The following is a 144,179-nucleotide window of genomic DNA, read 5'->3' as shown; positions in this document are numbered from 1 at the left end:
AATTAAATTTTAATTTGATCATTAAATACTACAACAATAGAAATTAGATGTCTGTTTAAACTGTCCTTTCTCAATACCTGACAAAGTAAACAAAGCCAAAAAATGCCGTCAGACTCCAGGGGTATGAAATTCTATTCCTAACACCAGTTGTAAGATTCAATTAAATGAACAATTATGGAAATTGAGAATGATATTTTTCAATTTGTTCAAATCATTTTTTCCTATCAACATTTTGCATCGTAAAACTTTTACTTCTGATTTGAGATTATATTTGACGAAATAAAAGGTATATGAGAGAAAATCATTATCATAACAATATACAATTACCTAACACATACATGACATACAAGAGTTAGGTTTTTGTAAAGCATTTACTCCAATTTTCAATCTATTTTGTGGTACTTAAGAAAGGCCAACTATTCTAACCTACATTTCTTTCGGTCTTGTCATGATTGTATGAAAAAATAAGATGCACATTGCATTGGGAAAAAAACAGGTTTTGGAAAGGCACTTTACTTGGTTTATTAGTGATTACTAGTATTTTTTATGCATTAGAGGGGAAGTGGATTTCTTCAGCATTGTAACCTTTTTCATCTTCACCCCTTTGACAACAACAGAAAAATAGTACAGAAAGAGACAACAGACTTCATAGTATACTATACATTCAATGCCTCATATGCTTTGAGTCCAAACATTTAAAACAAAATGTTTGACTTAATTTCAAATGATCCTTTGCCTGTACAAAAATACCAAGACAATTCAAAAATAAATATTACAACACTTTACATAAATCAAAAAGTCTTAAGCATTTATGATAAAAGAAATATTCAGGGACAATGTATAATTAATAAAGATCACATGATCATACACAAACAAAGATCACATGATCATACACAAACAAAGATCACATGAGCATACATCAACAAATGTCACATATCATCATATACAACAAAAATCACAGGATTATACATCAACAAAGATCACATGATCATATACAACAAAGATCACATGATCATATACAACAAAGATCACATGATCATACATCAACAAATGTCACATGATCATCATTAACAAAGATCATATGATCATATGATCATCTTAGTTCCAATAACCAATGCATCCTTTATCAATCATCACAAAACCTCATTAGTATGAAAGTCAATTGATTTTTATGATCACATGACAATATGTGAATCATATGACAGCTCATGGTCATAGACAATACACATGAACAAAGATGCAAAAGCAGTTTATTTAAGAACCACTGATTATACTAACATCTCAATATACTTCCGCAGTAGAACTGTCAGTTACGTTTCCTACACGTAACAATCGTACATGTTCCCTCTCGTGTTCCTCTAACTGGTACTTGTCTTCCTTTAGGTATTGACGGTGTTTCTGTAACTTGATGTAAGATTCTTCTCTTTCTGCATGAGCCTGTAAATAAAATAAAGTATGAAAGTGAGTCAATGACAATAATTATTGTATCCAATAAGGACACCATACCAAGCTTGCACTAATGTTAAGTCCATGATAATTAAGGTGTGAAATTGGGGTCAAATGGTAATTTGTCATAAACCTCACATAATGAGCATGACTATTTTTTGTTCCAAGTTGATATCACCAAAGCTTTGAAGTAAATAAAGGTAACAGTAGTAAACCGCTGTTCAAAACTCATAAATCTATGGACAAAAAACAAAATCGGGGTAACAAACTAAAACTGTAAAAAGTAAACTACCTTATAAACCAAAAATTGGTATGGACAGACAAACTGAAGAACAGACTAAAAGACCAGTAAACATAGAATGAAATTCAAAACAGTGTGGCTATGGCCATTGATTGACACATTAAATTCATCCATTGACTGGGACAATTTACGTGAACGTTTGTCTGTAACGACCACTGTTCACGACGTACCTACGATAGACATTTAAACTGTGGGGTCACCAAAGGTTTCTAAACGGCTTTAATTATAAAATAATTCGAAAAATTAATCAGGAATAACCTTTATGTTTAATCAAATTGATATAAATCAAAACATCGTGTTATTTCTGCTTAATTTTTTCGAATTACTTTATTAAGGTGTCGAGAACCTTTGGTGACCCCATAGTTTAAGTGTCTTTAAAAAGTACACAGTGAGCAATGGTCGTTACATACAAACGTTCACCTAAATTGTCCCAGTCAATGGATGAATTTAATGTGTCAATCAATGGCCACAGCCACACTGTTTTGAATTTCATTCTATATCTTTTCAACTATCATAGACGGGGCATAAAAATGTAACTTAGTGGTACAAAATTACACTATGGGTATTGTAACAAACCTCAACAAAATGTATCTTAAATGAGTCTTGAAAATATAAAATTGATGAAGCTAAAATACACAATAAGACAGTTTTTTCTAATCTTCCCATAAACATTTACACCACATCTTCCTAAACATGTATCTATATACAATGTTCTCCATAGATGATCATAAAGAATCCAGGTGATATCTGCTCAAATATGCCTATCATCTTAAGGTGGTACCTAACACTACAGGGAGATAACTCTGTAAAGAATCAAGGAGATATCTGCTTAAATATCTATATAAAGGCACTTTGCTCAGAAAAAAACACCATGAGAATATATTCTCCTTTCTATGTTCTAAAAATTGCTGAGCTCTTGTGGACAGCTGTCTAATTGGCAATCATACCACATCTTCTTTTTTATATTCAACAATATGTATACAGCATAGAACTGGTGAATGTTTACAAATTTGTCTTCTAAATAGTAAAGAAAAATTACAAGATTGTTACAAAAGCTATTGGAAACAAATTAGATGACTGTGTGCTGGTATTATGCGGCAAAAATAATTTCTCAGAAATAACTAGGTGGTCATTTGTTTCAAGCACTCAATTAAGCAATTTCATCTCAGAAATTCTACATGAACTGCTTTTTATTTTTAGTATGTCATGTAACAATTTAAACTGTATACAATTGAATGCTTTCCAGAAAATTCAATAACAGTTAAGATAACTTAGTTGCAGTTCCTTAAATAACTATATTTCATTTCAACTAACATCAATTCAAGTATACAATTTGCACTGTCTGCATTATTTTCTGCAACAATCATCATAAAAAAAAAGCATACAAACGAAATATCTATTTTATGATGCATTAAATACATGTATACAATGCCAATTTTTTTGAATATCAAACAAACAAGAAAAGACATAAAAAGTTCGATCAAGCATGAACTAGTACTCATTGCCAAATTTTTGGAAAATCAAAGAAATGAAAAAAGTCATAAAGACAGAAAAAGTTTAATCAAGCATAAGCATATAATCATATGCATAAACAAAAGTATAACATAATTAAAGATTCTAACATTCAGACAAAATACATGAAATATAGCCAAGATCTCGCACAGTCATATAAATCTATCCTTGACCCTACAAATGCAGTGCAAAGCAATGCAAAATTTCATGTTAGAAAATTAGCTTTATCAAGAAGGATAAAATCATTTTATAAGCGACCTTTATATTTGATTTAGAGGTCACAACCATTATAAAATTGTTGTTACTATGATCTATCCAAGTACCTGACCCTTTTTGTCTTATTTATAATCCCATAATTGGCTAAACAGAATTTATGTCGATTTTTATCTCTCCTATTTAGAAATGTTAAACTCGACTATAAATCTCTATCAAAGCAAGGTAGAAGGGTTCTATTATCATATACCTTATTTATTCTAATTATTGTCCAATTATAATGAAACTTGGGGGCCATGAAGAATGGAGAACAATCTTTAAACTTCAGACACCAAAAGCAATCTATTAGAATAAGTTATTAAATACTGCTTGATATTAACCGGTATAAAAGAATATGGTATGAATAAAAAACATGGGGGAATGTCAATAAAACAGTCAAAATTTTCATTTGGTACTTATCTACATGCAATATGCAAATGCTAACAATGAATCAATGGAACAATTGCTTTGCAATTCAGGTAGAACAATTTGTGTCCAGAAAGTATAACAGCAGATTGTAGGCTAAGCATATAAAAAACAAGGTTCAGTTGTTGGTCTAGTGAAAACTGGGTTTATTAGGCTTTATTCCTAAACATGCATGCACTATTTGTCACTAGAAATTGAGCAGTTGTTCATCAATCAATGAATCAATCAACAGAAAGGGGTGTTGGATTTCAACTGGAAAACTAGGTTCAATCAGTATTTTTACTGATTTTCTACAAGATAAAAACAATACAAAGAAAGTGCTGAATTTTACCAATGTATTCTTAATTCAGTAAGAGCAATATCATCAAGATCTACAGAATGTGACAAACTGCTGACCACAGAACCCTCCAGCAAACTGTGACAAATGGGGATCATGTGACAAACTTGATAATGCTCATGGAACCCTCCTGCAGATAGTGATAAATGGTGAATTTGTGTAAATGACAGGTAATAACGGATCATTACTCTGTTATGTAGGCTGATAATATCTAGTAATGTAACAAATTGTTAACATTGTAACCTAATTGTATCATACAGATTAAATCAATTGTGACTAAATAATTAGAAAGAAAAATGTTACATGATTTTTCTTCAGGTCAGAACAAAGTGTTACAAAGATGCCTTAGAAAAATATTTGACTGATTATCTTTCATTCTGAGGTTTTATTTTGAGTTTAATTTTAATCTGAATAATTTAATGTAAAAACAAAAGAATATAGTAAATAAAACACATGTGTGACAAGGGTTGCTAGGTTTTTTTGAAGTTGTAGTTTAGTTATTTTTTCTTTAATTGTTTATACATGTTATATATAGAACATAAAGTTAAATGTCAAACTAGTTCTAATTTCTTCTGTAGAAAATTTTATTGATAATAAATAAATCATTTGAAAGCAATTTTTTCTTATTCAGGATCTGAGATGTTTCAATTTTACCAGCAACAAAGGAAAATTAACTCTTTTGATCTTCTTTTTCACAACAGCTACTGAAAACTGCATCTGTTTTTGATTTATTTGTCACAATCATAGGGAGATCCAGGCCCCCCCTCTCCCCCTCCTCTTTTGTGGGAAAAATTTGGTTGATTTTATCGGGAATCATTGAAGCATGACTGTAGCGGGCCCCCCTTAGGAAAAGTTCTGGATCTGCCACTGACAATTGTATTGTAATCGAATATGGAGATTTTATGTCTGTACTCATTAAATGTCTTTAACAGTACATAATATCCTACATGTATTTTACAATAAATCTCTGTTTTCCCTAGATAACTAACCCTGTTGGATTATTTACCGAGGACTAAAGTCAAGATGACAGGCTAGATGACACAGATTTAAGACCTTAAATCCAAAACAAACATTGACTTTCACTTATGGTATGAGAGGTCAATAAAATCACAATTTACATTTTTATTTGTAAAGTTCAAAAGATTAATTGAACTTCAGCCAGTATTAAATTTAATCCTGTTTTTACAAGAAAATCTTCTAATTTCTTATTCTTAATTTTCTGACTCAAAAGCAATATTTACATAGTCTTTGTTGCACATTGATAATGAAAATGCATTTCTATTATAGATAAAGCAGATATTAAAAATGTTTTATTTCAAACATTTTGGGGATATTTGAAAGTGAATTTTAAAATTACCACACGTTTCATTATTTTAATTGTCTTTTAAAAAAAATGCTAGTAGAGAAATAGATTGATTAGGACAACAATGTTTACTACAGGAAAACATATTTAATCAATAAAGAATAAAATTCATACATCTTCAAAAATTTAAAGATTTCAAATATATAATGAAGGAAATGTATCCAATGACAAGTACGTCTGCTACTGTCGTTTGGTGGCCACCATTATTTCTTATTGATATGCCACTTAAATTGGTCAAACTACAGTATAGACATATGGTAATTTACAAGGAATTTATAATAAATTTAAAATATTCACCAAAACATATGGTAATTTACAAGGATTTTATAATAAATTTAAAATATTCACAAAAACATATCGTCGCTGTTATGCAAAAACCTCGTATCTCAATTTTTTGCGGAAATCTTTTTATCGATTATTTAGGATTAAATATGTATGTTCCACTGTATGCGAAAATATCTGATCTTCTAACCAATCATGAATCCGAAATCTGACAATTGTGACGAAAAAGTGTAGTCGGATTGGTGAGACATTTTGTTGTGCGAAAATATCGTATCTCAAAAGAAAAACACTTTGCACGGCAGCTGACATTATAACAGGTACAGTTCTATCAATTTTAGGTTATCATAGCTAATAAAAATAATGAAAAGCTTTGAAAATACAATATAGGTGATGAAATGTTTGCTCCTCTTGGTAATTGATTGGTTAGAAGATCAGATATTTCCGCATACAGTGGAACATACATATTTAATTCTAAATAATCGATAAAAAGATTTCAGTTTTTACTGCCTGTTGTAAAATTATCAAAACCTTAGATACGAGGTTTTTGCATAACAGCGACGATATGGTAATTTACAAGGAATTTATAATAAATTTAAAATATTCACCAAAACAAACAAACAGTGCTGTACGATAAAAAAGAAAGTAGCTGCTGAACATAAATACCACCAAGGCAAAGAAGAAACCCTCACAATGCAGCACTGTATATAAACTGATCAACTTTGTCTATTTTAAAAAGAGAGATGTATTGACTACTTTGACTACTGTTATGTATTTGAATGTGGTAACTTTCATCTTGTCTGATTCACCTTTGACCTTGATCATCTTAAACTCATGCCTTTCATAGTTCAAAAGAAATTTCAAAGTAAAAAAACCATAATTATAAGGTAACATACATATACGACAAACATTTTAAAATCCAGACTTAATTTCTAACCTTTTACGATACGAGTCGGACAAGGACTCAATTGTTTTATGAACAAAACTTGACCTCTTAGCAGACAAAATACAATACCTACCCTTTTCTCAATGTCACCAAATATAGTTTTTTTTGATAACTAAACAACCCCCAAAAAAGTATTTTCAACCTTTTCCTTTTCAAGTAAGATTAAAAATCAAAAGAAATAATTGATCAAGACTTGTAAAGAACAATGGCCGTAGAGATTATTATCTGGACAGTACAGACATAAATTACTGGAGATTAACTGTATGTCATACACAACGGTGGTGGTCTAAATAATGTGACCTGCAGAGAGGCCCTTGTGGGGAATTGAATATTTTGTTATTATTTTATTTAGAATTTCAAACATATCAACAGTGTGAACATTGCCTAATAAATATATGCATTACCATTTACAAATCTAACTACTTGGAACTTTTGTACTTTTTAGCCACTAGCCATTCTTTTCTTTATTAGAGAATAATGAAATCATTTTCTACATGTGCACATGTAAATTTGATAAGGAAATGGGGAATATGTCAAAGACACAACAACCCAACCAAAGAGCAACCAATAAGTCTTCAACGCAGCGAGAAATTCAAGAATCTGGAGGTGGTCTCAGCTGGCCCTAAATTAAATTGTGTACTAGTTCAGTGAAAAAGAAAGTACTGATTTTGAGAAAATTTTGTGTAAGGGTAAGTCATACATCAGACATGCCTTCCATTTTGCTTCTATCTAAGACAGCTATTATCATGATTATGTGATTATTTGATTACTGACTCAATTTCCTTCAAACTGATTACCTGACTACCTAATTACTGAACGACCTTGAGGATAAAATTAGTTATGGGAACAGGGGCGGATCCAGCATTTTTAAAAGAGGGGGATCCAAACCCAGGAGAAAGTGGGAGTTCCAACTGTATGTCCCAATTCAAGTGCATAGACCTTCAAAAAAAAATTGTCCAAAACGCCAGAACTCTCACCCTGGATCCGCCACTGGGGAACCATTTAGAGTTGTATCTTTTCAAACCAGTCTGAACAGTTGATTCCCTTTTTGGGTGCCTTATATTTAAAATTCATTCATAAAAATAATCTAACGATTTTCCTGTGAATGGTGACAACTGTTAACAAGCAAAATCAGATGAAAAGATAAATTAACAAGAATTTATTGAATGGGAAAACCCCCAACATATTGAAAATCTAAAATTGTTTTGAAAAATAAAGTAATTCAATCTAAAAAATTAACTATTTATGATTTATGTGCTGAACTTTAAGGACAAAATTTGTGACCTGAATATTAAAGGGCATGACCTTTTGTAGTATATACAATTTTTATTTGCTGATTTTCAATTAACTTTTATGTGCACTTTGCTATTGGCCACATTGAGATAGAATAAAAGAAGAATGTGGTCCATGGGACACAGATGCCCGTACTTGTAAATATTCAGGAGTCAATTCACAAATTCAAACCTACTGACATTTGGTTTCCTTTAAAAGTTAATGACAGTTTTTTTCTGTGTTGTCATTAAGGATTGCCCTGGGGTTTCAATAACAAACAGTATTTGGGTAACTTGTGAACGCTAAAAGTAATGCCCTGCCTTAACTCAATCTTGGCCAGTGTTTGGTGATAATAAGCCTTCAGAATATTTGGTCAAGGCAAACTAAAGTTAGAGTATGGATTTTTTTTTTCAGGACATCAGTATGTCTGTTAATTCCACCGCATTTAAAAGACTTCAAGTCTGTCCCTGTTACAAGTGAGAAACCTTGTCAACAATTTTGTTTAGTTGTTTATGAGATCCTGTTGGGTTCTCAGTCTTAAATCTTAAATATCTAAGTATTTACATTTTAATCAAACTTATATTTCTGTCTAACACTAAGTTTGTTAAAGTGTTGAACTGATATAGTTTAAGACTTTTTTTTACAGCAGAAATGAAACAAATATATCTACTTTCATGACTTTAATCTATTTAAAATTGGAATCGTCTTCTACTGAGAATTTTCTTTACTTATATTTTTTTCCACAACTCCTTTGAAGAATTATGAAATATGAGTTGACATTACTTCATACTAGTTTAAGTAATTAAAATTACTTTTATGTTTTAATTTCAAGGACATATTAACACATCTTGTCATATTTTTATGTTTATAACTCAATAACATTTTTTTTCTTTCATCAATTTACTATTTTCATTCTTATGGAAAATTAAAGTTACAAGTTTGTAATACATAAACAGGTGTCATATCAGTGTTTAGGTAATAAACATTTTATTTCCCTTCTAATAATGATAACAATTAGACTCTTTTGAAACGTAATGATTCGTAGAATTCAAGAATGAATGAAAATTATACTAGCTAAAAGCATGTTTTGTAAGGGGAAAAATTATAAAATGCAACTTTTGACATAAACAAATTATAAAAAGTATAGTACTTTAATGTCAGTAAATTATAAACATTTTTCAAAATCACTGAAGTGCGTTATTAGGTATTAACCATAAAAACTCAAGTTATTGTGGTTCCTTTCAATCTATTCTCTGACAAATTGCCATCTTTAATATTTTCATATCTTTATAATGAATGTCAACAACTCTTTTAAATAACACTATCTTATCTGATCCTTCTGCACAAAAACAGTCGGCGTCAAATACGTCAGAAATTTCGTCATTTCTTTAATAGCAGTAGATGCATGGACTGTAATTCCAAATTTATGTTAATGATTTTGTTTGTTCAACAATTTGTAACCAATTTTGGAACACACTTAGTAAATTAGTTCTCATTATAATATATTTAGATATAGTTGGTCATAAAAAGTAATTTGCCATATAACAATTTGTGTCACATGAGAATAAAATAAATTTGTAAATACTTGACAGAGGATCTCAACATAAACAAGTTTTGTACGGGAGATAACTATAGAAAGATTTTTCTAAATGAAAAAAAAAAAAGTAATCTTCAGAATGGAAGATTTTGTCTTAAGACGATGGTTTATATAAAGTTGCAAATATACCAACATACATTTTGGTGTTTAACGCCACTTTTAAGCACCACTTTTGGGTTATTTCGTAGCAACAAGTTTTAATTGGTTGAGGATGTTGGAATGCCTAGAGAAAAACCACTGACCTTCAATATGAATTCATTAATGTTATGTAAAACTACTAGAATAATAACTTCCAACTACCTATAGCCAATTTAAAATTTTATCTTAAATAAAATTCACCAGTTAAACACTTTTGGAGTAACACCATTTGAAACTAGAAAAGTCAAATGTTTTACTGTCAACAGGTTATAAAGAACCTTTTGAACCTTCCACTAAACTGCATGCTTGATCAGGACAAACATTCACGAAGAAGACTTTGAAAGCAAATCTTACCAATAATTTTGTTAGCTAGATACAAAAGGATTTACCATAAAATTGAGTATGTAAATGGGGAATGTGTCAAAGAGACAACAACCCAACCAAAGAGCAGACAACAGCCAAAGGCCATGTATATATTCTTTTCTGTAACTTCCTCCTTCTAATGAGGAGCACTCCTTTAATCGTCATAAGCTGACTAATCTCAAGATGCACATACAGTCATCTGCTACAAGATTTTGCTTTTTGCTTTGTTTCCCATGTAAACATTATAAATGTCTTCATGATATTAAAAGTAAATGGAACCATGTTCTTACCTTATCCAACTCTGCTTTCTCCCTTATGAATGCTTGTTCTATCTCTCTCTCCACTCGCTGTCTCTCAGAAAGTTCTTCCCGTATTTTAATAGAATTTTTGCGTTTGATCTCTGCTAACTGTTGTTGTATTCGTCTAACGCTTTGTTCTTGTTTTTGTCGAGCATATTCAGAGTTTCTAACTTGATTGTATAAGTTCTTTTCTTGGTCTTCTCCTTTGTTAACCATTTTCTTAAAAAACAAGAAAATTTGCATTTAAACTATAATGACTGGTACAAAAATTAACAAGAATAAAAAATATGGTTTAGTGCCATTCTTACTAAAACTATTATAAAGAACAAATGGCTTTCTATATATATGACTAGACACATCAAAGATTTTATTCATGATTAAGAGATAATATATGGGGGTATTTCAAAGACAACCTTCTTAATTCAGTTGTCCATAAAATTGTCCTAAATCAGAAAAATATGATTCAAGGAAGAAAACTGGACCACTCATTGAGGTATTGACTTTCAAATTTGCTCATCCAAAAAACTTACAAAAGAATGGTATAAACAAACAATAAATTGCTAGCAATTTTTCACATTTTTTTGGTAGTTTAAAAAAAAAAAAAATAATAATTAGCACCACTGAAGTTTGTTTGTGAGTCTCCCAGAAAGACATGTTTTGTCTGACATCTCTAAGTTCTATATGTACATGACGTAGACAATTAGACATGGTAAAATTGATGTGTTTTTTTTTAAAACCAACAACTGAAAAATCAGTAATTAACACCTCTGGAGTTTTTGAGTCTCCCAGAAAGACATGTTTTGTCTATCATCTCTAAATTCTATAAGTACCAGTATTAATGTTTCGGGATTGGAAACCCAAGCACTCACATATATATGCATAAAAAATTAAAGAAGTTGCAGGACTATCATGTGGAAGAACAACAGCGGTAAACAAGACAGAAGAGAACATATCCACATCTAGATGCCATCAAGCAACATAAAGCATCATAGAATAAGGGTATATATTCCTCTCTGACTCAAAATATTTAACAAAGTCATAAACATGCTTAATCATTAAATGTCAAACATAAATGCTGACTTTTAGTGCAAAATCATGTTGGTTAAGAAATAAAATCTTATCCCAAAATATAAGTTATCACATAACATTCTTTTTATTCATTGTCACAGTATAACTTATTCCTGCTGCGGTGACCTTAAGCCAGAACAAATCAATCAATCTATGAGGGGCCGGATGGGTCATGTTCGCTTTTGTGATCCGTTTTTCTAGATTTTTTTTATTTTCATGATCCGTGATCATGGAAATTTATTTTCTGTGAATCATGATTGACAAATAAATCAACATTCGGCATGGTTCTAAAAAATATTTTAAATTGATATTGAACCTTAAAATTTATTCTTGTCAAATCCATGATGAATGGGTCCGATATATAATATTCTAGAAACAGAATGTCCTCCTGTGTCTGAACAAATTAAGTGACAAAATGATAAAATCAGTCTTTTATCAGAGTACAAAAAGACGCTCATGTCGCTTTAATCCCTAATAACCAGATGTTCCCAACTCAAAACAACTGCAGGGATCTACCATTACAAGGTCGATAATGTAAATGAATGGCTATTCAATTTCAACGACAACTATTTCATCAATAGCTTACCACACAAGTTGATTAATTTTTTTTATAATTATTATGTCAAAAATATTTACCGAATAATCAAGTTATAACTAATAGTCACAATGTCATATTTATGTATGATATATAGGAAAAAACAAGAATGCTATGTCATTACCGATGAATGACAAAAAATATCCGCAATCAATTTCATACTTGTGGTTTTGTAAGTTGAAAAACATCTGTACGATCTTGATTATGTAGGTAAGAAGTTAAATCCTCAATCAAAAGTTCTGTGCCTTCTTTTTTTGTGTAATGACATGAGTAAGTGCGTAGAACTAATTTTTTTACATGTAACAAATAAAAGGTGCTTCCTTGTCAAATCTCAATTGAACAAGTTGAAAGGGAAAATCCAAACAATCGTTGTTACATTTGACCTAACGGAAAACATTCAGATACAAGTCTTGTTTGTTATTGTTGACTTAAATGTCAATAAGATAAAACTGGAAGGGGTTTTCTGCAAAATTTATCTAATGTGATTCAATTTTATGGTTTATAATGAGACTAAAAATCTTTTAACAAAGTTCCCTAAAAAGCTTAACCTACATGCACTAAAGATTATTTGATACAAAGCAAGACAACTGGTTTATAAAAACCAATATCTTAACTAAAATACAGTTTGATATATATGTAAAAATAGACATGCAATGAACGAAGATGACAACAAACAACTAGAGTAGAAGACGTCTTTGATGAGCACCATAAAAGATAGCTCATTCATATGATGGCATAAGAAAGCGTCAAATAGATATAAGAAGATGTGGTATGAGTGCCAATGAGACAACTCTCATGACATTAGTAAAACCCAAAACTTACTTTGTATCTTTCTGATTAAAAGAGGAACTGTCTTTCTAAATATGAAGTTCATTTATATGACGACAAACAAATACAAAAATACAACCAAATTCCAAACAAACTATCCAGAATAAAAGTCACTAAAAAACTTTTTTTTTATTGAAACCAGTCTTGATTTAAAAAAGCATGTTGTAACTCAAAATATCACGCAGTTCAATGAATATTTCATTTTTACTTCGCTTTTACTTACTTTGAAAAATTTAAGTGAGTCTTCATGTTTCCTTCTTTCCTGATCAGCATTTCGTCGTTTAAATCTTCCCTCCCATACAAGCTGCTGGGCTTCCTCTTTCTCCTTTTTATTCCTCAAATTTGTTGTCATATAATGTACTCTTCTGGCATTGTGAGACTGAAAACAAAACAAATTAATTAAAATACAAGTGAACCAACCAACACCTGGTAAATCATCTGTCAGTAGATTCCATCAAGTGGATACTTTGGGAATGCAGGGTCGTTACGATAATAACATGAAAACAAAACAAATGTGTGACCGTTACTTTTTTAAACAAGAGATTTAATAATCCAGATGGCCACCAATCCAAGTCACCACTTAAGGTAGAAAACTGCAAAGTCACCGTGGGGCAACCCAAATGCAGGCCTTGAAAGTGGGTTAAAAACTGGTAAGATAAATGAGTTTTTTTTTATAAGAGCAGATATTTTGGCTTTCAAATTCCACCTTTCAATCCCTCAAATAGTTAATACAAAATTAATGTTCCTCCATTTGCTAAGAATGTGGTATGACTTTTCACAACACAAGGCCTAACGTGATAATGCCATCTGAGTATAAAATTAAAAGAACAGTGCTTTAATCAATGTATTTTGGATTCTTAACAATTTCAAGCCTATATTTAAAGCCCACCAACAACAAGATTATGATGGTCTCAAGCTCTATACTAAGAAATGTGATACAGAATCTGCATTAAGGTTCTAAGGTTGTTATATCATACTTTATTACTTTGCTTATACATGTATTTCAAAGTTACTCTATGTAATTGCCATAAATGTCATTGACATACACATGGAACTTTAGGATTTTTTAACATCTGACCCAAGATCTACTGAGATCAACTGATTTAAATACACCAATGACTACAATAAACAAGCACACAGGGACAATATGCAACATGCAAATATTATTGAGTATTCTTGAACTTTTCAATTTCATTTGACAATAACATATAAAATTGAGAATGGAAATGGGGAATACGTCAAAGAGACAACAACCTGACCAAAGAGCAGTCAACACTTAGTCATTCAAGTAAAAAGAGTAAATTTAGCTGCATTCAATGTGCAGTTTTGGGTTGACTTTAGAAACCCTCAGAAAAAAAGTAACAAAAAAAAAGATATATAATCACTTTGGGGATTGAATGCCTAAAAGGGACCTAATTATAAATGAACAAAAAAAACTGAAGCTGTACAGCAACATTGATTTTTTTTCGGTTAAAAGCATCATTTTTGTTTTGCATGATTGATTTCATATTGACACTCACATTATAATTGAAATATTGGGGTTTTTGATTCTTCACTATTTTTAAAGATAATTAAATCTTCTATATAAAGGTTTTGGTTGCTGATGACAGCTAATATAAGCACAAATCTGTCAACTCTTGGTATATTGTGCCACCTTCCCCACTTAACAAGCTATAAATAACTGGTAAACATGGTAAACAGTTATTTCCACATTTCAATTTACATATAAAGGTGATTGATATCAAATGTAAGTAAATGCTGAAAAATTTACAACTTCACCTAGTTATATTGTGAAATAATGGACATGTGCAATAAACACCTGATAGTCCAAAAAAACAGTTTTCTTGTCTAAAAATACAAAATGACAATAATTGCAATAAAAATGAGGCTTGAAATTAATAGCAGGTCAGATTAATTTGCACTGCAGCACATTTTCCTAAAATAAAACTGGGGAAATATAATTGGAAGTTTCAAACAAATCCTAATATGATCATAAACTGAAATATAACAATTAGACACTCAATAACAAAACTGATGAAGTTATAAAAAAACAAACATCAACCTTAGAGCACCTGTCTTTAACGATCTGCAAACAGATTAGCCATTTTGATTTGGAATAGTTGTGAATTTGATGACCCAATAAAACAGTTTAAAACCTATTCACTCAAGCCACAATTAAACTAATTTCTCCAATTTCACAGGAGTTCACACAAAAACATTGCAAAGTATTCAGCTTTGTGGGGGTATTATAACCACAATGTGATTTATAGCCTCAATTTGAATTCTGACAGGTTGACATTTTGCTTTTTGAATTGATGTACAATTTAACTAGTAATTGTATTAATTAGCTTCATTTAAAAGTTTTTTTTCTGATATTGAAAATTATTTAAAATAATTGTGAAAGAGCAGACCAAATATTGGGATTTTTTCATAAAAATAAATGTGAATGTCACAAATTATTAAAGTTGACGAATTTAATTGATTATTCTTAATATGTAATTGTGTTTTCTTTCATAACAGTTTGACATTATGATACATTTTCAAGACATTTTCAATTGCATATTAATTGAAAAGAAAATGATTTGTAGTTTACCTTAATTCTAACTGATGACATTTTATTCACAATCTGAATTAAAATTAAAATTTATTCTCATATAATATGATTTTATTCACATGGCATTCCAGTTTTTACAAGAAATTCATTTATTTTGCCTACTAAATTTTTGATAAATTAGGTAATTTATATGAATGAAATTTTAACACAAAATTGTATAAAATTGGGGGGGAAATTTTATCACTGAACCCATTCATGCAATTGGTGATGATGTAAAACTGGTTTAACATAATCCTTTGGTTTCAAAGAAGTCCAGTGCTAGAGGGGCATGTGGTCTGTTGTACTGAGTGTTCTCCCTAGAAATTTTGTTAGTACATGTAACACATTTGGCATAAAAATGTCTGCTACCCTTTTATGCTTGGTATGATTACCGTTTTTCTTGCAAAATCAGTTGTTTGAGTTTTATCTTGAATTTTGTGGCAGGTGACATAACCCCTACCCCTATTTTCTCCCTAACTCTAAGGACTGAATGCCATGAAAAGTGCATGTCTACCTACATGCTTGTGATTTTATGCTTACAGTAAAACATTGACATTGACAACATTGCATTAAAAAATCTCCAAAATAAAGATTTAAACATTATTTTTCAATGATCTTGACCCTCAAAAGTGGCTTAATTTTAGACACAAGCAAATCCCCATGATCATGATGACAGTTCTAGTGGATTAAGTTTGATATAGGATGCAATATAGAAGTACTAGTCTCAGTGTCTATAAAAGTGTGAAAAAATACACAGAAGTCTGGAGTTTCCCCTTTAATTTCACTTATCATGTTAACTTTACACATTTTAAAAAGTCCAAGAAAAAAGAAAGTGTCTGCTTTATCATTGATTCCAGGTCTTGTTTCCTAATTAATGATTGATTGAGTGTTGGAAATTGAACGTCAATTGGCAAGCATTTCATGCATATTTAATACTTGAAGGTCAAATTTGAAGAAGTAAAAAATAATTGAAATAAAGAAGGTTTGATATTCAAATTATTTCTTCTTGTTTAATATCTTGAACTTTCCTTGCATACTTTCAATCTTAATACCATAGAACATTATCTAAGCATATTCACATAATTTTATAGTACATATATTTCATTTAAGAAGCAAGTTTTTACAAATTTATCTAAAAAGTTTGTTATACTTTGAAAGTAAAATTATGACCAGACCTTTAATAATGTACCTAAAACCTACACATTTTAGAAACCCTAAAAAAAAAATGTGACCTATAATGACCAAATAATGCTGTGTCACTAGAATGTTTTAAAATATCATCTCTAGATCTTACTGATCACTACTTTTAACTAGTGCCATGTTGTGACATTTCGCCGTATCAGAAGCTACAAACAGTGACAAAAATTAAGTACATTGTAAAATTAGCCAAGTAATGTTACGAGTCAAAAAACATCAATTGGTAATTTGAACACATAATTTTCCCCGAGATTGATGTTCACAAAATGGGTAGTTTACGATGTGACAGAAACATAAATGTTATTGGGTTTCCGGTAAACTTTTGTACCTTCGGCAAAAGCTGTTGTCAAATTGTAATTTTGTGAAAGCGATATTTAACACTGTTTATACCATTATGGAAACCCCTGGAGTAATTTATCCGATTGCATTGCAATCTTTGTTTGTCCTTTGAGGAACATCAAAAATAATTAGTAGCTGGTCTAATATTTCTATTATTTGAAGTATGTTTTATCTTTCCGTTTAAATTTTGGGAGGTAATCACTTTTTACATGAAAACACCAAATAAACAGCTACTGATTTAAAAAAATTTGAAGATTTGACATTAAGATATAATTAATTCTTATAATTTTGGTTGTAGTACTAATATTAGAAACGTGGGAATACATTAACACTGGGACAAATCTGTAAAAGTTCTTATTTAAATACTAATTAAAGTATCAATTTAGATTAATGTACTTCAGGAAAATCAAACAGATACTAGATAAATGACTGATTTCCTCAATTTGTCTTTAAAAAAGCAATTCAATTATTTTGTAGATAAGAATTACATACACTGAACAATATAAAATTGGTCCTCAAAGGAGTAGGTCCGGTAAGGACCGATTTTGGCCTCAAATTTCAAGTTTATCTTACGAAAGATTTTGACCACTTTTTAAACACTTAAGTGTCTATTTCATTTGAATCAATTAATTTATGTGAAAGATTTCAACTGATATAGTCATTATAAACAACCCGATTCAAGCTCAAATATGAAAAATCTACCAAATATGCCGAAAAATGTCACTTTTCAGATGATTTTTGTCAAAAATGAAAGTGGCCGCATCCGTGTTCATCCTCAACCTTTATATATGTTATGTATTATCATAAAATACAACTTACATTTCAATATAAAGGATGAACACGAATGCGGCCACTTTCGTTTCACACGAAAACTGTCTAGAATTTAACTAAAATGCTAGAATTGTGAAGATTTCAGAAATTCAGCATGACTTAATGGTGCTAGTACCCGATATATGTGCATTGTATTGTCAAAAACAGCCCATATTTATGTAGCAGAAACATTCTTCTGTCCAATAAATAACTAAAAGTTTACATTTTAACAATTTTGTAAAACTGCTATATTTTGGGGCCAAAAAGGGGTCTTACTGAACCTACTCCTTTGATAATGACAGGGTGAAAATACAGCTGTATAGTTTTGTGTACCAATTCACTTTTAACTTGTACCAAAAGATGCTTCTTATATACCTGTACATATGATCTTGTATGGGAATCCAGATTTCATATATCTTATTTCGTTTAATTTGAGCAAAGAATTTTGTTTATTATTTAATGATTTTAACTCTGAAAAGGGAGTAAGTTAACTTACAACTAAAGGGAGGCAACTTACATGTAACAATACAATTGAAGACAAAAAACCAACAAGTCACTAAAATCTATAAGTAGTAGAGAATTTTTATTTTTACATGTATGACTTTGTCTATGGTTCTTATGAAAAGCAGAAAAATCATAAAATTTTGTTTTTCATAAATTTGAATGTGGAATCTTTATTTTCATAGATACCTATTTTGAAGATGGAGGATAAAAAGGATGTTTCAATTAAATAAAATGATCTTTTTTAATACTGAGAATTACAAAGCTCTCTTATTTTTCACCTACTCCAACCTACTATGACCTTCAACACTTGTGGCTAGCATACTGCCAAAGGACCACCGAGGCAGTTCCACTCTTTTAAACTGAATTGCTTAATTGATTGTCTTGGCTTCATTATTTGTCATGTAGACTTTCACTAAATTGATGCTTTAGGTAAAGGTACAATAGTGCTATGTCTATTGCTTTGTTTAAAATATAAACTTTAGAACCTTAAATTAAAGATTTAAGAAAAAGAAAATGACTACTTTCCTGTGCATGCCATATGATGACTTTAACTAGACCTACAGCAGTGAAAACAAATGGCATCCATATATCATTCTTAAATTATACAGAATGTTTCCATTTATAAGGATAAAATTTCTATATTATACGTAAAATGAAAAAAAATGATACTAAAAACATAGGTTTACATCAACATCAAAACAGTTTTCCCATAAATCATCTATAACTAATAAACCTATATCAATTTGTAATGTACAACACCTGCAGATGTGGTAATGTATTAAGGTGAAATGTACGACAATTAGCGAAATTGACATCTCAAAACATTACTGTCAAGAAAAGTGTTTAAAATGCACTCAATTATGACTCCATTTACATAAGATAAATGAAATGTTTTCATCTATAGTATCTGAAGAAAATTGTTAAACCCACTTAATAATTTTTGATAAAATTTACTTTAAAAAAAAAAGTTTAATTTCTTCATTGCTACATTTTTCTCACTTATCTTTTCAACAACGAAACATTTAATGAAAAAGAGTTGTTGATTTTTTTTTTCTCACTTTTACACTTGCCTTTCTGTAGACTTTTGATTTGTTTATTTCATCTTTTTATGGATATCATATCAATGCAATGGTATGACTTTATATGACTATTTAGATGTAAATTTTTCCTTTGTACTTTGAGGCATTCAGTTTTAGATAGATACTTTCTTGTGGTGACTGGTATACAAAAATATTCATACTCAATAAAAAATCTATTAAAATAAAACTATATGTTTCACATCTAAATCAATGTACGGGATGGTCACATTTTATTGGAAAATACATAGGTGTTTTAAGTTTAATATATGCTTGCAATAGTCGGTCACAATGTTAAACTGACTTGACATTTTCAACTTCACTTCAGACTTTCATGTAAGCTAAATTAAGCGAGGACAAAATGACATATTTAAAGTTTTACTTCTAAATGAATTTAAAATATATTTGTCCTTAATTATGGCCACATAATTCTGCACTTTGTATGCACATTATCTAATGATTGTTCCAATATTAGGCTGAAACATCCTTTCACTGAGTTCAAACATTCATTGAGAAGGAATTAGTATAGTTTTTAAATTATATAATGTTTTTAGAAGTTTAAGAATTGTGGGTAATTTTATTATTCTTATATTAAAATAAAACAAGAATCTGTCCATAGTACACAGATGCCCCTTTCGCATTATCATTTTCTATGTTCAGTGAACTGTGAAATTGGGGTCAAAACTCTTAATTTGACATCTAATAAGAAAGATCATAACATAAGGAACATGTGTACTAAGTTTCAAATTGATTGGACTTCAACTTCATTTAACTACCTTGACCAAAACCCCTGAATGCATTAGATTCTGAAACATTGAATCATATCTTTAAACAAACTAACATTTTCACAAAATACTAATATTTATGTAATAGGTGTTCCTTGTATGAATGAAGTTGCAAACATTTCATTGATAAATTGAGACGGATTGATATGAATGTGTGAGATTGCTTTCCTTACATTGTATATATGATGTAATCCCCTGATATTAGTAAGATTCAAAAGGAAAAAATACAAATCACATTTATTCTTCTCAAAGTTTTCTTATCATTTTCACAGTACATGTATCGTTAAAGTAGGGTAGTAATTGATCAAACTTCAAGACTATTTGGTATTTCAAGGTACAAAAATCATTAAGGTGAAATCCTTCTTAAAGGTCTGTACAAAAATCATCTAATTGCAGTGAAATTTGGTTCCATCTAGAAACATTAAAGACTAGTTGAATAATTTCTGCAAAACTGTTTGGGTGAGAACTAAATATTTATATATTTATACAAAATTTTGCATTTAAAAAAAATGGAATATGAGTAAAAACTATCATTATGGTTCTAGTGTCTAGTAATTTTTAAATTTTGAAAAACGCTACATGTCTGTCTTGAAATTAAGGACAAAACCTATAGGATTGTGTCATACACAAATATTTAACCCATTCTGAATTTAATTATGACAAAAAGCAAGACATATAATATATACACAGCTACTTTTTCATAGGTACTATTTCTGTACTAAAAATATGTAGTACTGGAAATTTACTTTTAATATTCAGTACTGTTTTGTTACTCTAAAATTATTGTAATATTTAGGTACCTGTATTTTACAGTACTTTATTTGTACTTGAAATGTAGGTACTACAGATTTTTGGTTACTAATGTTACATATTCAGCATTTTGAAAGTTTTTCTATTCTAAATCTCTTAAAGTTATGATTTTCAAACATGGATTATTGTGTTATTTCTGTACCAAAATATCTAGTACAAATCAAGTACTGTAAAATACAAGTACCTAAATATTACAATAGTTTTAAAGTTAAGAAATAGTACTAAATATTAAAAGTAAATTTCTAGTACTGCATTTTTTAGTACAGAAATAGTACCTATGCAAAAGTAGCTGTGTAGCTTTCGATCTTTTAAAATGTCTACCTAAATATCATGTTTAAATATTTATCAATTTTGTACAAAAAGTTTGAGGTACATTTATGTCTTCATTTACGTTTATATCTGATCCCATAAATATTGACGGTTACGCTATGCTAATTTTCAAGTTATTGCTGGTGTTTAACCCTAGTCAAAGGAAGACAACTCTAGTAGAACTTTTTGATTTGATATAGGATAAATTAGATAACTCAATGACCTCTAGCTCTGTGCAAGATGTATTGTAATTGCTGAATAACAGTTTTGCAATCCAACTTTCTCAATATCTTGGGCAATGAATTATCTTAAATAAGTAGGTGAACTTTTTCTGTAATATTCCAATGGTTAAAGGAAGAAAATACTGCAATTTAACTTTTTTTTAGTGTTTTACAAACACAAATTTTAATAATACAACATCACATACCTTAAAATGCTATGAAATAGTTTGGCTTAAAATGCAAAGGGGAAATGCCAGATCAAATTCCTGTGTATGCACATTATTGGTGAAAAGTACCATCTCCCTTTTTTGATATTTATAGATGTAAAGAAGTGCATAGTTAGCTTGAAACAAGGGTATCTTTAGGTTACAATACACCATTAGATTTTATGGGCGCAGCCATTTTATGAGCATAACATGGTATTCAGAATTAAGAGTATGGCTAATCCTGATTGGTCGATATGTGCGCCCGTTTTTTTTAATTTTTAGAGACTTCGTGCTCTCTGCTTTATGCAAAAGGCAAAATAAAAATTATTCTGTAGCCCTAAAGGCACTGAGATGACTTTTCAACGCTAGGACAAGACACGTATTTTTAAGGGCAAAATTGATAGGCATGGGAGATAAGTACAAAATACGCTAAGAAAAGCAACGCGAACCTATATTTTTTGGACCAAAAAAAATACTGTCCTAATAACTTGTCTTTGATTCTAGCAAGGTTTCGTTAAGAAAATCAACTTTCTAAAGTCTGTATCTGGAAAAAGGCTACCATTGTCGCCTATGGGGAAATTAATTGTTTATTTCAATCTATACAGCAGCGACATTTCTTTATCATAGTGCTCAAAAAGTGTAAAAAACAGACATTCTACTTGACATTTGATGTGAAACCGTATTTTTTGGTGACAAATGAAATATTGATTATCTTGTTTTTAAGCTATAGTCTGTTTCATATTTGTATTGCGTTTTACCTTAGAAACAAGGGTGGGCTCAACTTTTGACTTACTGTGGAGCGAATATGTCATTTTCTGAAGTTCTGCTGATTTGTTCGAAAAGAGTAAGTATACATCTAGAGTTTGTGAATATAAATCGATTTTTAAACATAACAATCTCGACCCAAATGCTGTTATCGAAATTACCAAATTCAGCGAAAATGTACGGAAATGATCCCCTTCGACCATTGAAATGTTCACACGAATAACAAATAAAAGAATAAGAATAGGCATGCCATTTTGTAGTTAACAAACAGTTATTGATGTTAAAACACAAACATTTACACATATTCCATATTTTGAAATGCTATAGTCTGTGTCAAAAATGTAATTTTTTACGAAAATGGTTTCATTTAAAACTGTTGTTCAAAATTCAACGTAGTAGTTTGATATTGGATTTGTTTTGGTATCAATATAATCAGTACTTGATGATATATAAAGAATCCTTGGAGAAAGTGGGCATCATCTTCAGGCCCTTTTTAGCAGTACCGCATTTACTAAAAAAAAACAGATTTTTTCTTCCCATTTTTCGACCGGGGTCACCTCCGATAAAAAATTATGAAAATTCAGAGAGAATTGCCAGAATGTGTTAAAGACGATTTATTTGTGGCATATATATTTGTGCATCTAACGCACTATGAAAGTATTAAATACCGTATAGGTTACAATACACCATTAGATTTTATGGGCGCAGCCATTTTATGAGCATAACATGGTATTCAAAATTAAGAGTATGGCTAATCCTGATTGGTCGATATGTGCGCCCGTTTTTTTTAATTTTTAGAGACTTCGTGCTCTCTGCTTTATGCAAAAGGCAAAATAAAAATTATTCCGTAGCCCTAAAGGCACTGAGATGACTTTTCAACGCTAGGACAAGACACGTATTTTTAAGGGCAAAATTGATAGGCATGGGAGATAAGTACAAAATACGCTAAGAAAAGCAACGGGAACCTATATTTTTTGGACCAATGGACCAAAAAATACTGTCCTAATAACTTGTCTTTGATTCTAGCAAGGTTTCGTTAAGAAAATCAACTTTCTAAAGTCTGTATCTGGAAAAAGGCTACCATTGTCGCCTATGGGGAAATTAATTGTTTATTTCAATCTATAAGAAGTAAGAGTATTCCATTATTTAAAAAATTAAAGTTCATACACTTGATTCAAGAGAAAAACTCCTAAAACATATTTTGTTTTGTTAGGAATTTGTTTTTCAAATATTGATAGTCTTCATCACCGTGTATCATCAGTACAGCGGATATAGGTACTAACCAAGCAGGCATGATCAATTTTAACCTTACACAGTAACAAAAATCTTTGTTTTGCTTTATCAATATTTAATGTACATTTCTTAACATTTGAAATTCCTGCTCCAAAGTTATTTTCGCATCAATTTTTTCCTATTTAAAGAACAACTTTGATATTCTAATAAGAACAATTAACTTGTGCAAATAGTTGTGAATGTCAACACTAACTTTCAATTTCGATACAGTTGTCGAGACATTTACATGTTTTATCTGAAAGAAAGCTAATACAGGGCAAATGTAATAGTTACAAAACTTACCTCTTACCTGTGATTACCCATTCCTTGAAACTTTTTGGGTAATAAACGAGTATGAAAATAACGTTTTTGTGTACGGTGTACAGCAACTTAACTATGCACCGTACAGAAGGATTTATGTGGTCAGCTAAACAACGTACACAACTCTCTTTTCGGAATAAAATATCGAAAAAATAACATATGTATGAAAGATTTCAATGCCAATTATTGAAACAGCTATACTTATTACACACACACAGTGGCCTTCTATCAGAAAAAGAGTTGCAATTAATGAAGAATTATATCGAATGAGACGAGCGCCAACTTCTTTGACAAGTATTTGCACATGTATTTAGTAATTGTGTTCGTTTTGGGGAAATAATGTGACATCTCTTATCATCAACCTACGACCAAATAATTTCTTAAAACAACAATTATGTTTAGATTGAAGTACACATTGATATGATGTGAACAAAACAAAGATTTTCGTTACCGTGTAAGATCAAAATCGCTCACAGTCGCTTGGTTAGTACCTATATCCGCCGTACAATGATACACGGTGTTCATAGGCTGATATAAAAGTAAATTGTTACCTCTAATTTTTGTTGTATCTGTTTGGCTTTGAGATCCATTTCAGCGTGTAAAGCAGCTTCATTTAACTGTCTTTGTGTGTTAGAATTATCAGTCAACCTAAACTGAGTATCTGTTAAATGACGAGTTTCTGAAAATAAAAAAATAAAGTTTTTTTGTATGGTGTATCTTTACATTCCATAGAAAGTAGCTTTCTAATTCATTTAATCTTATTCAATTTGATCCTTCTCTTCCCTCCCCCTCTATCAACAACACTAAGAATACCATTATTTCTTCAATAAAATGTACAAGATTTTTTAATTGACTAGAAGTTTATAGCAGAAATCATATTAAATCTTGCAGAATTAAATTCAACTTTCAAAATACCAGTGAGGAACTTTTTGTTTCCGTTTATAAACCTATACTTTGCTTCGAGTTTGTGACCACTTGCATTGATTAAATTGAATTGCATTCATAATTTGGTTTTTTTTTTCAACTCCCAAATCTCAAATACACCTTTTAAAAAATTAATTAAACATATTTCTATCAAAATTTTCAATATCATTTCTTCCTAAACATGTACATATTTTGAATATCTTTATTTTTACTTGTCTCCTAAACTATTCTGACTATGTTTAATGAACTTATTTGTCTTTTACATTTTTCACTTTATATCTGATTTATGGATGAGGTGATTCAAATTCACTGGTGATTTTAATTGTCCACACCTTTCAGCAAAAATACCCCGATTTTGTATTTTCTAAAGGCTGAAAAGGGCCTTTAGCCAAATAATCACTTATCAAAAACAATAGTTGTGGATCTTAAAGTTTATTGTTTAGTAATTTTGATGTATAATACGTAATCTATTGAAGAAACTTTCTTCATTATAATATTGCAATGTTGAATTTCAGAAGTGAGCATTATGAAAGATAAAAAAAAAATTGCTAAAAAAACCTTACCATCCCTCTTTTTAATATCTAAATGTGACTTAGTTACATTTAAATCAGCACTTAATTTTCTTTTATTTGATTCTGCTGCCTTGGTGTCTCCATCACTTCTCCTGTTAATAGAAAAAAATATTTCTCTTTTATAATTTACTGTTACAAAATGTTAGAAATTTTTATAAATTAAGGAATGTATCTCCCTCAGGTAAAGCTCTGATTTCTTTCACGGATTTAGCTATTCTTTTTGGACTTTTTGGCTTATATCTCTTCATCATTTATATAAGCTTCGGATCTCAAATATTTGAGCCACAAGCATCACTGAAGAGACATGTATTGTCGAAATGCGCATCTTGTGCAGAAAAAAATTGGTACCGTTATTGTTAAATGTATTACTAAAATGTGATACATGAAACAGATCATCTTTTTCTGTTATTAACATTATACTGTGGATTCATTATTATTCATTTAAATCCAATTTTTGTAGATTTTGTGGAAATTAAATATTCAAAAAATGACAAATGTTCTTTAGGCTTGTATGCAGGCTTTTGCAAAACCATAAGATCAAATATCCACGAACATGTAAGTTTTCCTTAATCCAAGAAAATGGATATCCACAAAAATGCTGTAAACCAACTTATTTTCGAGGATACTTTATTTCGCGTTAAGTCATTTCAATTCCATTTCGCGATTTTCTAACTAACTTGATGTAGTTAAATAAGGAAAGATGCAAGTTTTATATACATATTCGTGACGATTTAAATTTGCGTTAATTTTCTACTCGCAAAATTCGCGAAATTAAGTTGGTTTAAAGTAAATGAATCTTCAATATACAATAAATAAATCAAAACCATTCAAAAGTGGACTATGTACTGAGTATGTACTCAGTTCGAAAATTGTAAGAGTTAAAACAAACCTGATTTTCATGGTAAATATAAACATTAAAATAAAGAGGTTTGTAGCTATTGTCCAGACAAACTGGTTGCAGAATGGAAACATCAAAATTACTTTTTGTCAGATTTAGCAAGGGAAATAACCCAGTTTATCAAACAAAACCAAACATGAAAGATTAAAGAAAAATCTTTTTGTTTACTTTAAAAAATTAAATAATGATAATCCTCTTTGACCAGTATATAGTTTTATGTTGTTTGTCATCTTTATGTAATTTGAAAGGAACTTAGTGAAATTTAATTTTCAAGCATTGTAGTGAATTTTCGAAAAATAAAGTAGAAATATTCCAGTATTCATTTCAAATACAAAAGGAGCAAAAAACATAAACGATACGAGAATTCTAATAAACTCAGACTGTACATTAATCTCCATATGTATTTTTGTTCAAGAGGTTGGTGTTTGGTTGCTGACTATGTCTCCTTTTAATTCATACTTACATCATTTTATTTTCTACAGATTTATCAGCTGATACATCTTCATTTATCTTGTTGGCTTCCTGTCGCTTCTTCTCTCTGAAATAATGGCACAAATTTTACAACCTTACAAAATCAACATATTTTGTTTGTATATTTATCATTATAATAAAAAAAAATTATTAGAAATAATGTATGTAACATGCTCTTAATAAAATTCCTACTTATTCTAAATTGAGGATTATAGGCTTTGGCTATACTTTTTGTCTTTTTTCTTTTTAAATATATATATTCTGCAATTTTATGAGTTTGTTAAGGATCTTCAAATATTTTGGCCTCATGCTCCACTGGAGAGGCATTTATTATTGAAATATGTATCTGTTACAGTAAAATTTGTAATGTTGATGTTAAAACAAGTACTGATAGTTCAGATATTATTGAGATGTTTTATCATCACATTTGATTATTTTTATATGAAACAGAAATTATCTCAATATCACAAAAACTAAAAATGCATTTTATTTTAAAATGACAAATTTGAAATAATAAATGCACAAAATAATTTCTGACTTTAGTTCAATTTACAGTATATGGTCCGAGACCACAATTGTCGTCCCTTGATTTTCGTTGTTCACGAATATAGTCCCTAGTGTTAACAGTGGGTTACTTGCCAATAATTTTTATACCCCTTCCAAATTTATTTCTCCATGTTTAATGCCTCAAATTGTAAGTAGGGGGTGAAATTACACTGTAAAAAAATTTGGGTCCAGAATTTTACAGAAAAGTAGTGATTTGGTCCAGCTGAAAAAGGTTAAAAATTAGCACTTCGGAAGCTGTCAAAAGATTTCAAGACATCCTAAACACAAAACTGTCCATATTTTAAGTTAGAGGCGATGAAGTTTTCTATAATTTTAATATAATTTGTCCCAAAAGTAGTACAACACACTGTAAAAATTTCATTGAGAAAGCGCAGGTGGGTTTTTTTTAATTTTCATTTATGTTCTAAAAGAAATGCACTACGAATTAATTGTGTTCTCGGACCTAAGAGGTGAAGTCTGTAAATATAGAATCTGTACTTTAGCAACTGCCCTAAATGATTTGGTGGTGTCAATTTGTTAAATAGCATAAAACTAAAGGATTCAATATTTTATTTTATAGAATTTCTGCAAAAATGACCAATTTTGGCATTTTATGGTCAAAATAGGCATTTTAAGGCTTTTTCAAAACTGATGCATACATGACATCCTGACTTTCTATCTGACAGGCTTTCATGTGTAAATACTTGTGTTTCTATGCCTTTATCTAGTTCTTTTACTTGTTTTTGAACTCAGAATCTACAGAAAAGAAGATTATCTCAGACAATATGTACAAAATGTGTTGTATAAATGACCCTTGTCTAACGCCCTGTTTGGATGAAGTCAAAAGTGGGGTTCTTGGTACATAAAATTTGAAGTCCACAATAAAGACCTCACTAAATTTGTATCAAAAGCACTTTACAATGTCTATTGTACCTGTTCCATCTCACATAATATCTTTCTTTTCTTCTGTAGGATAGCAAGTGGTTTAAATATAAGCCTTTTGAGACTAAAATTGCATTCATGTTTTTCATTAAAAAGGCAGAAATCTTTGTATCAGACCATACTGTCTGTAAGAAAAGTTAATTGCAAGAGACTTTTTATGCTCAGATTTGTTGTATCATGTCACATGAGTATAGAAATGAAAAAAAAGACACAATTTTTTATTTCTTATAGCCTCAATATGCATTTTTAATGTAAATATGTGGCACGGCCTAAATTGACCCTTATTTTTTTCCAGTCTTACTTGGCTTAAGACCCTTTTAAACTAATATGATATGTTATTTGTGACTTTTCTTTCCATTTAAAGTACATTCAATACATATGTAAGGATTATTTATAACCAAAAAGCTTCACAAATTTAAAATTGCTGGAAAATATTACATCTTCATGTAAGGCCCCCTTTCATTGAAAAACCTCAATTTTTAGGCCCAGGCTGATATAAATTTGACTTTTGAATAATTATGCTAAGTCTGATAAATCAAATGAGTACTCTGTTGCTTTTAGTACATAATAAATGATATATTAGGGCATTTAAAAAGTATTTTTTTGCAATATTTTAATTTTCAAAGCCCAAAATGTTGATAGTTGAAATTATTCAATTTTAACGTCAAAATTTAACACGCAAAGATGAGTATAGAATTTAACATATTGTCTATAAAATATATCCTATTGTTACGAAACTTTGCAAGTAGTGTTATAATTTACTAAGCTTTGGCCATACCAAGTTTTTTTCAGATTTGTCAACTCTTTCTATCCTATTAGGTCCGAGACCACAATTGTCGTCCCTTGATTTTCGTTGTTCACGAATATAGTCCCTAGTGTTAACAGTGGGTTACTTGCCAATAATTTTTATACCCCTTCCAAATTTATTTCTCCATGTTTAATGCCTCAAATTGTAAGTAGGGGGTGAAATTACACTGTAAAAAAATTTGGGTCCAGAATTTTACAGAAAAGTAGTGATTTGGTCCAGCTGAAAAAGGTTAAAAATTAGCACTTCGGAAGCTGTCAAAAGATTTCAAGACATCCTAAACACAAAACTGTCCATATTTTAAGTTAGAGGCGATGAAGTTTTCTATAATTTTAATATAATTTGTCCCAAAAGTAGTACAACACACTGTAAAAATTTCATTGAGAAAGCGCAGGTGGGTTTTTTTTAATTTTCATTTATGTTCTAAAAGAAATGCACTACGAATTAATTGTGTTCTCGGACCATATGAAAGGGTACATACTTGTTCAAATCAAATTGTTGCTTTCTGCCTTTCTGAGCCTCCATATTCAAAGTAATGGCTAAGTCTGTTAGTTCTTGTTGTAATCTGTGTTCTTCTTCCTATAAAAAAAAAAAAAAACATTTTTAAAAACAAGAATGTGTCCATAGTACACGGATGCCCCACTTGCACCATAATTTTCCATGTTTAGTGGACCGTGAAATTGGGGTCAAAACTTTAATTTGGAATTAAAAATAGAAAGATCATATCATGGGGAACATGTGTACTTAGTTTCAAGTTGATTGGACTTCAACTTCATCAAAAACTACCTTGACTAAAAACTTTAACCTGAAGCGGGACGAATGGACGCACCTACGGACGAACTAGCGAACGGAGGCACAGACCTGAAAACATAATGCCCCTCTACTATTGTAGCTGGGGCATAAAAAGAGACAGAAGACACCAAAAAGGCAATAAGTCCAAGAATTTCGATACTACAAAAGAAAAATTTACTAACAATATAAGGATTCATTTCTAAAACAACTATTTAACCCTATTTTGTTTACATTTCGAAAGACACACAGGTAAATTGGTTCTCACAGTGCTATAAAATCTTGTGCAGTTATCATAAAAAGATAGGGAAAAAGGCAATTTTCAATTGTCTAAGTTACATAATCCAGAACAAACATTTACAAAGTAAAAAAAAATCACAAATGCAGCAACAATTTTTTATCTATATTGTTTGAATTTAATTGTCAAGTTTTGTGAATTCTATGAGCCCTTTCAGAGTTTAAATAAATGGAAAACTAGAAATAGATAAATTTTTATACCAAGCATTTTAAAATTCAACTATGTACAGTGGATAAATATTATAATAAACAATATGAAGTGGTTAAATCTATTTATCACAATGATGTAATGGGAAATTCTGAATGAGGTGTTCAAAATTGAAATCCCTGGTCTGGAAATGACAGGACTGAGAAGACATTAATTTATGCAATAACCCACCACCTAGACCTTCATTGTTATTCAAGGTTGTTAAACATCCCATAGTAATAATCAATGTGCTGGTTATCGAATTTTAGGCTAACCTTTTTTATTTGCATATAAATATATAGAAATTTAGTTTTCACTGTAATAATACATATATAAACAAACCTCTTTTGATCTCATTTTAGATTCATATTCCTGATTCAGTCTCATTAATTCAATCCTTTTTAATTCTATCTCACTCATTTTGGCTTTATATTTTCTAGCAGTATCTGACCTAAAATCAAAAGAAGCGATAAATGAAGAGTTTTACTAACTTTTAGGTTGATATATTTATGGACAAATATACAGATGGTGAGAGCTGGATAAATTTAACAGGATAGAGAATAATTGGCAAAAGCAATTTTTTTTTTTTTAAATAATGGACGAACCTTCACCCTTATCTGAAACCTTTTTATCCATCCACTATGAATTTTGCCTGCAGTTTTTAGTTAATGATAATTGTTTCAATTGTTTACTTTTAGAAATAGTTCTAATCTTAAAGCATGACACTTATACAAGTATGTATAGTGTGTGTCTTTCTATGTTATGATGTTACACTATTGTTTCAGATAAGGGTGAAGGTTGGTACCATTGAAACGTTTAAAACCACTGCATTTGTTTGCACCTGTCCTAAGTCAGGAATCTGATGTTTAGTAGTTGTTGTTTGTTGATCTGGTTTATAAATGTTTTTCATTTCTCGTTGTTTTATATAGATTATACCGTTGGTTTTACTGTTTGTATGGCTTTTTACTAGTCATTTTTTCTGGACCTTTACAGCTTGCTGTTCAATGTCATTTTGAAGACTGTAATTTGATCTTTAATGGTTTACTTTTACAAATTGCGACTTTGATGGAGAGTTGCTTCATTAGCACTCATTCCACTACTTATTTATATACAATCTAACTTACTTTGTGAGCTCATTCTTTCTGCCAACAGATTTACTTCCTTGTTCAAAGTTTTGTGTTTGTTGTAATCGTTCTTTTGTTGACTGAAAATGAAAGTGAACGTTACTGTATATATTGTCATTTGACTTACTGTTCCAAAAAAATCTTTCTACATTGTCTTTTGGACTCTCTGGTAGTTATCGCATTTTTTTCTCCTCTTTTCCGACATAACTGAAACAAACCCATACAAAAATAATGTTATATATGTGTAGGCATCAACTGAAATAAAAACTATTGCTTTTTTTTAACTTATGACATGTGATGTCTTTTTGTCTTTTATTTCCTTGTTCAGTGACCATCCTGTTTTCCACAGGACAGAGCAGGTTTTTAGGATTTTAGGTGAAATTTAATTCAGTATTTGATTACAAATATTTGCTTAAGGAGGCTCGTGGGTACAAAAATTTCAGCAAAAAATTAAACATTTGTTTTTTCATAACAAATTTTATATATTACACTATTAGTTATTACTTTATAATATGATACAAAATTAAACCAAAAAAGTCGATTCAGTTTGGCCCCAGATGACTTTTAAAATGTTTATATCATTGAAAAAGCTCCAAATTATCTCCCTTTGGTGCAAAAATGATATTTTTTAGCATTAAAATTGAAATATAATCTTTTACTATTGGTGACCTACAATTTTTATTATTGTTTTCAAATAAGCTATATAAACTAAATAATTGTAAAATTTAAGTGATTTCTGTAATTAAGTTCTTTTTTTATTTCGATATTACCTCTTTTTCTCCTATTAGTTCAACAGAAAAAAAAGTACCTTTACAAAAATGTATGCTTCTTTCCAAGGCAGATTGTGAGCGTAAATGATCAGTGACCCCTCTTTTTTATTTTATTTTTTTATTAGGTATAAGATAAAGCTCATTTATAGTAAAAAAATAGCGAAATCTTATATTAAATAAAAAATGATTTAGACCTGTGAGCCCCCTTCATTGAATAAATCATTAAAATTTGTCAAATATTAATGCATCTGGACAATAAAAAGTAGCATTTTAGAAATAAATTGTTTTTATAATGTTGACCTCTTAATAAAGTTGAAAGGAAAAAATCATGTAAAATCGAGCGTCTATAGTGTGCATCAAAAAATGTGCACAATTATTGTTACTGTGTCTTTTCTTTACTTAAATAAGGTTAAATGGACAAGACGAAGTGAAATGATTTGTCATGGGCTATCAGTATATAAAAAAAAAAAAAAATTTAAAAAAAAAGGTGATCAAATAGGTGTTGCAAAAATAAAAACTGCCTATTAAAATACACTCTCATTTATGTTGATTGATGAACAGTCACAATATACATAATGCAAACAATAATCTCCCACTCATTTGATGTGTTTGAGGTTTTAATTTTGCCATTTGATAAGAGACTTTCCATTTTAAAATTTCCTAGGAGTTCAATGTTTTCAATCTTTTTACTTTTCTAAATTTACAGTCTTCAGATGCTTTTCAATATCAAAAGTAAAATAACTTTCCATTTTTGTCTAAATTCCAGTACTGAAATGCAGATCGGTATTCAATTTTCAATATGTGCTGAGGTCTATCTTTAATTTCATAAATGCATGCTTCTTTCTCTTCAAATGATGAAATGTTAAGTGAAAAATTAAAACAAACTTATAAATATCAAATTTAAAAAATTTCATGCTTCACAACATGATTCATTCTAACTATAATTGAACATTTAATGTGTAATCTTGTGTATAAATAAAGAAAACAAGTCAATGCATGATACTTACAAACAGTGTCCTTAATATTTATCAATAAAACATCATAAAAAATAAGAAATAATTCATGATAACTTGTATACATTGAATAAAAAGAATTTCATACCTGTTTACCAAAATTCATTATTATAATGTAATTTTTCTGTGAAATGTTGTCTTCTAAAATTATTTAATTTTATAAACCTGCAAATAGGTAGATCCTTTTTCCATAATTTTTTTGTTATTGTATAATATCTCATAAAAGTATGAATCATTTTGCCGAAGATTTTATTTTTTCATAATTTTGTTTGTTTTTAGAAAATTTTGTTTTCTGATAACCATATGTTTTTTTTGTATAACTCTTTCAAACCATGTAAACTTAAGAAATAGTATTTGTTGGGGTTGTTTTTAGATACCTCTTCTTTCCTGTGTATATGTTCTCTCTGTATGACTGTGTATTTCTCCAATCCTTGATTCAATTTTTTCTCTTCTTCTAATCTCTTTTTATTTATTGCTGTAAAATTGAATAAAATATTGAAAACATAAACAAAGGGAGATAATTAAGATGAACTTAAGGTTTTAAGATTTGCTCAAATTCAGAATTCCAGATATTATGCATGCCACACAATAAGCTTAAAGAATGAAAGAAAAAAAACAGTTTGCTACATATGACAAAGTTGTTCAGATATTACAAAACAATAAAATTAATGCATATGAACTAATTTCAACTCAAAATATTTCATTTTATTTCTTTATATAAATTTATTTCTTCTGCATATCACACACTAAAAGAATGTAGTGAAAACTAGTTGGAAACATTTTCAAGTTATCTCATTGAAGATATCTTAATATTTTAATACCATATTATTCTTTTCAAATATTTGTGTATTGTTTCGATTTTTATCATATTACCATTATTATTTTTTTACACTTTTTCCTAACTTTATTTCTTAAACTCCTACCATTTTCAAAATCTCTCATGGTATGTCTGACAGCTCTCTGGTTTTTAATTATATCTCCTTCAATACGTTTTAATTCTCGCTCTTCTTGTTTATGTTGCCACATATGATCCTGTATGAAAATATAAATACATTAATTTTTCATTCACTATCAATAGAAAATATATTAAGACTCCTTCTGGATGAAGCCAGTAAATATAGTTACAATCATCATTTGTGTTCTATTGTTTTTTGTTATCATTTATTCACTCTCTTATTTCATGTATCTTTTTATTTTAGTATTCTTCTTGTTTGTTAATGTTTGTATGGGTTGTTATTTATTTTCATGTTTTTAACATTTATAATTCAAATGGATCTAAAATACAAATTTCTGTAGATCTTTACACATCCTATCTTACAATGTTATTGTTATTATTGAAAATTGTTCTTGATACACAATATGTTTTTCTTGAAAGAATGAATCAATGTCAAATCAGTTATCTGTAATTTTTAATCGTAGAACAACAAAGATCTCACACCACAGAAATCACAGTATTTATAGGCGAATATAGGCGAAAGGGGGTCATTTAAGTTGAGATGACCAATGATTAATCTGTTTATTGCTATTTTACCTTTGACAACGTTATCAATTTCATGTCAATTTCATTAGCAATGCCACATGCATCCTTAGTTTCTAGCAATAATTTTCCATCTCAAGCGAGTAGCATGATATAAAAAATTATCACAAAAAAAAAGATCAAAGGAAAAATGCATAAAATAGCCATAAAAATATGTATATCACTGCTATGATATACTTTTGTTTTTATCTTACCTCAATAACTTTGATTCTTTTGTTATGTTCTTTCTGGCCATTTGCTATTCTGTTGGACAGAGACACAATGGATGGTTTACCACTGCCAGAATGTGATAACTTTGTTCTTTCTTTGTTCTTCTTTACAACATAAGGATTTGTGAATCTTGTTGAGTCTAAAAACCCAAGTTCTGGATCAACTTTCCTTTCTTGCTCCCTACAAAAGATATCAAAGATGGCTTTAAAACACTGATCTTTAGATACTTTAATATTTTAAAAAAATATTCAAAGTTCAGAACACAAAGTTGAAACTATTCATTATATGCTGTAATGATGAGGAAAAATGGATCATAGTTGGAGTTTTGACAATGCTCATTCTTTTTTGAGTTCTTTTGAAACCTGAGATTACTAAGCACCCTGTATTTACTTTTTTTATAAAACATATTTGTTACTGCCTTCAATTTTTTTTTTACAAATACAGCATTGTTTCAGTAATTTTTCAATTTTTCAAAGACATGTTAAATTATCATGATTATCTACTTCCACTGGAAAGCCATTGAAAGATCTAACAATTTCTCTCTCTCTCAAGATTGTGATTAAGTATAAATGCATTACAACCAGTTTGTGCCTTTTTTTTCTAATTACACATGTAATCATAACCCAAAAAAAATACATCATGTATATGAAGAACTCTTATACTTCAGTTTAAATATTATTTATCACAGTTGAACATATGTTTAAATTGGCCTCACTGCCTTTTTCCAATTATAATTATAGTTTCGTATAGCTACCCCTGATCTAAATTAGCCAATGATAATTTTAGTAAAATCCTATCCTAAACTCTGATTACCTTAAAAAAGTAGCATAAGTTTTGCTCTGTTCTTTTTTCTCATCTTCATCTCTCTTGAAAGCAGGAGCACTTCCAGGTCGTCTCAACAAATTGTAACGTTGATGAATCAATGTTCCACGTTCAAAAGGTAAATCGGTTAAAACCATGACTTCTTAATTCTAAAAAAAATCCAACAATTTTCTATATCAAAATTTGACAAAATTAAATCATATATCAAGTAAAAAAGATTACAACAAAATGTTCTTGCTCATAGGAATTGAGGTATCAGTAAGGATTACTGAGATCAACATGATCAAGGCAAAATTAAATAAACTTGTCAAAACATAATTTAGTCATTTGTAATTCAACCAATTAATTAATTATTAATTTGTTTGATAATCATATTAATTAAATTAATACCAATTGAATCCAAACATATATTTACTGGTTGTCTGTCAATGAAGACACATGCATGTATCTACAAATACACTGTAACTCCCAAAAAATTATACATGTACAAATTGATATGACGAAATCAGCAAATGAGCAATATCACCGGCCACATGAACAACCGGGCCCTGGGGACTTCAATGTAATTGTAAATAAGCAAATAAATGTATGTGCATACCATAATAAATGTAACCAAAAGAGACAAAATAACCAGAAATCATGGAAGCCACCAAACAGCAGAAGCATGTTTATATGAACCTATGACTAATTGACCACTTATGGATCCTTTAAATTTCCTAACACAATGCTTATATTTCAATGTCACAGTATATACAGTAAGAATTGATTTAACGTTGATGTCGGTTATGCCATTTGTTTTTTACGCCAGCAGAAATAAGGAAGACATTTTGCAATATTGGCCAATCAGAAGAACTCTGGCAACTGACGAGTATATAACATGAGAGACAAAGAGCAACAACTTGAATAAGTGACTTCTGGTACCAGTTCCTTTTGCTCCAAAAATGCACTCCTCCCTGGCTTCCTCTTTGCACCCTACATTTGAATTTCCATTAAAACAACTGTTGAATTATAAGATGTTTTTATGGTTGTGTAAATCAAATTATCTATATTTTCATGAATGAAATGCATTAATTTGTTAAATGAACATTTTTTTTTTCTGGTAAGTGAGGACAATGTCAATGGTTGACCTGTTTAAATATAAAAGTCTTACAGAAGTGACAGCTATTTCAATATAAAGTTCAAAATCGTATCTCTAATGTGTGTCAGTATTGTGTTGTAGTCTTGTTTGTCAACAAATAACTAAGCTTTTTTTTAGAAAGTCTAGAAATACTGTGGCAGCCGCCATTCGTCGTCCTGGAGATTGTTTATATCTCGCGATAATTTGCGGGATTTCCCTTTGCCCTATTTTAAAACTAAGAAAAGATAGAGTAAAACTTCAAAAAAAATATTAAAATAAATTTACAATTTCAGAATGATATGAAATTTATAGCACTTTTTTTAAGAAATGACTGAAAATACCCAAATTACTCGGTTTTCATTGATTTTTTATTTTTAATTCATATGTCCATTTTTTTTTTATTTACTTGATATTAAATCTTTCCTTTAGTCATTCTGCCTTAGTAACTACTGAATTCATACGCAATAATGAGATAGCTATGTTTTTATAATTAATCGATAATTGTTTGCAATATTTTTATATATCTATTTCAACCGAATAACAAATTGTATTATTTTACCAATAAAAGTCATCTTTATTGTAAAATGAGTAATTTCTATTTAGATTTATATTGTGTGTAATCTTACTAGCATTTAATGTTATACGGCATGTAAACAACATGGAGGAAGAAGGAGCAGGTGGAGCTGATAACATTGTCGCAGATTTTAACACCTACGAGGAGTTTCTTGATTTCCAGATAAAACCAATCGATTTATACTATCTTGAGGTTATTTTTTTCATGATATTCAAAAAAATGAATCTTCAGAAAGGCAATTTATAGCCTTTCTCATGACCTAGAAAGTGTCTTGCCGTGATAGTTTATGAGACGTTTCGGCCTAAAACCCGTTCTGTCACATTTCGTTTTGGTCATACACCATTTCGGCTATGGTAGTTTCGATCCTATAAGCCCGTTTTCTATACGTGCATGATGACCATTATTCTACTGATCTATATATTTTGATTGAAATTTAAATAAATGGGGAATGTGTTCATACACCTTATCACTAATCCCGGTTGACCCGGCCGCTTGAACTTTACGCATACAACAATCGCTTTTCCATTGTGGCGTCAGATGTTTTGTTTTATGACGTCAAAATTTTACGGGAACCTGTGTGATATCCAGTAATGGCGGACAAATAGCGATAAGGTGTACAGTACGCCCAAGGAGTTTGTAATCCCAAACTCCATACTCCGATATTTTTCCTGGTGTAACACCAGGAAACTCTGACATCCCTCCCAAAATTCTCGGAGAAATTTGGGAGTATTCCCTCCGACTTCCGCGTAAATCCGCTACCTTTTGTTTATTGTATTAGCGACATCTCTCCCAGTCTGGTGTGACGCGGTGTGACACCAGGTAATTAATTGCCCTAATCCGTCTGATCTATGCCGGCACGCGACAGTCAAGGTATGTGAGATTTCTAATGTAATTTAACAATTGTATTTCCTGTCTATTGATTATCAGGTTATATCTGATTGCTTGAAACAAATGAAAGATTAAAATAAAAAGCAAAACGTTGTTGTTAATTCTTTCAATTACACTGTACATTTTAATCAAGTTTTTAAACAACTATATTTGATTTTGACTTCCGTTTTTTTATCAGTAAATAAATATTTAATTTACTAAAAGAGATATAAATGTGCAACAATAAACGGAGACTAACGCTGAATTAATGAGGGCAGTTTTAAAGAAAAATTACACGTCTCAAAGTTTTTTTATACTACAAGTAAAAAAGAAAATATTATTCACTATCTGTTATGCTAATAATTCTACGCCATTTCCATTTTACGATTACAAAATAAAAGTTTTAAAATCCAAAACGTTGTTGTTAATGCTTTCAATTGCATTAAAGTTTTATAAAAAAAATCTATACTTGATTATGACCTCGTTTTTTATTTATCGGTAATTGATATAACTTACGAAAAGAGACATACTTGCGTGAAAATAAACGGAAACTAACGCTGAAGGTATAAAATGTAAGCAGTGAGTTTAAAGAAAATTACGTGTCTTAAAACTTGTATATGCAAGTAAAAAAGAAAATACTATTCACCATTCGTTATTCTTAATAAGTCTACGGCATTTTCTCTTCACGATTAGCATTACTTTAGGATATAATACATTTCGGCTACAACAGGAATACTTCTATAGCTGCATCAACTCGTCGTTGCATAATATTCATTTACGCACAATGAATGTAAACTTTTGTGTTGTATTTAGAACAGTGATCTTTAAATATTTTTAAAACAATTAATTGCCGTGGGAAGACGACACGCATCTCAGTGATCAACAGTGCGTGGTTGAACTTGAACTTGACTTCGCTCACAATATTGAATGCTAAAAATAGTGACATCAATTTTGTCCACGAGATTTTTATTTGGCGGGAAATAGTATCATGTAACAGTAAACTCAGGTGACCTTTCTGGATAACCGTGTGAAAATTCATTGAAGGTTTAAACTTGCTTTGAAATGATTGACATTTGTGTGCGTTAAGATTGAGGCTCTAGAAGGTCCTTTTACAATTGATTAACCGGATTCTAAATTTTATTCCTTTTCTGAATAAACGAACATCAGCCTTTTATTTATACGTTTCTCAGTCAACAGAGGACATAAACCTGGACATTATTTATACTTCCATAGTCAACACTATACATTAATGGTAGATGAAAACAGGATGCATGTCGTTCAGTTCCTGATGGGCGTTGGTAGAGATCCTCTGTGAAAATGTGTCGATCGTAAAAATCCGATCCACATTTTTTTTTACATATTTCTTTCTTGTACGATATAATTTCATTTTAATATTCTATAGTATGAATTGTTGAAATACTTCTTTTTATATTTCGCCGAGGACTTTTAACGAGCAGTAAAATACGGGTTGCGCCAATCCAATTTTATTTTAAATAATAAAAGATCAATAACAGATCATAACAGATATAAAACACATGATTTTATTTCTTCATATAATTAAATAAGGTTGTGATTATTGTGTTGTGTCTGGGCGGGGAATTATCTCAGTATTTATGAATATAGGGCTGCCACATTGCATACAAAACTATTTGTCACTTTACAGTTTCTTTTTTAAATTCAAATATTTCAAGTCGGTAATCTACCGAGGTAGTGAAACATAATATTTTACATTTCAAAATAAATTGAAATGAACTCTAGGGTTTGATTTAGATTGGACAAATTACCGTAAAAACATAATTTTGTTTTAAGTCAGTTGATATTAATTATATAATATTGAACTATTAATGAACCGGATATTGCTCACTGAGAAGGTCATAAAAGGTTCTCATTGTGGTAAAATCGGACTATAATGAAAATACTAAATAAGTGTTTTATTCGTATTTTTATACGTTTTTACGTTTTATTTCATATGACAATGACATGGGCATATACATACAAGAATAATTATCTTATTTTAAATAAAAATGTCACACTTTTATCTGACAATGAATGGACATTTAAATAACGTATTTTAAAGCACACAGGTGCAATCAAGATCGATTAAATGTACAAAGGTAATAAATCTGGCTAATCCGATTATGTTGTCACGCGTCATTAATTTTCAGTTCATCCGATGGGCAATAAACCAATTAACAGCCACGCGGTGTTGGGAGAGAATCTTTGGAGGAAATTGGGAGTAGAATCCGTGATTCGCGGTGTCACACCGCTACACTCGGAAATCGGTGATAAAAGTTCGCGATTACAAACTCTCTGGGCGTACTGTATTGAGGCCACAGATGATAGTTGGCAAGTGTCTTGCAGTTATTGCTTTCGAGACATAATGTCCATAAACCTGTTCGGCCATATGTCTTTGTGGTCATACACCACTTTGGCCATGGTTGGTCCAGCATGCTTTTTACTATACATCCCTGCTGACCATGCCTACTTGTCTATGTTTTGATTAAATAAATGCAGAATTTGTCCATTGAGGCATAGGGGGCACGTGTCCATTGAGGCCAATTTGAGGCACAGACTGTTTTGATTAAATAAATTGGGAATGTGTCCGTTGAGCAAGTTGAGGCCACAGACGATGTACCCGCTGGGCTAACAAATAACATTATTTAAGGACATAAGTCAGGAAACAAAAAATTCTACAATTTTCCAATTTGTGAAGGGGCATAACTTTAGAACAGTATACTTTTAAAAAAAAATTTGTAGGTGTCACTACCAAAATTCAATCTTTATCTATAGTTATTTATATAAGTATTGTGTATGTGTTTCAGAACATTTGGTTGAGGCAAATTTGAAAATTGAATTGTGCCTTCTGAGCTACTCCTATATATTGTACAATATAATAAGTTAGTTTTAATAATTAATTTCATTGAACATTATGTATTTTTAGGATGAAGAGTTGGCTAGACAGGTTGTTGAGCTTGGATACAGAGGTAGTGGAGAAGTTTTGAAGCGTGAAGAATTTGAGGCTCGTAAACAGGCTGCTGAAGCTAGTCGACTATCTAAAAGAAGTCAACAGAAGTATGTGAATAAAAATGAAACCAACAAAAAAGAATTGATCAATGCATCATGCATTTACATGTACAAATGATTTACAAAGTGTATACATAAGATATTTGCAACTGCACATCAAGCAACCAACAACCAAGTCTTCTAAACTTCTTATAAATTCTGCTTTTATAATTCTTACTGGCTTTACTGGCTGGCAGCTGACAATAAGAAAAAAATTCTCTGTCCATCAGGCAAAAAAAAAATATGTCTGTTTGAGGTTATCAGACTGACTCAGCCCAAGTATTTTTATTTCAGTGGTTAATTGAACTTTTTTCAGAAGTGAGACCAATAAAAGAAATTAATTTTACTGATACATCATAAGTAAACAAACATGAATATAACAGTTATTTTGCGAAAATATACTACTTCTTTAAAAAAATAAACATTTGCTCACAATTTTTTACAATCTATAACAAAGGGAAATAATCCAACTCACCCCATGAACAATTCAGACCACAAAAACACTCATAATCATGTTGCATAATAATGAAATGGAAATATCAACCTACCTCTTGTTTTTTTTTAATGAAGAAACCTTAAGGTGGTACCTAACACTACAGGGAGATAACTCTGTAAAATCAGCTAAACGCTTTAATTACGTTGAGTTGTTAAGGGAATATTAAGCTTCTCAATGATCAAAATTGGTGTTTGTCAAACTGCTATATAACCAGTGTAATTTTTCTGATAAAATGGTTGGTTCAAAATTTTTTAAATTTATATATTTTGGTTAAAGGGTCAAAGTAAATACTTTGTCAAAATTTCATGAAAATTAAACGAGCCAAATTAATTTTAGTGAAAGTGTTGGGTACCACCTTAACAGACATTTTTTGGGAATCGTGTATGTTTTGACATTTTGTTGTGATCATGGTTATTGTCACTTAGATTTAGCTGCTTTGTTTTCCCTAAAGTTGTCTGGTCATCAGTTTTGATGTTTGGTAGAAGAATATTATACTTGTACAGCACTTTTTTACTTTCATATTACATGGACATGTATCACAGAATTTATATTTTTGTCTTTTCTGTGAGCCAGAAAAACTTTGTTTAAATAAGTACTAGAAGTAAAAAATATTCAAAATATCATCATTATATTATGTGTTATAAGATTAATTAACCTTTATGAATTATATAAATTTTGTTTACAGAACTTTGGCACATTCAGGAAAGGAAATAAATGATCCATTTTTGAAAGCTCTGGCAATGAGAGAGGAAGGAAATAGAAGTGGAAAAATGACAGTAAGTGAAGAATGGAAGATAATGAAGTTAAAATATTGTAATAAATTTTGCTTAGAGAATAGAAAAGGAGATTAATAACAGAAGTAAACAACACAATAATAAATGGACATAAACATGCACCTAGTGTCACTTGCTCTGCAGGATGGCTAGGATACTGTGGAGTCATAATTATTTGTTGTATACCAATTATCGTGGATTCCCTGGGTATAGATGAAACACGCAATTGAAATTTCAACGAATGAAAAATTTTCTGTACGCTTACAGTATGCAGGTAATGTCAAAACCACAAAATTAAATATCCACGAACATGCAAGTTTTTCTTAATCCACGAAATTGGTATCCACGAAAATAAATGAATCCACAGTAGTGTTAACATTATATTAGATGTATGTTTCATCACTTTATTCTGATTGGCTAACTACACATCACATGTTATTCCTAAAGCAATTGCATTACTCTTTTCATTCATGATAACACATGGTCCCACAATAAAGTGCACAGGTGAATTAAATAAAAAAATTTATAAAATTCGTGTTTTCATGATCATAGCTAAAAAAATGTAATTATAAGTATTGAATGCTTCTTTTTGTAACTTCATAGGGTTGAAAAAGCGTTGACTGTGCGCACATTTTCAGAATGAAGCGCTGGAAGCTCTTCATACAAAATGTACTTCTGTCAACGCTTTTACGGCCAATGAAGTTACAAAAAGAAGCATTCAATTTTTAAAGGAAATAATGTGTAAAAAACAGGAATAGAGAAAAATTACATATAAAATAGGTTAAATTACATATAAAATAGGTTAAATTACATATAAAATAGGTTTAGAATCAGAAAAGGAATAAGTTGAATCCCCTAACTCAGATAAGAGTGCATGTATAATAAAGATAGTACATTGCTAACTACAAGCACATTAAAAGGGATTGTTGTAACACACAATCAGATTGTGTCAGGATAATATACAATACAATACAAGTTATAAAAAAGTACTTTTTATACCTTACTTTTACTGTTCCTAATCAACATAATAGACCTCATATCTTTTTTCAGAGTATTATATTCATTAGAGACAAGAATGCACGGGATCAGGAAATTTCTGGTTATATAGATTATGCACATAGACTCAAGACAGAAGATTTTGAACCATATTTCTCTGGAAAGAAAAAACTCTTACCAAGACCATCTGATTTAAGGTTAGTTACCTTTGAATTATTAAATAATGTTAAACTTCTCAAAATCAAAAAAAAATTTAAAAAAAAACCAGTAAACAACATATTTTTTTGCAAGTCATTCACGCATTGTCCATTAATGTTTTTATGCTCCACCTACGATAGTAAAGGGGCATTATGTTTTCTGGTCTGTGCCTCCGTGAGTCGGTTCGCTTTAGGTTAAAGTTTTTGGTCACGGTAGTTTTCAATCAACTTGAAACTTAGTACACATGTTTCCCATGATATGATCTTTCTAATTTTAATGCCAAATCATAGTTTTGACCCCAATTTCATGGTCCACTAAACATAGAAAATGATAGTGTGAAGTTCAGGTTAAAGTTTTTGGTCAAGTTAGTTTTTGATGAAGTTAAAGTTCTATCAACTTGAAACTTAGTACACATGTTCCCCATGATATATTCTTTCTAATTTTAATTCCAAATTAAAGTTTTGACCCCAATTTCACAGTCCATTGAACATAGAAAATGATAGTGCGAGTGGGGCATCCGTGTACAATGGACACATTCTTGTTCTATCTGTTGTGATTGTATGGATGCAATTTCATTTTCTTCATTGATTGTAAGTTCTTTCTGCTTAATGATGGAAAATCAATCAGTCATTTATACACAATACAAACTAGGAGTCAGAAAAAAATATTTATGTTAATTTGTGTCATTTGATCAGATACACTTTCAGTTTTATAACAATTGAGATGAAATATAAATGATCAATCAGATTGACATTTTTGCAAAACCAATGTCTCAATCGGCAACAAGATTTAAAAAAGTATGTAAATATTATGGTGGCTGGATGCGGCCATTTCGCGTTTTAGTGTTGTCTTCCTTCACTTTGCAAACGCGACATCGGGAAATCGAGAAAGCGAAATTGAGAAATAGGGAAATCGGGAAATCAAGAAAGCGAAAACACGAAAGCGAAAATGCGAAAAACGTAAAATGAATTTCTAGATTTTGCGTTTTTGCTTTCTCGATTTCCCGATTTCTCAATTTCTTGGTTTTGCTTTCTCGATTTCCCGATTTAGCTTTGGAAAAGTATGAGGAGTAAACACGATAACACGAAAAGGGGAAATGGCCGCATCCGGCCACCATAATATATCTATATATATATTTTTTTTATTATACTGTTTATATGTTTGTTATAGAAATACAATTTTCTTTCTTTTTCAGTTTTTATAATTGGGAAACACAGACATCAACATCAAACCCTACACCAAATTATCTAGTAATGGCTGACAATGCTAAGGGACTGATATTTAAAAATAAGAGAGACAGGAAGAAAGTCGATGTGGACCCTAAAGTTAGTTAATATTAACAGTGATAACTGATAATAAAATGCCTCTTCAAAAGCTGGAATAAACTAAAACATTTTTGAAACCCGTTAAAGCTTTCTGTTCAGTGTCAGCTAAAGCCCTGTGTTGAAGGCCTTTCTTTGACCTGTAATGGTTTAACTGTTTATTTTTACAAAATGTGACTTGGATGGAACTTATAATTCCCCTACCGATGAAGTCAAAGGGGACTGTAGGTTTTCATTCTGTCTGTCTGTCTCTCCGTCAGTCTGGCAAATCAGTTTTCCATTCTTTTTTTCATTCTGTCTAACTGTCTCTCCGTCAGTCTGGCAAATCAGTTTTCCATACTTTTTTTCTTTGTGCTTGAATATATTGATTTAATCTAGTTTGAATTTTGTTCCAGTACAAAACTTTTTAAGTGGACTATGTATTGTTATGCAAAAAAAGCTTATTATACTAATTTCACATTGATACAGGAAGAGAAATAAGGGCAGTTTGATGTTTATATATTCATACCAATATGAATTAGCACAAAAAAATTGGGTACACATCTTTGAGTCAGAAACCTAAAAACTTAAGTCATCTAGAGGTCAACATAAGACTGTTGTTATAAGGAATTAGCCACAATACAGAGACACTAACTTATTTTGTTAAAGTAACGTATTGCAACGAGATATGATTATCAAGTTTTGTATACATAAGGTCTTCAGAAGTATAGTAAAGAGTTAAAAATATACACACATCTTTCTATAATTCAAGCAACAAGCAAAGTACTACCATTTTTTAACCCAAACAGTTCTTGATACAAATGTGAACGTTCTAAAATGATTTATTCTATATATGATATGTCAATATAAATTATGAATATTTTATTTTGCAGGCTCCTTCACCAGGCGATAACACAGAGAGAACAATAATAGAATCTCCCAAATACATACAGATTGTCATATACGACCACAAGACACGAAGGAAAACATAAATAACAAACTACATGTATATTTGTATACAACAACTGTGATAATGAAATATGTAAATAAGTATGAAGACAATATTTTTGTTAGTATTGTGAAGGTCATTTAAAGATCCCTTGGAATATTTTAAAATTAGTTGAATACTTTTGAATATTTTTGAAAGAAAATCATAAGCCCTTACAGGGAAATAAACAGTTGAGAAGATCATATTGCATAAATATTTTGTTAAATGAAAAAAAAAATTCAATATTTTATTCTACATTGTAATTGATAAGTATATCTGATAAATTTTCAAAGATCCATCCATTCAGGGAATGTTGACTGGAGATGGTAGAAACCATTCTTCAGAGCAACAGCTTTTAATTTTCCTTGATTTTTTAATCATGAATGTACACAGTACGGATTTTACTGTCCGATTTGAAGATGTAACTTACTGTGATTGTAATTTTTTATTATGTCTAATTATTTATAATTGTTTTGCCTTAAATATATTATAATAAATCTTGTTTTTAAAAGTTGTCTTTGACTTTAATCTGCGTCAACATATTTCTGTCATCAGGCTTCAACAGTCAACTACTGTATCACTAGCCTGTCAACACAGATTGGATGAAAATTTCAGGGACTGAATTTTCGGCTCTCCCTTGACACCATTTGCGAGTATGGTCTTGAGGAAACAATGATAGTCTGTCGGAAGGGGACGATAAATGGCTGGCTTGTGTTAAGAGAGAGCCATATCTCTTGCACGTTAAAGACACCCTTGTAGATTTCGAAAAAGAACAGGCTAATGCCGCTACAAGGCAGCACTCACACCCGCAAAGTGGAAAGGGATTAAAATAAGTTGCAAAACTTGTTTCCCAATCCACTATAAATAAATATGTTTAAACTAAACTGATGTTGTTAGTTCAAAAGCCTGAACTTGGCAGGTGCATTTGAAGGTTGCAGAAATTTCTCTTTTGCAATCTAGTTTCATTTACCAATAGAAACTGACTGATAAGAAAATTGGCAATAATGCTATAAAAGTATTAAATATCAGGCAAGTTTGACTGGGAGTACTGCATTTTTTATCAAGCTTTTTCTTCTTTAGCTCTTTAGCTTGAGGTAAAAACCAGATTAAGATTTTATATCGGATGAATACTGTTGGCATATTATTTGGTTGAATGCCTGTTTTGTAAGTTTAATGCTGAGATCATTAAAGGGGCATAAGTTGTCAATTTCTTGTTCACCTATTTTATTCAAATTTTCATTTGATTTAAAACATACTAAAAAGTTTATCCAAAAAAGGACCAAACAACAAAAAGTCATGTGTATATTTTACTAGATGTCACCTAGATCACCTACCTAGATGACCTCTGAAACCGCAGACAGTCATATATCACAAAATTCAATTTTATTGAAACTGTTCTTTTCATCACATCACAAATAGCACACATTCAGATTGTCTCCAAATTTAGGACTTGAAACCTGGACCTCATGCTTCATGATCAATGAAAACAAATAATTTACTTTGTTTCTACTAACTTGTATAAATGGCTTGAATATTAAGTTTGTGGAACCATACTCTTTTTCCTAGACCTTAATTTTGTTGCATGTCCAAGACACCCAGTACACACACTGGAGTCCAACATGTCCAATGGTGCAATTGTTATTCTTATAAAAAGGATATAAAGGGTAATTGGATCTGGATAACACTTTTAAAATGTTTGGGAAACAAACTAACAGAATTGGGGATAGAATGAAATTTAGAATGGAATGGTGAATGTGTCAAAGAGTCAACAACCCCACCAAATATCAAAAAACAGTCGAAGGCCACCAATGTGTCTTCAACATAGAGAGAAAATCCCTAACCCAGAGGTGGGCTTCAGTTGGACCTTTCACAAAAATGCTAAAAATGTTAGGAATGGAAGTAGAGATTGATCCTAAGCCATTATCGTTGTTTTCCAATGAAATAAAACACATTTGTATATGACTTTAGTTTTTCACAAAATTTAGGTATTTCCTCAGTATTCCAACCTGAGACATTGGGCAAATCCACCTGCACTGTATCCAGCACCCTAGATCACCCAAACAGGCATTCTATATACAAATATGCACTTCGTAAGTCGAGAACGTAATGCTTTCCTCGTATAATATATAGTAATTGATGGACGTCTCTTGTATAATCCTACGGTTTGCCGAAACATATTCATAGACATAGGGGCGGGGGGGGGGGGGGGGGGGGGTGGTGCAGGGCCCCCCCCCCCCCTTTTGAGAAAAAAAATTTGGTTGCTTATATAGGGAATCACTGAAGCGTGACGAAATCGGGCCCCCTCTTAGACAGCCAGTGGGCCCCCACTTATGAAAATTTCTGGATCCGCCACTGCGAAATAGTTCTTCTGGATCCGGACTTTCTGATTGTTTGTTGGTATTTCCCGCCATTTTCAGCACTTTTAGCTATATGTGGATGTCTGTTTTTATTGGTGGAGGAAACTGAATTAAGAATTCTTATTGGTGGAGGAAACTGAATTAAGAATTCATAGTCAACTTCAGGGTATAGCCAATGGCCCATAATGATAGCTGTTGGTTGAATTATACTGCCACTTCGATACAACACTTCTTACATTCATTTTTAAGTCCATTGACAAAATTGAAATTAGTTAACAGCATTTAAGAGACCAGTAGGTATATTTGAAATCGCAAAACCATCGAAAGACAGAACCATTATAAAATATATATCACGCTTTAGATTCTTGCTGTTGAACGATGCAAGTAATTTCGTGTGTTTAATTTTATATCTATGGTAACTGTATTTAGAATATGATACAGTAAAATTAGAATGAGTTACAACACCATAAAAGTACTTTGACAAAAACAAGGTAAAAAAGCTACACGTCATATTAAAGGTTAAGCAACATGCCCCAGTACACCATCAGAGAATGATAATAACAGGTTTTATTTTAACCTTTACATGCCTTTCAGTGGCGGATCCAGAACTTTTCCTAAGGGGGGCCCGCTGACTGACCTAAGGGGGGCCCTATCCAGTCATGCTTCAGTGATTCCTTATATAATCAACCAAATTTTTCCCACGAAAGGGAGGCCCCCAGGATCCGCCTATATGCCTTTTCAAATGCAATTTACATGTACACGTTAGTTGAACGTTTACTTAGTTAGTAATGTATGTTGGTTTCGTATGTTATTCTCTTCGTGTATTCATTTAGAATATAAGTACACAATATCGTATACACATACGTTAAAAGAAGCGCATAAGAGGTTCTATTATAGGAGACTATCATTTGGTTTTTACGGCGGATCACCGTCAGAGCGTTCCTGTGCTATGTGTAGCCACAGACATTTCTACGCACTTTAATTGCGTTTTTGACTGATAACCGGACGTATTTCGTGTAATTACGCGAATACTATCGAGTGCAAAATAACATTCATTATTGGTTGTTATATAATATATTAATAACATCAATACATATATTTTAAGAACAAGATAATATGATCTTATGTTTTGTCGTGAGATATATATAAATAACTGAAATCAAGAATACCGAACATTTGTGTTACCGCATTCGGAAGAATATCGCAAGAACGTTATGCAACAAACGCGGAAAATATATGAATTGCATGTAACCATATCACACAATACTTGCAGTCTTCCGATATTCAGTACTTCAGTACTTTGATTATCTTTTGAAGGGTGAAGGATTCGTGATAAGTTTTCTTAACTACGCAGATTTTCTGATTTTCGAAAATAAGTCAGTCTAGCAACAAGCCAGTGCATGAAAATCAGAATTCAATCCTTGAGAAATCCTTAGAGTTACCCCTACCTCATTCCATACCATAGACAATTATTGTTTGTCTCTATACATGATATATATACAGATATAGTGAAATTATTTTAGCCAAATAGCTGTACAAACATGACGTCAAAAATCACTATCAGTTTGCATGATATATACAGACAGTGCATATTATTTGTTCACAAGATAAGCAGTGATTCATACATGTCATACTGGCACCTGATAATTCCCGCTTAAATGTACAAAGGTGAAAAAGATATGACAGAAGTTCCGAAGAGTTGTCAGAAGATAGTCGGATTTAAAATTTAGTAGTTTTAGAATTTAGAATTTTTAAAATGAAGTTTATTGCTTTGTTGTTGTTGCCATTGGTTTTTGGTGCAGACCCACAACCATGCTGTACCAGAACTAAGTTCACGACTAGTTTGGTAGAATTAGGAGGATATTTGGACCCCGTATCAAATATACCAACACCCGTAGACGTAAGTATAGTCAATCATTAGAGCACAAATAGGGACTAGCTTATAATCTATTTGGGCATATATACGTTAGGGGCGGATCCAGTAATTTTTTAAACCCCCGAACCCCCCCCCCCCCCCCTTTTTTTTTTAGATCCGCCACTGTATGTGGTGTTCATTGCAAACATTTTAAATGTGAATTCAATAGAGACAGAGTAACACTTACTGTTTCGTTACGTATTCTGAGTCTATTAATTATGTTCTTTATTTTCAATGAATGCATCTTGACCCTTTCTATAATGGACGACAATTTTCAATATACCAATAAATGCCAATTTATCATCGGTAAATAGTTGCAAAATTGTCTTTTTAACGAAAATAAGTCCTCTCGATTTTTCAATAGTAGTTTATATTAGGGTATAAACGATTCCTATATACTAGTAATTCGAAATAACAAGAATATGAAAATAATTTAGCAAAATGTACTAGTACTTAAAATGAATAATTCACAGTGGCGGATCCAGAAATTTTCATAAGTGGGGACCCACTGACTGACCTAAGAGGGGGCCCGCTCCATTCACTTCCCAAAAAGGGGGGCCCGGGCCCCCTGCCCCCCCTAAATCCGCCTCTGATTCAAGTCAAGTCAGAGGGGTTACAATTAATACAAAAATTCAATTAAGGCTGTACGAAATAGCACGTCAACAAATAACAAAAATAGACAAGACGTTAATGCATGCATATAAAAAAAGAAGATGTGGTATTATTGTCAATGAAACAACGTTCCGGAATACACCAAAATGACACAAAACTTACACATGTAACAACTTTATAGGGAACCGTACGGCATGTAAATTATTGTACTTGAAACATATTTCTAACAAACTGCCCATGACTGAACTAAAATAAAACTCGTATACAGTTTTGGCATGAAATTCTAATGAAAAAAAATGTTTTATTATTAATCCATGACAAATTTCATTTCAAATACTTTGTTGCAAATATATGCATGTAACCCGAGCGATGTCTTGAGTTTTATTGTGTTGGTTTTCTTGATCTTTCCGTCGACTTTTATAATTTATTATTTTATATGTGTTGTTAGTTTACAGCCACAGTATATTATGATTATGACAACAAGATGTTACGAGCTGACCGAGATATGCCACTAGCTGCTGATACCATGCGAAGAGTAACAGTTATAACAGACTTTAATAAGGCATGTACATTTTACAGTTAAATTAAATTAACTTATTTGTGTTCCTTTTATTTTTTATGATGTATGGGTGATACAGGTGTCAGATTTTTCAATATTTTTCGTCAACGAAATACTTCGAGTAAACCGGGATTTCGAATCAGCGGAGTTCGACTCATCGCAGTCAAACGTGATTTAGAGAGAGAAAGAAAACTTAATCCGGACTGTCTTTATAAATTAACGTATCCAAGTTTTTCGACAGAGTCGAATTAAACACATCGAGATCCGACTATGTAATGTGTCGATCTTTGTAAACCACCTTTCTTTTAAACATCATCTATCAAGTTACAAATAATCAATAAACCATGTGATGTGTGCATACCATCTCCGCCATTATCATGTGTACTCAGGGTTGAGCTAATATATACATCACATGTATATCTTCCAGGGTATGACCATTAAGCCTCCCTTTATGTTGCAGACGTTTCTATGTATTTAAATTTTTCATGTCTGTATTATTTCTGTTGGTAACGATCTTATATAGTTCAGCAAAACTGATTATTACTAACTTTTACAATGATCGTACATGTATCAGGATTGAGGAATTTGCATGGGATGATATTGTTGTTTATAATGCCTCGTTCACACGTACCTTTAATTCGAATTGAATTCGAATCGAATGCGAATCGAATTCGCTAATCGCGTTCACACACTCTTCTTTTTTAATTCGAATTAACTAATTCGCATTAGAAATACGTTTTTGTTAATCCGAATTAAAAGTTACCGTCGCTATTAGGACAGTAAAGCGAATTTGACGCGGATTCCAATTCGAATTAGAATTGACGTTAGGACGTTAAACGTTTCGAATGCGAATTAAACTAATTCGAATTAGTTAATGCGAATCGAATTCGAATTACGTGTGAATTCAGCATAAATTTGAACAAATGCAGAGGCTACTAGATAAGACATTCTATGGCGGTTTGAGATGGTTAGCGCTATAAAACCAGGTTTAATCCACCATTTTCTACATTTGAAAATGCCTGTACCAAGTCAGGAATATGACAGTTCTTGTCCATTCGTTTTTAATGCGTTTTTTTTAAATTTTGCCATGTGAATATGGACTTTCCGAATTGTTCAGTTCAGTATTTTTGTGATTTTGCTTTTTTGTAATCGGAATATTTTTTTTGTTAATTGGTTTTATCGATAGTCTGTCATACGATGCAGGTCACTTGTGGAAAGAAAATATTCATCCCTTCCGGAGCACTCCTCAGTTCTACTCAGTTTTTGATAGCCGGGTTCATATTTCTCAATCCTTTACTTGATGATTAGTTTTTTTTCATTTACATCCCCCGGTGTTGACTATGCATGTTCTGTCGACTATTTGCAGATGAAGCAGTATACCATAGTTGGGGGGAAGTGTAGTGTCCTAAATGAAACAGCACCAATGACAGCTAACTGTATACCGGGTGAGTCAAGTACTTAATTCGTCGTTTCAGTTCAATTGTATTATAACCGCTAGTTGGTAGGTTTCGTTTTTCGGAGCAGAAAAGACAGACCAATATTTTCAAACATCTTTTGAAAATAAAAAAATAAGGAAAATTGTAGGGAATATTTGATGTTGAATATGAATGAATGCCTTTAATGTTGGTTCAAACATAGTTCTTCAAAAATGATGTCAAACTCTACAATTGTTTTCATTTGTATATACAATGTAGTTTATTGTTTTTGTTTGTTCTACATAAGTTTTGCATGTACAGATTCTAATTTTAATTTTTTATAACGGTGGAAATTCTGAAATTTTCTTCTTTATATTAGTATTATAACTTGAAAATCTTGAAATTTTTCTTTGTTTATATGTCACTCGAAATTCTTACATGTAAATTGTCTTTTTTATATTTCACTGGACACATTATTTTAAAATTTTACACTAAGCGTCAATGAAATGGAAGGACTTGACTGTCCATGTATGAACTGAAAAAAAATAATTTTGCACAAGGCTGGATTAAAATGATCATTTTACAGCACAAAATACGTGAAATAAATATGCAAAAAAAATTGGAACAAATTTTCTTGCTTTAGAAAAAAGATTATGCGTAGCAAACCAATAAGAACAATCCTGAGAAAAAAATCCTCCTGCCCCTTCCCGCAGAATGTAGATGGTCTTCTGCTACACATTTATCCACTTTCTTTTCTTTCAGGTAATGCCACCTACATAGCTACCTCGAAAATAGGATCAGCAAGCAGAAGCTTTTCTGTGAACACATGGAAAATAGCGATGCCAAACTTCTTCATAAAGATGTCGATGACAAAAGACCATTGTATTCCGTTTTCTGAATCAACATGGGGAACTGTAAATAAAGGTGAACAATATTTTATTTCGTACTTAAATTTCGAATGATGTCATCAATTATCTAAAGGTGATTCTCAGATGTTTAGTTTTTTTTCCCCATGGAAATACTCATTTCAGCATTTTTGTAGAAATGGGATACGACCATCGTGTTTTTGTGTGTAAACTTTGAATTCCCTATTAAATATTTACTCGAAAAAAAATGGTTATGCCTCAACGAGATAAGCCTACTTCAAAACATTTCTAGCAAAGAAAGCTACTTACTATAAGAAATAAGAATATTTTTGGTTATAATTGCCAAATAGACAACAATTTTCCAGATAAGCCATTATAGGCCACTATACGAACTTAAACAATGAGACAAAACCATTACCGTACTGTCGGTTATAAAAGGCCCCCATCGAATTGAAACATCACGTAAAACAACTCAAACGAGGAAAAAACCGGTCTAATGTACGCCAAAACAATATTCGAAAACCAATCAGACATATCACAATCCAACGACAAAGACAGATCTGCAGGATTGTTAATTTAGAATGATCTTATTAAAATTAGCAATATTCATATGTAAAAAGACTAATAATCTAATCTGGTATACGTGATGTTTTTTTTGTAGTTGTAACCGAGATAAACTACATGTTTATGGACTTTAAACCAAGCGTTCCTGAGAGAATCTTTGATCTTCCAGACGCCTGCAACGGTCATCAAGTAAGTTAAATCAAGCGTTCCTTAGAGAGTCTAAGATATTCCAGACGCCTGTCACGGTCATCACGTAAGTTAAACCAAGCGTTCCTTAGAGAGTCTTAGATATTCCAGACGCCTGCAACGGTCATCAAGTAAGTTAAACCAAGCGTTCATTAGAGAGTCTTAGATATTCTAGACGGTAATGATCACCAAGTAAGTTAAACCAAGCGTTCCTTAGAGAGTCTTTGATATTTCAGACGCCTGTCACGGTCATCACGTAAGTTAAACCAAGCGTTCATGAGAGAGTCTTTGATATTCCCGGCGCCTGTTACGGTCATCATGTAAGTTCAACCAAGCGTTCATGATAGAGTCTTTGATATTCCAGACGCCTGTCACGGTCATCACGTAATTTAAACCAAGCGTTCCTGAGAGAATCTTTGATATTCCAGACGCCTGTTACGGTCATCATGTAAGTTAAACCAAGCGTTCCTGTGAGAGTCTTTGATATTCAAGACGCCTGTTACGGTCATCACGTATTTTAAACCAAGCGTTCTTGAGAGAATCTTTGACATTCCAGACGCATGTGACGGTCATCACGTAAGTTAAATCAAGCGTTCCCGTGAGTCTTTGATATTCCAGACGCCTGTTACGGTCATCACGTTAGTTAAACCAAGCGTTCCCGTGAGAGTCTTTGATATTCCAGACACCTGTCACGGTCATCACCTAAGTTAAACCATGCGTTCATGAGAGAACCTTTGATATTCCAGACGCCTGTTACGGTCATCATGTAAGTTATATCAAGCATTCCCGTGAAAGTCTTTTATATTCTGAACGCCTGTCTAGATCATCATGTAAGTTAAACCAAGCGTTCCCGTGAGCACCTTTGATATTCCAGACGCTTGTTACAGTCATCACGTAAGTTAAATCAAGCGTTCGTATGTGAATCTTTGATATTCTAGACGCCTGTCAATGTCATCATGTAAGTTGAACCAAGCGTTCCCGTGAGAGTTTTTGATATTCTTGACGCCTGTCTAGATCATCATGTAAGTTAAACCAATCGTTCCCGTGAGCGTCTTTGATATTCCAGACGCCTGTAACCGTCATCATGTAAGTTAAACCAAGTGTCCCCGTGAGAGTCTTTGATATTCCCGGCGCCTGTTACGGTCATCACGTATGTTGAACCAAGCTTTCCCGAGAGAGTCTTTGATATTCCAGACGCCTGTTACGGTCATCACGCAAGTTAAACCAAGCGTTCAAGAGAGAGTCTTTGATATTCCAGACGCCTGTTACGGTCATCACGTAAGTTGAACCAAGCGTTCGTATGAGAATCTTTGATATTCTAGACGCCTGTCAATGTCATCATGTAAGTTGAATCAAGCGCTCCCGTGACAGTCTTTGATATTCTGGACGCCTGTCTAGATCATCATGTAAGTTAAACCAATCGTTCCCGTGAGCGTCTTTGATATTCCAGACGCCTGTAACGGTCATCATGTAAGTTAAACCAAGTGTCCCCGTGAGAGTCTTTGATATTCCAGACGCCTGTTTCGGTCATCACGTATGTTGAACCAAGCGTTCCTGAGAGAATCTTTGAAATTCCAGACGTCTGTCACGGTCATCACGTAAGTTAAATCAAGCGTCCCCGTGTGAGAGTCTTTGATATTCCAGACGCCTGTTACGGTTATCACGTAAGTTAAACCAAGCGTTCCCGTTAGGGTCTTTGATATCCCAGACTCCTGTTACGGTCATCACGTAAGTTAAACCATGCGTTCCTGACAGAATCCTTGAAATTTCAGACGACTGTCACGGTCATCGCGTATGTTAAACCAAGCGCTTATGAGAGTCTTTGATATTTCAGACGACTGTCACGGTCATCACGTAAGTTAAACCAAGCGTTCTTGAGAGAATCTTTGAAATTCCAGACGCCTGTTTACGGTCATCATGTAATTTAAACCATGCGTTCCAGAGAGAATTTTTGAAATTCCAGACGCCTGTTACAGTCATCAAGTAAGTTAAACTAAGTGTTCCTGAGAGAATCATTGATATTCCAGACGCATGCATGACGTAATTTAAAAACCAAGCGTTCATGATAGAGTCCTTTATATAACATACTCTTGTAACGGTCATTAAACCGAGCGTTTCTGAGAGAATCTTTGATATTCCAGACGCCTGTCAGGGTCACGACGTAAGTATAAGCAAGTGTTCCCGAGAGAGTCTTTGATATTCCTTACGCCTGTCACATGCACGGTTGTAACGTAAGTATAAGCAAGCGTTTCTGGAAGTCTTTTATATTCCTGACAACTGTCACGTGCACGGTCGTAACGTAAGTATAAGCAAGCGTTCGTGAGAGAGTTTTTGATATTCCTGACGCCTGAAACAGTCAACGAGTAAGCATAACCAAGCGTTCCTGAGAAAGTCTTTGATATTCCAGACGCCTGTCACGGTCATTACGTAAGCGTTCCTGAGAGACTCTTTGATATTCCAGAGTAGCGGATTCATTCGAGGATTGCCGATTGTTATCGTAAAAAATGAGACCGTTATTAATAGTTCCCTTAAAATCGACCATAGAAATAAAGTTGAACTGTTTCTTCAGATAAATCTGCTTCATATTAGACCTTTTTCTCGAAATGACTATTGGTGGTAGGTTGAATACCAAACTTTATGACAAAAGTGATGATTTTAATTTTCCTATAGTCAACTTTCCATTTCTGTGTAGCAACATCCAAGCGGCACAAGCATATGGAGTATATGTGTCTCAATTGATACGTTACTCTAGAGATAGCTCAAAGTACGTTTATTTTGTTACACGAGGAATACTGCTTTCTCAAAAGTTACTAAGACAGGGCTATGAATCAATCAAATTAAGGTCATCACTCAAGAAATTTTACAGTCGCCATCATGAGCTGATTGGACATTATGACAAAAGTGTGTCAGAAATCATATCTGATATTCTTCCTCAGTCATAATAACCTTCCATCATTACCGAACTGAAAAAAGAAATAACACAACGGGTGCCGTATACGGTCCAGGAAATGCTTACCCTACCAGGAGCACCTGATTTCACTCCCGGATTTTAGTGGAGTTCGTGTTGTTTCTTATTTATTATTTATAACTGTTGATGTAAATGTCCCTTGGTTTTGTGAGTCTTTGTTTACTCCTTGGTTTTGATTGTTATTGTCTTCTCTTTATCTTACTTTTATTACTTTTTAATGCTCCCGCATAAAGATAATCTTTACACTATATACCACATAATTTGCAATGTTTTAAACAAATTATCATAATTTCTTTTTTCATTACAGCCTGGTACTGGTGTTGGTGTTGGCAGAAGATCTGTTATGAAGTCTATGTTTTTACCATAAAATATTCTTAAAAGATACATTTTCATTTTCTTTCTTCATATGTACAATTATGTTACTAGTGTTAAGATTTAGATATTATTCATCCAATCATAGAATTTTGATATCAATTATCCAACCCCAGAACATGTTGTACCTGAAAAAGGGAATACAGTAAAACGTATGTACCGGTTAACCAAAAAAAAATAAAAAATAGAGTCATGCCAATCGACAAAGTTAAACATAACTGCTGTAACAGCAGATAACAATAGCAGGCAGATTTTCCCACTATACGAAATGTTACAAGGTTATAAAATGGACAATGGCATCGGTGGTATTAGAGCTTTCTTACAAATTGACGAAAGTTACGAACGAACGTAAAGGGAGCACGTATTTCATTTCTACAAAAACAGTTATATAAAAGAGTCTTTGTTTTATCCAGTAAAACAGCATTCTTTTCTAAATCAAGTTTATTTAAAAAAAAAATAATATCGCAAATAATACACGATTTTAATATAATCAAACAAAGAAAAATAGTGTCAAATACACTTACGTCCGATACGTTATTTACGTAAACCACGAGTACACACATTTCCGCGGGAATTTTTTAAGCACGAGTTTCACAATTAACATTTCAAAGACATTACTGAAGATCGTTAGTCTAAATTTAACGACAAGATTCACATTTATTTTTATTTGTTACAGTACACTTTCAGCAAATTGTCAAAGTGGAATATCGAGATTTGCTATAAAATGATGATACAATGATTTTAAAAAGTAATGTTGAACAAATCTAAAAAAATAAAATAAAATAAAGACTTTGTATATCAAGAAATAAATCTACAGTTTTGCACCATATATATTGTGGATTTTATAATGACGACTTAACAGTACACATGTTTGGAAGATAGACACGAAGTTGTCACTTATCGTCCAGTGGCTAATATTTCATGAATATTCAGGAGTTAGGCAAAACGCAGTTATACGCTAAAATAACCGTTCCATTGCTCCGGTGTATCATATATCACATTAAGGCGATGATTCAAAAGTTATGAAATGAGCATAGTATAAAGATCATCCTATTTTCTTAATTTTATTATTTTGAGCGTTGCAAATTATGAATCAAGGAAGTATTTGTATTTCTGTTAGGAAAGAAGACATTTGTATTTGCTTTGACATTTTCTTAGGTTAAACAGTGCAACATTGTAATATTAAAAGTGGGGGAGGGGTCGGTTTTTAGTTTTCTAGGGGACATTTTTTCGTCTGACAACTCTATATTTTAAATAGAATACTTTGCAGTGTTACCTCTTCCGACCTGGTGGTATCAATAATCATATTCTAACCTATCGCACGTCCCGAAATCCTAAATATATCTCAAGAAAAATCCAATTTAATAAGTGTCGTAGCATGCACGATTATTGTCCGAAGTTCCACGACTATTATATAAATATGTCAAAATAAAGGATCCCTAAAACGAGTCTTACGTATAATTCGTCAAGCATACGTACCTTTCGTCAATTTGTAAGAAAGCTCTATTATGCATTATAGTCGCATTGGCAGTTTCTGCATCAACTTCACAAATAAAACACGGTGGTCTTGAAGTATAGATTCTGGGTACTGACGTTGTTTATCATCTTAAGAACGGGTTATAGTGTTCTTATTTGTCTTGATGAATATTTATTTAACTGTTTAGTCTTTTTTATGATATCCATTTGGCGTGGCTCGGTACTTACACATCCCGTCATTGTATTATATTGTTCATTGATAGTTTTTGTATTCTTGTCTTTAATTTTTGCTAAATTAATGTGGTTTGTCTATATGCCTTTTGTGGTTTTGTTTTTAAACATATGAGATGGCTCTGTACTTATACATCCCGTCATTGTGTTATTGTTCATTGATATTTTTTGTATTCTTGTTTTTAATTTTTGCTAATGTGGTTTGTTTTTATGCTTTTTTATGTTTCCTTTATTTTCACATGATGTGACTCTGTACTTTTACATCCCGTCGTTGTGTTATTGTGCAATTGTTAAGGTTGTGTTCTTGTCTTTCGTTTTTGCTAGTGTGCTTTGTTTGCATGCCTTTTTTTTGCTTCTTTGATACATATTGTTTCTTTTTATATTGATTAAGGTTATGACACAATGTTGGCTGCTGTGTCCCTATTTGTAACATTCTTACATATTATGTTTTGTTTACAAATCGTTTTCAATGTAATGGAATTTGATGCGACTGTCATACAAGTGAGAGGATTAGCTAGCTATAAAACCAGATTTAATACACCATTTTTTGCATAAGAAAATGCCTGTACCAAGTCAGGAAAAGGACAGTTGTTATCCATTCGTTTAATGTGTTTGAGGTTTTGATTTTGCCATTTGATGACGGACTTTCCGTATTGTGAATTTTGAATTGTGAATAACTGAATGGGTCCATCAATGCCCATGCTACGTCAATTTTTAAAGACCCAAATGTTGCTAAACACCTATCCGACCTCCATGATAAATATGTTGTTGTCCCCGCAGACAAAGCCCCAAATAACATCGTTTTTGTCTGTAAAAGTCATTACATTAATTGCTTGATAAACGAATTAGGTATAAACAATTCACTTGGAAACTCAACATATACCCTCACGACACTTACCAAAGAGGAAATCCTGGATAATCATAGGTCTGTTCTTTGTTCCTTTGGTATTTCAACCAAAGATGAAGAACTGGATCTTCCATCACTGTATTGGATACCTAAACTACATAAGTGTCCTTACAAACAGCGGTATATTGCTGGGTCTTCCAAGTGCTCCACAAAACCTCTTTCTAAATTATTAACATCCATTTTATCAGCAATCAAAGACGGGCTTCAAAGTTATTGTGAAACTGCCTATTCTAGAGGTGGCGTGAATCAGATGTGGATACTTAAAAATTCCAAAGATCTTTTAGAGTACATACAATCTAACTCTCTTTCATCTTGTAACAGTATTAAAACATTTGACTTCTCTACTCTTTACACAAGTATTCCACATTCCAAACTTAAAGACAAATTAAAAGAGTTGGTATTACTTTGCTTCATAAAAAAGAATGGCCAACGTAGATACAAGTATCTTGTCTTAGGGAGGGATAAATCCTACTTTGTAAAGAATCACTCTGATTCAAACAAAAAATTCTCTGAAACCGATATTATCAAGATGCTTGATTTCTTGATTGACAACATATTTGTTACGTTCGGAGGACGTGTTTTTCAACAGACTGTCGGCATACCAATGGGAACAAACTGTGCCCCTCTACTTGCTGACTTGTTTCTTTATTATTATGAGGCTGACTTCATGCAGGAACTTCTTAGGAAGAAAGATAAGAAGTTAGCAATATCCTTTAACTCTACTTTCCGCTATATAGATGACGTTCTTTCACTAAACAATTCAAAATTTGGTGACTATGTGGAACGCATCTATCCCATCGAATTGGAGATAAAGGATACTACAGATACAGTTAAGTCAGCTTCATATCTTGACTTACATCTAGAAATTGACAATGAGGGTCGGTTGAAGACAAAACTTTACGACAAAAGAGATGATTTCAGCTTTCCAATTGTGAACTTTCCATTTCTAAGTAGCAACATTCCAGCAGCACCTGCATACGGGGTATATATCTCTCAATTGATACGATATTCCCGTGCTTGCATTTCCTATCATGATTTTCTTGATAGAGGGTTACTGCTCACAAGGAAGCTATTAAATCAAGAGTTCCAAATGGTGAAGTTGAAATCATCCCTTCGTAAATTTTACGGACGCCATCACGAGTTGGTTGACCGTTATGGAATAACCATTTCACAAATGATATCGGATATGTTCCTCACGTGGTAACTACAATCCCCTTCCCTTTCATGAATTTGACCTACCGAATTAGACTATTTACCGGATTTGTAATCACATAAGCAACACGACGGGTGCCGCATGTGGAGCAGGATCTGCTTACCCTTCCGGAGCACCTGAGATCACCCCTAGTTTTTGGTGGGGTTCGTGTTGTTTATTCTTTAGTTTTCTATGTTGTGTCATGTGTACTATTGTTTTTCTGTTTGTCTTTTTCATTTTTAGCCATGGCGTTGTCAGTTTGTTTTAGATTTATGAGTTTGACTGTCCCTTTGGTATCTTTCGTCCCTCTTTTGAAAATGTTTGAAAATTGGGTCAAAATCGCGATTTCATTTCATGGAGGAAAAATACAAGCCTGATGACTCCCATTTATTCGCATTTCTGGATTCCACATAAAAAGACCTTTACAAATATGTGAAAAAAAAGTAATTCCTACCGAGGGTCCATATTGGGATAAGCTACCTTATAGGGAAAAATGTATGATGATTTTGTATATCTTTCTTCTTTGCTCTGATCAATGTTAAGTTCTTTACATAATCCTCACCAACAATAATGGCTTATTGTGGCATTATTTACGATAGTTCAGCTTGTCTGGCAAAACAGCCGTTGGACGTCTGAGTAATCTCGGACTATCATTACGATAAGAAGTGTATAAATATTCTTAATATTAAGCTTAAAAAAGGTTAAGAAAAAAAAACAACAACTATCGAACTTTTCTTTATAAAAAACAAATTGAAGACATTCAAGTCGGTAACTACATTGTTTGTACATTTTAGTCACATTATTAAACAGAAATAATCAATATGACACATATATCTGGAAACAGTATAAAAAATTATCTATAGTCCCAAATATACACAACTCGTCTAAACCTCAACATAACAATGTTAGATCTGTAAATTTGCTGTCACAATTATTTTGTTCTTCCCTCGCCGGGATTCGAACTCATGCTTCCAGGTTGAATCTACCATTTTCTACATAAGAAAATGCATGTACCAAGTTAGGAATATAAGCGCTGTTATCCATTCGTTTGATTTGTTTAAACTTTTGATTTTGCCATTTGAGTAGGGAATTTTCTTTTGGAATTTTTCTCGGAGTTCAGTATTTTTGCGATCAACTTTTTTTATGCATGTCAGCACGAAGACTATGTTCACCTTTTAACACCTCTCCGTACATAAATTGAAGACTACTTGATTTGAGAAGTGGGAAATGTTACACTATAATGTAGCAATGACAAAATTGATGAAAAAAACATTCTATTTATTTCGTCCTGTATATTGGGGAAGAACAAGACAGATATATATATTATCAGCTTCCCACGTTGTCTTTATTACTTACAATGTACCTTTTGTATTGAATACAGAAGGCGTTATGTATTGATTAGATTTGATTCGAATTGCAGGATGCTTCAATACCCCTGTCATAACTTAACTGTAAAACTTGAAATCGGATACCACTGTTACAAATACTCATTTAAACTGAAACTTATAAACAGTTTGCCAGACCGACCACTATCAAAATCACACAAATGCAAGCCATATATTAACATGAATAAAACAAGTTTGTTATTTCCTTTTCCAATTTTCTTAACCACAACCCTTTCCTTTCTACCGAAGTCTATTTATCATCGTTTGTACGTACACGTTGAAGACAACCATGTACTCACCCCTGTTTGGTAGGGTTTGTGATGCGCAGACGTCAGTTTTCTATGTTGTGTTTCGTTCGCTGTTGTTTGTCTTTTTCTTTTTTTGACATGCCATTGAAAGTTTCTTTTTCTATTTGTGAGTCTGAATACTCCTTTGTCATCTTTCGCATATCATTTTCTATTCATACTCGATCATTTAAATAATTATGTGGAATTAAAACTAAACTGCCGACAGAATGAACACAATCTCCCTCATCAAAGGGTAAACAAGAACACATGGCTATGAGGGTTAATAAGTTAACATGTGTTTTGAAAATATTATTATCTTATTATTTCTATTCACTTTTGATAACAGCATACGTTAGTTCAAAAATGTTAAATTGATATGAACAAATATGCAAATAAGAAACAAATATTGAGAGAATCGCATGCATTCCAACCTGAAAAGTTTTTGTCTATCAGAAAAATATGTCAGTCATTCCTTAAATACAATAATGGCTTCTCAATAGTAAAGGGGTAAACGAACTATATCTCATCATCTTATTTTTTATCTCAACTAAGAAAGCACAACTTATTGAATTTGGAAAATGGTAAGTTCTATAAAATGTGAAAAATTTGACGTGTATTCAGTCACCAAATAGCTTTAGGATGTACTTAGAAGAGATTTTTGAATTTTTGTCAAATGTTCAGACTCCTAGGTTTTTCCCTCTACGATACAGGGTAAAACGTTTTATCTTTTTTTCACCTAAATTTCACATAAGTACATTCATAGCATGCTTAAGCCGATATATACTAAACATAAAGTAACAAATATACAAAGGCACAAGCATATCCTTAGTCTCTGATTGTCATACAAATAAGACAGCCTGAAAAAAAGAAAATTTATGTTTTACCTAATAAGTAAATAAACAATATTTTTGTGTTTCCAAAAGTGCCTTTTTTTCTCAATTCAATATAATAAAGAATAAGGTTATTCAGTTCAATTCAGAAAAGATCACATCGATTCTTTTCTTATACTTAAAATATCAAACAAGTTCTATTCTCCATATGTACAAGCAAAACCTTTTGAAAGTTATGGATTCAAAATTTAAAATACAAGTTTCATTATTATAGTTATTTACAAGGTATGAATGTACATTGTAGAAACATACCACTTTTTTGATAAATGTATAATGGGAAAAAGTATATTTTATCCTTTCAGTTTTTTCTGTAAAAAGTAAAATAACAAAAATACCGACTCCGAGGGAAATTGAAAACGTAAAGTCTCTCAACAAATGGCAGAACAATCAAAAGCTCAAATACATCAAATGAATGAATAACAACTAACCTATTCCTGTCTTGGTACATGCATTTTATATAGGTGAATTTGTTTTATCTCTTTAATGAATATTTGTAAAATATTCAATGATATTAACGGTATCACAGCAGTGGATTCGCATTCGATAATTAATGTATCTTCCGTGGTGCCTTATGTCACATGAAATCACATTAGTTTTTGGTTTGGTTTATGTTGTTTAGTCTTTAGTTTTCTATGTTGTGTTGTGGGCACTATTTAAAAAAAAATTGAGAATGGAAATGGGGAATGTGTCAAAGAGACAACAACCCTACCATAGAACAGACAACAACAGAAGGTCACCATAGGTATTACTCACTTACTTGTCTGTTTGTCAGTTTACTTTTTTAGCATTGGTATGGTAAGTTTATTTTCTACGTATAAGTTTGAAAGTTCCTCTGGTATCTTTTGCCTCAATTAGGCTTTTTTAAATTTCAGAACTATTTATCATAAAATTATAACTTTAATTACAAGTTCTGTTATGTGAAGGTAAAATCGTAAACATGCTTACTTTTTCACATACGAACTTCTTTTCATCCAGACAGGAGGTATCATCAAACTTCCCAGCCCATATCTGAACACACTCTTCTGTTTTTGGTTCACCAGGGGCCCACCGTGTATCATTTGGCAGCAACATTAGACCAGAAGTGGTCCACTCTAAATTTCCATTATAGCGTCTGCATCCAATAAACACATCATCTGAAAATAGCTCCTAGTATCAGTTTTTTCATGTTATTTGAACTTTTATTTGGATTCTATCTTCGTATTTTAACAGAAGGACACAAACTGCACCAAGTATTGCAGGCCATCATTTGATTAAAAGAAGAATGTATGGCATTTAGACTTATATATTCCCTGATTTGTAATCACATAAGCAACACGACGGGTGCCACATGTGGAACAGGATCTGCTTACCCTTCCGGAGCACCTGAGATCACCCCTAGTTTTTGGTGGTTTTCGTGTTGTTTATTCTTTAGTTTTCTATGTTGTGTCATGTGTACTATTGTTTTTCTGTTTGTCTTTTTCATTTTTAGCCATGGCGTTGTCAGTTTGTTTTAGATTTATGAGTTTGACTGTCCCTTTGGTATCTTTCGTCCCTCTTTTTCTGACAAAGAAAGCCTCCATCAAATATACATTAATATTCAGTCTATTATTTTGTTACAGACCATATCAAAAAATGAAAACAACACTTTATGAATTGAAGAGTTGATTGTTACTTTCATCAGCAACAGTCGAACAAATTTTGAAAAAAAAAATCAGAATTTATCAAAACGCGTGTTCGCATGAGGAGCTACTGGAAAGAGTAATTACATTTAGTCCATTGTCAATCTATCTTAGATCAAATAATGAATGATGAGTTTCGAAACCCAATTTCTTGCATGAGAGTTTTGTTTATAAATCTAAATAACGAAATATTGCTCAGTCTTTGTGACAATTTTTCGATGTATTTACTGCAATATCAATCAAGTTCTGTTTGTTTTTTTCAGAATGTTTATGATTGTTTCATCCCTATGAAAGAACAAATGTTGAAATATTTACAAATTAATTTTACAGTATTAGTTTTATTGTAAATCAAGATGAAGTGATATTGGATTTGCCGGTTTGGAAAATTGAATTTATGTTCTGTCATCTCAAAATGAAATCGATCTTGTGCAATTTGATTAATTGAATAATGAAAAGAAAATATTTCTTTCTTTATGTTTAGTTTAAATGTATGCATACCGTTTATTATTGAATTAACCAGCTGAAACTCTACTTCATCTGTAACATCCGCAAGATATCCACCTTGAGACAAACAGTTTAGCTACAATGATCAATTTGATTATAAGATCAAAAACAGAATACTAATGCAGGTAACTTTGAATACTGATTTTTCTTTAAAGGGGCACTAGCTGTCAAATTCATGCTCACCGATATGACTCAAATTCTAGTATTTGTTTAATAACAATGTAAAACATTTATCCAAATCATAAAAAGTTGAAAATAAGCAATTTACATGGCATAGTGTCGAGAATATGTAACTTGGTTTCGTGTGTTTTTTAGTCTAGACGCCATCTAATTATTTATAGACCATATAAGGGATATAAACATAAATAAAGATATAAATAGAAAAAGCCAATTCGTGTAATTAGATTTTTCTATGTCTGTTAAATTTTATATTATATAGATTACAAATGTATGTTAATCATCGTTTTTACCTGTATAAGAATGAGATTTTCTGGATCGAATAAGACAATTAAATGATTGACCTTTGTTTCACTTTCAATGTTGACATTATTTTCCTTTAAATATCTATACACACACAATTCACATGTTATCCATCACTAGCTAAGGGGTTAAATTAAGGTTCACATGAATACTGATTTAATGAGGTTGAATTATTCACTTGCAATTGAATAATACATTATCAATGTTCCTTCACTTATTTTGACAAAATTAACCCATACTGGCTGCTAAAAGCGGATTATTATTTCACTATTTCGCTTTCATTAATGATTGAACAAAAAATATCATGTTTTTGATTTTTTACATATCTCGTAGCTAGTGCCCCTTCAATATCCCATGCGGAAAATGTGACACAATACAAAATGATATAGTCGCAAAAAAAAAACTAGTATGACGAACATAAAAATATCCTGTTTACAAAATTATGAATTTAAAAAAAAACTAAGGATTTTCTTATCCCAGGCATATATTACCTTAGACGTATTTGGTACAATGTTTTGGAATTTTGAGTCCTCAATGCTCTTCAATTTTGTATTTGTTTGGCTTTAAAACTATTTTGATCTGAGCGTCACTGAGAAGTCTTATGTAGACGAAACGTGCGTCTGGTGTATTAAATGATAAGCCTGGTACCTTTGATAGCTATTTACAGCACTTGGTCGATGGCACTACTGGTGGACGTTTCGTCCCCCAGGGTATCCCCAGCCCAGTTGTCAGCACTTCGGTGTTGACATGAGTATCAATTATATGGTCATTGTTATAAATTTCGTGTTTAGAAAAGTATGAATTTTCCGAAATACTAAGGATTTTATTATCCCAGGCAAAAATTACCTTAGTCGTATTTGGCACAACTTTTTGGAATTTTGGGTCCTCAATGCTCTTCAACTTTGTACTTGTTTGGCTTTAAAACTATTTTGATCGAAGAGTCACTGAGGAGTCTTATGTAGACGAAACGCGCGTCTGACGTATTCAGTTATAAGACTGGTACCTTTGATAACTATAAAAAGAAACAATCAAGATTTTTTTGTCAAATAAAATTGAATGACCTCGTGTTATTTTTATTCAAACTTAAATAAATCAAGTGAAATAAAACAAGAAATGTCATTTCGAACCCACTTTAATTCGAAAGTTGTTATTGAGGATATTGATTTTCGGCAAAAATCTTATGCATATTTGATTGTAACTTAAGTGGATTTTTAGAATACTTTTAATGGGCTAATAACCCAGCTCTAAGACTGATATTGTATTCATATTCCGTGTTCCAGACAAACTTGAATTATAATGAATGAGCAAAAATGGATAAAAGCCGCAGAAGAAATTAGAAACGTCTGATATTATTCAAACTATTTTCACTGGTTATAGAATAATATTCGATATAAAAAAGGCTATGCGTTTTAAAAGATATTATACAATTATAGCCTTTGATTGAAGTCAATACATACATGACCTGAAAGAAGTATATTGACCGATTCATTAGATGACATCACAAACTCTCTCGGGCTTAAGATATTCTAAAAATAACCGTGCCATATCAATTTTGCTATCCCACGATTTCTGTCTACCCTCGAAAATATAGTTGAACACGTGACTACCCCTGAACCAATCACATTAGTTAAAATATACGAATCAAGTAAATAAACGAATATACTTACAGCTGCATCATCCCAAGATCGTTTTGTTGTGTTTTCATAAAAATAGTAAGTGTTTCCTAACCTCTGCCAGTCAACTAGGAAATCTAAAGTATATAAAAAAAAAACAATTCTATTATTTTATCCTGCAATTAGGTGTTCTACTATACAGATACAGCCCTACAGATATCGCTTTGCTGTATCTGTATACTATACAGATATCGCTTTAAAGCTCCGCCCACTGTCGGACTGAGTATTGTATGAACCCGCGTGACCTCAGAATGTGTATTGCAATCGCATTCCAACGACGTATCAATTGCGAATTAACGATTTCTTTTATACGTTCTGTTTCTTTTCAAACATTTCTTTAGAGCAATAAGAATCACACCAATTTTGTGATAACATACATAAATAAATAAATTAGGTGTTTTTACTGTCTTCTGATTGGTTAAAATTATTAGTCTTATTTTCAATGTTATTAATTTTGATGGCGACACGCCCACTCTGACGTTGTGTATTCATACGCCAACATGTGCGTACGTTGTTATTGTTGATATAAATAATACACAAAGTTCTTTGAGTCTTATTTTTGATAGAAATTTATTTATAATGAATGGCAATAATTTATTTTGACTGTAAATAAAGCTTTGCGTATTATTCAATGTGAAGAGTCAAAAATTAGTTTTATGGTTCAATACATTCAAAATAAATAATAGCCATTCATTAAATAAACAGCAGTCTTTTCTACGATGACAACTATCGATATCAAAACTTGAATATGTATGATTGTGTAACAAAACCAACCATGTCAATTTCAGCATGCAAATGTCGAGTCTGAAGCGTAGGACAACTCGTACACTCCTGTTTCAAATTGAACAATGTTTTGTTATTTGTTTTTACTGTTGAAATTAGTTGTTATGTTAAAATATATAATTATTCACTTTGAGCGATGTATTATTGTTGACCATTCGAGATTTTTATTTGCTAACCCGTTTTCAGCTGAATGGGTGATTACTGTACATCGTTTTACTACACGGGCCTCAAGGGATTTCAAATCAAAAATAAATGCGAAACATGTGTTTTTGTGTCTTCCAAAACACAAATAGTATACAGAATTAATTGCAGGATAAAGACAATAGCTGTTTAGTGTCTTTAAATATCAGCTGTATTTGTACTCGGCTCGAAACAGGTGTAATAGCTCGCTGAAAGCTCGCATACACCTCGTTTCCTAGCCTCGTACAAATACAGCTGATATTTAAAGACACTAAACAGTTATTGTCTATATACATGTTATATTAAAATGTAAAACACCTTCCACTTTTAGATGGTGATGTTCCTTTGGCAACATCTTACGGTGTTTATATTTCACAGCACGTTCGCTATGCCCGTGTCTGTTATGACGTTTTTGATTTTAACGAACGTAATCTATGACTGCATTTCTTTCTTACACAAACGATGGAAACGACCAAGCCCGCACATGTTTTGATAATTTGTTTCTGAAAGTTCAAACAGGGTCAGTAAACACTGATTAAACGATGTATTTGTTTCTACTTTCGTAGCGTTTAGAAAGCAACATCAAACGCCACACAACGTTTACAAAATTTTGGTTAGAAAGAAATGCACTCTTAATTTTTCCATAGATATAAAAATTTGGTTTTGAAGATTGGTTGTACCTGTAGAAAACTTATTTCAAACGGGATAGAACATCCTCTTTTTACGAAAATGTTGTTAACCGTTCCCGGAAATTTAGAAATGACCCTGGTAAACTTATCGCTCCTTTAAATTAACTTATTCTAAAAGGTTATCAATTCAACAATGTAATAAGTTCATTAAATATTGTTTCTGATAACAGACAAACATGAACAGCAGTATTTTCTACGACGACAGTCATCGATTTCATAACTTAAATGTTTACATGTGTAGCAAAATCAACCATGTCAATTTAATTTGTTTTTACTGTTGAATTTAGTTGTTATGTTGAAATATGTAATTATTCTCCTAGAGCGATGTATTATTGTTGACTATTCGAGATTCTTTTTTTTTGCGGACCCCGTCTTCAGCTGAATGTTTGATTTTAATATAACTACGCGGGCCTCTAGGGATTTTAAATGGGTAATATATGCAAAAATTGCGAGCTTTTGTGTGTTTCAAAGCTCAAACAATATACAGAATTAAAGGTAGGAGAAAGACAATAACTGTTTACTGTCTTTAAATATCAGCTGTATTTGTACTCTGCTCGAAACATTACACCTATATCTTAGCCTCGTACAAATATAGCTGATATTTACAGACACTAAACAGTTATTGTCTATATATACATTCATGGATCTACAATATGTCGATACCTGTATCTTGGCATTGCACAATGTCATGATTTTCTCTGACTGTTTATGACGTCTTTACACTAAATACATTGGATGTTGGATGTGTACGGATCGATAATTTAGTCTTAGATGCATGATTTTTTTTATCAGTTGTTAGTGGCTTTGAACTAGTTATCAGTAAACTTCGAATACTCTCAGATCTGTTCCTAGTGTCTTTTGTTGTTGGGATGTACAGGTACCCGGCCACGTTAACTTGTATATTGTCCATCCGATGAGTTAAGTCTTTTTCAACTGATTTTTTATAGTTCGTTCTTATGATGTACTGTTATACCACTATCCAAGGTTAGGGGGGTTTGGATCCCGCTAACACGTTTAACCCTGCCACATTATGTATGTATGTGTCTGTCCCAAGTCAGGAGGTTGTAATTCAGTGTTTGTCGATTGTTTATATGTTACATATTATTTGTTTTTCGTTCATTTCTTTTTATATAAATAAGGACGTTAGTTTTCGCGTTGGAATTGTTTTACATTGTCATTTCGGGGCCTTTTATAGCTGAATATTTAATATGAGCTTTGTTCATTGTTGAAGGCCGTACAATAGCCTATAGTTGTTCATTTCTGTGTCATTTTGGTCTCTTGTGGCGAGTTTTCTCATTGGCAATCATACCACATCTTTTTTATATGAGTATGTTCGAATTTAAAAATATTTGTGCGTTTTATTGTAATATGCCTAGTACTAGTGCACTTTGTGAAAAAAACACCTCTGAATTGTGTTTTTTATTTGCCTTTTAATCTTTACTTTTATTGCCTGAGAAAGTTTTGTGACTCATGAGTGATCAAGGTCGTTAAAAAATCCCCTCATCGCCGGCAAAACTGGTCTACCAAATTTACTCTTTATGATCCGAAATAGGCAGACCAGTCGATTACATAGAAAGATTACAGCAAAATCAGACTAAAACAGTTATTACAACTGTCCCTTTGGTATCTTTCGTCCTTCTTTTAGGTAAGATGCGCACATCTTTAGAACGAAGCGCTTCCGCGCTTCATACAAAATGTACTTCGGTCAACGCTTTTACACCCCAATGAATTTACAAAAAGAAGCATTCAATTCTTAATTAGGATATATGAGATGTGCGTACTGACTGAAATATGGCTGATTCATTGATACAAGCTTCCTATTTATTTGGCCTTTTTAACGTTTTTGGTTAGAGCGTCACTGATGATTCTTTTGGAGCCGAAATGCGCGTCAATGATGAGTTTATATATCTGACCGTTGGTTTACCTGTTTGAATGGTTTTCGCTAGTCATTTGGTGGGACCTTTTTAGCATGGCGTTGTCAATTTATTTTCGATCTAAGAGTTTGACTGTCCCTTTGGTATCTTTCGCCCTTCTTTTATTTGTGCTGCTAAATTGTGATTTAAGATTTAGCAGTAGATCTTTAGAATTTGTAGGATCCAAATCTGGTTGAGTATTTCTCATAAAAAAACAAATCGTTAAAACAATTAGGTGTATTAGCATTTGATAATTGTGTTAGCTGTGCATATTGTCTTGTGTGTTTTTTTCAAAGAATACTCTGTTTAAGCCCGGAATTGCTTCCATATTTCATAATTTTGTCTTGCACTCTCATCCGAGTCAAATTCAGGGTATTCTGTATATGTCTCATTGTCAATTATACATTACAATTTTTAATTAAAAAGTTGAGCAGAAATCATCAATATACAGATATAAAACGATGTGGTATGAGTGCCAATGAGACGACTTTCCATCCAAGTCACTTTTTATAAAAGTATATCTATCTGATGAGTTAAGCCTACTTCAACTGATTTTCATAGTTTGTACTGGTACATTACTGACCAAGGTTAGGGGGGGATCTTGCTAACACGATACACGATAAACCCCGCCACATTCTGTATGTATATGTCTGTCCCAGTCAGGAGCCTGTAATTCGGAGGTTGTCGTTTGTTAGTGTGTTACATATTAGTTTTTTCGTTCGTTTTATCGTACATAAATAAGGTGGTAAGTTTTCTTGTTTAAATTGCTTAACATTTGTCATTTTGGGGCCTTTCTAGCAGACTTTGCTCATTGTTGAAGGACGAACGGTGACCCAAATTTGTTAATTTCTATGTCATTTGGTCTCGTGTGGAGAATTGTCTCATAGCAAACATCTTTTCTTAACAGTATAGGTCAAAGAACGGTCTTCAACAAGGAGACTTGGCTCAAGCCAGTAAGCTTTAACACAGAAATTACTATAAAATTGTAAAACCATTTAAACGGGAAAACCAACGGTCTTATCTATATAAAAACCGAGAAACACGTATGAACCACAGCAAAAAAAAACAACTGACTTAGGACAGGTTGTAACAATTGCAGCGGGTTTAATTATATGTTTATATATATGTCTATTTCAAATATTTCATTCTGTATAATTATAAAAAAAGAAAACAACACGTTATTTTAAAAATGCATGCATCTGAAGCGCTTTTCTGAATTTTTCTTCACCAGGAACCCTCAACGCGGAATGTTTGAAAACTACCGAATTGTTGAAGAGTCAAATTACTGAAAAGGATATAAAATTAGTAAAATCCATCTAAAGTCAACGTTGCCTGAGAACGATGAAAAGTTATAATCTAAACCTCGAATTCACACAATACAATTTTTTTAAAAGCATCCACAAAATAATGTGTTGGGCATACCAATACATTGATTTCCCTTATGTAAGAGAATGCCAAGCTAATGATACTTGTATTCGGTTGACGAGTTAAGTAATCACGTAATACCTAGAAATATTGGACAAAAATGTTGTGTTTTCTTACCTTTTTCTGTAGTAAAAGTCATTCCTCCATTTTTCTCATTCAAATCACATTTTACTGTATCATTCATCTGATAGAGATGACACGTTTTAGTCAAATCATCGTAGGTAAAATCAGTGCATTGAGCACTTTCTCTGCACATTATGGCACCACCTATAGCTGATTTGCAATCACTTTCTAAGAACGGATTTTTGTTAACAGACGTTGTCCCTACTTGAACACACTTGGTATACGTTCTTACAGTCTGTGCAAGAATTACAGAGACGATCACGTCGTAAAACGTGATACACAATGCAATATGAAGCATCCTAGTCTTTACCTATACACCAGTTGAAAATAATAATCAGGAAAATGCTACAATCAACAACTTAATGAAGGAACTCAATATATTCATCTAAACTGATTGGTTTATTTCATTTAGATTTTTTAGGTTCACATCTGTTTAACCTTTAAACCATTTTTAATAGATAGAATAAATAAAACTTGCATATTGTTAGTATTTGAGATAGTATCTCTAACTGCGCATGGCATACTAAGTATTTTTAAAACATGTGCGTATTAAAAGAACTTTATCTGATTTTTCATGTTGTATTACATTAGATTACTATACTAATTACAAATTAATACAGTATTATATATTATTTTATTTTCAGACATATACAAAACACGCTTCTCTGGTTGTTCTACCAGATGCTGTTTAAAACATATAAAACTCATTATATCATAATGAATTATTTAAAATACCAATTTGTAAAATATATTTACTTCGGTTCTATCACTATGGGTAATTAGATTGTGATCATTCATATAAATGGTTAGACATATATTTCTTACTAAAAGAATAATTTTTGCAGAAAAATGATAAATTTGAGATACCTACAATTACTGCATGGTATTATCTAAACATACACAAATCTAGCTATGTATCACTCGTCTGTGCTCGTTGAATCTTGAGCATTCATGGTTGGCAATATTTTTTTCTGTGTATGGGTATGTCAACACAACAACTACTTTGCTCTAAGACTGACGATATTTCCTTGATAGAGGATTCATGGTCACAAGGACACACACACACCAAGTGTTTCAAGTCGTGAAATTGAAATTATGCCTTCATAAATTTGACAGACGCCATCAAAAGTTGATTGACTGTTATGGAATATCTATTTCATAGATGACAACTGATATACTCCAATTGTCGTATCTAAAACCTCGTTTCCTTTTCCCCAAAGTGACTACCGAATAAGACTTATCACAGTTTGTGTATTCACTTAAGCAGCAAGACGGGTGCTACATATAGAGCTGGATCTGCTACACTTCCTAAGCACCGGATATTTTTGGTGTGGTTCGTGTCGTCAATCTATCGTTTTCTAGGATTTGTTTTATTTACTGTTGTTTGTTTGTTTGTCTTTTGATTTTTAACCATGGTGTTGTCAGTTAATTTCGGCTTTGATTGTTCATTTGTTTTCTTTTGTAAAATTGGTTCATTCAGAAATTATAACTAAATTATTTCTAACATTCCAATATTTTAACATCGGATCAGTTTATCATCAATGATGTACTAGTAATTAAAATGGGATTACTGTTTAAACAATGTTCCCATAGCACTAAGCATGCTCCCTATTTGCAGTTACGGACAGGTAGTTCAGAACCAAAAGCAACTAATAAAAAAAAGCGTCATGCATCTGAAACTAAATTATCAATCAGTGCACACCAAAGTTGGCCATACACTCTATGGATTAAGTGCAAAGACGTAATAAATAGTCGGAGACAAACCTGGCTTTGTACAATGCTAAGATACTTATCTGTATGTGTGTTGGTCTAAGAAATCGTTTTCATATTTTTAGGTTTAAACCTATAGAATGATACAAATTCAATTTTAACACCTGTGTTTATATTCTTGATAGCGACATGTGCATCTTTTATCGGCACTTATTTTAGCTGAATAGTATTTCTTCGAAACATATTTATTTTGTTTGACAAACAATGGATTATTGCTCGTAAGATATATCTTGTTGTTCTAACGTCTTTGAATTCATTATCTGAACTATTTTGGACTTTTCTTTCACCTCCATTTACGAACACTCTGCCATCATGGACAGCATGAAATCTTCTTTATCAATGGAATGATTTTCATTCAATTACAACAACAGATGTTCTCCAATTTGATTTTTTTTTATCAGTAGGGTAACAACTTACCCGTCATTCTTTTAAATGTTCATACAAGATTGTGGTGTGACTAACTGGCTATTTATTTATGCTTTCTTCTGAAGAGCCTTTGACAGACATTCTTTTACTTTCAGTTTAACATTTATTTCCCAAATGTGTGTGTTTAGAACATAGTTTAAAGTTTCCTTCTTTATCGATTATGTCTGTTTCTTTTCATCCTTTTGATTTTTTCGTTCTTTCTTTTTTCTTTTTTTTCATCTTAATTTCATTCTCGGATTTCAGTTTTTTGCTGATTCATTGTTTTTAGTTAAAATCTGTTTTTCCTTTTTGACTTTCCTGTTACCTTCTTATTTCTAGTTTTTTTTCTTCGTCTTGCCATTGAAACTGATAATTTTGAAGTGTAATATTACTTTTCCTTTGTTTTTGTTTTCTCAATTTATTTTCGTTTTTATATTTTAATATATTTTTCTTGATATTTGTTAGTTTTTCCACTCGACTTCCTTGATATCCTTATTCGTGAATTTTCAAATTTAATTTATCTAAAAATGCTACATACATTAGAAAAAATAAAAAAAATATTTTACACTGTTTTATACCTGCACGTTTATATATTGATCCTTTTTATTTTTTTAAAGTTTGAATGATGTTGGAATGATAAATACACTGAATTATTGATTGAATAGACATTTTGTTAGCTTAAAATATAAGTTGTCAGCATTTCTTTTAAATCAAAGTCACCATGTGTTCAGTACAAGATTAATTTAATGTACAATGTATAGATCTTGTTATGCATCATTAAGTAAATAATGTTATATTGTTTTACTTAACATATAGCATTAATGTACTCTATTGTGACAAATATAACCAACAAAAAAATAAAATGATAGATTTAATTCTTACACCACTATTTAAAAATGAGAGGTTAATCTTTCATTTTCATCAAAATCAATTTCTTTTTATAAAATATATATTTATACCCCTGCAGGAACATACACCATCATCAAGCATGGTCTCGCAACATTATTGTAAAAAGGCAAGTACTTTTTGTTGTTGATCAACTTGACAAACAAAATCCGGGTCGTTTTAACAAATGTCATAAAAGTTATCAAAGGTATCAGGATTATAATTTAGTACGCCAGACGCGCGTTTCGTCTACTAAAGACCCTTCAGTGACGCTCATATCAAAATATTTATGAAGCCAAACAAGTACAAAGTTGAAGAGCATTGTGGATAAAAAATTCCCAAAAGTGGTGCCAAATACGGCTAAGGTAATCTATGCCTGGGATAAGAAAATCCTTAGTTTTTCGAAAAATTCAAAGTTTTGTAAACAGGAAATTCATACAAATGACCACATTATTGATATTCATGTCACCACCGAAGTGTTGACTACTGGGCTGGTGATACCCTCGGGGACGAAACGTCCACCAGCAGTGGCATCGACCAAGTGGTGTAAATAGTTATCAAAGGTACCAGGATTATAATTTAGTACGCCAGATGCGCGTTTCGTCTACATAAGACTCAGTGACGCTCATATCAAAATATTTATGAAGCCAAACAAGTACAAAGTTGAAGAGCATTGTGGATCAAAAGTAACAGGCAACTCACACAAATACTTATCATGTTTATTCTCGCTGAATTCAAAGGAAGCCCACCATGAGAACGGGGTTATTCTTATACTGACGACTTCAAAATCGTCTGGTATGTTTATTATGAAGTTGAATATTGTGTTTTGACCGAGGACCATGTAAGGACAAATTTTGTCTATGGTTTTGATCAATTCAGGGCCCCGGTCAGTGTAAGTTTAGTTTTGAGGCACATTCATTTGATATTCACAGATTGATTTGTTGACGGATAAAGCTATCAATTTTGTACGAAAGCCGAGTAGGCTCACCTATAATTCAGAATTCAACATTCGGAATTCAGAATTCGGAAATATTCGTTTTATAATGTTATAAACTAAGTTATTATTGTAATAATTACTATTTGTTTTCATTGTGATATGAAAATTTAATACCTGTCTTTATATCATCTACTCCTCCTTATATCAAGAAATTCTATTTATTTGTCCATGGCATAATTTATATAGGAGGGTTTGCTTTCATTTCATCTTTGTGTGTTTACTGGTTTGAAATCAACCCCTGTAATCCTATGGTTTAACTTCCACCCTTACCACCATCCCAACATACACCACTACACTTTTATATTCCTTGTCTTTATTTACTCTCTAAAAACATGCATGTTCATCAAACCCCGAAAATATCTTATTTTGAACAAAAAGCGAAAATATGATTAGCGTTAAAATTAAATATAGAATTACATAAAACTTGGGTAGTAAAAGCTTTTTCATGATCGAAAGATGATATCTCTGGCAAAACTTTGCAAAAAAAGTATTCTTAATTATCCGTATTTTGACATGTAGATACGGACCTCCATATAGTTTTATATCTATAATTTGGAAGGGATTATTTAAGGGGAAAAAGCAAGGCGACAAACAGGTGACACGGATTCTAGCACTTTTTTTAGCTTTGGGCTTGCTCTCTCTCAACACTATATTACATGCCTATGAGTCTAACTACAATCCCTTTTTTGTCATTTGCCCTTGTATAAACGCATGTTTCTGAAGGGAATTTACTATAGTTCCGTGAAACGTTTTCTCGGAAAGATGTTTGATTGTGAAAAAAGTTCAGAGATATATTATATCCTATATTTATTTGCAATCCTCTTTCCCCTGACGCGATTAGAACGTGTACATACATTCTATCTTGCTGAGAAAGGCGATATCAATTTCCCGCGATTTTTAGTGTGGTGAAAGCAAACTTACACAATACTGAGTACATACAAAAACGCAACATAACAAGTTTGAAACTTTTATTACAGTTACTTCATTATCTACTATAATAAAAGCAACAACAAAAATAATAACCTTGGGTATTGCACATGTTTCTTAATTCAATTGGATCGATCATAATAGTTTAACGAGTGAGTGAATGAAATCTGCTTAACGTACAGAAGCAAATAAACTATATGCATATTCCTGATGTGAACATGTGAATAAATGGTGAATAAACTCTGCTTTGTGTTTGTCCGATATGTTGAGCAGGAACCCAATTTCAAAGTCTTTTGATTGATCTAGCGGACAAAGGTTCGAACTTACAACATTCTGTACTCAGACAAGCATGCTAACAACGAGACCATCTAGTTTGTTTAGTATAATCATGGATGTTTGAATATTACTTTAATAATATTTTTTATAAAGTCCTGTTATTTACAAAGCTATAGCTACTGATATATTTCATGGATGATAAATTGTTTCATTCTTTAGATAAAGTAATGTTCCATTTGTTGTTGCGTTTTAATTGACACTCACTATACAAACGGAAAGCAATTACCGATCATCATAGACTATCAATAACAGAACTATTAAACTCTTTGTGTATGTTTATCTTAAGCCTTCAAATTCTCAAGATTTCTTATACTGTAATCTGACAAGTAAATAATCTGTGTATTGAAGTCGGTCGCTGTTGAAAGTTAGCATACGCAACTATTATCAGCACCCGCAGTGCGCATGCGCTAAATTTGATAGCAATCGATATCGATAAATTTACTATAGATTATTAAAGGAAATATTGAATTTTGGTTAGCTGACAGTAAACAAAAATAAATATATTTTTCATTGGCATCACATTAGAAAATACATTTTCTTAGCTTTCTAATGACATATTTTATAATTGAATCGGGTTTGCAGAAGTTACGGCCTTTTTCATTTTTAAAAAAGTGGTTCATTCCCTATTACTTCATACAACTCAAAACCAAAAACGTGGTCAAAGGAGTTTTCATATATGAATACATATTTCAATATTTTTAGAAATAAATTCATTGGCATAAATATATATTCTCTGCTTTATTATCTTTCCAATGGTATAAATTTGGTATTTTAAAAAAAATTATGAATCGGGGCCTTTTTTATCCAAAAACTGGAGTTGTGGTCATTGTTTGAAGATTGCGAGAAAAGTTCTAAGTCCAATCATGGAGTTATTATATTGATATAATACATCCATGGTCCTACCAAGTAAATCGCTCACAGGTCACAAAACAAAGTTAAACCTATTTGTACATAAAATATTTTTACATTTATAAAATGTTTTACATCATTAATTCAAAAATTCAGTTATAATAAGTAAAAGAAGTGAAACTTTTAATTTAAAATAATGTTTTTGTCCAACTGTCAGTTTTCTTCATTTTTGATAATACAAAATCTTTCACCTCTACATTAACTGAGACTTTTGGATGTTTTTCGTGAAGGATATGTAAAAAATTTGAAATCCCATCTAAATTTCTATATCTTTGAAAAAGTGTTTTAAAATAATAAGGCGGCCGGCCGTTATTAAACAATTTTGATACTTAAACATGTTCACTAATAAATCATATGGAAACAACCGAAATAACTTTATAAATTATAAGGGTTGTTGTTAAATGGAATTATGAAAGATTTATATGACCGAGATTGCGACAAGTTCCTGTATCCAGCTGTTTTTTTTTACTTTTGACAATTTACATGTCCAGTCTTGGCAATAAACTTCCATATTCACTACTGTTTTACGATGTTTTTCGAGACTACCTGCATGATACCTGTATCAACTAATTTTTAACTTATGATGGCATCAGAACGCTCGTTACGACCAAAGAGAGATATAGACTGGAAAAAACTACATTTTGGTGAAGCTTTGCCAATAGAGAAAGCTCAAATTAAAAGAGCAACTTTTGCGGAGACATTTGAAGTAGAAAGGCTTATTTCAAGGAAGATATCCAAGAATGAGGTAATTTCTTTCTTTCATATTATAATTGAATGTACGTTTTTTTATAATTATTATAACTTAATTGTTATCTTTGAGTGATCAATTATTTTTCAATCTTGCAGTAAAAAAGGCCTTTTTTGTTATATATATTTATATATCGGGGCAAATTGGATATTTTTTTCGATAATATTCCTACAATATACAGCTGAGTATAGCAATAATTTTGAAATGAATCCTATTCTTTCCCACAATATACGTGACACATTCATTACATTTATGATTTAAATTTCGAGACAAAATATAGTTATCTAAAATAAATAAGAAAATTACTTTTTATGACTTCTTCCCGTGGCAAAAGGAACAGTAACTGTTTTATCGTGACTAGTAGCATAATGATTGGAAATACGGTCGAAATTAAGCGCATGACACATTACTGTATATCTTTATATTTAATTGTGCAAGTGTAAAATAAAATGGCTGGAAATAAATGATTAAAATTATAAAATACCAATAATATATAGAAATGAATTAATAAGTCGGCAAGCAATTCGAAAAGTATTTTTATTATTGAATATATGCTTGTATAAACGTACAGACAGATCACATATACATGATTAGGATATTTTAAAAGTGATATATTTTAAAGTTGTTTTAAAAGTAAAATTTTCCATATCATATCAGTAACTGAATAGTTCTTGCTGTGATATGACCAAAGAATATCACTTCACACCTTATCTAGAAGTAGTTTGTTCACTAATTAAAGAAATATTTTCCTGTTAGCTGCTTGACTTCTTATGTGACACGATGGCGAATTTACCTATTTAAATATTACACTTAAAGCTGAGAAATATTCTTCGAATACGATAGAAGTACTTGTTATTCCCAGAGTTCGAAAAGTGAACTAAATCGTCTCCGTAGTCCTCTGGAAAGCGTATTTCTGGGAATTTCACCAACTTTGCACCAAACATTTTTTTTCAAATTTCTATTGATTGAGTTCTTTTGTTTCATATATATATTGTTCGTTAGACCGTGAGATTTCACGAAACATCCCCTTTCACTAATTTCTGCCACGAATACTGAATTAGCACCAGCTTTGTATATTTCTAAAACGACATTATGAATATTCTGACATATTGTCCTACAAGAACTGTCCGACCGAATATCATTTGCACCTATGTTGACAAAAACCACATTGGGTCCATACGATTTTAAATCTTGTAATAATTGTTTTGACACGTGTTCCGCTGTCATTCCACCTTGACCGAAAAATCTGCACTCGCCTGGGACTCTCATATTTCCGGAACAGAAGGAAGAAAGTCTATTTACAAAACTGCTCCCAAATATAGCATACTTAACCATGTTTAAATGCTTAACTTGTTTGTGCACGCAATTCAAACTCGAACTTATAAATGTGAGATGGAAGGAACCTATCTCTTTACCTAAAAATATCTATCTGATTATTTAGCTGTCTACAATAAACACGAACTTTTACAGTTCATAATTTACTCAAATCTTAATTATGTTTATTTAACAGTTTTTATTTATTTCCCGTCTTTTGTATTTAATAACAACTACTTCTAATTGAAACCATAAAATATATTTATACTATTATACGTATATGACCCAAGCTCAGGTAATATACGAACTACATATCAATTCTTTATTACTTTGAACAAACAGTAACATATAAACGAAAGTTACAACATTGACATACAATTAATTACTTTACAATCGGGTTGACTATTAGAGATAATTATCGGAATAATCGTTTTTTACAAACATCGTATCATGGACAGTTCATCAGAAATCGGTAACGTCCAATGGCAAATATTTCACACACATCTGAATATGAAAACTGCCTTCATTTCACCCAATAATTAAAAAAAAGCGATATTATTTAAAACTTTAAACTTGAACATGGTCTGCTTAAAATTTTGAATGAATTTGCAGATATTTCAATACTTATTGCTCATCTTCGAAATTTAGTGCCGACTTTTAATTGTCGTCATTTCCCGCAAAATAGATCTGACCCGTGTGTTCAATAACACGGTATTTCCACTCACTTTCAAATTTGGTCAGATTCTTTTAATCATATGCATTTGCTTTGCAAAAGAATGTCTTTCGTTGGCTAATTTATTATTTTTCTTTTTAATAATATTTTATGATAAATTGGGAGTTCAAACGTTTATACTGTTACTTTTGTTGACTAGTATAATAATATAGGCTATGCATTTACCATATATGTATCTATACATAAGGGGGACCAGGCAGCCTCCCCCTTAATCCGCTTCTGTCATGTTTATGCAAACTGACCTATACCTTATTATTAAAAAACGATCGAATATACATGAATCAGACTTTGTCAACAAATAGCGAAAAATATCGAATGATAGGTATTGTCACATGTGTCAGGTTTATTTAAACATTTTGACTTCTTATATAAACGATTAATTTAAAGTACACATTTATTAAGATTTCCTCTTTTTACAGGGACACAGTTATTTGGTGAAATGGGATGGTTATCACATTTCGGAGTCGACGTGGGAACCAGCAATACATTTACCAGATACAATACTGCAGACATTTGAGTGTCCGAACATCAGCAGTGATCGGCTCCAGTATGCATCATTCAATTTGGAAAAAGCCGTTCAACAGCGACTTTATTCTACTGGGAACAGGATTGTTTTAGATTTTGATACTGACGTCTACAGATTTTGCTTCGGTGTCGAGTCAACCCAGATTCTTTATAAAGCAGACTTTTCAAAGCTTCCTATGTCGACTGCATGGTATTACAAACTAAAGAAAAACGGAAGGGGCAGTAAACTGTCTTTCCCAGTTAGGATACGCTCCCATGTGCACATGAGGAAATCTTACAGAAATGAAAATGGAAAGATTAAAGAGTACTGTACACCAATTGAAAGACTAATAATGATATCTGCAGTAGATGCGTTATGTGTTTAATTATTCCAATGAAAACCTGGACGAATCCTTAGACTATTTATGTCCTTTTGAGTCACTCTTTGTAATATATATATTCCTGCCAAATGTTAAAGTACATTTCTGACTGACACATTCATAATGTCTACAAATTTGTCTGAACTTGAACATTTGAAATTTCAGTCCAAACTGTCGGTAGACCAAGAACATTCTCCTAAGCTTAATAAACATTTAGCTCAAAATCCAAATTTAAGTGTCACAGTTGCAGTTACTAGTTCGTTTTTCAAGGAGCTTTCGAAAGCAAAAGATTGCTACCAAGATTTTAGATACATAGATATTCTAAATTCGCAGCTGGAAGCATTCCAATTGAAATATACGGAAAGACTTGAACGCAGACTGGAAAGCAAAACAATTCATGTGTTATGGTTGTACAGAAAAATTACAGGAAGCCGAAAAAGAAAAGCATTTGACAGTACTGTTCATAAATTAGCAATATTTTCAGATGAACTTGAAAATGTTAAGAAATTGAATTATACATTACAAAAATTTCAAATTGAAAATTTAGATTTTGATCAAAGATGTTTCGATTTACATGAAAAGTTAAGGTCAGAAATTGTAGAAAAGAACATTTTAGTTGAGAAAAAACAGTGTTTAATAAAACAACTTGGCATCGTCACATATGAAAATGAAAACCTCCTTAATTATGTAAAAATCCTTCATAAAAGGGTTGCTACCCCAAATTCTGGTAAAGAGTTTACTGAAATCAGTGATAACAACAAGTCTAGAAAAATTCGTGAGTTTAAATCAAAGGCAGAAACTGCACTTTGGTTTGCAGAATCTTATGGCCTTGTCCCACAATATATTAAGTTACAGAGCTCCATTGGGGAGGCTTTTAAAGTTGATTTTCAACCTACTGATTACAATAAGTCTTCATTTCAAGATTTACCAGATGAAGAAAAACAAAAAATTAAGGATTTGTTGTTTATTTTAGAAAAATTCAATGTAAGCGAAAGCGCTTATAGAGAACTTACTTTATATTGTGATGGGTTACCACGAAAATATTTGATTTCCCAGTGTCGAGATGATATTAACCATTTATATCATTATGAGAGAACTCCTGGCAATATCCCTGGTGCATATATTAGCTTAGAAAACGAAATCATTAAATATGTAAAATATCAGGATACAGAGGAAACTGATAAGCTACAAATTAAAATTTCGGGGGATGGGTCAAGAGTTAGCAGGATTTCCAACTTTGTCGTGTTCTCTTTTTCTGTTATTACAGATGGTTTAACTCTCTCTTCAAAAGATCAAAATGTTTTTTGCATTGTTAATTGCAAAGAAGATTATGATAGTTTGAAAAAGTCATGTAAGCCCATATTTGAGGAAATTAATTCTCTGTACAAGAGGGGAACCATAGAAGTTGACGGGAGAAAAATTAATTTGGAAATTTTGTTGGGTGGCGACATGAAATTTTTACAAATTTTGCTTGGCCTAGGGGGTTCACTTTGCAATTACTCCTGTCCTTGGTGTAGAATCCATAAAGGTGAGAGAGAGGACATGACAAAGCCTTGGGACTTTTATCATGGCAATAACATGAATAGAACAGCACAGAACCTGGAAGAAGATGTTGTACGTAATCATTACGGTGTTCGTGCTCAACCTTTGATCATGATTGAGCCTGAGCATATTATAATTGATGAGCTTCATCTTCTTCTCCGAATTTGCGACAAACTGTTGTCTAACTTGATAAAAGATACGAAAACGCTTGATGACAAAAATGTCATTCATGGGGAGAAGACAGATTTTCTACATCAGCTTGTTGTCAAGATAAGAGAGTGCGGTGTTTCTTTCTCGGTATGGACTAAAAAGGGAACTCAAGGTGAAGTGGAGTGGTCTTCATTGACGGGTTCAGACTATAAGAGACTATTGGAAAATCTTCCCTCAAAATTGTGTTTTCTGATCCACCACGATACACATGATCTTACAGTTGAACTTTGGAATTCTTTTCTGAAACTTTACCGTTTTTTAACTGTAGAAGTTCACCAGTTTTCCCACATTGGGGATGTCTTTGAAAAATGTAAGGAATGGGTCAGATCTTATTTGAATTTAGGTACACTTGAAAGGAGGGGTTTCGACAGCGTTACCCCTTATATGCATTGTCTTGTATACCATGTTCCATTCCTTACACAGAAATACGGAAGACTGGTGAAATTCAGCGGTCAAGGAGTTGAAAAAATTAACGATGATATTAAAAAGATCCATCACTCCAAGACGAACAAATGGGATGCAACCCTTGACGCCCTTCAAGTTCGCAAACGCATAGAACATTTGACATCAGAGAATTGCGAACGCGAGAAAAGAGATTACAAAAAAACATCAGAAACATATTGGAATGACGAAATTTTTCAGCAGAGATCCGCCAAAAAGAAAAAAATAGTCGAAGAAATGGCAATTGTGGCAAACAAATATGTGGAATCTAATACCGTCTCAGTTTCTGACGTAGACAATCTGTCTCTAGACGAGATAAGAGAAGAGCTAAAAAAATTAGGGTCGAAAACCAGGTTGAGAAACAGGGATAAATTGTTAGTCCTCTTAAAGAGTATGAGATAGACGGTTTCTTCGTTGCTACTTTCTGCTTCCTCGTGTCAGGAGCCGATTCACAGTCGGTAGTCAAAAGTAGCACGAAGTCACTGTATAATGATTTTCTAGATTCCGGTGCTGATGGTCTTAATGTATATATGCCTACTGAGTGGTAACCCTTAAATGAACAAGTATTTGATTTTTTTTAGGAGGGGTGATTACGGGTTCAAAATTTTTAGAGACAGTTTATTTTTTTCACTTCCTTGACGGGATCTTGAATTTTGATTCTGTTTATTGTGGGTCCTTACCCATTGTTTGTTAAGGAAATCCGTCTCATTGTGATGCCTTAATTTTTATTTGATTACTTTCTAGTGTGCTTTCTATCCGCATGTAGTGTAAAAATGAATTGTATGTTTTATAACAAATTGTGGTGTATACATAATGTAATATTTATTTTTGTACCTGAATGGATTGAAGATTTGAAAATTAAAATCAATTCATAATATAATTGTATTGTGTTTTTTTTGTGTTTTTTTTAAGGTTTAGGTGAGGTTTCCGACTCAAGCTTTCACCACTCGATAATTTCTTTAATTGTGTATACCAGTAGAAATAAGAACTGTGGTATGAGTGCCAAATGAGACAACTCTCCATCAAAGTCACAATTTGTAAAAGAAAAACCATTATAGGTCAAAGAACGGTCTTCAACACGGAGCTTTGGCTCACACCGAACAGCAAGTTATAAAGGGCACCAAAAATGACTAGTGTAAAACCATTCAAACGGGAAAACCATGCAAAGGTCTATATAAAAAATGAGAAACACTTATGAACCACATCAACAAACGACAACTACTGAACATCAGGTTCTGACTTATACACGTATACGTTTTAAGATCGATGATATTCTATTAGGATTTATAAAGTATTTTGAATTAAAAAGATATTTCAACTCTGTGTTCATTGAAAAAATCCATTGACGAATATATACCCCACTCAATGTTTTACATGGTTGTTAAAATTATTAACAAGTATAGTTGGACACATGCTGACATAGATATTGATACAAATATTCCCACAGAGAAATTTATCGCACGCCGCAGCGGGGCGTCTTTATACATACATGTACTTGTATCACACAATCCAAGTGCGAAGTGTACTATCTAATGTTATCAGAACAATACATGGCAGATAATTAAAATAATGCGAGATAACTCGTACTTTCCTCTACTGAGGAGAATAGTTGGCCATGATCTTATAATAATGATAATTACTGTATTTAAAGAATGTGACTCAATTAGCATTCACTAATCTACCTTGAGACTCTCACAAAAATAATACAAAACATATATTATAGATATTACAGTCTTTGAACATATCATGCTATATATATAAATGATTGTCTGTAGAAAAGGAAAAATAAAAACAAATTATTCATTTAATTTATTGCTCATAATTGTATATAAAGATGTCTTTTTTTTGGAACTCATAATTGATAATAAATTATCATAGTTAATATCTTTTTAAATATAACCATTATTATTTGTTCTAGTACTTTAATTTATGATATTGCAGTTAATGACGAGTGTGTAGGGAGGCACCCGCGGGAAATGTTTATTTGTAACAATTGATTGACATACAGTAACACATGCGATGATAATTTTCATTTTCCACATCACGTATCTTGAATTTTGACTTGACTGTATTTAACTTAATAAAAAAAGAGACATATAGAAAAAGTTGGCCAAGTTTTGTAATAAATAATTTTGTTTTGAACATGCTCCAAGTTGTCCACCTGACAGGACGGACTCACATGTACCGGCCGTCAACATATACTCAAGGGGTACACCAGATGAGTAACGGAGTTTAACGGATATGAACGGACACGAACAAATTGTTTGACGTAACAAATTGAGATGCTATCCGTTACTAATCCGTGCGCGTTATGGTGTCAGACCACCAATTAAAAGTCCCTATCTGTTCAACCAAATTTTGCAATTTTCATAGCTTTCTATATTTTTAATCTCAAGTTTAACCTCTTACAAACCAGGTATGTCCTGAATCGTACAGGTATCACATTTTTTCATGCCAATTTTCAGCATACCTTTAAAGCCATATAAGAAAGAAGAGACCTTCCGAACTGATGTACCACTAAAAATAACCCCTGTTTTTCTTGAAATCTTAAATTAGTATACTATGGAGCGCATTAATCCTCAAATTTTAATGTCAACTCATAGACAAGTAAATTTGGGCTCAAAATGGTCTTACTATATTTCTCTTTCATCACAAGTTTCATTTCTGCAAATTTGTTGGGTAGTTTAAGTAAATAATGACATCAACTGCACTATTTTTTGTCCGAGAAGGCCTACGTTCTAAATTTGAGGGAGTAATTGGTGGTGTGACACCTAAAGAGACAAAAAAGTTGATTAGAAATCTTTTATTTTGCTTTATTCTTAATCCTTAGTCAATTTGTAGTTAAAAACAGCCTATCTGAGCATTATGCGACTTATATTAAAAATTTTACAGCTCAATTTAAACTGACTGTAATGCATGACTTTGATAGAAAATACTTGAAAATTTCATTTTGGGCTACAGGAACATAAACTTTCCATATCAAGATCAGTTTGTGCTGATTTTTCCTTGTTTATTCTACTACTTTAAAGACTTTCCACAATTTTTGCAATGAATTTAGTAAAAAATCCAAGGTATTGAAAAGTGTCAATGAATATTGACCCCCCTTTTTTTCATCTGGTGTCAGTAAAGTACTACAAATTGATCAAAAGTGCAGTCATGGTCATTTAACTGTGTTTATTTACATCAGTTAATAAAATTTAAGATATAAAAATTTCATTTGGAATAATAAATGGTACTTTTGTGAGTGTCTGCAGTGTTTACACTAGGCTATGCTATCTGCCAAGTACATATTATTACGCAATGATATAAGGGGTAAAAATCAAATAATTTCATTAAATCTGCATGACAAAATTTGTTTGGGGGTAGTAAACAACCTATGTTTCAATGTTTAACACCAGTCAGAATAACTTTCTGTGCATTTATAACATTATTTAGGACATTTTTTATATAAAAGCATATTGTCAGGGTGGGAAAAGCTAAAAATAGCATAAACTCAAGTTTTAGGCTCTAAATTTGCAATATTTGACATTTTGCCCCCAAAAAGATTGAAATGTGGCTATTATTATCTGAAATGATCAGTTGGGACAAAGAAAACCAATTGTTTCTGATTTTGATGTTTCACCGCATTTTGCTTAAAGAGACAAAAAAAGTTGATTAGAAATCTTTTATTTTGCTTTATTCTTAATCCTTAGTCAATTTGTAGTTAAAAACAGCCTATCTGAGCATTATGCGACTTATATTAAAAATTTCACAGCTCAATTTAAACTGACTGTAATGCATGACTTTGATAGAAAATACTTGAAAATTTCATTTTGGGCTACAGGAACATAAACTTTCCATATCAAGATCAGTTTGTGCAGAGTTTTCCTTGTTTGTTCTACTACTTTAAAGACTTTCCACAATTTTTGCAACGAATTTAGTAAAAAATCCAAGGTATTGAAGTGTCAATGAATATTGACCCCCCTTTTTTTCATCTGGTGTCAGTAAAGTACTACAAATTGATCAAAAGTGAAGTCATGGTCATTTAACTGTGTTTATTTACATCAGTTAATAAAATTTAAGATATAAAAATTTCAATTGGAATAATAAATGGTACTTTTGTGAGTGTCTGCAGTGTTTACATTAGGCTATGCTATCTGCCAAGTACATATTATGACGCAATGATATAAGGGGTAAAAATCAAATAATTTCATTAAATCTGCATGACAAAATTTGTTTGGGGGTAGTAAACAACCTATGTTTCAATGTTTAACACCAGTCAGAATAACTTTCTGTGCATTTATAACTTTATTTAGGACATTCTTTATATAAAAGCATATTGTCAGGGTGGGAAAAGCTAAAAATAGCATAAACTCAAGTTTTAGGCTCTAAATTTGCAATATTTGACATTTTGCCCCCAAAAAGATTGAAATGTGGATTTTATTATCTAAAATGATCAGTTGAGACAAAGAAAACCAATTGTTTTCTGATTTTGATGTTTTACCGCATTTTGCTTAAAGAGACAAAAAAAGTTGATTAGAAATCTTTTATTTTGCTTTATTCTTAATCCTTAGTCAATTTGTAGTTAAAAACAGCCTATCTGAGCATTATGCGATTTATATTAAAAATTTCACAGCTCAATTTAAACTGACTGTAATGCATAACTTTGATAGAAAATACTTGAAAATTTCATTTTGGGCTACAGGAACATAAACTTTCCATATCAAGATCAGTTTGTGCTGATTTTTCCTTGTTTGTTCTACTACTTTAAAGACTTTCCACAATTTTTGCAATGAATTTAGTAAAAAATCCAAGGTATTGAAGTGTCAATGAATATTGACCCCCCTTTTTTTCATCTGGTGTCAGTAAAGTACTACAAATTGATCAAAAGTGCAGTCATGGTCATTTATCTGTGTTTATATTTACATCAGTTAATAAAATTTAAGATATAAAAATTTCATTTGGAATAATAAATGGTACTTTTGTGATTGTCTGCAGTGTTTACATTAGGCTATGCTATCTGCCAAGTACATATTATGATGCAATGATATAAAGGGTAAAAAAATGTTTACAAATTTTAATGGACAATATTCGAGACTTTGTTGTTTTTGACCATCTTTCAAGCGGTCACATTGATAAATCTGTTGATGTCAGCCGGACATGTGTTGCAAGTCTCTATGACCAGAAAACAGAAAGCTAAATTTGACCACAGTGATTTAATTAAATTCCGTGTTAAGAAAGCTAAACAAAAAGTTGCTAGCTTAGCCGAACTGCCCCCATGCGAATCAATTATCCTTCAAAATGACCTGTGAGCTTCACTTCAGACCACTATTTGGACTTCTTCAAATATTGCACATCCACCAAAGCAGTCTCCTTTAGACTCCGGTTAGGAAGACACAAATGGATTAACCCTAATATGTTTAAAGAGAAAAATGTCATCTGATTACCTACAAGATTTACTTTGTACCTGCAATTATAAATCTGTGTGCTCAAAAGACTGTGTTTGCTTTGAACAAAATCTGTCACGCACCGTACGTTGTCCGTGTGAAGGAAGTTAAGCGTGCTGTTATGCTAAGCGTATTGAATCCGCTCCGATGACGGAGAGATTGACCCTTACTTACGATTCTTGTAAACACGTTCCCACAGTACTTTTTACATGTAGTTTATCCGTATTTGTTTTTTGATTAAAACCAAATTTTTTTAATGTAGCTTTGGAAAGACAAGTTATATATGGTTTAATCTATCATTATTATCTTCCATTTTCCTAAACAATAGTCTACACATTATCAGGATAATCCAAATAAGACAATGGTCATGCATTTAATTATTTTGTTTTACTCTAAACAAAACACTTAATACATTCAAGTCACCTGGTCACACCTATGATGTTTCTTAAACCGCGCGTTCGCCTCGGTTGATCATGATTTTTTTTAACTTATCTGTCCGACTTTGTAAATACACAATATTTATTCTATAGCCAGATACTTATTTTCCAAAAATAAGAAACCTAAAAAATTATGAACAATGTTTCAGCGCTGGAATTGTTTTTTCTACTTTACTATATATAAAAATATTAATTTTCGCGAATCGATTAGGTCACAGAAAATACAAATTTTACGACGAGTAAAGAATGTTTTACAAATAATGTGAAAACACAGAACCCCGATCTGATTTATCTTTTGCTAAAGGTGTTCATCATTTTCTGTTTTGTATCTACTAACAAGATAACATTTTTCTATAAGTCCTATTTAAGTGTTCACCAAACTGCTTTAAAAATAGATATTCCCAATTCGACGATTGGTGGAACTACTGAGGTGATCCATAAAATTCACAAACCTAAATAAACATGCCCCGATTAATTGAACTAGTGTGGCGTCGATGTAAAGCAACACAAGCTTGTATGTAAAGCACACGCTTCCCAAGAATAAGGAGAGTTGTACAAATAATGTGAATACACAGACCCCGATCCAATTTATCTTTTGCTAAAAATGATCAAGTGTTCATCATTTCTGTTTTGTTGAGTTTGGAGGATTTATATTTCAACAGACTATCGGTATTCCAATGGGTACTAATTGTGAACCTCTGCTGGCTGATTTGTTTTTGTACTCGTATGAAGCAAAATTCATTCAGAACCTTCTAAAAGACGAAAAGAAAAAGCACCTTACGAAATTCTTTAATTCTACTTTCCGATATATTGATGATGTTCTATCATTGAATAACCCATACTTCAGCCAATACTTACATCTCATATATCCCAGCATAGCCAAAAATTAGTAGTGGTTTTGCTAATTAATATTCATAATATGTAAATGAGAATTGTACCACGTGATAGTTCTTTGAACTGGACTGGCTTGATAGGCTTGATATCATTAAAATCTTCAAAACACGGATATTATAAGTTGCCCGTCACAGAGTCCATGTTTACAATCACTTTGATATTTCCGTAAAGTTGTCAGGCGGTCAAAATAAAAAAAATGAACGCGAATTTAGTGAATTTTTCGTGCTTTCGTGAGTTTATTCTTCTTGAAATAGTGACATTTTAATTTTACGTGGGAACCTAGAGTTCAACGACTACACATACAAGGTTTGGAGTTGCTTATTCTTTGGCAATTCAAGTTTCATATTTCACCCCGGCAACCTGTTTTTGTAATGACCTAAGCCAATTTTCAACACGAAGTTTGCAAATTTGACGTTTCAGCCATTTTAGTCTGTATTTTACACTGCAATGTTAAAAGCCTCTCGCTTTGATTTTTAAAATAGCTCAGGAACCTGTATTTTTGCAACAACAGTCATTATGTTTCGTTTAAATGGTGTATATTGTTGTGCATATTCATTTTCTGCCCCGGCAACCTGTCTATCACTTAAATTAAAATTAAAACAGTCATTTTATCAAAATTCCCTATCATTTTAATGTAATTTACGTGACCCGTATCCGATTTCTTTAGTATAATATTCAAATAAGCAAAGTGGCGTTGATTTCTGGATATGGTGAACTTGAAATTAAGGATACTACTGATAGTAGAAGGACTGCTTCATACCTTGATCTTTTCCTCAATATTGACGTAGATGGACGACTTCACACGAAAGTCTATGACAAACGGGACGATTTCAACTTCCCAATTATCAATTTCCCATTTCTCAGCAGTAACATACCATCTGCCCCTTCGAATGGTGTTTACATATCACAATTGATACGTTATTCACGTGCTTGTTCACACTATACGGACTTCATATACAGGAGTGTGCTCCTTACGCAGAAACTACTCCAACAAAGTTATGAGGAGGACAGATTAAAATTGACACTCCGTAAATTTTATGGACACCATCACGAATTGGTGGATCCATACGATGTGTCTTTAACCAAACTAGCTAAGGAAATTTTTACCACATGGTAGATTGTGGTTTGTCATTATGTCGTCTAATCTTTTAATTACCAAACGTGACTTATTCCCGATTGTGACTGTTTTCACTACTGGACGAAAAAACAACTGTCCATACCAGTAACAGTCATTGTACGACTGTTTTAGTCTGTAAAAGACCAGCAATGACTGTCAAATCTGTCATATTTCGTTGCAACAGTTTATTTATGTCTGTCCCAACTTTTCTACGGGTTGTGAAAGTCAAAAAATGCTACCATCAGTCATTTCAGAACTGTTGCAGTGGTTTACGGTGTTGTCACAGTCAAAATCTATTTATTACAGTCTTTCTAATAGTTGTGGCAGTTGCATAATGTCCGTCCCAACCTTTTCATAGTTGAGACAGTTAAAATTTGTTTGTGTCAACTATTCAGACGTTGATGCAGTCAAAAAATGTTTGTCACAACGTTTTTAGAGTTGGGACAGTCGTTAAATGTTTGTTACAACTTTCTAAGGGTTGGCACAGCCATTAAATGTTTATAACAACTTATAAAAAATTATAACAACTTATAAAAGGTTGACACAGTCGTTAAATGTTTAAAACAAACACTTCATAGGTTGATACAGTCGGTAAATGTTTTAATACAAATATTTTAGCGTAACGGTAGTCGGCCATCAGTGTAAAAAAATCACGTCGCACCCGGCTCTCAAGATTTGATTTTGTTGTGAAATAGTCTTTACTTATAATATTATCGTCTATTGTGCGATTGTAAACTTGTTTTGCTGTTTATTCATTTATTTTGCGATCGTTGTTTGTCTTTTGTCGTTTTCTATTTATTGCCGTAGCATTGTCCGTTCATTTTTGACAGTCATGTGCGTTTGACTTTAAATAATCCTTCTGATATCCTTACTTTTTATTTTATAATATCTGTTTTATAACATTTTCGTTCATAACTGGTTTTAAAAACCAGCAGCTTTTGTTTAAAATAGAGTTTTAATATTATTGCAGAAGAATAAGAAGATGACAATGAATTCATTCAAATTATAATTTACAAGTCTTTAAATTTATTTCAAGTACACCCTTGTACATTTTTCTATCGCGCAGAATAATTTGTACTTGAAATAAATTTAAAGATTATGACTCAGTTACCAATATTGTACAGCATAATAAAACAGCTTTAATTCGAATTTCACCAAGAAGGACATTTCCGATGATTAAAAAAATAATTAGCAAAATCTGTCAAGTTTCATTAAAAACGGAAAACAATTCTTCACCGTAAACGATTTACCCTCTTTAATTTTTTGTCGGCAAAAAACCTTTGACCTCAGGTCGGCAAACTATATTTTTACACAGGTAACTACAGATGTTAGACCACATGTTCAATAATCTTAGCTGGAAATTACAATCGGCGAGTAGAAATTATCAATATTTTATAGCATGTCTATCGAATAATCATGGATTCATAATTTTGAGGGGAAAATGTGCACATTTGTCGGCTTACCACAGGAGGTTGAAATCCTATCAATGAGGGTCTATAAATATGTCAACTCGACTATCACAGTAGAGCTCTTGGTCAAATTAGACACGCTATTTCTTTTTGGCCCTTTATGATGCTTTATGGATGTCACAGAGTCCATGTGATGAAATAATGAAATGTTTCGCTGAAACATTTACTCCCATTTCTCAAAGCCTTTTATTGTCTGAGAATAAATTTCTATGTTAAGACCAAAATAAAATCTTACTAAAAGCTTAAAATCTTTAAAAGGTTAATTTTTTATATAAAATGTGATTGATTATTGTGACATTAAAGTCGAATTCCTCTCTTCATAGCAACATTGGACTTATTTCTAGCTGGGTTCAAAGGACATGGTGTTGTTGCTGTGAAAAAGGAGGCTGTTTTTCCAGAATTCGATTTATTGGAGACAGTGCATTGCCCAAGAATTATAGCCGTATTTGCAGGCCCATACTGTGCTAAAGTTGGGTTTGTGTTGGCACCATTCCTTATTCCTCTTTGTTGGCCAAACAAGTTTTCCACTAAATCGGAATTAAGATACCCAGGGTTAATGCTATTACCATTCTTAAGCATAACTTGACAAAATGAAATAAATCCCATTATTGACGAATTAATGTCTTCTCGGGTTTCTCTGGTTATTAAATTTTTGGAGTCTACCATCATAACAGATTTTTTTACAGTCTCTTCCCACGAATTAAAAAAGTTAAGAATGTTCATTAGTTTTGCAAACTTTGGATTATCCATTGATGAAACTGTCTGATTCTGGGTACAAAATATTTCTACCAACTGGGAGGTATGTTCAAGTAGCTCTACAGTTGATGCCAACATCTGAGGCCTGGGTAAAGTTGCCTGATACGATTTCATGAGATAAAGCATGTCCTTGTTTAATACATGAATTGCCAATTGATTGCGCATTTTTGATGCAGGTGTCAGATATATATGTTCCTCTGTAAGCTTATGATGTATTGCAAAGCCATTTTGAAAATTGAATTTAAATGCTTCAATCCAGTGCTCCCATATTATTGGTTTATCATTAATAATGAGATATCTTCCAGCTTTTGTTTTGTGTTCCTGTTTACTAGACTCTGTATTATTTCTAATTTTTTTAATGACATGCATTATATCCTGAATAGCAAACATTTTGTGACTTTTACAAAAAACATCACGAAACACAAAATCATGTTCCCTGGGATTACATTTGTTAAATAACATATTTGTGAAAGTGCGATTGGTTGAGGCTCCATCAGCCATAACATAATCAATAGTAAAGCCATGATCATCCATTATATCAACACACTTCCAAAATGTTGTGTAAAGTTGATGTGCTGTTGCCGGATAAGATCCAAAATATGCAATAGGCCATCTGAAGCCAGTAAGTCCATGGAAAACAAACTGGAGAGCATGAGTGGCAAGCGCCACAGTTTTTTTTCCTTTACAAATTATATCAATATTATTGTTAGTGGTGTCCATATCAACAAAGCCAACAATATTCCAGGAATCACCAGATTTTGTGATAATTAGGTCATCCTGAATAGACATTTCGTCCATGTTTTCCAAATTCAGAAATTTTTTGTTTTTCCATTTCTTAAGTCATCCAAGTAATATTACCTTGGTTAAAACCAGGAGTTTGTTTTACAGAATTTTTATAGTACTGCAATAACCGTTTTGATGGCAATTCAAGAAATCCAGATTGTTTAAGGTCATTGTATGTTTGTGGAGACCTTATAAAAAGAGTTAGGCACAAACTAATTATTTTAGGGTCCCACCTTCTCTGATGAACATCTAAACCTTTTTTGCAGTTATTCAGCTGCGATATCAATAGAAGTACAAAATTTTCTGAGACATCCGTTTTTAAAACTAATTTCAAAATTTCTTCTAGATCATCATGATCCTTCTCTGAAAGTTGGATTGAATTTTTCACAGTTTCATCAGGAATAGAAATAGGTTGATTTTCATCGATTGGATTTTTCACAGTTTCATCGGGAATAGAAATAGCTTGATTTTCATTAATTTGAGTGGTTATAATTTTATTTTCAGGCAAAGGTTTCAAAGATTCTGGTTCAATACAATTCATACTATTTTTCATTTCTTTTAAAGCTGGTTTTTCATCGACACATTTTTTTTTAACGTTCAGTTGGGATAAATTTTCATTTTCATTAAGCCGTTTCTTGCTTTTATTCTTGGATTGTGTTTTAGAATATGAATCTACACATCTCATGCAGGTTACACTTTTTCCGATCCAGTTTAACATAATTTGACAGGATTTTGATTTCAGTGTTTCATAACTATTTTCAGGGTCAATCAACAAACAACAAGTTTCCTTATGAAATGCACTTGAATTGACTTCAGCATGAGTTTTTATCCCACTACAAAGTTTAAGGGAACATATAACATTAAGCATACCATCCACATTTGCCTGGTTTATCTGCAGTGGAAATCCACTTTTGAAATTTGTATTATTCAGTGTCAGCCATGTGTCATCTTTGCCAAATGTTACATCACAAAATTGTTGTTCATTATTAACCAGAGTTGGTAAAGGACATCTTATTTTATAATGATTTTCTTCCTCAAGAGCTGAACAATAAGCTGGAATAACTACAGGGCTGCTATTCTGAGGCCTCAATTTTAACTGTTCGTATACAATTTTTTTTTTGTAATCACTTTTAAAGAATTTATTGGTAGAACTGACACCAAAAATTCTTGGTATCAGCTTACCTACTAAGTCTTTACTAGGAGGTGCTTGTTTCTTCAATGAGTAGAATGCCAAGCAAGCTTCATATATGTCCAGCAATTTTGTCTCGCACTTCTCCTCCTCTACATTTACATAATTAACTGCCAACCTGCAATATAAAAAATAATGTAAGTGCTCATGTTAACATCTAGAAATATAACCCAAATAAAATATATGGTTTTAATTATGATATATTTTTACAGTATAAAAATAAGATGATGTGTTAATGTGGTATGAGTGCCAACCAGACAATACTATCAAAGACACAATGTAGTTTTATAAATTATATTTTCGCACTTATAGCTTACAATAGGACCTTAAGTAGAGCCATATAGCTTTCAGTAGGGCCTTCAACGTAGATCGGTATAGCTGAAAGTAGGGCCTTCAACATAGAGCCATGTATAGCTTTATGTAGGGCCTTTAACATAGAGCCATGTATAGCTTACAGTAGGGCCTTCAATGTAGAGCCATGTATAGCTTAATGTAGGGCCTATAACATAGAACCATGTATAGCTTAAAGTAGGGCCTTCAACATAGAGCCATGTATAGCTTAATGTAGGGCCTATAACATAGAGCCATGTATACAGTATAGCTTAAAGTAGGGCCTTAAATGTAGAGCCATATAGCTTACAGTATGGCCTTCAACTAAGAGCCATGGCTCAGACCAAACTGTTTACAGTATAAATGAACCCCAAATTTACCAGTGCAAAAATTAAAGATATAGCAAGAAAACCAACTGATAAAAAAAGCAAAACTAAGGACTATCACCAAAAAATCAAAAAAATCAACATGTTCAACAACCCTTTCCTTTTTATTTATATATAAGAGAAGTGGTGTAACAATATGACACACAAAAAAAATACAGACTAAGAATTAATTTTTAAAAGTATAGTCAAGTCTCGAGTTTATATATATTATAAGAATGATCAGATTAGATAAGCTTACATACAAATATTGACAACATGATGCTTTTTAATTAGCTCTAAGAATTGGTTTATATTTCCGAACTAATTGTAATATTTTCTTTATAGAAAAATTGTGCAATCGTTAAAATTAAATCTTAATGTGGCAGTTACTGCAACTACTGGAATGGCAAGTCTGCAGATTGGCCATGGTGCAACTACTTTGCACCATTGGGCCGGGATACTTGATGGTCGTCATACATATGAAAAGTTGGCAGAATTATTTGACAATGATGACCAGTTTTCTAATGCCAAGAAGAGAATTGAAGAAGCTGATACACTGATAATTGATGAAATATCAATGCTGTCATTAAAAGTGTTTGAAATGGTTGAATTTGTGTGCAGGCATGTCAAAAAGAATACCAAAATTTTTGGTGGTATATAGGTATTATTTGCTATTATAATGTGTTTGATAATGTGTATGAAATGACTGACAAAGGTACATCAGCTATGCACAAAGCAAACAATTATACATGTATATATTTTTTTAATTTTTCAGAATAAAGTAGCTAAATTAAGGACATTTAACTTTTTAAGAACATCAGCCAAACAATAGATACAAATATATACCACTATTTAGATGTTCAGCTCACTATGATTTTTCTTAATTGTCTTGTTCTATATGAGTTAAAGAATTATGGTCTTTCATGCATGATTTAAAATGGATTTGTGCAATTAAATTCATAATTATTTATATTAATATAAAAATTCTATCTGTGTCTTCATAACATAGAAACCAAATAATTACAAATGATAACATGTGATATGAGTGTCAATGAGATAACTCTATCCAAGTCACAATGTATAAAAAGTTCAACAATTATAGGTCAAAGTACAGCCTTCAACATGGAACATTAGTTCATATTGAATAGTAAGCTATAAAGGGCAGCAATTTAGGTTTATTATACTCCCACTTTAAAAAAGGGGGTGTACTTTTTTACAAATGTCTGTCCATCACTCAGTCCGTCCCATGAAATTTTTGTCGCATAAATTATTGATTTATATATCACCAAGATCATAGAAAATGTAATTCATGTTTTTTCCCACAGGTGATAGGATGTGGTGATTTTAAACAGTTGCCACCAGTACCAAATCGCCGATATGATGATCACGGTGCATACTGCTTTGAAAGTGATAAATTCAATTTGTCATTTCCTCATCACATCAATTTAATAGAGGTAAAATATGTTCAATTCATGCTAAAACCCTATCAAGTATATATACCGGTACACATTTTTGGATCAGATTTTTCTCCCTTTTATTCAGGTTATTGTGTATGCTATTTTAATTATGCCCCACCTACGATAGTAGAGGGGCATTATGTTTTCTGGTCTGTCTGTCCCATGACCGGTCAGGGTAGTTTTTGATGAAGTTGAAGTCCAATCAACTTGAAACTCAGTACACATGTTCCCTATGATATGATATTTCCATTTTAATGCCAAATTATAGTTCTTAACCCAATTTCAAGGTCCACTGAACATATGATAGTGCAAGAGGCACAAATTTGATACATTAGCATGACTGAGGACAAGACTCATAAAATATAGGGAGCAAACATTTATTGCTATGCCTGTTTATTCCTTGGTCATTGATTTCCTGATGATATCTTGAGTATCTATTACTTGATTGAAATAAATCTTGTACCCATGGAAAACTGTATATTTAAACAAGGAAAAAATTAGTATATTGTAAAAGCTTTTATTTGTCCTTCAAAGTAGTATATAATTAGGGCCCTGTCTAGTGGCAGGTCGACATATATATGAACAGTCTGTCCGTCTGTAACAAACTGTGTCTGCTCTATATCTTGAGAACCATTATCATTTCAAAATTTTGTAGGTCAAAGTTCTAGGTAAAAAACTTAGGTTTCAGTATAGAACCCCATGGCCATGGTCTATTGAAAAGATTGTGTCGGCTCTATATCTTAAAAAACATTATGATTTCAAAGTTCTTACTTGACATGTATATCAATTGACATCAGAGGGTGTGTCCTTTTATATGTAAAAAGATCAAAGTCAAAAGCTTAGTTAACAGTTGAGATTCAAATGTCATATGGTAAAGATAATGTCTTGTTATTTACAGCGGGGCCCACAGTGATGGCTTCTATCTCTTTGATGTCTATATAAAAAAAAAGATTTGGTGTAATTGCCAATGAGACAACTCTAAACAAGAGACCAAATTAAATGACAAAGAAATTAACGACTATAGGTCACCGTACCCCCTTCAACAATGAGCAAAGCCAATACCGCATAGTCAGCTTTAAAAGGCCCCGAAATAACAAATGTAAAACAATTCAAACAAGAAAACTAACGGCCAAATTAATGTATAAATAAAAGAACGAAAAACAAATATGTAACACAGCAACAAACGACAACCATTGAATTACAGGCTCCTGACTTGGGACAGGCACATACTTAAATAATGTGGCGGGGTTAAACATGTTAGCCAGATCCTAACCCTCCCCCTAACCTTGGACAGTGGTGTAACAGTACAACATATAGGAACGAACTATAAAAATCAGTTGAAAAAGGCTCAACTCATCAGATGGATAGAAATACATCTAACAAAAACAGAGTGGCTCAGCACTTAAACATCCCAACAACAGAATGACTATTAGTACTGATCTGAAAGTACTCGCAGTTACTGACAGCTAGTTCAAAGCCAAAAACGACTATTAAAAAAAATCATGCAAAATTTTAGTTAATTTAAAATCTTAGAAATTCAAACAATTTCTGAATTGGTAGCTGCTTCACACTTCTTGTAAAACATTAGCCACTTAAAGTATTTGATTCACTTTTTTTTCAGGTTGTCAGGCAGCATGAGGTTATGCTCATTAAAGCAGTAAACCAGCTTTGTGATGGAATGCCAGATGAACAAACTGTTTCTTTCCTAAAACAACTGGATCGTCCATTGAATGTACCAAATCATGAAGTCACAAAATTATTTGGAACCAATTTTGATGCTCAGTTTATTAATCATGAAATGTTGGAAGAAATAGATGAAGACTTGGTGGTTTACAAGGCTGAAGATGAAGGGAATGTACGTATTTTGAGAGACTGTGTGGCTCCCAAAAGCCTACTGTTGAAGAAAGGTGCCAAAGTCATTTTAGTCAAAAATATTACTCAGGGACTTTGTAATGGCATGCAGGGAGTTGTACACCATGTGGCAAAGGATATTCTTCCTATTATCAACTTTAATGGAAAGTTAGTTACTCTTGAAAGAGCTTCCTTTGATGTTTTTGATCTGAAACAACAGAAGAATTTGGCTAGCAGGAAACAGTTTCCTGTAATATTGGCATTTGCACTTACTGTACATAGAGCACAAGGACAGACACTGCAAAATGTGGAAGTTGATTCTTTTTCATTTTTTGCTCCAGGACAGATGGGTGTTGCAGTTGGGCGTGCAGTCAGCATTGACGGTTTAAGGCTGGTTAATTATAACAGTTCAGCTGCTAATAAGAAACATCCAGATATTGTTTATGAATTTTATGACAGAGTTTTTAATGATTTTTTAGATGATTTATCCTGTTGTAAGGATACATTTGTTATGCCATCTGTCGAATGTCCCCCGCCAGATGACCCAACTGATCAGGATCCAGATGATACTTATATTTGTATGGACATGGATGAACTGCCAGTTTTAGCTTCACCATGGGATATTTTTGAATTTCAAACAGAAAATAAATCTGCGCCATTTATGTCGGATATATCTCCTGATTTCTTCGTATCATTACCTTTGAAAGACCATGTGAATTATCTATATTATAATGTTGATGCCATTGTTAGTGCGAAATTGGATAATTCTGATAATTGGATTAATGCATACACCAAGTTGAATGAATTTGTGTTATCTGATAAACATATATTGTCTATTCAGAAACTATTTAAAGTGAACAATATAAATAAATATCAGAATAAATTGTCCACCAAAATAGTATTTTGGTTAATGAATAAAGAAATAGAAAAAAAAGCTAAAGCTGTAACTGCTAAACAGATAACTGACATTGAGGCTGAAACAAGCATAGAGGAAGAATTGTCCTCAGCAGGAAAAAGCAAAATTAGGTATTTGACTGGAGCCTGTGTCCAAAAAATTACTAAACGTTTAAAAGAGTCTGTATTAAGAAAAATGGGTCAGAGCACCAAAAAAAGCAAGCTGGCTATGAGGATGGACTATAAAAAACAGTGTTTGCTGAAGCAGTTTCGCATTAGTGAATTAGATGTTGCTGACAATGATGAAAGTATGGTTGAAATTGATTTTAAGCAAGGACCATCGAGGGGTTTAACAATACCAAATGACAGTGTATTTAACTTTTTCCTGTCTTTACATAGTGTATTACAACATAAATTAAGTCTGAAACAAATGCATTTATATTTGGAAGACTTGCATAACCATTGTAGGAATGCTGTTGATAATGATGATGTACTAATTGGCAAATGGATTTCATTATTTGATATTCAGGATGATGGTAAAATTGAAGATGAACTATTTTTAACACTTATTATGGAATTATATCGGGATGTAACTGAACATTTTATTAGAATTTCTTTTGTTGATTCTTTAAAATATTTCAAAAGAACCATTCCAAGGAAAAAAAAACAGGCATTAAGGACAAAAATACAAGCCTTGGGCGATAGGCAAACCCCTTCTTCTTCGAAGGTTGTTAGTCCTAAAAGGAAGAATAAATGTAGTAAAGATGATGAACACTTATCTCTTTCAAAAAAGAAAAACTTGGCACATGAATGGTCTGAAAGTGAAATATATATTTGTTCCTTATGTATGTTGGAATGCGATTGGGAACCAGCAGAAATGCAATTTGAAAGTATTGCATGTGACAAATGCAACTGCTGGTTCCATTACAAATGTGTAAATATCAAAGGAACAGAGAAATTTTTGAAGAAAGACCAGAATAATTGGTTCTGTCCTAATTGCAGCAGAAAAGGTAAAGGAAAGGGAAAAGGTCGTGGTAGAGGAAAATCCACTTGATTAATCTAGACTTTAATTTAAAAAAAATATAATATGATGTCAATTTTCATATACATACATATATATGGAAAATTTATCAATTCAGTGAAATGCTTCATTATTTCATCACAAATCAAATGGAACATTGCATAGAAAATTATTCAATTCAGTGAAATGTTTGGTTATTTCATCACAAATCAAATGGAACATTGCAGCAAGATATGTTTTGAGTCAATCGCACGTTTACAGAACCATTCATGTGCCAAAAGAAATCGCAATCAGTGAAATGTTTGGTTATTTCATCACAGCAAAAGTCAGCCATGTATGCATTTAACTTTCAGCAAGATGTTTGGTTATTTCATCACAGCAAAAGTCATCCATGTATGCATTTAACTGTTTCAGCAAGACATTTAGTTATTTCATCACAGCAAAAGTCATCCATGTATGCATTTAACTGTTTCAGCAAGACATTTAGTTATTTCATCACAGCAAGAGTCATCTATGTATGCATTAAACTGTTTCAGCAAAACGTTTGGTTATTTCATCACAGCAAAAGTCATCCATGTATGCATTAAACTGTTTCAGCAAAACGTTTGGTTATTTCATCACAGCAAAAGTCATCCATGTATGCATTAAACTGTTTCAGCAAGACGTTTGGTTATTTCATCACAGCAAAAGTCATCTGCGTATGCATTAAACTGTTTCAGCGAAACATTTGGTTATTTCATCACAGCAAAAGTCATCCATGTATGCGTTAAACTGTTTCAGCAAAATGTTTGGTTATTTCATCACAGCAAAAGTCATCCATGTATGCGTTAAACTGTTTCAGCAAAACGTTTGGTTATTTCATCACAGCAAAAGTCATCCATGTATGCGTTAAACTGTTTCAGCAAAACGTTTGGTTATTTCATCACAGCAAAAGTCATCCATGTATGCTTAAACTGTTTCAGCAAAACGTTTGGTTATTTCATCACAGCAAAAGTCATCCATGTATGCGTTAAACTGTTTCAGCAAAACGTTTGGTTATTTCATCACAGCAAAAGTCATCCGTGTATGCATTAAACTGTTTCAGCAAAACGTTTGGTTATTTCATCACAGCAAAAGTCATCCATGTATGCGTTGAACTGTTTCAGCAAGACGTTTGGTTATTTCATCACAGCAAAACTGGGACATGTTTTTTTGAGAAACGAGGCTTGGAAGAAGACGGTCGCACTGAAATTGCTCCTGACTTAGAGGAAAATTTTACCAAATTAACATTGTTTTAATCTATCCTCACCTGTATATATATTCATTGGAGTATTTTAACAAAGTAATATTGACTTTTTTAAATAGTAACACAGTGCAACAAGCCGTTGTACATATTATTTTCAAAGCATACCTTCCTTCCCGGGTCGGCCATATTTGATTTTTTTTGGCGCCCTATTCAAACATGTAAATATCTGTCACCCTGGTGTATGTGACCCTTCACTGATATTTTAAACATAAAGAGGTATTAGCTGTACATATATATAAAAGACTTTTACTGTTTATGACCATTTGAACTTTCCATTCATAAATTATTTATGTCAGAGAAAAAACTTTTGGACTTTTTGCAAAAACCGAGGCGCCCGCTGGTAGGGACGAAACGCTTCACGCCTGTTATTTTATCGGACAGCAAAGGATTACGCCTGGCTAGTCAGGTAGTTCATCCGTTTGATAAGAACATTTTATGGTGGTGTGCAAGTGACAGAACAATTCAACAAGGTTATGACTGGCTAATAAAAAACATCGAAGATAAGATTAAGCTTCACGGAAATCTGCACATATACGTATGGCTAGGCACATGTAACACAACCACAAGAGATAAAAATAGATATATCTCCTTAAAATCTCAAGAAGCAGATGCTGCCCAAAACATCATCACTTTATTGCAAAACTTTGACTCCATTACAGAAAATCATCCTAACTGCAGGCTAACATTATTAGAAATTCCCATCTACTCAATTTATGAATGCAACAAGGCAGCCAACCATCCTAACCCTGAAATTTTTAAAGAACAGGATATTCAATTACAGAAACAAATAGAACAAATTAATGAAAGTATAACATACATAAATAAGAATTCTGATTGCCACTCGCCTCACTTCAGCCATCACCTTTATACCAGGAAGCAAGTCAAAAGGGGGAAAAATAAACCTTCAAAGAAATTTTACAACTTTAAATTATATGCTGACGGGGTACACCCAAAACCGCATCTGGCAAAAGTCTGGCTTATTGAAATAGCAGAACATATACAAAAGGACTGCTGGTTCTGACTCTACTTGAAATATAAAAGTTTATGTATGCACTCAGAAGGCATGGAATGTCCAAGCCACGCTGGTGCTGCATGAAGTAAAATTAGTGCAAGAGATCGATATCTGAATTCAAAAACTTTATTTTTTATGTACGTATTCAGAAGGCATGGAATGTCCAAGCCACGCTGTTGCTGCATGAAAGAAAATTAACGGAAGAGATCGATAGCTGAATTCAAAAACTTAATTTAATTTTTTATGTACATACTCAGAAGGCATGGAATGTCCAAGCCACGCTGTTGCTGCATAAGTACGCATTAAGAATTCGAACCGTTGTACTATTATTTCTGAATCATATTATAAACAATAACAATGGAAATAGCTAGAAGAAAAAGCGATAGACTACGCACAAAAAAGGTTCTTTTTACACCCAAAAGATCATTGGCAAACAAAAGTATAAAAGCTCAAGACCATCATGTCACTTATACTCTAAACAAGCCAAAGGCAATTGCCAAGAAAATGGAAGCGGCCGAAAGAACATACTCTGTAACTCCACAATTCACAAAAGGAAATTTAGTACTAGTTTTTTCTGCTGCGGCGTATGAAGAATTTAAATATATAACTATAAGCACTCTACAGACACAGGATACAAACATCAAATCCGTTGAAACAAAAGATACTAACGGGTCTGTAATCTCTGAGTCGTACACTATCTATGTAAACAATGAAAAACTTTTCGTATTGAATTTTTACAACTCAACATCAAAAGTCCTGTTGAATGGCAAGCAAGAACATGTACTAACATTCACAAAATCCTATTTGATGAACATACTAGAATTACTAGATAGAAATGCAAATTTTACTTCAATTAATTCCATGATACGACAAAGCTGTAAACAATATCTTGACATGGAAAATATGAAATCACAAAAGGCTGTATCTAAACACAAAACAAGCATAGATAGTTCTTCAATACAATCAAAAGAAGGCCGACTAACTCCGCAACAGGAAGAATTAGGCAATAAGGAACAGATATCTTCTAACATGGCAATAAACCCATGTATCACAAACTCTACTCTGCCAACCTGTCCAATATGCAATAAAATGTGTACTAACAATTGTAAAGCTGTGGGTTGTGACACTTGCGACCAATGGTTTCATTACGAATGTGAGAATTTAAGTGCGGTAGATATTAAGATTATTGAAGAAATTGGGGATGACAATTATATCTGTAGAACTTGTAAGATTCAGTTAAATGCCTTGATCGATAAGTCAGACAATGAGTCTCAAAGCAATCTTGATTCACCAACCAATGTGAGGCCAGCAAACTATAATGTATCAAGCCCACAAAACACACTGTTGCAAATTATATCACCAACAACAACAGAAAATTGTAAAAGGAACAATGACAATGGCAGCTCTGCTATGCAGCATCCCAAAATCATGGTGCCCGGCATGAGTAAAACTCCAACAATTCAGAACTCTGGAAATAATGTAAATTACGCCAAACCTAAAAGATTACAACTACAGGCAACCAAAAAACATGGTACAAATACAACAAATACAGACAACGTTGGCATAACCAATGGGCAACACATAGGGAATGATAGACCTATCCACCAAAACAATTCCAATAGTTCGCCAAATATAAACAATGCTCTATACCAAACCGAAATTAATCAATTGAAATGTGAATTGGAGGCCAAAGACAAAATTATTAAATCTAAAGAAAACAAAATCTGCAAACTGGACTCAGAAATTACAACGCTCAAAAAGCAAATAGCCACAAACAGGTCATTTACCATCAATTTAGAACAAGAAAAAAAGGACGTAGAACACTCTCTGGTAATAGCAAGAAAGAGAATTGAACAACTTGAAGGTATTAACGGAAAATCCCATGAATCAAGTCACACAAATCCAACAAACGTAACATCTGACTCAAACTCCACAATGAATGAAATGAAAATATGGTTTTTGGAGCAAAAAGTGCGTCAAATAGAGCTAGACATGCATAAACATGACACGAAAATAATGTACATGAATGAAAAAATTCACAACACTAATAATACCAGAAAGGAAGAAAATCACCACGCTCCAAAGGAAGCCAGAAAACGTACTTTTCAATCAAACAGTACCCAAAACCACACAAACAATTTACCAGATGATGCAACAGATCTATATACCAGACTGGACGACCTGATAGTCAACATGCGAGGTGACGAAACTGACTTTATTAATGATGATGGGGCCAATAGCTTCAATGAAAATGAAATAAATCAGGACCATTTTTTAGAAACTCCCATTCCAAGGAAGGTACGGCTAAAGGAAGCAGAACAAATTCAACCCCAACTCGGAAACTTCAAAAACAAACACATTCGATCACAGACTTGCAATTGGAAGAGATCAAACAAGCAGAGATATCAGAATCACAGAAAACCAGCAAAGGAAACAACATCATCCAACAAACAAACGTGCAGTCAGCAGCCGAACAGATATCAGCAAATAACACCACAGCATCAGATCCAGCCCCACCCGCATGTCCAACCAATACCACAACAACACTGGATACATCATCCATCAGCAATCCAGTCACATCCTCATCACCAGATGCAACATCAATTCCAACTGCAAAATCCGTACGTCAATCCAACAAATGCACCATATCACTTCTAACTTTTAACGTAGAAGGATATAGATCCAACAAACTATATCTTGAAAAAATAAGCAATAGAGCAGATATAATCTTTGTGCAAGAACATTGGCTTTATAAGCATGAAAAACATATAATTGGCACAGAATTTTTGGACTTTCAATGTCATGTTAAGTCTTTTGACGAGGATAAGATGATTGAACCAAGGGAACGGACAAGAGGACATGGGGGGGTGGCTATATGCGTACGCAAGAAATTTGACCAGTTCTCTGAATTACTCCCAGATGGTGGAAACAGAATTATCGCTATAAAATTAAAGTACGAAAAGCCATTAATACTTATCTGCGCTTACATGCCAACAAGAGGCAGCAATACACAGGATGACTATCAAGCCATACTGGATGAAATAGCAGAAATTATGGAAAAATATAGTGCTACCGCTGACATTATTTTGGGTGGAGATATGAATGCTTCACTTCACAGAAAGGATGGGATTTCCAGAGATAAAACATTCAAAAATTTTCTAGAGGAGCAAAAACTATTCATTCCAAATCAATGTCGTAGGCAAAATACATTTTATCATTATAATGGGAGGGATGAATCTCAAATAGATTATATCATACAGAGTAAAGAAATTATCTCTATGTACACAACATTTATGAGAGAACCAGAAAACACCTCAACTCATGACCCAGTACTGGTGTTACTCCAGGGTGCAATACCAATACAGGATACTCAAAATATAAGAAAACAGACTAAACGAATCATCTGGAAGAAAATAGATAAACAAAAATATGCAAAGGACGTAGAAGATGACTTAAAATTATTTAGCTCAGATATCACCTGTGAAAATGCTGCAGAGAAAATACAACAACTCTGTACCATACTAAATAAAAACGCAGAAAAGCAATTTAAACAACCCGTCAAAAAGCGTAAAAAGAGAAAAATATGTTGGAGCCCGGACATAGCCGCAGCAGCAAAAACAAGCAAAGAGTGCTATGGAAAATGGAAGTCATTAGGAAGGCAAAAAGATCCTACTCAGAGTGCATATATTGAACTAAAAATTAGTAAGAAGGTACTCAGAAGTACACAGCGTAAATCGGCTGCACAAAAGCGAAATGAAAAATACGAACGAATTATGGAACTAAACGAAAATGATAGTGAAGGTTTTTATCAGCTTATTCGTAAACAAAGAGACCCTGGGAATACCTGTGCATCAGCATTCATCTTTAAGGAAGAAATAATCAACACAGACCCTGAAATAAGAGAAGCCTGGGCGGACTACTTTTACGATCTAGCTACACCATCTGAAAATCCAAACTTTGACCCAATCTTTAAAAACCATGTAGAACAAGATGTACAAAACCTACATAAATATTTTTTAGAAGAAAATCAACACAATATAGAACATGTATCAACTGACGTTGTGGAAAAAACAATTTTATCTTTTAAAAATGGGAAATCACCAGATGAACTAAATATATCCGCTGAACATCTTAAATATGGTGGATCTTCATTAATATCTATTTTAGCTTTTATTATAAACTTCTTGTTTAAACATGTACATATACCAGCACTTATCAAAAGTGGAATAGTGTGCCCGGTTTTTAAGAGTGGTGGAAAGCCAAAGGATGACCCAAACTCATATAGAAAAATAACAATTACAAGTTCAGTGGGCAAAGTTGTGGAGAAGATACACTTATCTAGAAATGAAAATAAAATATTAGAAAGACAAAGTAGTCTACAAAAAGGATTCACAAAGGGTGAAAGTCCATGTATTGCGGCACTTATCATTACGGAACTAATAATGGAGGCAAAGAAAAGGAAATCAAGCCTTTACATTGCTCTGATGGATGCCAGAAAAGCCTTCGATATACTATGGCATTTAGGACTCCTAAGAGAAATGCACAAAACAGGACTTGAGGGAAACAACTGGCTATTTTTTGAAAATTGGTATACAGAATTGACATCAAAAGTTAAATGGAAAGGAGAACTCTCCCATCAAATCATAGAACAACAAGGAGTACGACAAGGAGGAATATGGTCCCCGTCAGCATATAAAATATTCGTCAACTCCCTACTAACAACATTTGAAGAAAACCAAATCGGAGCCACCATTGGCTCAATATACTGTGGTATTCCAACTGTTGCTGATGATGTCACATTAATTACAACCGACCCATATGAACTTCAGACCATGCTGGATATCCAATCGAGTTTTGCAAACAAGAACAGATACGAAATAAGTGAACAAAAGTCTGTGGTACTTACCTTTAACAATTCTTCAGAATGTAATTGGCATTTAAATGGCAAACTTATGGCTACCCCAACGTCATCAACACATCTAGGAATTGAGAGGGACAATACCTCAAATACAGGCACAAAACTTGTCGTAAAAAAACGGATAATTACAGCAAGGAGAACAGTATATGCACTGATGGGTGCAGGTCTTCACGGACTTAACGGAGTAAACCCAAAAGCTGCAATTCATCTGATTCAAACATACGTTCTACCTCGATTGTTATATGGTCTCGATGTCATCACACTTACTACTGAAGACATGAAAAACCTCTCCACTTATTTTCGAAAACTCTTGCGACAAATTCAACACCTGCCAGACAGAACTGCAAACGTAGCTTCACATCTTCTTCTTGGACGGATTACCATTGAATCAGAAATACATAAACGAATACTGAAAACCTTTGGAAATATCATAAGAAATGAAAACTCAATTGAAAGAAAATTAGCTATCAGACAGCTAGCAACAAAATCTCTACAATCTGGTAGCTGGTTTACAAAAACTGTTGAAATTGCCAATATATATGACCTACCATCGCCATATGATATTATAGATAACCCACCCGCGAAACAACTTTGGAAAAACCTGGTAAATAAAACCGTCAATGATCACTGTATAAAACAAATGATAAGTGAAGCAAAATCGAAATCTACTCTGTCTCGCCTAAATTATGAAAATGTCAAAGAAGGGAAAATACATAACATATGGAAAAGCTGTGGCACAAATCCATATGCCATCACATCTGCCTCCTTAAAAGCAAAGTTAGCAACAGGGACAATATACCTGCAATATCATCGAGCTAAATTTAGCAATGGACATGTGTCGCCTATTTGCCAGTTATGTGCAGAGGAAGAAGAAGATATACTTCACTTCATATTAAAGTGCTCTAAGCTACAATATATAAGAGATGATTTTCTGCATATGATAGGCGAGGTATTGACAGAAAACCTAGAGGATCAGGATCTTATCCAAGAATTAATAACCAATGACGAACATTTGTGTCAGCTAGTTATCGACTGCTCAAAATTTAGATTTTTAAATGAGAATGCACAGAATAGAATAGAAACATTATCGAGAGGTCTGTGTCATAAATTATTCCAGCGACGGGCAATATTAATTGAACAGTGATTAAAAGCGTGTAATACCGAGCTGAAAAGAAGGGTCATACCAAAAGATAGAACATTTTGTTGTATATAGTGTATTTACATTTTACCGTTTTTAATATGAAAGAAGCAACTTTTATATTTGAATGGTGGATGACTTTTTATGCATACCAGAATAGTGTAAATATTGGTGATAGGGTCACATCCCCCAGAGGAGATAAATTAATATCTCTTTTATAGTTTTAAAGGTTTTATATATCTTTTAAACATAATCTTGAGGATTTTAACCGCGAGTGATATTACACCGATTCTAGGATTGGTGGTTCTCCTGACATAGGAGGGAGTTGCAGTACAGGTAACAGGTAACAGGTAACAGGTAACAGGTATGCATTAATCTGGTTCAGCAAGACGTTTGGTTATTTCATCACAGCAAAACGGGGACATGTATGCATTAATCTGGTTCAGCAAGACGTTTGGTTGTTTCATCACAGTAAAACTGGGACATGTATGCATTAATCTGGTTCAGCAAGATGTTTGGTTATTTCCTCACAGCAAAACTGGGACATGTATACATTAATCTGGTTCAGCAAGACATTTGGTTATTTCATCACAGCAAAACTGGGACATGTATACATTTATCTGGTTCAGCAAGACGTTTGGTTATTTCATCACAGCAAAATGGGGTCATGTATGCATTAATCTGGTTCAGTAAGACGTTTGGTTATTTCATCACAGCAAAAGTGGGACATGTATTCATTAATCTGGTTCAGCAAGACATTTGGCTATTTCATCACAGCAAAAGTAGGACATCTATGCATTTGCCAATATACTTAGGAGTAAGTCATCTGTTTCAGCAAGACATTTAGTTATTTCATCACAGCAAAAGTAGGACATCTATGCATTTGCCAATATACTTAGGAGTAAGTCGTCTGTTTCAGCAAGACATTTAGTTATTTCATCACAGCAAAAGTAGGACATCTATGCATTTGCCAATATACTTAGGAGTGTGTCATCTGTTTCAGCAACACATTTAGTTATTTCATCACAGCAAAAGTAGGACATTTATGCATTTGCCAATATACTTAGGAGTAAGTCATCTGTTTCAGCAAGACATTTAGTTCTTTCATTACAGGAAAAGTAGGATATCCATTTGCCACTTGGTATATTCAGCGAAATGTTTGGTTATTTCATCACAAGAACACTGGGACGAACCTTTGCCACTGGAACATTCATTTCAGCAAAATGTTTGGTTATTTCATCACAAGAAACTGGGACGAACCTTTGCCACTGGAACATTCAATTCAGCAAAATGTTTGGTTATTTCATCACGAAAAAAATGGGACAAGCCTTTTCAACTTGGTACATTCAATTCAGCAAAATGTTTGGTTATTTCATCACGAAAAAAATGGGACAAGCCTTTTCAACTTGGTACATTCAATTCAGCAAATTGTTTCGTTATTTCATCACAAGAAAACTGGGACAAGCCTTTTCAACTTGGTACATTCAATTCAGCAAAATGTTTGGTTATTTCATCACAAAAAACTGGGACAGGCCTATGCACTTGATCATTTAATTCAGCAAAATGTTTGGTTATTTCATCACGAGAAAACTGGGACAAGCTTTTCACCTTGGTACATTCAATTCAGCAAAATGTTTGGTTATTTCATCACAAAAAACTGGGACAGGCCTATGCACTTGATCATTTTATTCAGCAAAATGTTTGGTTATTTCATCACAAGAATCTGGGACATGCAGTTGCCACATTCTGGGACAAGGAAAAAGGAAGTTAGTAGAAAGGTATGTTTTATTAAGCCACATAATTTTGTTATTTGAGGTTAATTTCAACTTCTTTTTGAGATTTCCCCACTAATAATAGAACCTGATGTATAACCAAAGAAAACATGAATATAAAAAAAAGAAGTTGTGTGATTGCCAATGATACAAATCTTCACAAGAGACCAAATGACACAGAAGTTAAACAACTACAGGTCACTGTACTGCCTTCAACAATGAGTAAAGCCCATACTGCAGAATAAGCTATAAAAGGCACTAAAATGACAAATGTAAAACAATTCAACCCAGAAAACAAGGCCTAATTAATGTAAAAAAAATGAACGAAAAAACAAATATGGACACAACAACAAGCCACAACCAGGGTTGGGGGGGGGGGGGGGGGGGGGGGGGGGGGGGTGATGTGGAGAAGAGAATATATTAGGTTGAATTCATGATTATTAAGTTTTGCAGTCTGCCTGTTAATATTTTGAATATGAAACATTATTAATTTCACAATTTATATGTAACTATTACAGGAGGATATAAAATAGTTTCATCACAAGAAAACTGGGACATGACATTGCCACATAAAATTCAGCAAAATGTTTGGTTATTTCATCACAAGAAAAGCGGGACATGCCATTGCCACATAAAATTCAGCAAAATGTTTGGATATTTCATCACAAGAAAACTGGGACATGTATGCCATTGCAACCATGTTAAATTCAGCAAAATGTTTGGTTATTTCATCACAAGAAAACTGGGACATGCCATTGCCACATTAAATTCATCAAAATGTTTGGATATTTCATCACAAGAAAACTGGAACTTGCCATTGTCACATTAAGTTCATCAAAATGTTTGGATATTTCATCACAAAAAAAACTAGGACTTGCCACTGCCACATCAAGTTCAGCAAAATGTTTGGATATTTCATCACAAGAAAACTGGGACTTGCCACTGCCACATCAAGTTCAGCAAAATGTTTGGATATTTCATCACAAGAAAACTGGGACTTGCCATTGCCACATCAAGTTCAGCAAAATGTTTGGATATTTCATCACAAGAAAACTGGGACTTGCCACTGCCACATTAAGTTCAGCAAAATGTTTGGATATTTCATCACAAGAAAACTGGGACTTGCCATTGCCACATTAAGTTCATCAAAATGTTTGGATATTTCATCACAAGAAAACTGGGACTTGCCATTGCCACATTAAGTTCAGCAAAATGTTTGGATATTTCATCACAAGAAAACTGGGACTTGCAGTTGCCACATTTTTGGACATTACAGATTAAAATGAGTGATGAGAGGAAGGTATGTTAAGCCATATTTTTTTTTATTTGATTCTTTATTACACAATATCAATCAAAACCAAGCAGTAAATTATAGTTCTATAAAATCAAATCAAAGGTTTGAGGTCATTTTCAACTTCTTTTGGGGATTTTTTTCTTTTATATTTGTTGATAGAACTTGATTTTATACCATGAATACCAAAGACAACATGAATATAAAAAAGATGATGTGGTGTGATTGCTAATGAGACAACTCTTCACAAGAGACCAAATGACACAGAAATTACCAAATATAGGTCACCGTATAGCCTTCAACAATGAGCAAATCCCATTTTCTTAAGATTATACCATAGCAAACTATGATATTATTTAGTTATACCATGGTTTATTTTTAGCAATTGTTCTATTTAAAAGCGACCTTGACCACAATTATACCATAGTTTTATGATGTCACAACAATTTGAATTCTTTTTGAAATATCTTTTTGGCTCTGAAAAGAGCCTTTTCAGCAAAAGCTGTAAACTCATCATCAGCTTTAATCTTCTGATTCCCCGTTGACAAGATTCTATTTCTTCTGACATGTGTCCTTGCTGCTCTCCCTCATTAAAATTTATTTAAATCGATTCTTGTCCATCATCAGCTTTCACATCTTTGTGTCGTTTCGTCCATGCAATTCATCCTGAATCTCCATTGCAACAAAATTATAGCTGGACAAAAACCATCTTTAAACATTCATTCTTAAAATTGTCCATGTAATGTTATTTTTACGTTTGCAGCAATTCGTGAAAGTCCTTGTAATTGTCATTGTCAAGGATTGGATCTTTTCCTATATACAGGTAAATCTAAATCTTCACATATTTGAGTCAGGCTAATGTCTCCTTCTCCATCATTATGTCATCCCAGACTTTTTCATTTTTTTTATTTTTTTGGGTCCGAATTCAGTATGCCTGAAGTTAGAATATTAAAATTTAAATATAACGTATACATAAATCCGGACATCCTGGCATTTCAATTTTTCAGGTGGTGATGCCAATAGGAATCCTCTAGATTTTTCCTCTATTTGAAGGTAATGACTGAATATTTTTATTGCTGATTATTTTTTAACCGATGGATATAGTATGAAAAAAATCAAAATGGAGATATTATATAGTGTCTTTAACAACATTAAAAGAGTAAAATTGTGATATTTAACTGGTGTCGATACATATCAATTAAATTCATTTGCATTGAAGTCTATGAAAAGTCTAGAGGATTCCTATTAGTTTCATCTCTCAACATTGTTTACATAACTAAAATGCCCGAGCAAAAATGCTAATCATTGATTGGTCAGTTATAAGTTGTGATGTCACTGCAAATTTATGTATGTATAAAAAAGAGGATGTGGTGTGATTGCCAATGAGACAACTCTTCACCAGAGACCAAATGACACAAAAAATAATGGCCTGATTAATTTACAAAAAAATTAACAAAAAACAAATATGTAACTCAACAACGAATTACAGCCTCCTAACTTGGGACAGGCACAAACATACATAATGTGGCGGCTTAACCATGTTAGCGGCATCCTAACCCTCCCCTAACTTGAGACAGTGGTAACAGTACAACATACGAACGAACTATAAAAATCAGTATTGTTTGAAAACCCATGGACAACCTCACAAGACAACGTCCAGGGATGTCAACAAAAACCTTGGTATCATTTACAGTACACTGAAAAACTATCCAAAAACTATAAAATATGTATAACATAATTATTTTCATAACTAACTATTACAGGAAGAAGTGAAATATTTTCATCACAAGAACACAGGATGTTAACTGGATTTTTTTTCAGTTAAGTATATATATATATTAATCAGTAACTAAAATAGAAAATCAAAAATGCCCCAGATTTAACAGTCAGGGGTATGACTCAAACAAGTGATTTCATTATCGCTTATTTCAGTGATTTTCAAATTTCAGTAATCACCTATTTAAGTGATTTTGGTGTTTTCTTTGATCTTCAAATGCTGATTTCACTAATTTTCCATGAAATGGCAATTTTTTCTGAAATTTGTCTACATAGATCAATTATCTCTTTATCTTGATATATCAATTTTATCAGTGCGCTTGGGCAGCAAGTTAGTGCGCTGAAGCTTTTAAAAGAACCCTTGGGACTATTTCTGTCTTCTATATACTATATTTCTAGAGTTTACTACTCTACCAATAACATAAAGGTCAACACATTTATGTAATCTGCTTTGTTTTCTTTATAATTAGTATGATTTACTTCAAGGTTTTGACCGTATCTACAAATTATCCCAGTTTAAGCATAATCCAAATAAATTTTAAAAACTGACAAAATAATTTAGCAAAAGAGCATTTTTGCATGTATTCAGTTGTATTTTCAATAGAATAGTTTTTTTAACCCTATGTAAATCTAGATTGTGGGTAAATTATTGAGAAAATGTTATAATAAGTGATTTAATGTTTACATCTCAAATCACTTATGCAAGTGATTTTAAAAAGTGTTTCTAATTTTATAAACATTTTTCATTTTTCAATAGCGCAATCACTTTAATAGGTGATCCTGAAATCACTTGTTTAAGTAGTACCCCTGACTGTTTAATGTTTAGTCAATAAATTCAATGTTTTAAATAATATCAAACGTACCAGGCTTTTAATGTTAACCAGACACCTGTTTTGTGTAATCAACACTTATCAGTGACTCAAATCGAAATATTAGTTAGGCAAAAAAAAATCTAGAGCATAAGACAAAATGATATTTGATATAAGTGCCAATAAGACAATGTAATAGTTATGTAATTTATGACACAGGTATTGACTCACTCCAAAGAGCAAGCTATAATGGCCAAGGCATTGCCAGTGTAAAACAATTTAAAAGGAAAACCAACACATACAAAACAGGAAAAACTGATGACCAATAAATGATTTTTTCGTGGTAAAGTCAATATTCCAGATACAATAAGAACTAGACTTGCCATTGCGAGCAATAGCAGATGTCACCCCGTTCCCCCATTGCCAGGCCATCTGGCCGTTTCCATGACAACGGCAGCCATTTTGAAATTTCCAAAAGTCAAAAAACATATCTTTATATGCTAAATCAACTGTCTATAAAGTTTCATAAAATTTGGAGAATTTTGAAAATTTTCGAGTTTTTTGCCATTTCTATGGTAATAATAACAATGAATAATAAGCTAATAAGAATAGATCTTTTATATTTGTCGTTTGGAATGATTGTAAGGTACACACGTCCAACTTTCAGGACATTAAGTTTTACATCATTAAGAATTGCATTTTACAGTCAATACATTGTAGTACTTTTATTATTTCAGTGAAATATTTGTTTATTTCATTACAGGAGCACAGGAGCACTGGACATTTATTGATTCTTTCCATAGCAACACCACCAACAGCAGCAAAAAAGTTCAAGCATTTCAAGAATGGAATGTTCTGTCCAAACAAACATGTCTATCACACCTTCAAGAGCTGATATTGGAATCATTATTAGTAGAATGGAAAACAGGGATAAAATCTAGCAAAAGGCCCAGTCGCACATGGCCCCTAGATTTTGAGCTGGGCTACTAAATTACCTGGAAAATATACTGACTCAAAGACAGACTGAAATACAGACATTGACTGAAGAAATGAATGAGGACAAAGAAAAGATGGGAGCAGATTACAAACAAAAGCTTGCTAATATAGAATCCATACTGAAGAAAGAAATGGCAAATCAGAATGATTTAATGAATGAATTAAAACAAAATAAAGAAATAAAGAGTCAATGAGCTTCAGTCTGCTCTTCGTGAAAAAAGACCAAGCTATGAAACTTCTCTAAAAACCAGTAAAAGTGCTTGGGACTATGAACTCATTAATTTTAGGGAAGAGTATAGTGTGAAAATGTCAGAAATTGAAAGAGAAAAAAACAGACAAATAGAGGATGTAAAGCAAAGAAGACTGAACATGGAAGAATCATGTCATATTCTGGAAGATAAATGGAAACATCCTTGGCTGAAAAAAATAGTTTAAAGCAACAGGTAACAATTTAACTAGATAAAAGTGATCTTGTTCATGTATTTTTTTGCATGTTAACTTTTTATACATTGTGATTTGGATGGAGAAGTGTCTCATTGGCACGCATACCACATCTTATTTATATTTGAATACTTTCATCAAACTTTTATTGAAAAAGTCACCTTTAAAAAAAAAATAGTGATAAAAACATTAAAAAAAAACAATTGAGACATGATGACAAAGCTATACATTTTGTATGAAGCCATTCTTAGATTGCGTGCACGATCAACGGTTTGACAAGCCTATTATATTGCTCAAAGACCATTCAATTCTTATAATTACATATTTTTGCTAGGATGAAGGAAAAAACAATCTCTATCATTTTTTTGTATATATTTACCTGTACATATAAAGCATGTGCTATCATGGGTGTTACATATCATTGTGCTATGAAGAATGACGTGAGATTGTTGTTAGCCAATCAAAATAACAGATTTATATGTTGAAATATACTAGTACTGTAATGTAATTATTTGGATTAAAAGGGGTGTTTTTTTTACCTGCGTCACCAACGGTGAAAGCAGGTCTAGTAACCGCTCGACTCCGTCCGTCATTCCGTCCGTCCGAAAGACTTGCATATCAACTTTAGTCAAAGATTTCTTGGCTTCTATGAAAGGGAATGATTTTATATTTGGTCCAGAGCTTGATCATGTTGAGTTGTAAAGTGTAAGCAATTTTTAGATCTGCGATGCAGCCACTTCCTGTTTGCTGATAGTTTGAAATTTAGCTACTCAGTGTACAAGGAAAATTTTTCGTCAAAGTTTTCTTGGCTTCTATGAAAGGGAATGATTTTATATTTGGTCCAGAGCTTGATCATGTTGAGTTGTAGTGTGTAAGCAATTTTAAGATTTGCGGTGCAGCCACTTCCTGTTTGCCGATAGTTTGAAATTTAGCTACTCAATGTACAAGGAAAATTTTTCGTCAAAGTTTTCTTGGCTTCTATGAAAGGGAATGATTTTATATTTGGAACAGAGCTTGACTATGTTGAGTTGTAGGGTGTAAGAAATTTAAAGATCTGTGGTGCAGCCACTTCCTGTTTGCCGAAAGTTTGAAATTTAGCCACTTATTGTACAAGGAAAATTTTTAGACAAAATTTTTTGGTTTCTATTGAAGGAATTGTTTTAGATTTTCTGTAGAGCAAATATATGCAGTGACGCAGGTCCAGACCAGTATTGGTCTTGAATGCTGGATACTATCCATGCATGTCTGTGTCCACACAGTAAATTAATTATAAATTTCCGGATCTGCATTATTCATCATACGTAGCTGTTATAGTTTTAAATGATAAAAGCAAACAGTTTTACAATTTTTTTTCTAATTATTCATTTGACAATATATAGTTTTCTTATTATTTCAGTGAGACGTTTCAATATTTCATCACATGAACACTGGGACATCTATAGAAACAAGTGGGACATGCAGTTTATTGATATTCTAAATAAAAAAAAATTGCTTCCAATTTCATTTCAAGCTTTTGTATTTGACCTTTAGAATGAGAAGATTTATATTCAATTCTTTACACCGCCTCGGTGATGTAATGGTTAGTGTGGTCGCCTCGAGTGCGGTAGGTTGTGGGTTCCACCCTCGGCGGGGTCAAACCAAAGACTTGAAAATTGGTATTTGCTGCTTCTTCGCCAAGCACGCGGCAATAAGGAGTTAGAGCAAAGACTGTTCGGCCCGGACTGTTCAGTCAGAATAATGTGTCTGGGTAAGTGACATATATTCCTGCGAACTGTTACCTTGTGAGCTAGCATGTTAAAAATCCAGGTCAGTGTGTCGGTCGAGTACAAAGCAGGGTTAATATTCATTAATCATTATCATGTTCTCATCCTGAATATGCATCTGACTTGCCACTGGACTTTAAACAACCATCCATCCATCCATCCATCAATTACTTATTGTTTGATTGCTGGTAACCCTTAATTTAACTGCTACTGTAATTTCCTTCCACTGTAGTGTAATTGTAGTGTAGTTTGTAATTGAAAACAGACAACCATTTTGACTGACATATTGCTATCCACATAAGTTGCTTTAAAAATCTTCCCTTCTATATAGACTGATCAGAATCGTATTTAGAACATCTAATCGTATAAATAAGAAGATGTGGTATGAGTGCCAATGAGACAACGCTCCATCAAAGTCACAATATATAAAAAGTTGATAATTATAGGTCAAAGTACAGCCTTCAGCCTTCACCACAGAGTTAAGTTTCTGTTAAAATTATACCCCATGACGCCATCAACCAACATGATGAAAATAGAGTTATTTTTTTCAGTTTCATGCAGTTTTCAATTGATATTAAGTACATAATTTTATAATGATAAAAGAAAGGTAAAACCGACTTGAAAGGGACAATCAAACTTGAATGTAGAAAGGAAACTTACATAAACATGGATAGATATGTATTTCATTTTTTTTCTGCTTACAGACCCTTTGCATATAAGCTTATTCCATACAGAGATTAATAATTCAATTAAATGTGTCCTCTATTTGAATTGAAACAGGTTCTCTGGTTATTGCAGTGGTCAGTCTGTCTGTTGACCATTTTCAGTGTTGAGACTACAGAATTTAAGATTTGGTCCATTTTCAATAGTGGCCTTTTCTAAATCTTGCTTGTAACAGAGTTGCAGGAGATTCATATTGGTTTTGGTTTAAAAAACTTACAGATTATACTCTCAAGATTATTTTTGTGGTATGCTATTAATGAGAGACATGTAGATAATTTGCATTGACTCTTATACCAGTGGTGCTATTTATATTTATAGGCTTTCAAATCTTATTCTATTTTGATATTGGTATAGAAAGCCTCATAATTAAAAAGTTGGTCTATATACAAGGTCATAGGCATAGGCGGATCCAGGGGGGCCCCCCCCCCTTTCGTGGGAAAAATTTGGTTGATTATATAGGGAATCACTGAAGCATGACTGGAGCGGGCTCCCCCTTAGGTCAGTCAGCGCCCCCCCCCCCCTTATGAAAAGTTCTAGATCTGCCACTGATAGGTCAACCCTTGATTTGTAGTGTACACCATATATTGTTACATGAATGGTGTGATACTTTATGAAAGTCATTCTGCATACATGGTCATAGACATATATGTCAACATTTTATTTATATTATGCTTTATATCTTGGTGAATAAATATAATCTGGTAAGTAATTCAAAGGTTTGGTCTTCTAACACGGTCGCAGAAATATTGTATGTTTTGACTATTTGTATAGTTCACAAGAATTGTTGCATGCATGCTTCATACGAGAACTAAGCTACAATTGTGGTCAAAAGGCAGATTATTTAATCTAATACATTGGTTTGAGTTGAGTTTACCCGAAAGATATCTTGTATACTTGCAGCTGTTAATTATATTTATAAACTGGTAATTTAAACTAGTAAACAGAATACCCAATAAAAATCTAATCTGGTGATTAGTTAAAAAGTTTTGAATGATCATGGACAGGCCCATCTTCTTATCACTAGTCTATTACAGATTATTATGGAAGACAGTCATCCTACAATATTTAAAATTGTTGACGAGCAAGCACACTACAATATATCTGTTTATGTTATGACCAAGCATTCATGCATGTGGTGGTATGTCAAAAGAAACTGCTAAAAACTGCCAAGTATCTAGACCAAAAATTGAGTTTACTGCTACATACCAAATAATAGGGTAGGTGGGTAGAAGATCAAATATTTTTACTATTGCTTCCTTATTATTAATATATAGAAATAGTTTATAAAAAAAATGAAATTCTGTTTATATGCAAACAAGAGGTATCCTTAATTTATTTGATTCAAAGTATGTTTTTTTTTCCATAAGATGAAATGACTAACTTGCAAATTCATAACCTAAGGTTATTTGTCAATAAAAAAGCAAAAGTAGGTAAGGTGAAAGTACATAAGTACATATCCACTCAGATGTGGGTGGGGTTTACAGAATGGAGAATAAGGAGTGGGGGCTAGAATAAAAAAAAATACCTGCAAATATTACAGAACAGTCAAAAGTATATCTGAAAGCAATTTCCAGACAACAGTAAGCAAGTAATTATTACATAATAGCCATTGTTTTTATACAAATAAAGTTTGATGTGTGAAAAAATTAAAGAATACACTAACAGGAATGATCCATCATTTCAAGATTTAACAGACATAAATATAAATTTGATTAGACTTCATGAACTAATGAAATAAGGCAAAATAAAATTTATGTGTGCATTCAGTTACATCTAAAAAAAGAAAGTTACATGAAGAGAATTTTTAAAGCCTTTTTTACATTGGGTCTATAAGAACAACATTCTTACTTTAACGGTGCTTAATGAAAAATGACAGAAAAATCTGTAGGGTAGGCAATTAGTAATTTTAAGACTAAAAAGTATAGGGTAACTGAAAACTCACCCCATATATTTTTATTTGTCCTAACCAAAATGAATGATTATTATTGCACCATCTGTAATATGTATTTAATTAATTATTAATTATTTTTCTAAAACCATAAATCATTAGTTGTTGAAATCTTTTCAATTTTTTTTGACACATCCATTGATAAAATTTCAAGAACCTGGGCATATTTTTTTCCAAAGTACTAATATATTTTTCCAAATAATCATTTAGTTTACATCCCCTTTCTACAAATATTTCTAACATAAGGACCCCTTCATTTTTTTAAAAGTGCAAATCAAGCTATCCACTGCTGGAACTGATACTGAACATAAATAAAAAATTACAAATTTCTTATTTTGGTCTGTGCTCCCCCTTTTTTGTTTTCACTTAGAAATTCTAATTAAGGATATAATTGGGCAGGTTACAGGTTTAAGGTACTGATGAAAACATGTATTACCATATAACTGTATCTATTTGCTTTGACATGATCACTTGAAACAGTAATAGAAAGAAGAATTCTTCACAGCCGGGAAGCAATTCTCATAATGGCGTCGAAAATGCGACAAAGTTGGGTTACACTAAAGACCTGAAAGTGGACCTGAAAAGACCTGAAAAGACCTGAAAATATACAACTAAAATTATTCAAATTGCAATAACTTTTTTATTATTGAATGGAATTTCGTCAAGTTGGAATTTTATTAGTTGTCAATATCCACATTTCATTGAAATTTAAATTTTTTGAATTAAAAACAAAATTTTGATGCCAAAAGTTGGACCTGAAGGGAGAAATTAAAAGACCTGAAGGGACCTGAAAATCTATGTTCGGACTAGTTCTAACTTCAATAACTTTTTTAATATTGAATGGTTATCTTTCAACTTTAGATTTTGTGAAACTAAAAATTCAGTATAAAGATAAAATAAAAAAAAAAGATATGAAAAATATCGTTGGGGTGTGAAAACTCGGACCTGAACGGAAAATTAAATAACATAAATTTGCTTGAAAAGACTGTGGTCAAATTTATTCAAAATCTTTAACTGTTTTCAATCAATCTCCTTGAAGTATGAATTTTGTTATAGGAAAGGTATAATTTATCATTAAAATGATAAAGAATTTTATCGAAAATATAATGGTTGAGCTACAAAATTCGGACCTTGTCGGGGAAATAAAAGACATGAATAACAGGATCATAGGGGTAGATGTATTTAAACTCGCACAGCATTGTCTTTTCTATTTGTTTTAATTTTAGACAAGTGTCCATTGAAGAGAAAGAATGACTTTATATTTATACAGGAACATATTTGAATACAAAATACCTTGTTGATGATGAATCCTAAACCTAAAGAGAAAAAGAAGATTGCCCGGTGAAATTATTCAAACTAATTCAACTTGCTTATACTGCATTAATTTATATATCTTAAACTGTTTTATTTATAAAATAAAAATAATAGTATTGCTACCCCATGAACCAAATATGTAATTTAAAGCCGTGTGTTCGTCCATTGGAATTTTTATTTACATAACGTGTGCCAGTTGTAATTTACACCTTGTATTGATATTAAGTGATAATTGGATCAATAATCTAAATAAACATTTCACTTTAATCTTTTAATTGGATTATCGTTAAAATTAAATATTTTTATCACAATTTAAGTTGCTTTTGACTCTTCTTGAATGAAAATGCAAATGTTTTATAAGCTATGTTGAATTAACTATATATGTACACAGGTTCATTCAGGACTTTATTTTTCATTCAGCAGGTCCGACATTTGTCACAAAGTGCAGGTTCCAGACTTGGGACACACACACAACGATTGTGATGGGGTTATCATAGTTTAAAGACACCAAATCTTTTTCTTAATTATTTATTTCTATGGTATATCATGTCTCTTTGACTTATGAGTTTTGACATGTGAGTTTTGATTATTCTTTGGTATCTCCCGTCTTTTTTGTATCAGTTTTGCGTATCATATTAGTATCTTCCGTCAATAAAAATTAGAAAGAAGGATGACCGAAAGAAAGTGTGATCCCAATGAGACAGTTTTCCAAAAGAGAACAAATGACACCGAACATGAAATGTTAACAACCATATTTTTCGTTTCTGTTTATTATTTTCTTTTGAAAAAAAAATAGCGGAATTTTAGGCACATTTAGATTTTTGAATTTACGTTCAGGTCCGAGTTTTGACACCCAAACGATATTGTTCATGTATTTTTTTTTTATATTATCATTATATTGAACTTTTTGTTTCACAAAACCAAAAGTTGAAAGGTATCCACTGTATATTAAAAAAGTTATTGAAGTTAGAATTATTCCGACCATAGATTTTCAGGTCCCTTCAGGTCTTTTCATTTCTCCCTTCAGGTCCAACTTTTGGCATCAACATTTTGTTTTTAATTTAAAAAAAATAAATTTTAATGAAATATGGCTATTAACAATTGATAAAATTCCAACTTGAAGAAATTCCATCCAATAATAAAAAATTTGTTGCAATTTGAATAATTTTAGTCGTATACTTTTAGGTCTTTTCAGGTCTTTTCAGGTCCACTTTCAGGTCTTTAGTGTAACCCGACAAAGGTCACGTGATTTTCGATTCAAAAAATGGCATTTTTTAAAAACGGCCATGACGTCCCGAAAAAGGCTGCGTAAATACATTTAACCTTTTTCTCATTCGTAACCAAGTCTACGGTTAGATGCGGCATGATCCAGACTTTCACTACGTTGTTATTAAACGGCTGAACAATATTTCATTGCAAATTAGATGGTGAAAGATGAAAATACGGGCCGCGGAAGTGACACTTGAAAATAAATATATTAAGATTGAAATGACACACCAAATAGTAACGTATATTCCTATAGATGAGATGATAACTATTAATATTTTGTTGAAGAAAAGCTCACTGATAGAAAAACTCGGTAGGTAAACCAGCTGTGTGACGATTCAACAAGTCGAAAAATGGGACGTTCAAAGGGGAATAACTCGATCCCTAAACAACAACAACACGACGGTGATCATATTATGACTGAACAAATGTTTGCCCCTTATTATTGATTTGTAAAGCAGTGTTACTAAGCACAAATTTGAGATTATTAAAAATGTGAGTTTCAGTTCCTAAAATTAGCATTGAAAAAAACGGTAAATTTGTTAAATACCAGGTCTGCCTGTCAGTGTCCTGTCCTGCAACTGTAAGGAGATTAATAGATCAGTTTTGCCCATCCTCTGTTATTTAAAAAAAAAAAGTAAATAGTGGTCTCCAGAGACTGAGTATTTGAATATAACACGTCCACCGGTTTTATTGGTGGATACACTCCTGATAATTGTAAGAATGTATTGAAAAATATTTCATGGTTTCATTTCAGTTATTCAGCTGCCATAAAAAATGTCATCCCTAATTTCTGAAGAAAAGAACAGCTCATAGTTGATAATTAAATTAATCAGAGACATATTAAACCACATATTTTAGGTAAATAATTGTTTGTAAATATTGCCAATGACAGAAACAAAATGTTTTAATATTTATTTCTTTTTAACAAAAAATGAGACCACAGAAATATATTTTTGTCCATACTGTTCTAACAATATCTAGAGGCCCTCTAGCAATCCAGTTCAAAGAACAATTAAACAATAAAAAAATAATTTAAAAAGTATATTAATCTTCATCTTCATTAAAAAAAATCCAGATGAAATAAATTGAAGTTACTAGATTATATCTGGTAGGCTATCTACAGAAGTGCATTTTGTAAATTTTATGTTAAATTTTTTCAATATAAAATAATCATTACCTTTGAACTGAATTATGAGCAGAACTCGTGTTCATTACCCCTTTATTAATAATTTAAAAACCCTTATTCAATTATCAAAAGAAAAAAAATACATTTGAAAAATGAAGATTTGTTTTTGATTATTGGTTTCACAGCTGAATCACAATTTTAAATAAATCAAAAAAGGAAATACAATACATTTCAATAGTTAAAAAACTTAACTAAAATTCAAATGAATAGAAATTAATTTATTATTAAAGTACTTACAGGAATAAATTTAGAAAATGCCAAAATAATATGAATAGTATTAAAATCTATATAATTTTGAATGCAAACAAATTATTTATCATTTATTTCGGACCCTTTTAACTGAAATAAGTAATTTGGGGACACAAAGTCTTTTATTTTATACTTTGAAACAAGACAAAGAAAAATGGAAAAAATACCTACTATTCACAAGTTTGGTTCCTAACAGTTTAAAAAATGTATATAACCGGTATGTATAAAAACATTATTTTTAAACCAAATAAAGACATTTATTAATAAGGATTTAAAGATTTTGATTAAGAAAAAAATACAATTTTCATTTAATAATTTATCAACAAATATATTCTGAATTTCATGTTGAAGATTTACATCCCATTTTTAGAATAGAAACATGATTGCTGTGTTTAGCAGTACACAGAGTTCTACTCCTGGCTTTAACATATTTAAAACATAACAACCAGCAAAGCCAGAAAGGGGTATTTGCAAACTATTTATAAACAATAAACAAACAATAAACAAAACAACCTACAAACAATGTAAACATACTTACATTCAACCTGACAGTATTTTTACACTTTACCCACCAATTATTGAAATTAGGTTAACCTTATGTTAAGAAATTATTTTAAAGAGAAGTCTGAGCTAATTTATCTATAAAAAGGTTACCTTTTAAAGTTAACCAGTTCTTTGAAAAAAAGTTGGTCTTGCTATTTTGGTTCTTTTCTAATAGGACTCTATAGATTTTAACTGATTGTGTCTTTTTAAAATTATACTTTTCATTCTTTTTTAAAAGAAATAAATTAGAAGTAAACTTTGAAATTTTACCTTTTTTTTTTAAAGAAAGCATTATAATGAACTGTAAGGCTACATAACATTAAAAAAAAAGAAATATTAGTATCACCTCCACCTACTATTAAATCAGCATAATATAACCAACCTCAAAAAGAGGGAAACTTACAAATGCTTGGTAATCTGAAATTTCATAATTGTAAGTTTTATAATTAACCATGAAATGGTATGTGACCAGTTTTATTGTACTATAAAACAAAAGATAATGTTGTAAATAAGTAAAAATATAAATAAAGGAAATGAAACCAAAATAATATAAATCATATTAAATAAATAAAACTATAATAAATAATTAATAATAAATATAAAAACAACAAAAGTGAATTAATAAGTAAAAAGCCAGCAAGTATTATGTGATGACCTTAATAGCATTCAATTATCTCGCCCTGTGAACTTAGCGTTGCAAATAGGCAAGCCATTTTACCACACAACTTAACATACATACAACATGAAATCTGATATCTTCAACATGGAATCTTGATATCAAATACAATTGTAAAGGTGCAAATGTACAATATGACAAAATGCAACCTATGACATGGAAAACATAGTGACCTACATTTAAATGGAGCTGTGACCCATGACCTTAAAAAGATATAGACCTTGCAACCTACTTGTAATGGTGTAAATTTACTAGAGCCCCATCCCCATCATGTCAATTATGTTACAATAAATTTTAATATTTATAAATATTTTTAAATGTTTTAGAACCCATTCTAATCATTTTCTATCAGCAGAAAGTATGAAAAAAAAAAATCCAGTTTATGTGACATTTATTTTTCAGAACATTCACATTTATTGACAAAATAAGAACACCCCCTTTTTTTTGGTTGATCAATGCATTTGAATGGGGACATACAGTTGGACCCCCCCCCCCCCCCTCTTTGGCCTGGTTTGGAAACCTCCCCTTTTTGAAATGGCTGGATTTGCCCCTGTGTGCAGTTGCTCAAAATTTATTTCCAGGAAGAACTTGATTGGAATTGATATACTTTATGATATTGGACAGTATATGTCAGTCAGTGAACTCTATCTAATGCCATATGTGTGTGGTAGGACCTAGGACGAGATCAATTGTTGCTTTACACAGTTTTCATTATATTTCATAGCTACAATAAGTAAAATATACAAATGAATGACCACATGGAACATCAATTTACTTCATGCATGTTATCAACTAAACTCATCTGTATCATTAGCAGTTAATGAACAATCGTCTTACCAAAAAGTATGATTTTTTATATAAAAATTTATTAAACCAATGGCTGACATCACCATAAACGTCAGTGTCCAACCCTATGGACAACGTTTTATGATGCCTGTTTGGTTCAATATCATCAGACTTATCAAATTCATCTCAAGAATAAAAGTGAAGTTTTGAAATAAAAAATTATTAAATCCTTTATATACTATGTATACTTTTTTTTAGTACTAGTTGGTTTAACTTATATTCAACTGCATACCAATAATAAATTTGTAAAGTTGAATAAACATTGAAGCATGTTATATATATATTTATTACAAATCTTAGTTGTAAAGTGGATAGTAGTTCTATCTGAATGGTGTTTGTGAAGGGGACTAAGTATTTAATAAACTGTTTGACACAGAGATACATGTATGTCTTAAATTTGTAAAGTTGTATGACAACCATATAAGCTATGCAAAACTTTCAAAATCAATTAACCATGACTAAAGATATAACTTCAAAATCCTCCATGTAAAAGACATACCAAATATCATAGACTTCTTATAAAATTAAAGGAAAAAATGCTTATACAACTTCATAACAAATATGAAACAAGTGACAATTACTGGTTCCCTTAAAACTGACATGGATGGATAGTCTCACTAGCAATCACATCTTATTTCAATACTAATTAATGACTTTAAACTTAACAACCAAGAAGAGGCCCAAAAAACTCTTGGAAATGAGATTTATAAATGACTATACAACTGCTTACCAAATACCCTAAATTTAATCAAAATGTTTCCCTTTTAACTGATTAAGCCATAAATCAATTTCATTCAGATTTATAAGTTCACTGTTACAAGTTTGGTTAAAAAAATATGCATATCATCAGATACAATAGAATAATCTTAAATGTAGTAACATTCACAGTAAATGAATGAATAAATCAATACATATAAGTATAAAATTGCTTTCCAGCCCCAAAGAAATTGTGTCTGCAAGTTGTTTTATATCTTTATCATATTTATATTTTCAAGATGGTTAAACTTTCAGAACACATGTATATAACACTCTTGGCTTAATCATTAGGTTTTCAAATATTTTTTCCACCCAGTTTTTTAATAATAATGCAACAATGTTCTAACTGTTAGGACTGTAATTTGACCTATATAAATTGCTAACTTTACATTGTGACTTGGATGGGGAGATGTCTCATTTTCACCCATACCACATCTCTTTATTTATTTCATTTAGCAATGAGCAAAATGCTGAAAAAGTATAACAGAATCATCATATTGCATTGACCTTTAAACACTTAAGGGAAATAGAAAATAGTTATAGTCCTTTAGGAACTATATGGTTTTATCTCATTAAACCAGTCATACTGTATTGGCTAAAAAATCTTCAGGAATACTAGAAAAAAATATAGACAAATTTGAATAACACTTATTTCCAGGTAACAGAAAAACATTGCTTTGTAGTTAAGTTATATACCAAATTATAATGACCAACACCATTGTACAATTATGCAGCTATTCAATAAACAACTGAAAGCCTAATTTTTAAAATGGGTTTGCTATTGGTTTGTTATCTCATTAATTTATACCACCAAATTGCATTTGTATGAATCATTAAATCTTACCATTGGCAATTTACCCAAGTTCTATTCCATTTCAAAACTTTAAAGAATAAAATGTTCACATAGGATCCACAAAATAATTTTTTAGATTCAAATCCTCCAACTCTATGAACTCCTTACATCTTATTTAATTTACTGGGTAAAACAATATTAACAGCAACTGCTTGCCAATGAGCACCTAATTCATCCTCAATACCAGAGCAATTATATCACAGAAAAAAGTGAAATAGTTTTAAGCAATGAAAAAAAATAACAACATGGACATATAATATACCTAAACCCCTCAGAGAATTTTTACCCCATAGAAATAAGCGTATGCAATTGTATCACTACTGCTTAGGTTTTACACTGAAATAATTTGAAACAGATAAACAAGCTAACTGGGTTTACTTTTTGTCCATGTTTTTTCATCAGCTTGTGAATGTGATAACAAAACAAAAAAATTGGAACTATTAAGAATTACAAATGTAAATAGTGTCTCTATTTATACCAATATCAACCTAACTTATTGATGGTCCATGAAGAGACTGCAAGAAAGTATGTATATATATACCAACATAAGCCAAACTTATAGACTACTGTCCAAGAAGAGAATGCAAAAAGAATATCTATATACCAAAATTTGGAGGATTAGATTCTATAAAATAATGCCATGTTTCCTATTTGATAGATGGCAATGACCTAGGCTTGCAAAAACACCAAAAAAAATATTTGTTTATGATTCAGATGCCTTTTTTCATGTTATTTATTAAAATTGAGAATGGAAATGGGGAATGTGTCAAAGAGACAACAACCCGACCAAAAAAACAAAAAAAAACAGCAGAAGGTCACCAACAGGTCTTCAATGTAGCGAGAAATTCCCGCACCCGGAGGCGTCCTTCAGCTGGCTTTTCAAATATTTTAAAACCATTGACTAACAATTTTAAGTATTTGTGGTACCATACTTTTTTTCTTAAATTTTTTAATCATATCTGATTGGATCATTGTTGAAGATCGTCAGTATTATATTTATTGTAGATGCTGTACTGAAAATGTGTGTGGCTTTAAAATTCTAAATTTTCAACATTTACTTCATAGCATTCAGTACAGCACCTCGAAGACTTTTAAAAAATCTTCGAGTTCCTTCTAAATTAAGGTGCGTTCCATCCCATATGAACAACTTGTCCTGAGCTACAAGGCGGGATCCATGGAACCAAAAGTTGACTGTAGGGTTGTCTTTAAATTCCAAATATAAATACTGGTCTATGTATTGTTTGCCATAGTGGTAAACCTGGGTTGGCAGTGACAAACTCCTCCTACCAAATATTTCACATACAACTACCTTTTTAACTCCATATGTCTGCTGCAAAATATTTATAAAGGAAACCACTTTCCTTACATAAACATGCATATCAAAAGGCTTGTTGTCTAGGTCATTGCCACCTATTTGCAAAACTACAATATCTGGAGGAAATTCCAGGCATTCGTCACGAATGCTACCCTTTTTATCTTTCAGTAGAGTATCAATGTTACCACCCCCAAAACCTAAAAAATGTGTTCTCACACCTGCCTCCCTCAAATTGAGGTTCTGGACAAGTATCCTATCCCATGTGTTTGTAATTTTATAAGACAAACGATGAATAAAACTATGCCCTAAAATCAACACCATTGTACGATTAGACATGTTACTCACTGGGACTTGGTTTTTTTGGTAAATCTGCAAGAAATAACAAATTTCAATTCATTTCAGCTTTCTTGTAATTGATTAAATAATTCAAAAATCAGTTGTACACTCCTCTCTGATCATCAAGATAAATATGAATCTGTTTCAATATTCCTCCTGTTAAAATATATTTTGGGAAATGTGACAGATGAATTCAGTACATTGATAATTTCTGGTAAATGTAGTTTGGAAAGCCATTGACTATTTCAGTTGGGGACTGATATAGGAAATAAAAGGGGGGGTTACAACCTGCTACTTGATAACCTGATTAAAAAAAAAACACAATTAGGATGATTTTGTCATGTCACGTATCAAATTAGCCTTGACTTGTTTAAGAAAAACAACTGAACTCGTTCTTAATTTCCTGAATTTTAGAATTTGAAAAAATTAAATTGCAATTAAAAGAATAAATAGAACAGAATATTTAACTTTTTGAAAACATGAAATTGCAATTAGAAGAATAAATAGAACTGAATATTTAAATATAAGTTATCTTAAATTGAATGGATACATACTGTTTAAAATCTTTCAATTAGCTATAACTTTTCTATAAATTGCCCCAAAAAATTGGGTTCAAACTAAGTCTTAAAAAAATGTAAGAGTTGTCTTCCTTAGTGCACTTAAAATCTGATTTTACAGCTTCTCATTTAAGGCAACCAGAGTAACCTCCCATATAAGTAATGAAAATTTAATTAAACAATCCCTATTGGCGAAGTTCACAAAACATATCATGAAATATACTTTTGAGTGGCTATATTATGTAGGTCTCAGCTTCTTATTTGTGTTTTGAATAACCTGAAGTGTAAATTAAAAAAAAAAAAAAGTTAGTGATCTGTTTCCTTACTGCTTCTGGACAAAAAGTGTTCTTTTTCTGTCTAGTTTAATATAGCTTTGACCTGTTTAAGAAAACATTGAAAGCTAATACAAATTTGCAAAGGTTTTGGAATCTGAAATTCAATTAAAATAAAACTGACAAATTAAGTAACAGTTTTCCTTACTGCTTCTGGTTGAAAAGTGTGTTTTTATGTATTGTCTGTCCAGCTGAAATTTGACCTGTTCAAGCAGTAAAGGCTCATAATAAATTTCCATTCTTTTTAGAAACCTGAAGTGCAATTAAAAGAAAAGCAACAAATTGAAGTGATCTGTTTCTTTACTTCTGGTAAAAAAAGTATCTTATTAATTAAATTTGGGGAACAAATGCAAAGCTATAGATTTTGTATGACTGATATGGAAAAGGGGTGTGAGGGTTTGGTGGGGGGTGGAGGGGGGGGGGGGGGAATTTTCTTAAAGAAGTTAACAATCCTAGTCCTAGTACTTGATACACATTTGCTCCTGTCCAGCAGCAGGAGCTTAGTTTTAATACTTAATTTCCTATTTTTTTAATTTGAAACTTACAGTGCTGTTACAAAAGAAAAGATTTAAAAATTAATATTCAAATTTAATTAAAATTGATTCAAATCCCCAGGAAACTGTTAAAAATGAAACTTTAAAAAATGTAAGAGTTGTCTTCCTTAGTGCACTTATTTACTTAAATTTCAGCTCTTTATTTAAGGCAACCAGAGTAACCTCCCATATTATTAATGAAAATTTTAGTAAATTTTGGACACTCCTTGTTGACAGAAATCACAGAAAATTTCACAATAAAATTGACATTTCAGTGGCCATATTATGAAGCTGTAAACATTTTTATATATGTTTTAACGAACTGGAAATTCACAATAAAATACAGACTATTACAGAATATTATACATTGTATACATGTATTCAACATCTTCAAATTCCAATGTACATACAAACAGAATAAAAGTTGAAAGCGAGGAAACAGCATATATATAGTACAATGTATTAATTATTAGAATGGTTAACAGGTGTGGACACAGACCATCATGGATAGTAACCAACATTCTGAGAATATTGTCATCCCCTACCAGTTGAAATTTATTGTTCCTGATAAAAAAACAAATTTGAACTTGATATGTAAATTGTCATGTGAAAACTATATACCAAATATCAAATCAGTATAATGAAAATTTAATTAAACAATCCCTATTGGCGAAGTTCACAAAACATATCATGAAATATACTTTTGAGTGGCTATATTATGTAGGTCTCAGCTTCTTATTTGTGTTTTGAATAACCTGAAGTGTAAATTAAAAAAAAAAAGTTAGTGATCTGTTTCCTAACTGCTTCTGGACAAAAAGTGTTCTTTTTCTGTCTAGTTTAATATAGCTTTGACCTGTTTAAGAAAACATTGAAAGCTAATACAAATTTGCAAAGGTTTTGGAATCTGAAATTCAATTAAAATAAAACTGACAAATTAAGTAACAGTTTTCCTTACTGCTTCTGGTTGAAAAGTGTGTTTTTATGTATTGTCTGTCCAGCTGAAATTTGACCTGTTCAAGCAGTAAAGGCTCATAATAAATTTCCATTCTTTTTAGAAACCTGAAGTGCAATTAAAAGAAAAGCAACAAATTGAAGTGATCTGTTTCTTTACTTCTGGTAAAAAAAGTATCTTATTAATTAAATTTGGGGAACAAATGCAAAGCTATAGATTTTGTATGACTGATATGGAAAAGGGGTGTGAGGGTTTGGTGGGGGGTGGGGGGGGGGGGGGGGGGGGATTTTCTTTAAAGAAGTTAACAATCCTAGTCCTAGTACTTGATACACATTTGCTCCTGTCCAGCAGCAGGAGCTTAGTTTTAATACTTAATTTCCTATTTTTTTAATTTGAAACTTACAGTGCTGTTACAAAAGAAAAGATTTAAAAATTAATATTCAAATTTAATTAAAATTGATTCAAATCCCCAGGAAACTGTTAAAAATGAAACTTTAAAAAATGTAAGAGTTGTCTTCCTTAGTGCACTTATTTACTTAAATTTCAGCTCTTTATTTAAGGCAACCAGAGTAACCTCCCATATTATTAATGAAAATTTTAGTAAATTTTGGACACTCCTTGTTGACAGAAATCACAGAAAATTTCACAATAAAATTGACATTTCAGTGGCCATATTATGAAGCTGTAAACATTTTTATATATGTTTTAACGAACTGGAAATTCACAATAAAATACAGACTATTACAGAATATTATACATTGTATACATGTATTCAACATCTTCAAATTCCAATGTACATACAAACAGAATAAAAGTTGAAAGCGAGGAAACAGCATATATATAGTACAATGTATTAATTATTAGAATGGTTAACAGGTGTGGACACAGACCATCATGGATAGTAACCAACATTCTGAGAATATTGTCATCCCCTACCAGTTGAAATTTATTGTTCCTGATAAAAAACAAATTTGAACTTGATATGTAAATTGTCATGTGAAAACTATATACCAAATATCAAATCAGTATAATGGTAGTCTGGCATGACTAAAAGTAGAAATGCAGAAAATTGATTTGTTGTGTGATTTTTCTAGTGCTTGATCTAGGAAGATGTGGTATGAGTGCCAATGAGACAACTCTCCATCCAAATATCAATTTATAAAAGTAAACCATTATAGGTCAAGGTATGGCCTTCAACACAGAGCCTTGGCTCTCACCGAATAGAAAGCTATAAAGGGCCCAAATAATAACAATTTTAAAATCATTCAAAAGGGAAAACCAACATTGTAATCTAAATGAAATTGAGAAAAACATATGAACTACATTAACAGACAACAACTACTGAACATCAGATTCCTGACTTGGGACAGGTGCAAACATTTGCAGCGGGATTACAGTTTTAATTGTACCAAACCTTTTCCCTTTTCTGAAACCGTAGTAAAACACCAAGGGCTGAGTATCATATATACATGTATCTCTGCAAAATATCATCAACCAGAAGAAAATTGAAACTTGATCTGTAACTTTCAAATATAAAGTTATATGACAAATATGAAGCCAATATCTTCAAACATAATGGGGAAAAAGGGCAGAAAATGGATTACTTATAATAAAATGTGATTTTTCTAAGACAAGGGTAATAATTCTGATAAAAGCTAGTCAAACCAGAACAAAATTATAACTTGATCTTTAACTTGTCATGTTCATACTATAATATACCAAATATCAAACCCAATATCTTCAAGCATAACCAAAAACAATATGTTTAGCTGATTTGCAGGATGGACGGATTGACAGATAGACTGACAGACAGAGACTTAAGAGTGCAAACCTAAAGTCCATTCAAAATTCACTGGTAGGGGACTCAAAAACTATGGTACATGTATGTATATGTTACAGGCATTTTCTAAATTAAGGCATTTTGTAAAATGACTGAAATTTTTAGGCATTTTCTAAAATGCCTGCATGATTTAGGCATTTTACAAATTGACTATTTTTTTCAGGCATTTTATAAAATGCCTGAAAAAATTGTAAGGCATTTTACAAAATGCCTAAAAGACTAAAACTGAATATAATACTAGAACACACCCGTGATATCACGGGTCCGTGATTGAATTAAAGTATATAACTATGCGCAAGCCTTATTTTAGTATTAGTATTGTCATGCCGATTATAAGATACACAGTTTTTCTCTGCTTTCAAATCTTTCTGTTTGAACCCGTCGAACTGGAACTTATCAATTATTGGTAATATTAATTATTTGGAAAACAAAAGGTCCTGGAATGGAGTATTTTTTAATCAACAGCATTGTCCTATATAAGTTATTAGTAAAGTTGAATTCTTTGCCTCGCTGTTTTACGTCATGCCCACTAACAAATTGAAAACTGTACCTATACGCCTTATTTTTAGTCCAGATTTTTAGTATTCGTATTGTTATCTTAGAAAGTATAACTGATTAAAATACTGCAATAGGTAACAATTTGACAATTTAGTAGTGTCAACCCTGTGGTTATGACCCGTGTATATAGCATATTAATCCTGAATACAACGTTTGGTGGTGCGCCTGTCGGATGCGGAACGTGCAGATAAGGTAATAGGTAACAGGTGAATATACTATTGGTATCGGTAGCGGACTCGACCCGGAACTTCTTCATTATTGGCAATATTACTTACGTGGAAAACAAAAGGGCCTGGAGTGGTGTAATTTTTAATCTACACCTTTGTACTATATTAGTTATATATAAAGTTGAATTCTGTGATTCGTCGTTTTTACGTGATGACGGCTGACAAATTGGACCTCGTAATTTTAGTATTATAGATACTCAAAATTAAACGACTTAAAATATCAAATAGATACTTTTATTCTATCATTAAATAAAGCATGCAATTTAAACAGTTACAGATTTTTAATTGTAATTGAATTATTTACATAAACAGTGAAGTTGACAATTATTTGTTGCTACAATGTACATGTAAGGTTTGGATGACAGCGACTGTTACACATTTGTCCCGACTTTTTGCAAAGACAACGTTTAGTGTTACATCTAGTCTTACCACTAGCACTACAGCCACATTTTATGTAACCCTGACCATTACATAACGAAACTTTACTGACAGCTTTTCTAAAGGATATTTCATTATCATAATTTACAGATTGAATAGCAATAAAGTTACTGTCAGACAGTTCAAACTGATTCCTGGTGTAAAGTCCAAGTATTCCTTTTTTAATTCCCAGTTGATAACGATGCTCTTCCTTTCCAGTCACAACAGCCATAATGTAAGGGGTCATCCATAATTGTCAACCATTTTCCAAAGTGTACAAAACGTACACTTGGGTGGAGGGGGTTAAACAATCAAAATTTTACCGTACGCCTTTTAAAAAAAAATAAAAGTAAAACAGCCAGATATTTTTCAATCTATTTTCAATGCAAATTTTGATATGAATCTGAACAATAATAGACATGATCTTCTTTTTATTAGGAATGATTGATTCTTGTCTTGAAATCTGCAAATGGTTGATGTACACTTTTTGAGGGAGGGTGGGGGGTCGGACAAAGTGTATATTTTGTACACTTTGGAAAATGGTTGACAATTATGTCTACATTTTTAAAGAATAATCTTTAATTTATTTTACCTAACCCTTTTATGTAGCTTTACAATATATTTTTATCATCTATTTCATGTATTTTATATTTACACAATTTGCCTGAAACAGACCAGGCAATTTGTGAAATTTTCATTAAAAATTTCAGGCATTTTACAAAATGACTAGGTTTTTTTAGGCATTTTGTAAAATGCCAGCCAACTTTAGGCATTTTAGAAATTGCCTAAAAATTCAGTCATTTTACAAAATGCCTAAATTTAGAAAATGCCTGTAACATATACATAATATAAAGAATATTATAATATTTTTTCCCCCAATTAGATGGTTAATACAAGTTAGATATCTTCATGCATATGCTGCCATTAATAAATAAAATCTTTGTAAATATCCAATAAAAAATAAAAGCCTATTTAATCTTAAACAATATTTTTTGCAAAGAAATATAATCAGAACAGAAGAGGCTAAAAGGGGGGATGATAAACTTTTTCTAGATTCTCAAAACTGAAATTTAATGTAAGAAAACAAATTTTGTTCTGATTTTTAACTGTTTTATGTTTAGAAATACTAGTTTTTTTAATATGATTCTTCATATGATCCAAGAAAGGAGGTTTACATATTTGATCATTACAAATTATAATGATATGTATTTTTAATAAAAAAAAAAAAAATAGGATCTACTTCGCGACAGCCTTTACTCTTAAATGTATTTATAGTCAAACAGTGGGTGCCCCCAGTAATTTAAAGACAAATTCAAATAATTTTTATGGTAAAAGAAACCCCACTTTTCAAGAATTTAAAAATTATTACAATTCTATTGATTCAAATCAGGAAAAATATATAACAGGTTATATGACAATCAAGTTCCTTGATAATATGAAAAATTAATACAGTAAATGTTTGAAATATTAAAAAACACATCAGTCTGTAGGTAAGGCAAAAATGTAATTCTCAAAAGTGTCCCAGTAGTTAGTGTAGTTAGTGGCTGAATTTTCAGATGTATCCATTGGAATTTCATTATGGTCAATTTCTGAACCAGAATCATAGGAAATGTTCTCATCAGGTTCACTATCCTCGAAATGAGAATCTGGATCATCTGCAATATTCTGATGCACATTATTAGGCAGATTTACACAGTTGACACACTTGCAACCCGGTGAGCAGAATTTGTTGGCTGATTTCTTACAACTACACCTCAATGTTGTACACCCACTTTTACAAGAGCAACCTTTGGTATACCACTGTATGGTATCATTCACTTTTTGCATATTCTCTTCAGAGTCCCAAACAACTGTAACATCCCCATTTATCATATTCCATCCAAAACATTTAATATCTGGAAGTGACATAAAATTAGTGCTGCTCTGTTTCCAATACTGCATAACCCAGCAGCATCTTAACCAATGCAATTTTAATGCCTCTGCATTAGGAATCATTTCGACTTCTGATACAACACGTTCCCACATATTCTCACGGAATTTCTTAATAAGTGCTAGGTGTTTATCTAAGTCACTTTCACATAATGTGTTGTCATACATTTCCTTCACTGAATAGGCAGGCTGGAATGCTGCACGGTGTTTTGAAAAATACACACAGAGAATGAGGCGGAAAAAAGCACATAATCCTTTGATGTTATCCTTATTGCAAATTGAAAGATCACTTGATATGAAGTTGGCATTAAGACGAAATATGTCTAAAAAGGTTTTTTTGCCATATCCATGAAAAAAGGACACAAAATCACATCCACTTGCTATGTACACCATCTGTAAACAATTCCCTGAGTTTCCTAGCTCTTTTAAACATGCATCATTTGACATTTGCAATGAAAACCTGTGCATATCTACAAATTGTTGATCAAATGCGGAATCTTTCAGCTGTAAGTATATGGTCTTGTCAGCTAAACAATTAATGAACGGTAGCCCAACAAAGAATGTGTCTGTATCGGGACTGTAGATGATGATTCTTTGTGATTTAGACTGTATCGCATGCAACCAAACTCTTGTATCACCCTCTTCATGATTACTATTAAAATCAGAGAATTCACTAATCTCTCCATCACCAGCACCTGAGAACTGAGGTAGTTTACAAACTTTCTTTTATGGTCACGGACATTTAGGAAATTTCTCCAGTTGTTTGGCAGAAGCAAATCTGATGACACAGTATTGTAGGTAATATTCTCTTGGTTGAATTCTTTTGTGCGCCTTGATCTTTCAATATCCTTGGGACTTTCACCATTTCTATTTGGGTGATCGAATACTACATGTATCTCCTGAGCTTTAAACTGAATATGTGTTTTTACTATCCATCTGGTAAACAGAAATTCTGCATAATCAATGAATGTTCTATGTGATGATAACGGAATGGTGTTGATAAGAAACATTCCTTCAAGAATAACAGTACTCTGAATGTCATCCTCAACGACTGGTAGTGAAGTCAGAAAGGCATCCCTATAAGTAGATTTCAGCACTTTCAATGCATTTGACTTTGTTCCCTTCACTGGTAGGCTGTCAGATTATTGTGAAATTTAAATTTCCCGCATGTAAACTTTTTACACAGAAGAGTTGTTTCCCTTGAACTTCCAAGCGAACAATTAAATTTAATGAAGGGACGGATTTTTTAATAGTTTGACATCATAATACTTTAGGAATAATTATGAGAAAGTACTTGATAAATTTGTATGATTTATTTCGACTGTTTGTTTAATTAAATACTATACCTCATTTACATATATTCACTGCTGATTGGAATTTCCTCGACTTCCTGCCATGGCCAAAAATAATGACAAGGATTCTGTCAGGACGTAAAAAGAAGCTGTAAATTAATAATTAGTGACCTGCAAAGTAGTTTAAGTGGTTAATTGAAGTAACAATATGTTTATTAGTTGACGCATAGCGTTTATTCCGATCAAAAAGTCCCAGATTCAAAAAAGTCAAAAAAAATTGAAAAACGCGTTGCATTCCTGTCGCTTCTCTAGATCTCTACGAGAGAAGCTCTACTGTGATAGTCGAGTTGACATATTTATAGACCCTCATTGATAGGATTTCAACCTCCTGTGGGCTTACAGACCTTACAATTTGTTCCCATTGGCGGATCAAAAGGGGGGGGAGAGGGTTCGAACCCATTCCTTTTTTTTGGCCGCTCAATGCATTTGAATGGGGGCATATATTTGGACCCCCACTATTTTGTCCTGGGTTGGACCCCCCCCCCCCCCCTTTTTAAAATGTCTGGATCCGCAACTGATCCTACGGAATCTATGTATTTAGATACTCCGATAGGCTATAGCTATGAATCAATGTTCTATATTAACACACTCGTGCAAAGTTGCATATTCCAGGGAAAATATAGGCTTTGAGCTTCAATGTTAAAGTTGAGCATCATAATAAATCATTGAAAGTCATAAAGGACACTGTTCCCCTCCCCCTATTATCATGTGTGAACAGTATGCCATTTATTACCTTAATTATTTTGCATACATCACCCTGAGTGGAATACAGAAAAAGGTTACTCTATATCTTCCCCTTTTTTGTGGGAAAAATTTGGTTGATTATATAGGGAATCACTCAAGCATGACTGGATCTGTGCCCCTAAGGGCAGTCAGCAACCCTGTCCCTTATGAAAAGTTCTGGATGTGCCACTGACCTATACATCATGTATCGTACATATTGAATGTTAAAGTATTGCTAACTCGGGTCATAAATTTGCATGAAATACTTGTCACTGGACATTTTATAACCAACAACCAACCGATCTTTACATGTACGTATCCATATAAATGTGTTTCTTATCATGCTTATGCAGGATTACTAGTATTTCCCTGATTTTGCTTTATCAGCTGATAGTTTTTGTTCAATTAGGAATGCATTGTGATGTCACAATTTCCATAAAAAAAACATGCATAGTACAAAAACATATGATTTGATCATAAAATGTTATGAAAACTATTAACTTTAAGATTAAATAGTGACTTATTTAGCAAGTGTCCACTTTCATTTAGATTTTAAATAATTCTCTAATCATGGACAACAAAACATTAATATATATTTTTGATAATACATGATAGCAGGCATTGACAGTGAATAGGTATTTCAGAAATGGTTTAAAATAGCATTAATCATCAAAATAAAACAATATTATTAAATTAATGTTCCTGAAACAAGCTTAAGGCACAGAGTCATAAACAGTTGCCATTTAAACACTGTTGATTTAACAAATTGTGCTAATTCAATTAGTAATTGTTTTATCATGTACTGCATTGTTTAAAAAGCAAATATTAAAAGAGCAAAGCTAGCATCATAATTTTATTCTTTTTAGATTTAACATAGAATTTATATTGAATCACTATAATTTGTTAATACTTTGAACCTAAACTATATATTTTCATGTGATATTTTTATATAAACTGTGCCCTGTTAGCATTGTTTTTAAAAATTCATTTGTGCAATACATGCTTGTTGTTCGGTGTGAGCCAAGGCTCCGTGTTGAAGGCCGTACTTTAACCTATAATGGTTTAATTTTTAAATTGTTATTTGGATGGAGAGTTGTCTCATTGGCACTCACACCACATCTTCCTATATCTATGTAACTTACAAGTAGTAACATTCAATGGTCTTTTTATTATTCCCACAATTATTAAGGACCTTCTAATCATGAGTCATATTTTTTGACACGCATTCAATTGTGTTTTGGTTACTTTATAGTTGCCTAACTGTTGGGTTGATGCATCATTGATATATCCCACACCTCCTTTGATTATGTGCATTCACAAACGATTGCTGATTT

The 144,179-nt window shown here is 32.1% G+C and overlaps 6 protein-coding genes and 1 pseudogene across 8 annotated transcripts in view; 4 read left to right on the top strand and 3 right to left on the bottom strand.

Annotated features, from left to right (window-relative positions):
• LOC139488869 (trichohyalin-like) overlaps positions 1 to 37,455 on the bottom strand; it is a 40,499-nt gene extending 3,044 nt beyond the window's left edge. The window contains exons 1-14 of one of the 2 annotated variants that reach the window (XM_071274824.1): positions 37,288 to 37,455; positions 36,129 to 36,286; positions 35,300 to 35,495; positions 34,492 to 34,600; positions 33,946 to 34,043; positions 31,913 to 31,992; positions 31,004 to 31,112; positions 29,870 to 29,967; positions 27,088 to 27,162; positions 25,718 to 25,818; positions 24,782 to 24,909; positions 13,246 to 13,401; positions 10,523 to 10,750; positions 1 to 1,437 (exon numbers count right to left, since the gene is read on the bottom strand). The exon at positions 1 to 1,437 is cut by the window's left edge and continues 3,044 nt beyond it. In XM_071274824.1, the coding sequence (XP_071130925.1) occupies positions 1,282 to 1,437; positions 10,523 to 10,750; positions 13,246 to 13,401; positions 24,782 to 24,909; positions 25,718 to 25,818; positions 27,088 to 27,162; positions 29,870 to 29,967; positions 31,004 to 31,112; positions 31,913 to 31,992; positions 33,946 to 34,043; positions 34,492 to 34,600; positions 35,300 to 35,495; positions 36,129 to 36,274 (1,680 nt within the window). In that variant the 5' untranslated portion in view covers positions 36,275 to 36,286; positions 37,288 to 37,455 and the 3' untranslated portion in view covers positions 1 to 1,281. Of the gene's footprint in view, positions 1,438 to 10,522; positions 10,751 to 13,245; positions 13,402 to 24,781; positions 24,910 to 25,717; positions 25,819 to 27,087; positions 27,163 to 29,869; positions 29,968 to 31,003; positions 31,113 to 31,785; positions 31,866 to 31,912; positions 31,993 to 33,945; positions 34,044 to 34,491; positions 34,601 to 35,299; positions 35,496 to 36,128; positions 36,287 to 37,287 lie in introns of both variants that reach the window. The other variant, XM_071274823.1, reaches the window with a different exon arrangement.
• A 408-nt stretch (positions 37,456 to 37,863) lies between these two features.
• Positions 37,864 to 47,021, top strand: LOC139488868 (cilia- and flagella-associated protein 299-like). The gene is made up of 6 exons (XM_071274822.1): positions 37,864 to 38,020; positions 41,637 to 41,767; positions 42,940 to 43,030; positions 44,078 to 44,220; positions 45,417 to 45,546; positions 46,416 to 47,021. The coding sequence occupies exons 1-6, from the start codon at positions 37,913 to 37,915 to the stop codon at positions 46,512 to 46,514; spliced, it is 702 nt and encodes a 233-aa protein (XP_071130923.1). The 5' UTR covers positions 37,864 to 37,912; the 3' UTR covers positions 46,515 to 47,021.
• A 3,512-nt stretch (positions 47,022 to 50,533) lies between these two features.
• Positions 50,534 to 58,334, top strand: LOC139488867 (uncharacterized). 2 transcript variants are annotated; one of them, XM_071274819.1, is made up of 6 exons: positions 50,539 to 50,767; positions 51,843 to 51,956; positions 53,320 to 53,398; positions 54,131 to 54,292; positions 54,896 to 54,987; positions 58,260 to 58,334. In XM_071274819.1, the coding sequence occupies exons 1-6, from the start codon at positions 50,624 to 50,626 to the stop codon at positions 58,317 to 58,319; spliced, it is 651 nt and encodes a 216-aa protein (XP_071130920.1). In that variant the 5' UTR covers positions 50,539 to 50,623; the 3' UTR covers positions 58,320 to 58,334. The 2 variants fall into 2 exon arrangements, with proteins under 2 accessions (XP_071130921.1, XP_071130920.1); XM_071274820.1 differs by lacking the exon at positions 54,131 to 54,292 and having other exon boundaries at positions 50,534 to 50,767.
• Positions 58,335 to 64,096: 5,762 nt separating this feature from the next.
• On the bottom strand, positions 64,097 to 74,444 carry LOC139490411 (E-selectin-like). The gene is made up of 5 exons (XM_071277213.1): positions 74,115 to 74,444; positions 69,002 to 69,084; positions 66,849 to 66,930; positions 65,638 to 65,825; positions 64,097 to 64,659 (listed from the first exon to the last, which is right to left on the bottom strand). The coding sequence occupies exons 1-5, from the start codon at positions 74,416 to 74,418 to the stop codon at positions 64,642 to 64,644; spliced, it is 675 nt and encodes a 224-aa protein (XP_071133314.1). The 5' UTR covers positions 74,419 to 74,444; the 3' UTR covers positions 64,097 to 64,641.
• An 8,170-nt stretch (positions 74,445 to 82,614) lies between these two features.
• LOC139488866 (uncharacterized) lies at positions 82,615 to 87,101 on the top strand. Its single transcript, XM_071274818.1, has one exon. The coding sequence runs from the start codon at positions 84,152 to 84,154 to the stop codon at positions 86,621 to 86,623; it is 2,472 nt and encodes an 823-aa protein (XP_071130919.1). The 5' UTR covers positions 82,615 to 84,151; the 3' UTR covers positions 86,624 to 87,101.
• An 8,630-nt stretch (positions 87,102 to 95,731) lies between these two features.
• Positions 95,732 to 124,645, bottom strand: LOC139488896 (uncharacterized). The gene is made up of 2 exons (XM_071274858.1): positions 124,519 to 124,645; positions 95,732 to 98,410 (listed from the first exon to the last, which is right to left on the bottom strand). Exons 1-2 carry the CDS (start codon positions 124,545 to 124,547, stop codon positions 97,156 to 97,158), a joined length of 1,284 nt encoding a protein of 427 aa, XP_071130959.1. The 5' UTR covers positions 124,548 to 124,645; the 3' UTR covers positions 95,732 to 97,155.
• Positions 98,503 to 106,841, top strand: LOC139488895 (uncharacterized; annotated as a pseudogene).
• Positions 124,646 to 144,179: the final 19,534 nt, after the last annotated feature.

The sequence above is a fragment of the Mytilus edulis genome, chromosome 9, assembly GCF_963676685.1.
Source record: "Mytilus edulis chromosome 9, xbMytEdul2.2, whole genome shotgun sequence".
NCBI classification, from domain to species: domain Eukaryota; kingdom Metazoa; phylum Mollusca; class Bivalvia; order Mytilida; family Mytilidae; genus Mytilus; species Mytilus edulis.
This window is presented reverse-complemented; position numbering and strand designations above follow the sequence as displayed.

What these genes read in the sequence shown, in the direction of transcription:
- LOC139488868 (XM_071274822.1), top strand. Translation starts at nt 37,913, where the DNA reads ATGGAGGAAGAAGGAGCAGGTGGAGCTGATAACATTGTCGCAGATTTT. An exon ending in CCAAGACCATCTGATTTAAG is followed by an intron (nt 44,221 to 45,416) that starts GTTAGTTACCTT and finishes TTTCTTTTTCAG; the next exon opens with TTTTTATAATTGGGAAACAC. An exon ending in AAGTCGATGTGGACCCTAAA is followed by an intron (nt 45,547 to 46,415) that starts GTTAGTTAATAT and finishes TTTATTTTGCAG; the next exon opens with GCTCCTTCACCAGGCGATAA.
- LOC139488867 (XM_071274819.1), top strand. Translation starts at nt 50,624, where the DNA reads ATGAAGTTTATTGCTTTGTTGTTGTTGCCATTGGTTTTTGGTGCAGAC. An exon ending in ATGGGGAACTGTAAATAAAG is followed by an intron (nt 54,293 to 54,895) that starts GTGAACAATATT and finishes TTTTTTTTGTAG; the next exon opens with TTGTAACCGAGATAAACTAC. An exon ending in ACGCCTGCAACGGTCATCAA is followed by an intron (nt 54,988 to 58,259) that starts GTAAGTTAAATC and finishes TTTTCATTACAG; the next exon opens with CCTGGTACTGGTGTTGGTGT.
- LOC139490411 (XM_071277213.1), bottom strand. Translation starts at nt 74,418, where the DNA reads ATGCTTCATATTGCATTGTGTATCACGTTTTACGACGTGATCGTCTCT. An exon ending in GACTTTTACTACAGAAAAAG is followed by an intron (nt 69,085 to 74,114) that starts GTAAGAAAACAC and finishes TATATACTTTAG; the next exon opens with ATTTCCTAGTTGACTGGCAG. An exon ending in GGTTAATTCAATAATAAACG is followed by an intron (nt 65,826 to 66,848) that starts GTATGCATACAT and finishes AGCTATTTTCAG; the next exon opens with ATGATGTGTTTATTGGATGC.
- LOC139488866 (XM_071274818.1), top strand. Translation starts at nt 84,152, where the DNA reads ATGTCTACAAATTTGTCTGAACTTGAACATTTGAAATTTCAGTCCAAA.
- LOC139488896 (XM_071274858.1), bottom strand. Translation starts at nt 124,547, where the DNA reads ATGTCAAAGCAAATAGATACAGTTATATG. An exon ending in CAAATAGATACAGTTATATG is followed by an intron (nt 98,411 to 124,518) that starts GTAATACATGTT and finishes TTTATATTGCAG; the next exon opens with GTTGGCAGTTAATTATGTAA.